This window comes from Saccostrea cucullata, unplaced genomic scaffold (genome assembly GCF_032062105.1).
Source record: "Saccostrea cucullata isolate Sc308-1 unplaced genomic scaffold, CSIRO_AGI_Scuc_v1 ctg1405, whole genome shotgun sequence".
NCBI lineage: Eukaryota > Metazoa > Mollusca > Bivalvia > Ostreida > Ostreidae > Saccostrea > Saccostrea cuccullata.
In genome coordinates this window covers 203,834-339,187 of record NW_026928513.1, presented here as the reverse complement: position 1 = coordinate 339,187, position 135,354 = coordinate 203,834, and the positions used below count along the sequence as shown (strand labels likewise).

Below are 135,354 nucleotides of genomic sequence, written 5' to 3'. Positions count from 1 at the left end.
AGAAGAAATGAATACTTACGTTAACCTGGGAGGTCTGTTACAGCGCACTTTGAAAAAGTACGCACTTTGAAATTTTCTTTTCAAATTGTGTTAAATTTAGGACCAAACCAACGCAATGAAAAAAATTTTCTTTTCAAAGTGCGTTAAAACCGACCATATTAACGCACTTTGAAAAAAAATGTGTATGGTGGATACTAGTATTCTTGCAAATTTTAGGTATGATAAATAATTGAACCTGTTGGATAACTTTTCGGTGATAAGGTCACTTCAAGATGTGAAAGTGAGCGAATTTGATTTTTCCATACTTTGAAATTTTTTTCTCTCTTAAATATTTTATTGTACTTAATTTTTTCCAGTTTGCATGCATTTATTTATTGAAAGTTTTCAACGTCACGGTAATTATGCAAATACATATATTTGGGTGTATCATAGGCATCGGTACCGGGAGGTACAAATGTTTTACAAAGATATACATAATAAAGTCTTTGAAAATTTGGGCTTACTTTTAGGGGCTACTGTCGGCTATGTATAAAAAAGAGTTGGGCTTAAAAACCTGTTACTCATCTTCTCCTTGTTCTCAATGACGTTAAATCAGTCATGTAAATTAAAACGTTTTTTGAAAGATATAATTATTACAAATTAATTCTCTCAATTACTAAAATCTTAGTCTAGAATTTTTGTTTTATACATATTTTTTCACAGTGCGTTAAATTTCCCCTTGGTAAAATATGTTGGTGTACACACTTAACACACATTGAATTTTTTTTTCAAAGTACGTTGATTGTTCTAAATTTAACGCACTTTGAAAAAAAAATTCAAAGTGCGTTGATTTTGTCCCAATTACACTTTTAAAAAATGTTCAAAGTGCGTAATTTTTTGTAGTTTGTTGCCACAGAGGTCACATGCAGGTGAACAGGACATAGTATTTTTTGTACATTGCGTGATCAGCCAATCAAAGAGATGGAAAGTGATTAAGCATATAACAAAGTGGAATAATTGGGAAATTAATTATCTACTGAAATGTTTTTACACACACAGTCAGCGTTCTAGATTTTTGCTCAACAGATCCCTACACGGACAAAACACATGTACTATATTTCACTGACATATTAATACTGCACATTCAAATCCAGAAGACAATTTTAAAGATGCAGTATATGATAATAGTTCTATGATATAAATTAGGCCCCGTGGGGATCCGGGTTAGAATAGGTCCTCAGTACCCCCTTGCTTGTCGTAGAAGGCGACTTAATGGGGCAGTCCTTCGGATGAGACCGTATAATCCGAGGCCCCGTGTCACAGCAGGTGTGGCACGATAGAGATACCTCCCTGCTCAATGGCCCTGAGTTCCGAGCATAAGCCCAAATTTGCAGCCCTTCACCGGCAATGGTGACGTCTCCATATCAGTGAAATATTCTGGAGAGGGACGTTAAACAGTATACAATCAATCAATCAATCAATGATATAAATTAAGCCCTTTGATGAGGTCGATCCATAAATATATCGACTTCACAGAAATGCATAGCGACAAAACACTAGTCGAGATATCTATGGATTAAACGAATTAAAAGGCTTCACTAAATTTGTTTTAATTTTTTTTTCAGACAAAATCGATGTCCCATGTAACACTGAAAGACTACAGATAAAATTAAACAATCTGTTTAATGCACAGTGTGCTTTCTTTGTACTGATAGGAGTAATTCTTTAAAATTGGTTTAATAATGCTTTGTATCGATCTTTGAAAAAACAAAAACAAAGATCCTTCTCCAACTCTTTTTATGCCTTACTAATTATTACAGAACACAATCACAAATAGGTATTGGAGTATTTTTTTTTAACTAAGTCATACACTGTCTAAACTGTTATAATTTCAGCACTATTGTTTTACAAAAAATATTTTCCTTTTTAGAATCATTAAATTGATATACATTTTAGAATCAATAAATAGTCACTCAAGTATATATGCTGTTATATACATTTCTTGATCATGTGATCAAGATTAAGATTGGGCCAATCATAGAACATGGAGTATCTGAGAAAAATAATATATAAATAATACAGTCAGAAAAATAATTTTTTGTGAATCTTGATATGTCATAGCATTTCAAACTACATTTAAATCTCAAACAATCCCAAAATCTTCTTCGTCTCGACATATCGAGAGACAAGAGGAAAAAACAAACGAATTATGGACCGAACAAATCCTGTTCCAGTTCTGGTATGGAAGAGTCAGTAAGTAAAGACCTGACTTTTTTCATGGAGATTCCAGACTCCACCAGCAGGTCAGGACGTTCCATATCTACGTTAAAAGAACAATTATAAAACATACTGGGGTGTCCACATTGAAGCATTCCGTGAACTTTAGGGGTGTCTTCATCGACAATAGCAAGCGGGGCACCTGAAGCACCATGCGCAGTGCTGCTGGAGCTGTGAAATAAAATGTTGTCCCCAGAGAGAACACATGAGGCATAAGAATCCTTTATATCCTTTTCGTTTTGCCCTTATCTTTAAAGAAAGTAATTCCATCTTTTTTTAACTTAAAAAGCTTTTCCTCGTTGTCAACGATTGTACATGCTGGATCATGTTGAAGTGGTTTTCCATTTGGATGACCAAACACGTGGAGACCTTCTCTTCGATCATTTATTTCCACTAGACGAAAGAATTTCGTTTCTGACTCTTGTTCTGCAAGCTCTAAGACTAAGACATCATTTTCTGGAGAAACAAACGCTACATCATGTTTGAATTTGGCAATCTTTCCTACTGCTCCTTCATTCAAAAACTCGAATTTGATTTCATATTGCTCAGTTAAAGTCTTCGTTAGTCCCATTACTTTGGCTAAAAAAAAAGACAAAGAAATTTAAATCTGAAATAATCTCGCACTCTATTCAAATAGCAGTATCTATGCATTTGGATTTTCTTTGCATCTTGCAGGGTAGATTTATAGGAGAGATAATGCAAAAATTGAAACTAGATGCTGTCATGAGACAGTAATACCCGCACTAAGGTGTTTGCCTCTAAATACATGCTCCTACATATTGGGCGGCTTTCCAAGGAAAAAGTCAAAATAATTCTATAATTTACATATATTCATCAAATTAAGTATGAAATTCTCAGACCCTGTGACCTATAACTCAGAACCTCTTATATTTATTTTACATGCTTAATTCATTATATACCAGTTTGAATTCTATTAATGATGTAAATTAGATTTTGATATATGTTTTGCTCATAATAGGACCTTTCTAAATTTACTAATCCCCCCCCCCCCTCGACACCACAATTACACAGCACATACTTTTTGGAATAGGCTAGATGGAAAAGTTTTGTTAAAACATCGTTTGTTATGAATTAATTTAAAATTTGTTCTTGTACTATACATGTTAACATGTAAATTTCTACATCACATCACGTTGCGTCACCCATTATCATATTTTTAGATTAAACACCATTTGGCACACCTCGACCGATTCCCACTTCATCTGATAAGGTGACGGAATCGTCGAAGGTTTGCCGAATGGAATTAGCACATGGCTGCAGTGTGGTGTGCATTGGATTAATTCATTTTGTGTTATAATTGGATTTATATTTCATGAAGTTGTCGAGACCTATGGCAGTCGGTAAGTACAAGTCTAAGTATAATGGGGGGGGGGGGTAAAATAAACCCAAATGATTAGGTTAAAGTTCAAAAAGGGTCAAAGATCATCGCATTCTACACTAGACGAATTTCATTTTGTGAAGTTATCTCCCGTTGTCGCTGGGACATGCAGTTCCTGGTGCAGATCCAGAATTTTTTTTCGGGAGTAGGGAGGGGGGTTCACATCTCAGTCAAAAAATTCCAGCCCAGAATTTCCTGACAAGCAGGAGAAAAAAAACTGAAAACAAATAAACAAAATAAAAACAATAATAGTGTGGTCAATGTTTTCTAAATTGGGGGAGGATGTCCAAAGTCATTTTTATTTGCTTCATTATATAGTCTTGTTTAAATAACAAAGCAAATTCCAAGGGGGGGATAGGGGGATTCCAATCTCCCTACCCACTCCCTGTCCCTGAAATAACAATCTATTTTGTGATTCCAATTAAATAGTATATTTTTTTCCATTTGAAAAATTATACATATTTTGTTTCTTGTGTTTATATTATGTCTGTCTATTTGTCTGCAGAAATTATAACCTTGCCCATAAGTTTTAAGTGGGATGGGCTATACAAATGGCTTCCACATTTTATAGGGTTATTTCTTGTGACAATTAAGACCTTTTATTTGGGTACCATTAATTTTACCTCTGATCACTTGACCTAGGATACACATTTTTACAAGAAAAATACCAAACTTTAAACTTGGCCTAAATTTTGATCAATAGGTGCTAGGGCTTTCATGCTTAACATGTGTATTCATTGTGAACTGTCAACAGGTATAAATATGTTTGACCTTGACCCTAGTGTTTGAACCACTTAAAAAAAATTAACCTTGGCAATTAACTTTTGAACAGGAATTACTAGGGATTTCTTTATTTCACATGTGCATTCCTTGTGACAAGACTTTCTTCTGATACTAACAATTTGAACCCTTTGACCTTGACCTTTGAGTTTGACATATATTTGAGAAACTTCAACCTTCGCTATAGGCTTCCATACAGGGACATCAGTGTTTCACACCTTTAAGACATCTTGTCTTCATTATTATGTGGTGGTGTGTCCATATGAGGGAAAAATTCCCAAGAGAGATGTATTCACAACAAACAAACAAATTACTAAAGAAAATATAAAACATGAATATGTTGGTCATGCATATATCTGCATGAAAAAAAACAGCTTTTCAAATACTGCAATCATATTGTAACCCTTTCAAAACACTCATTTGAGCTTTTCTGGTTTCCTTAGCAAATAACGTCTGTCGTGACGTGTCGTCCATCTGTTTGTCTGAAAACTTTTTACATTTTTAACTTCTCTAGAACCACTGGGCCAATTTTACCCAATTCATATAGAAATATGTACATTTGTATGTCAGACTGTCCATCTGTCTCAATAAATTTAACCTTGGTCATCACGGTCATATCTACTGAATGAGAAGAGACATTCATATTAAACTTATGTATTAGTATTTACCTGTGAGAATGGCATGGGTTTTTTTTACATGTGACCTAGAAGTTTGACCTACTTGCAAAAAAATTAAATTGTTATAAATTCATCATTTTGAAAGAAAAAGTTAGGGCATTCATATCATAATGCATGTATATTATTACCTGTTATAAGACCTTTCCAAATAAATCATGACTTTCACTCTCTGACCTTGACCTTGAAGCGGTCAAGCCTAACCTACTTTTCAAAAAATGTTGCATTTGCTTATAACTTTTGATTGATATGAGATATGACTCTCCATTTGACATGTACATTAATTACTCATAAGAATTCAAGGTGTTTCCCAGCATGCGATGCTTTTTTACCCCTTGACGTTGATGTTTTACATAATTTTCAAAATATTTAACTCTCCTAAAAGATGATTAGGCTTCTGAGTAACATTAAGGAAGACTTCAGGGAAGACAGGGCTTTTTGCATAAAAACGTCATTTTTCGACCCACATTTAACCCCCCGGGGCAAAATCTTAATTCCAAAAACCTTACTGCAAATCTACCTGACACCACCAACCATCTCCCAAAAGATGATTAGGCTACTGTGTAAAATGTAAGAGAAGTTCAGGGAAGACGGGGCTTTTTGCATAAAAAAACGTCATTTTTTGACCCCCCATTTGACCCCCTGGGGCAAAATCAAAATTCCGAAACCTTACTGCACATCTACATGACACCACCAACCTTCTCCCAAAAGGTGATTAGGCTGCTGAGTAAAATGTAAGAGGAGTTAAGAGAAGACGGGACCTTTAGCATGAAAAACATCATTTTTTGACCCCCATTTGACCCCCCATGGCAAAATCGAAATTCCGAAACCTTACTGCACATCTACATGACACCACCAACCATCTCCCAAAAGATGATTAGGCTGCTGAGTAAAATGTAAGAGGAGTTCAGGGAAAACGGGGCTTTTTGTATAAAAAACGTCATTTTTCGACCCCCTTTTTATCCCCTGGGGCAAAATCTAAATTCCGAAACCTTACTGCACATCTACCTGACACCACCAACCATCTCCCAAAAGATGATCAGGCTACTGTGTAAAATGTAGGAGAAGTTCAGGGAAGACGGGGCTTTTTGCATAAAAAACGTCATTTTTTGACCCCCATTTGACCCCCTGGGGCAAAATCAAAATTCCGAAACCTTACTGCACATCTACATGACACCACCAACCTTCTCCCAAAAGGTGATTAGGCTGCTGAGTAAAATGTAAGAGGAGTTAAGAGAAGACGGGACCTTTAGCATGAAAAACATCATTTTTTGACCCCCATTTGACCCCCCATGGCAAAATCGAAATTCCGAAACCTTACTGCACATCTACCTGACACCACCAACCATCTCCCAAAAGATGATTAGGCTGCTGAGTAAAATGTAAGAGGAGTTCAGGGAAAACGGGGCTTTTTGTATAAAAAACGTTATTTTTCGACCCCCATTTGATCCCCCTGGGACAAAATCTAAATTCCGAAACCTTACTGCACATCTACCTGACACCACCAACCATCTCCCAAAAGATGATTAGGCTACTGTGTAAAATGTAGGAGAAGTTCAGGAAAGACGGGGCTTTTTGCATAAAAAACGTCATTTTTTGACCCCCATTTGACCCCCTGGGGCAAAATCAAAATTCCGAAACCTAACTGCACATCTACATGACACCACCAATCATCTCCCAAAAGGTGATTAGGCTGCTGAGTAAAATGTAAGAGGAGTTCAGAGAAGACGGGGCTTTTAGCATAAAAAAACGTCAGTTTTCTACCCCCATTTGACCCCCAGGGGCAAAATCAAAATTCCGAAACCTTACTGCACATCTACATGACCCCATCAACCATCTCCCAAAAGATGATTTGACTGCTGAGTAAAATGTAAGAGGAGTTCAGGGAAAACGGGGCTTTTTGTATAAAAAACGTTATTTTTCGACCCCCATTTGAACCCCCGGGGCAAAATCTAAATTCAGAAACCTTTCTGCACATCTACCTGACACCACCAACCATCTCCCAAAAGATGATTAAGCTACTGTGTAAAATGTAGAAGGAGTTCAGGGAAGACGGGGTTTTTTGCATAAAAAACATCATTTTTCGACCCCCATTTGACCCCCTGGGGCAAAATCAAAATTCCGAAACCTTACTGCACATCTACATGACACCACCAATCATCCCCAAAAAGATGATTAGGCTGCTGAGTAAAATGTAGAAGGAGTTCAGGGAAGATGGGGGTTTTTGCATAAAAAACGTTATTTTTCGACCCCCATTTGACCCCCCGGGGCTAAATCAAAATTCCGAAACCTTACTGCACATCTACATGACACCACCAACCATCTCTTAAAAGATGATTAAGCTACTGTGTAAAATGTAGGAGGAGTTCAGGGAAGAAAAGTGTGACAGACGGACGGACGGACGGACGGACATGAGTAACAACAATATACCCGAACTTTCTTTAGAAAGTGCGGGTATAAAAAAAATCTGAAAATTTTATCTATCATCTGATAAACATTGAGCGATGGGACCGTTGACCACTATAAAGACTTTGTTGACAAAAGCGCACAAGGAACTTTGATCAAATTCACTCCTACAGGAACGCATAGGTAATTACTGGTGTTCTAAGGTAAGTTATATGGTCGATACACTGACCTTATCAGCAAAAACAATTTTTCGTTGACAAATGCTGACTGACTAACTCATACTTATTGTAAGTTCATTATTTATACACTGAATTGACAACGGATTTTTCCGTCATTTCCCGATCATGACAAGGAGCACACGGCGGAAGTGACCAGTCGGCCGGGGATGCTCACTCCTCTGTGATACCTGATCCCACCTCTAATGTTTTGGAGGTCTGCGTTTACTCTGCTCCTGTATTGTATTGTTTTATGGACTTTCGATCTTGAATACTGTTCGTCATCTCCATATGATTCCTTCTAAAACATAATTATTTCTACAGAGTACTACTGTACACCAAATATTTGAAAGATAGCAAAAACAAAAAGATTTTATGTAATTAGTTTTGGCACATGAACAAGTATATACGTTGCATGTTTTTTAAGATATAAATTGAATCACAATAATCTTAGTTATTTCACATTTAAACTAAGTTAATAAAATAAGTATCAATGTCTCTTTGTATACGGTCGCCATATCTTGAGGAACCTAGATGCTTCAACTGACAAGACTTTATGATGTTACACCTTATAATGGGTGAAATATAATCAAAAGTAAATTTTAATACAACATTGTGAAATCTTTTCCTTAGGGTCATTTATTCTACAGTGTAAATCTGCAATTAATCTACAAAAATCTAAATAATTTTGAATAATTTTGTTTATATGACTTGTTCGTATCAGTTGTGGATATTTCAAAACTTTTTTATTAATTTGAAATCAAAATGTTACAAACACTTCACACAACCATCCTGAAGAATATATTTAAGACCACACTCACGTCAAGTGATTATAGAGGAGTTTTATTGTCACTTGTTTTAAAGGTATTGTGAAGAAAACAATCAATAACATGCTCAAAAGCTCATAATTCAGCTGAGATTCTCAAAAACATTATCCTTGAAAAATTGAGAAAAAAAAATTACAAAATAATCAACACTTTTTTGATAACAAGAGCTATCTAAATGTACAAACAAAAGGGACAGTAATAGGGGCAAAAGTCACTCCTACCTACGCAACCATAGTTCTAGGCTTAAAACCCATTTGATAATTACATTTACTAATCTTACTTCACACATTGTATTGTAGTATTTAGCTTTAGAGTAATCTTTTCTCAGTTGGAACTCATTCAGAAGTTTTCAGGAGAACCGGTTTAAGGTCAAGCATGGTCGATCGGCAATTCTTGTTATGCTGTGATTTTATTGATCGGTCATTGAGGTTTGGTCGGTTTTGTCTTTCTTATTGTAAATTCACTGAATCCAGTCATAAGATAGAGAGCTTGAAAATTCTTGTCTTAATGTTGATTTATAATTCTTTTGACTGGACAGTATGTTACTTAATTTCTTTTACTTACACTTTGTTTGGTACAAGGAATGAGTATAAATGAAATAGCATTTGGTGAGTAAATAGAAAATATGTAAATAATATTGTAAATGATGTAAATGGATGTAAATCTAGAGATATGTTTTATTTATAATTACAGTGATATATGGAAAAATCTTCTGTGGTGTGATCTGACCTGAAGGAAATATGTAAATTTTGTATATATTGTAAGATCTAAAAAAAATAATGCAACAATATGTTGTACGATATAGGTCAGATATGGTTTGGAAAGGCTGAGATGATGTGAGACCCAGATTTCTTATTATACAGTCTACGTCCACAACTTGGTATTTATAAATATATTTTATTTTGAGATTTGTATATATCATGTATATATTTTTGTAAATTATATAAATTTACTTGGGTTTTATGTATATAGAGAAATAGGAGTTATTTCCCTTTCGTTGTAAATTATGAAGTGATAATGAGTAAATAAATAGGAATATCAGTCTAATATAGATTTAATGCTAATATAATAATTTATGATAAAATATATACTGATGATAATGTTATGAGATATTTACCGTAAAATCATACATTATCTAGGGGTCGTGGTTTGAGGAAAATATTTTGATTCGTGAGGATTTGATATCATGGTTGAAGAATTCTTCAGGAGTTATATTTGTGGAAAAATTGCATTTCATGGTAGACATAAATTCGTGGTTTTCTCCATACATTGAAAACCACAAAAATTAAACTCCCACGAAAATAAGTGATTTCACAGTAGTATGTTAACATATTTTGTTGGGTTGATATCCATCTATATTTATATCTTTCACAAATGAAAAGAACACCCATCAACACAAACTGAGTTTTCATCTTTATATATGGGAAAACCCGGTTACACATATATTGAACTTAAGAATGACGAATTTAACGGAAAATTGCTGACAACCTTGTTTTATCAATTTGTGTCAATAACTAACCTCATTCTTAAAATTATCAATAGGTAGAGCAAGCTTTGCCTATTGAATGAACTATAAAGGAATTAAGGTTTTATTGTTGCAAATTTGAGGGAAGTTGACGAATGAAAAGTTAAAGTCATTACGTTCATCATAAAGATTTGTTGAAATATTAACATTTGTATCTTTTTCTAGTTAAAAGATCAAAATAAGAAACTGATGTTTTAGACTTCCCGGTGCCTTTTATTTCAAGCTCTCCGGGATATATCCTATGGTTAAGTTTATTCATAATTTGTTTCTATGGGAATTCCATTAGATTGTTGAAAGACCTGGCCCCAACACCATAAACTGAGAAAAGACTTAAGTTAACATTTTGATTTTTAATATCTTGAGTTTCATATAATGTATTTGCATTAAAATTTCAATTTAAATATATAATAAAAATTCTATTTCAATATCAAAGTTATTTCAAAAGTTATAATAGTTTGAATTTGACTTTAGTCTGTTCACAAATTATGTTCTTGGGGCCTGGTCTCCAAAAGCCTGGAATTTAATTTAGCGTAGAGAATAGCTATATATAAAGTTAAAATGTCGCAAGTTTTTATAAAGTTAATTTTGTGATTGTAAATTTTCTTAAAGTTCCTTAGAGTATTTCATTATTCGCATCTAGTTAACATCACTTCTCGAAATTATTGTTGTAGGTACTTTTTTGAAGCTCTCCTTCATTATATACTAGTTTAGAAATAGTATAGCATAGAGTATGGAAAGAAGCTTAATAGATCATTTACTGGAACCCGCTATATAACTTTGTTCGTAAGGATTTTTATGAAGTTTAGATGAGAAGTAAAGCTATGGTAATACAAATCTATTTTTAATTTTGGGAATATAAATAAAATTTAAAACTGACATAATTAAAGGCAATCCTCCTTACAAAGAAAGAATTTCGATTCGCTAAAATAAATTCAGTTTCTTTAAAATACAATTAAAAGTATGAGCCTTACAAACATAATCCATGTTATTACTCGCTTTTCATAAAATAATTTGAGAAAAGTTTTTATGCTGTAAGTTGTGAATATATCCGGTGTCAAATTACACGAAATAATTTTCGTAAATTATCTTTTATAAGATTTCTAAAATTTTGATACTAAGACCTTCTACGCAATTTAACAAACAAAAAAGCCTCTTAAACTTATAAGACTTATTGCATGTCGTTTACGTTTCTTCTGAGAACTGTTCACTCAGTGATGTCACTATATTCTAAAAAGGGCCACGATCTAGAAATTTACTCGGCCCTCGGGAAAATTAAGCAGTAAGGACTTTTTATCGTGTCTATCGCAACACAGGATCTTTTGATTTAATTTCTTTTAAAAAAGAATTGTGAATGCATGTATCACTTCAAGTGCCGAATGGTTTTGCAAAGATTCAGTAGCTACATACATGAGTTCATGTCTTAGGTTTTGACGAAGCGAGACAAAAGGGAACTCGGGCCTTCCGATCAAGAAGAGAATGCATATTGATAGTGTAACCCTTACAAATAAACTTATATGGAAAATTATAAGTTGTTAAATATTTCTCATCAATAAAACAATAACTAATATAAAATATGTGTTCTTTTTTTTACTGTTGAGGTTATAATCTAATTTTTGTACACACACTCATTGAAATATAAGAAAACTCTGAGATAAATAATTCGTTTTTTAAACAATGTCTAGCACAGAGAGAAGTAATCTCATATAAGTAGAAGTTAATATAGTGCTCATTGGCATAAAAAATGACTATAATGAATGGTGATCACTCGTAAAAATTCAGTGGATAAAAAAATGTAGATAAAGTAAAAACACAAACTCCTGGTTGATTCAGATGCCTTACTTATGCAGCAATATACCTTCATCACCGGCATACGGAGTATATAAGGTGCGTTCCTTTCACGCTTCCGAACGTCCAGGCCCCGGGATCATGAAAAAGACTTAGACTTAAGTCAAAATTTTAATTATCTATAAAATCTTTAAAACTTGTTAAAGGAAACTCATAATTTGCATACAACAGCAGACTGATGATGCAAAATCGGAAGGCATTTTCATTTTGGGCTGCTTGACTTCTAAATAAATTCAGCACCTAAGGCATTTCTGACTTAAGCTTAAGATGCTTCATGGTCCGGGGGCCTGAACGCGTAGAATTGCAATGGAACGATTTGGAATCCGACCCCGGGCGGATTCTCTCTGTCCTTTTTAAAGAGGTGGTGCAGCGGGAATTATTACGTAACAAAAATGGCGGACAAAAACGTGCTTTATCAATTTGAAGACTGCAATTTGTACTTTTCCAGCTTAAATTATGTTAAGATGCATAGATGCACGACGGAATCAAGTGAGTTTTGTTACTGCGCATACATTTTTCTGCAAATGCTTATTTTAAAACTTAAACTTATAGGGATATTTAGTGCGAACATTATTAGCCATTTTTTTCATATGTAGCCGGGGGAAATAATTTTTATCCTTTTGACAAAACAAACAGCACAGGAGGTTAATTCCGAGTCTCAAATGAAAAAACGCACGGTAACCCAGTGCCAGAAGTGCAGCATTTACTTCAACGATATGGAATCAATGGGTGACCACATATGTCAGAAACCACCAGCAGGTAATTAATGTTTAAGTTTAAAAAATTTACAGATTAGTATACCTTGGAGAATGCACTTTCAGAGATAAATATTTCCTCCTCCCATAATAATAATAGTCCCATAACTAATTTCGTACTAATTACATAGTAGTTGATTTATTTCATGTCAAGAGAAAAATAATGAAAATGTTACTCAAAAACAGTAATTCTATATATTATATGATCTACATATTCTGAATAAACACCATAAATAAATACATGTAACAGGTTGTGTCTAAAAAGTATTTTTTTTTTAATGATAAGCATTGAAAGTATAAATTTCTTGATTTTAATGTTTTCTAGGAGATGAAAAGGAGAGTAAAGTTGCCTCATGCAGTACTGCGGATATAGGTATGTCTTGGACACGCTCTAGTACCTTACTTCTAATAACCAAATACAAAACATATCAAGAGAAAATTAAGAAAGGTTTGATCAAGAAGAAAACCATGTTGGAGGAAATTGCCACAGGAAAGATGAAGGATACTCCTATAATTATGAGCAAGTCTCAGGGAGATGGAAGACTTTGCAGAGAGGATACAAAGCAGTCAAAGACAATAAGAAGAAAAGTGGATCTGGAAGAAAGAATTTTGAATACGAGTCTGAATTGGATGAAATATATTCCAAAGATCCTGCCATTACTCCAGAAGTAACTGCCTGTAGCACTGACTCCAAAATTTCTGCAGAAGTTCCCAATGATTCAGAGGATGGTGACGATGAGAGTTCAGGGTCGTCTGCGCCCAGTACTTATCCAAAGAAAAGAAAGCATACATCGCGATCTACTTCAACAGAGGTCATTGTTGTAATGAAAAACTTTATCGAAAATCATGAAAAGAGAAGAAAGGAGGAAAATGAGCGAAAAGAAAAAAATACATCATGAAAAGGTGGATTTGATGAAAAAAACTCATTGAGACAATGAGAGCACATCACCAGTAAGTGTTGTGTTCCTTATACCTTGGCTTAGCACAAATATCCTAACATGATAAAATTAAAATATGCATATGGCTGACATGTATTTACTTGTAGTTTATGTGTGAATCCGTAGAGAGTTGAATTATCTAATTTTGATTTTAACATTTATTATTTTCAATTAATGTACACATTTAGTTCCTTGAAATCAAAGAATATGAAACATTCCATTACATGTGTTTGGTCATAATTTTTACAATACATGTACTATTGTTAAATTTAATCCTTTTACAAGTTCTTACTCCATGACGATGTTAAAGATTACATATTACATGATCTTGACTTTTCTCATAGGAAACCCTGTTAAATTTTTGTTGATATATCTTTTCAGGTGAATGTGAAATCTGTTTGGAAGAAAGTCATCCAAAAGAAGTAGTGTTTGTTGACTGGGGCCACCTTGTGTAACAAGGCTCTAGAAGTCTGTCCAATATGCAGATCAACAATTGTGAAAAAAGTTAAAGTGTTTTTTACATAGACTCTTGACCACAAGGGCACAAACTGGTAAAATGGGTTGTTTCATTTTTGAAAACTTTGTTCTTGGTTGTGACATGAAACTTTTCCAAGTATTTGTGGTAGGACTTTAAATATTTTACTTTATCGCTGAAAGCAATGCAATCTTTTTTCAACTGTTTGTTGGTTTTTTTTCCTTGCAGAGGAAAAGTTTTTTTTCCTGAAAATTCAATTATGTGCAACTATACATTACACAAACTGTTATTGGAGAATTGCTAGTCAGAATTGTGTGCATTTTTTATTTTCTTTTGGTACATTTAACAAATAGTTTTTATTATTTACAATAAAGTCCCAAATAGATTTTTTTTAACATCATTTTTCTTTTTTATTTTGTCCAAGTATTAAACTTTTTATACATTTGTTCATGATTACTTGCTAGGAAGTGAAAAAAACAGGGATGGATAACGTATTACATGGATTTAAGACTTGGCCAAAGCTTAAAAAAACTTTTTTTGCAATTGTTTACCCACAATTATAAGAGTGGCGAGATTTTTTTTTAAAGGAAATTGTTTGGCTTTTAAACATTACAAATCTTGTGATTTTTAAGGATGCTTGAATGCACCAGCCTGCTTTATTTAAGCCCCTTAACAAGTTAATTCATGGACATAATTGAGTACTAAGTAAATTTTTTTGAAATATATATTGTTTAGACAACTAAATTCTCTTAAACTTAAGTGTTAAAAAATAATTTTGATGAATAGGTGAAATGGGGGGTAGATTCATTGTAAGTGGATCTGTAGGCAGCTGCAATGATTAATTAATTTTTTGACCTTGTATTAAGTTCATTTATGGCAATGTCTATTGGAGAAACAATCTTTTTTTTTCTTTCATGACCATGATGTATTGTACTCAAGTATTATTTGTTGTTATTATCTTGTAAGCTGTAAGGAAAAGAATGTTTGTGCCATGTAATCTAAATACATGGATTGCACTCTAAATTTCATCAAATCTATCTGTGAATTAATCTGTAAAGGACTTTTTACAGTTTACTTTAAATACCTATCAAGATTTATCTTAGACTCTTTTTAACATGTTCCATAGTTTTATTTACATGAAAAAAAAACATCCAAGTTCGATTTGACATCTTTTATTGAGTTTTGTTACATTGTTATATTTTTCTGTATAAACTTGTATTGAACAGTTACTGTATTCTTTTTCGAATATGATGTTTAAAAAAATGATGCGTTCATTCTGAAGTTAGCCTATCACAAAAGATTCCTGGCTATTTGATTACGTTTCAGTACACCCTGGGCTTTACAGCCCTTGATTCCTGTAACATTATAATTTGCTGCATGAATTTATCTACTTCATCATGGTTGAAAATGCAGACATTGTGTAAAACACAAGAGGTCATGATAATTTTGACAGCATACTCGATTTTCTGGGTTTCCAGGAAACGCAATCGGCGGAATCTACCCTTCAGAAGAGCAAATGTTCTCTCAATTACCATTCTGTTGCTGGACAGGTAGTTGTTATAGCGGCGTTGCTCGTGTGTCAGGTGACCATTGTCTCAGTAGGGAGTGAGTAGCCATTTTTCTTACTGGATAGGCTGCGTCAGCTATGATATGGTATATTTGGAATCATTTGTAATCCATTTTCCCATAAATCGGAATTCCTAAGAACTCTTGCGTCGTGACAGCTTCCTGGAAATCCGGTAAATACATGAGTTAACATCATGTCTTCCTTGCATACCCCTTGTAACTGCAAGGAAGGAAATCCCTTCCTATTGATGTATGAATCTCCATTGTTATTTGGTTTTGATGTTCTAATATGAGTCCCGTCTACTGCACCAGCAATCTCTGGAAATCCGTTCTTTTGCTGGAAATTGTTTGCAATTTGGTTTAATTCATTGGGATAGGGCCATTTTATAAAGTTTGTCTTGAGATGAGTTAGAATTGAATTCATAACACGGTCTCTAGCCCTGATTACCGAGGATGGCGAAATTCAAAAACGATCTGCTATTCTGTCAATGCTGTCCAGAGTCCCTATTAAAATTTAAAATTTCTTTATGTGGAGGCATTCGTTCTTTACCACCATTACCGCCTTTCTTCATCTCTCGAACTTCCTCTAGATATGAAGAGAGGATTTGAAATGTCTGTCTTGACATTCGAAACATTCTTCTAAATGAAGCATCAGAATAAAGGGGAACCACAGCCTCCACATATCCATAAATTTTTGGATTTTCTTTCTTTCTGTAAATGAAAAAACGTCCAAATGAATATTTATTTCATATGCCAACCTCCCTTAAGATTTTTTTAAATTTTTGTTTCAATTCTAATACCTAAGCCACTATAAAACACACATGATGTATTTACTTACATAGTGCTTGCTAGTGCAGTTAATAATATATTTTCGTCCTCAGAATCAGAGTCATTGTGTCGGAATCTTCAAATAAAACATAAAGGAAACACGCTTTCCGTCCATTAACAGACATGTTGAAAATTTCTCTTCATTTCCGGTTCATTCCATTCATCACGAAGAACAGAGCGTCCGGAATCGAATCGGAACGAATGAATGGAACGCACATTAGAATCCCCATATTATAATTTCGTTACAGTTTTTTAATTTTATGCATATATCTCGTGTGGAACCCCTTTATTTTTAGACATGTTTTAACTGTATATACCTTTATTGAACCTCAATTCACTGGACCTTTAAACCCGCCAGGTCCGTGCAAGATAGTTTGGACACGGCAGTCCAGAGTGGAGGACGTCTTTACCCCTCTCACGTATAACCTTGATTTGAATATCCAGCATTTATATTTTGTATGTACTGAGTAAAACTTGCAGGGTTTGCTCTGGCATTCCATTCTTTTTAAAAAGAACACTATGGTCCAGCTTTTCTGAGGCAAGGTCGTTTATATTTTCATTTTAGTTATTTACAGTGTAAAGTATCATTCATTTGTCCTAAAACATCTAGAAACCGTATTTCTCATCATTTTTAGCATGTATGTTTCGTTTAATTTGATTTCTATATATTTATTAACACGTATTTGACTATTTAAAAGTACGGTGTACAATTGCTGTCATAATAGTTTGTCAGTAGAGTAGCAAATCGTAATATTGCATCTGTGTAGAAGTTCTACGTATAATTGTAACTTCTCATGAGTGTATGTAAATGAGTCTTTAATATCTAAGACGTGTTCATTATGATCATATAATGAATGTAAAGCATTTTTGTGTAAAGCCACTAGAGCTTGTAAGTAAAACTTGTATGTATATGCTGGAGCAGGTTCCAGCCATACGTCAAAGTTGGTATACGACAGTGAGTTGCCCAGTGTATATCGCCCTTGGAGTGTAGTATATAGGCCGCCACCCTTGGAACCTATAGTCCATCCTCCAGCCTGTGAGGTGGAAAGCAAGAGGTGCAACTGGTCACCAGGACAACAGCAGCAATCACATTGACTTTGTACATTTTTATCATGAATAATTAAATATGTAAATAGTAAGAAAGAAAGAATAGTTTGAGTTATATTTAAAATTTTGTAAAATGGTAAATCCGCTCGACTATCAGTGACAATATATATCTCAGTTGATTCGATACGCAGGAGCATGCTGTACGTATGAACAATTTCTAAAACGAGGTAAAATATTGACAAGCAAGTTGACTAAACAAGAATATCAATCTCGTTTAAAGTCATCATTTCGTTAGTTCTATGGTCGATACAATGACCTTGTCCAAAAAGTCTGGTCCTGATTTTTAAACAGAAGGCTAGAAATAACTTCTAACGGCAAATAATTATTATTTGGTCCAGCATAGTTTTTTAACCTAATTTGAGTATGCTGATTCCGAAAAAAATATGCTGGCCTTCATGAAAATGGCGTTAAAGAGGTCAAAATGGCGATTCAAAATGGCGGACATCCAATTTTTCTAATTTTTTCTTAATATCGTTCAAAATGAAGAAATAATGTGTAAATATCCCACTGAGTGTACTACAACTATAAAAATGATAATAGAATGCTAATCTAATTAATTTAACTCAAAAAATTAGTCGTTTTTACACTCAATTCGTCTATTTGTCTATTGTTTCTATATTCTGCTTTGTTCAGGATTTTACATTTGCTAACATAAATATACTGCAGATTTGTATTTTTTTCTACATCTCTCTTTTCTACCATTAAATGATGGTGCAGCTGTAAGTTAAAAGTCAAAATGGCGATTCAAAATGGCGGATATTCATATTTTTTCAAATTATTTCTTAATGCCGTTTAAATAGAATTTGTGAAAATCTAACAGAACATAGTACAACTACGTAAAATGGCAATAGAACACTAATATTATCATTACTTTGATTCGGAAAATTTAGTCGTTTAAATTTGAAATCTATTAATTAGTTCAAAATGGCAATTCAAAATGACGTCATATACACTCGAACTTCGTAAAATACTAAAACTGCTTAATTCTGAGTCGTTTTGAAGAGAATAAATTACACTTTGTATGGTTTTTTTTTATTAATGATATAATGATCAAGTAAGCAATGGAAGTTGGAGGATACTTTTGTAAATGACTTAGGATTTTTATGACACAGATTTTTGTTTAATTACTTCTATTATTAAGATAAACTTTTGACGACAATTCCGAGGGCATTTTACCTTTTACCTGTCTCACCATGCTTATTCATAGAAAAGTTAATACTATCATACAATAATTACTGTTTAGAAGATAATCTGAAAATTAAGCTACCCCAAGAGCAGTATTCCCCGAGTATTAAAGCGAGTAAACATTGTAGTTCGAGGGTTACTAATTCATATTAGTTGTTAGAAATTCTTGATCTATTTTTAGAATAAAAATAAATGTTTTATGTTCATGTGGAAGGTCTAACGCAACATAACTTAATATGATTTTTAAAATGATGGACCACGACCAATTAGAGGGCTAGTAATTGTTACAGTATAGACATCTGAATATAATATACTCCACCAGTGATATCCAAATACAAACATATTTATTAAATATTATCAGTAAAATATACATAAACCATTAATTTTCTTGATAGTCCAGCTATGATTCTGTGTCCCTGCATTTGCATTTTGTTATTCTCAGTCAAAAATTCAACTGCATTCACAAAAATTTCATGTCTTGAACGGATAATCTTGTATTGAAAAGTGTATTCAATTTACAAAATCTGAAAGAGGAAAATGTTTGTGTTCAATTTTCCCTTGATTCTTGATACAACCTTAAACTATCCTAACAAAGAAGTGTGATCAAGTTGCCTTGTAAAGTTCTTGGAGTGTTCAAGAAAATTTTGTTGTCAAGAGAAGTGTTGACTAGATTGAAGTTAGGCCTATTGGTACGAAAGCTTGTACGTGATAGAAATCACAAGGAATCTGCAGGCGCTCTCAAATTGCATACTTGTACAACTTTTCTCACCAAAATATGCACACAATGTGATTCCAGATGATAAACTTTGAGAATTTTCTTGCAAATAGAATGACCTTTCTACCCAAAAAGACAACAAATCTATACAGTCACAAAATAGAAAGCTAGGTGTCTTGAATTTGAGAGATTTTTTTGTACCCCCTCTTCTCAAGCGGGAATGTATATAGTGATCAGTATGTCCATCCGTCCGTTTGTAACGCTTTGGGGTACCCATCTCTTATCCACAGCTCCTCTCATACCACTGAATGAAATTTGATGAAACTTTCACTGTATCTTTATTACATATTGCCATTATGACCTCCTTTTTTACTTTTTGATCCGACACATATTTTGGTTTTCCCATAGCAAAACATGGAAATGTTATTATATTCATATGGAGGGCCGGAGTATCATTTAGTGAGATAAGAAATTGGCAAGAATATGCCTGTCAACCTTTATGGCATAACAACAATTTCAAAATCGAAAATCAAGCAATATTTTACAAGTCTTGGTATGCAAAGGGAATAAAATATGTATATGATCTTTTAGATGAGAACAGTAACTTCCTATCACTAGACAATATTCAACACAATTATGATTTGAAAATTAATTATTTAACCTATACAGGCATATAACAAGCGATACTTGCAGATTTAAAGAAGTATAACTTTTGTAGAAATGGATTTATTCATAAACCAGATATTCCATGTAATATCCAAGTCTTTGTATTAACCAAAAAAGGATCAAAGCCTATGTATGATATATTAAATAAATCAGTAAATAAATAAAACCTGTTGGTATGGGAAAATGGGCAAAATTTTTCACCTTGACTGATACAAACTGGAAAGAATTTTATTGTCTGCCTTTTTTAACAACCCAAAATAGTAAATTACAATGGCTTCAATACAGAATTAATCATTATACCCGCACTTTCTAAAGAAGTTCGGGTATATTGTTGTTACTCATGTCCGTCCGTCCGTCCGTCTGTCACACTTTTCTTCCCTGAACTCCTCCTACATTTTACACAGTAGCTTAATTTTGGAATTTTGATTTTGCCCCGGGGGGTCAAATGGGGGTCGAAAAATGACTTTTTTGTGCAAAAAGTCCCGTCTTCCCTGAACTCCTTCTACATTTTACTCATTTTACGATGTGCAGTAAGGTTTCGGAATTTTGATTTTGCCCCGGGGGGTCCAATGGGGGTCAAAAATTAAGTTTTTTATGCAAAAAGCCCCGTCTTTTTTCCCTGAACTACTCTTACATTTTACTTAGCAGCCTAATCATCTTTTGGGGGATGATTGGTGGTGTCATGTAGATGTGCAATAAGGTTTCGGAATTTTGATTTTGCCCCAGGGGGTCAAATGGGGGTCGAAAAATGATGTTTTTTATGCAAAAAGCCCCGTCTTCCCTGAACTCCTTCTACATTTTACACAGTAGCCTAATCATCTTTTGGGAGATGGTTGTTGGTGTCAGGTAGATGTGCTGTAAGGTTTCTGAATTTAGATTTTGCCCCGGGGGGTCAAATGGGGGTCGAAAAATAACGTTTTTTATACAAAAAGCCCCGTCTTCCCTGAACTCCTCTTATATTTTACTCAGCAGCCTAATCATCTTTTGGGAGATGGTTGGTGGGGTCATGTAGATGTGCAGTAAGGTTTCAGAATTTCGATTTTGCCCTTGGGGGTCAAATGGGGGTCGAAAAATGACGTTTTTTGTGCAAAAAGTCCCGTCTTCCCTGAAGTCCTTCTACATTTTACACAGTAGCCTAATCATCTTTTGGGAGATGGTTGTTGGTGTCAGGTAGATGTGCAGTAAGGTTTCTGAATTTAGATTTTGCCCCGTGGGGCCAAATAGGGGTCGAAAAATAATGTTTTTTATACAAAAAGCCCCGTCTTCCCTGAACTCCTCTTATATTTTACTCAGCAGCCTAATCATCTTTTGGGAGATGGTTGGTGGGGTCAGGTTAAATTTATTGAGACAGATGGACAGTCTGACATACAAATGTACATATTTCTATATGAATTGGGTAAAATTGGCCCAGTGGTTCTAGAGAAGTTAAAAATGTAAAAAGTTTCCAAACAAACAGATGGACGACACGTCACGACAGACTTTATATGCTAAGGAAACCAGAAAAGCTCAAATGAGTGTTTTGAAAGGGTTACAATATGGTTGCAGTATTTGAAAAGCTGTTTTTTGCATGCAGAGATATGCATGACCAACATATTCAATTTTTATATTTTCTTTAGTAATTTGTTTGTTTATTGTGAATACATCTCTCTTGGGAATTTTTCCCTCATATTGAGACACCACCAAATAATAATGAAGAAAAGATGTGTTTGTGAAACACTGATGTCCCTGTATGGAAGCCTATGGCGAAGTTTGAAGTTTCTCAAATATATGTCAAACTCAAAGGTCAAGGTCAAAGGGTTCAAATTGTTAGTATCAGAAGAAAGTCTTGTCACAAGGAATGCACATATGAAATAAAGAAATCCCTAATAATTCTTGTTCAAAAGTTAATTGCCCAGGTTATTTTTTTTTTAAATGGTTCAAACTCTAGGGTCAAGGTCAAACATATTTATACCTGTTGACAGTTCACAATGAATACACATGTTAAGCATGAAAGCCCTAGCACCTACTGATCAAAATTTAGGCCAAATTTAAAGTTTGGTATTTTTCTTGTAAAAATGTGTATCCTAGGTCAAGTGATCAGAGGTAAAAATTTATGGTACCCAAATAAAAGGTCTTAATATTGTCACAAGAAATAAACCTATAAAATGTGGAAGCCACTTGTATAGCCCATCCCACTTAAAATTTATGGGCAAGGTTCTTATTTCTGCAGACAAATAGACAGACATAATATAAACACAAGAAACAAAATATGTATAATTAGTCAAATGGAAAAAAAATATACTATTTAATTGGAATCACAAAATAGATTGTTATTTCAGGGACAGGGAGTGGGTAGGGAGATTGGAATCCCCCCATCCCCCCATCTGGAATTTGCTTTGTTATTCAAACAAGACTATATATACTGAAGCAAATAAAAAATGACGTTGGACATCCTCCCCCTAACTTAGAAAAAATTGTTTTTATTTTGTTTATTTGTTTTCAGTTTTTTTTCTCCTGCTTGTCAGGAAATTCTGGGCTGGAATTTTTTGACTGAGATGTGAACCCCCCTCCCTACTCCCGAAAAAAATTCTGGATCCGCACCAGTATTGGCAGTAACTGAATGTCACATCGACAACGGGAGATAACTTCACAATATGAAATTCGTCTAGTGTGGCATGCGATGATCTTTGACCCTTTTTGAACTTTAACCTAATCGTTTGGGTTTATTTTACCCCCCACTATACTTAAACTTGTACTTACCGACTGCCATAGGTCTCGACAACTTCATGAAATATAAATCCAGTTATAACACAAAATGAATTAATCCAATGCACACCAGACTGCAGCCATGTGCTAATTCCATTCGGCAAACCTTCGTCGATTCCGTCACCTTATCAGATGAAGTGGGAATCGGCCGAGGTGTGCCAAATGGTGTTTAATCTAAAAATATGATTATGGGTGACGCAACGTGATGTGATGTAGAAATTTACATGTTAACATGTATAGTACAAGAACAAATTTTAAATTAATTCATAATAAACGATGTTTTAACAAAACTTTTCCATCTAGCCTATTCCAAAAAGTATGTGCTGTGGTTTATTGTGGTGTCGAGGGGGGATTAGTTAATTTAAAAAGGTCCTATTATGAGCAAAACATTTATCAAAATCTAATTTACATCATTAATAGAATTCAAACTGGTATATAATGAATTAAGCATGTAAAATAAATATAAGAGGTTCTGAGTTATAGGTCACAGGGTCTGAGAATTTAATTCATACTCAATTTGATGAATACATGTAAATTATAGAATTATTTTGACTTTTTCCTTGGAAAGCCGCCCAATATGTAGGATCGTGTATTTAGAGGCAAACACCTTAGTGCGGGTATTATTGTCTCATGACAGCATCTAGTTATATATTGACAACCAATAGTCTTATGGTTAAAATAGGTAAAACAGACTCTAACCTATGTACATTTTGTGAAGCAGAGGAAGAAACTATATTTCATTTAATTTGGCAATGTCCAGTTGTAAAAGAATTTCTAGATGGTTTTGTAAGACATCGTCATCGAAAAGACATTGTATTAAATCTAGATGGTAAAACTTTTATATTTGGAGATATAAGTAAAACAATATCATTCAAATTCATTTAATATTTTGCTCATGTCAATGAAGCATTATATTTACAGAGTTCGTTGTCAACACCTTAGCCTCTCTATCCATGGTTTTCTGAATGAATTCAAACTTATTTATAAAACTTTGAAATATACAGCCAGAGAAAGTGATAAAAAAGATGAGTTTAACGCCTCCTGGCAAAAATGGCAATCCATACTCTCAGACTAATATCAATAAACCCTGTCTCAAAACTAGTTTTGCTACCTACTCTATCTATAACCCACTTCCTTTTATAACATCATTTCTTTCTCTTGCATTCTCTCTCTTTCTCTCTCTTTCCTCTCTCTTTCTATCTCTCTCTCTCTCTCTTAAAATGAATGCTGCAATGAAATATTGTGTTCATCTTGTATGTTTGTACTGTATAGCATTGTGAAATTCAAATAAAAAAAATCATTTAGTGAGCTCATTGCTCACAGTACCTCTAGGTTATTTTGCATAAGATTTTGGAAAACAAAATTTAATTTCAACATTAACCATAAAGCTGGGAAAGAAGATGTTAAGGGATAATACAAAGCTCTTATATGTGCTAATTTCAAAAGCTAGTACAAAGTATCAATGAAACAAACAAGAATTTCTTCAGTTTTATTTGATGGCATGCTGAGGGATGTTGAATTAGAAGTGCGCGTTGATAATGACAGCGATTCAGGAGTGATTTTACCTGGACAGGGCTGGCTCAAATGCTTTGAAACATACGAGGGGAAAATTTGGAAAAACTTAAGTTTAGTTTGTTTTAACTATCTCCAGACAAAAAATGAAACTTTTCTAGAATATTTTGTTTGTTCATTTTTAATAGACTATTCAATATAATATGTATGCTATATAAATAAAAAAAAAAACAAACATTAATTTATTTTCTGCAAAACGACTCAGAATTGAGCAGTTTGAGTTTTTCACGAAATTCGAGTGTATATAATGTCATTTTGAATCGCCATTTTGAGCTAATTAATACATTTCAAATTTAAACGACTAAATTTTCGGAATTAAAGTGATGATAATATTAGTGTTCTGTTGCCATTTTACATAGTTTTAATGCGCTTAGTAAGATATTCACAAATTATTACTTCTATTTAAACGACATTAAGAAATAATTTGAAAAAATATTAATATCCGCCATTTTGAATCGCCATTTTGAATTTTTACTGACATCTGCACCATTGTTCAGTTGTAGAATTGTGAGATGCAGAGGAAAAAAACAAAAATCTGCAGTGTATGGATGTTTGCAAATGTAAAATCCCGAACAATACAGAATATAGAAACAATAGACAAATAAATCAGAGAAAATTTGAATTAAGTGTAAAAACGACTAAATTTTCTGAGTTAAACTAAAAATATAAGCATTCTATCATCATTTTGATACTTGTAGTACACTCAGTGAGATATTCACACTTTCTTTCTCCTTATTGAACGACATTCAGAGAAAATTAGAAAAATTGGATGGAATATTGAATCGCCATTTTGACCTCATGAAGGCCAGCATATTTTTTCGGAATCAGCATACTCGAATAAGGTTAAAAAACTATGTTGGACCAAATAATAATTATTTGCCGTTAGAAGTTTTTTTTTTTTCTATAAATCGGACCAGACTAAAATACAATTTATCATTGAGTCAAATGCTGATTTACGTTTTTCATACCAATTCTTAGTGCATTATTTATACACTGAATTGACGACGGATTTTTTCCGTTATTTCCTGATCATGACAAGGAGCACACGGCGGGTGTGACCGGTCAGCAGGGGATGCTCACTCCTCAATGGCACCTAATCCCTTCTCTGATGTTTCGGGGGGACCGTATTTGTTCTGCTTTTATTTTGTATTGTTTTATGGAATTTGAGATTGAATACTGTTTGTTATCTCCAAATCCTTCTTCTAATCTTAAGAAGATAAGATTTTTTAAAAATCTGACTTTCAAAGAGATGGTCTTAAAGCGTGGAACCTAAAGAGATTTTTCAGTTCTCTGTACATGTTTAAGGGTATAAATTCAGTTGAAAGATATAAATACAATATAAAATATTATTTGAATGTGGTGCAGTACCCAATACATACATGTATGAACAGATGTCAGTGGAAAAACTAAAATAATATCATTTCAAACAGAAAGATAATGTTAAGAAAAGAAAGATAGATAAATTTTAAAGGTACAATTACATTCCCTCTTTGGATCTAATGACGGGATGATGTTAGATATATTCCAGCTTCCCGTTACTGGCACTTTGTCTGTAGTCCATTCCATTATTTTTCTTTCTTCTTCGGTCAACAATTTATGCACTTCTCTCCAAAGACTCTCTGCAAAAGAGTATAGCAAGCAATATTTTACATATTCTCTACATTACCTACAACGAAATTTGTTCAACACATGTATATCATTCTATTTTTACTATTTGTATTTTGGCAATCCATAAAATGCAAGAGGTATGGGGGTCACAACGCTCTTTTGAGTAACTGTAATTAACCCTTTGTTCTTCATCAGCAGATTCGTTGATCTTACATGTACATGGTCTAATGTAAATTTTGATCACATATAATAGCCTCACCCCACTCAGGAGAGTTTGAACAAACCTTTTTAACAATATTGATAATCAGGGATTGGTTGTTCTGCTTCGTTGTTTTGATTTTTTTTTTTAAATATACTATATTATTGAACTCCTTTATTATATACCTAAAACATTTCCATATTATTTATGATAATTACCCCCCCCCCCAAAAAAAAAAACTAAAATTAATGATTTTTTAGTATCGGTATTCAAATTAACGTCTGTCCTTTACATTTAAGTGTTCATATCGCATCATTCCGTTGATCCTACCGAGCGATTGATTTGCTTATCTAGGTTTTAATAAGTCTAATACTTACTAAATTTATACTAAATAATTTCATTTTGTGTGAAAAATAAACACATCTTACCTAGATGCCACTCCCTTTCTTTAATTAAGATTTGAAATATGACCAGGCGACTTTTTTTGTTAACGACGGGGAGTTCGATATTGAATGCTCGTATTTGGAATCTTTGGGGCATACTCGTATGCGTAATACAAACTCAGCGTTCAATAAAACGTCAAGATATTGAACGCTAAAATTCTCTGGATTTTTGGTAGTATTTTATTAGTGACTATTTATTAGATATATAATAAATTTGTTTATTTATATATTTTAATCCTTTAATTTACTTAAGGAATGACTCTAATTCGCGGATTATAAAGCGTAAACTGACCCAAACCATATTATACTCGATTATTTGGCCAAGAATTAGAGTCATTTCTTATAATTTAATTTCAAAATAATTATTCAACTGGGGATGTAAAGTTGTGTTGTTTTTATGAGTTCAAATTTACCGCGCAATAATACGACCGTAGTAACGGAGGTGGTGGGAAGCAAGGGGAGGTAAAAACTGATACAGAGATCTAGCAGCCATGATGCTTGTTTACATGAGGTAAGATCGAGTAACTGTTTGAAATTAAAGGTACATTCATTAAATCTGGAATTTTCCATCAATCCCAAGGACTGGAAATGAGGGGATTGATGGATACAGATGATTATGCTGGTTGTCAAGGGGGTGTGTCCCCATACCAAACCAGATTATACAAAATGTTATGCGTTCCTTTTTGGAAATCAGCCAATGAGAGAAAAGAATACAAGCAAAATCAAATTATAACTTAAATAAACTTGAATATTCACTACCTAGAAATGATTCCTAAAAATATTATTGATCGTGGGACTGTTGTTTTTGAAGAGATTTAGTAATTGTTTTTAGCTCACCTGAGCCGAAGGCTCAAGTGTGGCTTATCTGATCAAACTTTGTCCGTTGTCTGTCGTCGTTGTTGGTTACTTTTCACATTTTCGACTTCTTCTCAAGAACCACTGGGCCATTTTCAACCAAACTTGCCACAAAGTATCCTTAGGTGAGGGGGATTCACGTGTTCAAATGAAGGGTCATGCCCTCATTCAAGGAGAGATAATTCAGACACTAGTATTGTGAAATTTTGATGGTATGTTTAAACAAGAGGCTCAGGGGCCACAGCGCTCACCTGAGCACATCGGGCTTGAATTTCCCCCCCCCCTTCCAGGCGTTCATCATTTGAACAAACTAGAATCCACTACCTGAGGATGATTCCATATAAATACCCCGGGTATCACTAATCATAGCTTTGAAGTACTTGAAAAGAAGATTTTAAAAGGTTTCCCTATATATCCCTATGTAAAACTTGGGTCGGCCATTTTGGCCCCACCCTATCCCCAGGACCGGGGGTCATGATTTGAAAAAACTTGAATCTACACTACCTAAGGATGATTCCACATGAGTTTCATCTTTCCTGACCCAGTGGTTCTGGAGAAGAAGATTTTAAAAGATATTTCTTATATATTCCTATGTAAAACTAGGGTCGGCCATTTTGGCCCCATCCTTGCCCCGGGGGTCATGATTTGAACAAACTTGAATCTACACTACCTGAGGATGATTCAACATGAGTTTCATCTTTCCTGACCCAGTGGTTCTTGAGAAGAAAATTTTTAAAGATATTTCCTATATATTCCTATGTAAAACATGGGTAGGGCATTTTGGCCCCCCCCTTGCCCCGGGGGTCATTATTTGAACAAACTTGAATCTACACTACCTGAGGATGCTTCCACATGAGTTTCATCTTTCCTAGCCCAGTGGTTCTGGAGAAGAAGATTTTTAAAGATTGTTCCTATATATTCCTATGTAAAACTTGGGTCGGCCATTTTGGCCCCACCCTTGCTCCGGGGGTCATGATTTGTACAAACTTGAATCTACACTACCTGAGGATGCTTCCACATGAGTTTCATCTTCCTTAGCCCAGTGGTTCTGGAGAAGAAGATTTTTAAAGATTTTTCCTATATATTCCTATGTAAAACTTGGGTCGGCCATTTTGACCCCACCCTTGCCCTGGGGGTCATGATTTGAACAAACTTGAATCTACACTACCTGAGGATGCTGCCACTTGAGTTTCATCTTTCATGGCCCAGCGGTTCTGGAGAAGAAGATTTAAAATGCCATTAATTTTTAACAAATTCATGATTATCTCCCCTTGGAACAGGGCGTGGCCCTTCGTTTGAACAAACTTGAATCCCCTTCACCCAAGGATACTTTGTGCCAAGTTTGGTTGAAATTGGCCCAGTGGTTCTTGAGAAGAAGATGAAAATGTGAAAAGTTTACAACGACTACGATGACGACGACAACGACAACGACAACAACGACAGACAACGGACAAATTTTGATCAGAAAAGCTCACTTGAGCCTTCGGCTCAGGTGAGCTAACAACCTTATTCTCAAGAAGCACTGTGCCAGGAAAGATGTAGCTTATAGGGAAGCGTCCTCAGGTAGTGCAAATTCAATTTTATTCAAATCATGACCTCCGGGGGTAGGGGGATACAATTGCTGATCAAAGCTTTAAATAGAGATATATAGGAAGATTCTTTAAAAATCTTCTACTCGGGAACCACTGTACCAGGAAAGATGAAACTAAAAGGGAAGCATCCTCAGGTAATGTAGATTCAAGTTTGTTTAAACCATGACCCCTGGGTGTAGGTCGGGGCCACAATGGCCGATCAAAGTTTTACATAGAAATATATAGGAAAATTATTTAAAGATCTTCTTCTTAAGAATAGCAAAGGCATTAATGATCATATTTATATGGAACCATCCTCAGGTAGTTGAGATTCAAGTTTGTTGAAATCATGACCTCTGGGGGTAGGGCGGGGCCACAATGGCTGATCAAAGTTTCATATAGAAATATAGTGCAAATTTCTATAAAAATTTTATCTGGATTAGAAATGGCATGAATGATCATATTTCTATGGAAGCATCCTCGGGTAGAGGACATTCAAGTTTGTTCAAATCATGACCCCTGGGGGAAGGGCGGGGCCAAAACATGGAATCCAATTTTCTCATAGAAACGTACAAAAAATCTACTTTTTAAGAATAGCATAGGAATGATGAGTCCTATTCATATGCAAGCATTCCCAGGTAGTATAGATTCAATTTTGTTCAAGTCATGACCCCTGGGGGCCAAAATGTATGTTCAAATGTAAAAGGCAATAAAGCCACAGATAGTCAACAAAATATGCAAGCATCTTAAGTTTAAGTTCCAGTTTGTCCAATCACACCCTTTCCCTTTTAAGTATTGGTTGGGGGACCACTATTTGGTTTCAACTTTTCAACAATAAATTGATTTATGTTTTTTCCTCGGCACATTGCTCAGGTGAGCGATGTGACCCATGGGCTTCTTGTTTTCTTAAAGGAAGGAAATTCTTTATTATCCTCTTTGGAAACAGGATATGACACTCTGAAAACTTTGATCACAGCCGAAGCCTTATAAATATAAAAAAAATAAATGTATATGTATCTATAATTTCGCTAATGAAAGACTAGTATAAATTGCCAGTGACTTGTATAAATGCTGGCTGAATAGTTTGTCTATATATTGATTGGAAAGGATTGCCCTGTAAGATCTTCCATTTTTCCAAAAAATAAAAAATAAACGTTTTCCTTACAATGAGATACTTATTTAAACCTAGCCTACAATGTGTAAATGATTGTTGCATGATATAAATATTGTACACGTATTAAATACCTGCAACAAGAAATCCAACAAATTTGATAGACTTGAAAAAAAGGTAAATTAATATATGTATTTTAATATACAGTTAAAATCATACAAAACACATCTCACTAACTTAAAAATCAAAAGACATAAACATTTTATAGATCGACATTAAGTCCAATTCAGAAAAACAGTTTTGACAGCGCAATACATTTTGAATTTGTATGAAAAACGATTCTTTTATCTGTGGTTAGAAAAATAAATTCCACGTAGTATTGCTACAAGAAACTCATCAAACAGATTAATTTTAAAGAAAAATGTGATTCGAATTGGAAAATTATATCCATACATGTCTTTCCTTTTTCTGAAGAATTCCCATACTATGTCTGTAAAAACTTATCGTAAATAATCTTAATTTACACAAATATGAAAATGCAAAAAAAATTAGTTTATATCAAGGAATCATAAAAGATGACAAAATATTTTAATTAATATGTATGCATCTATATATTATATTGAAAATGTGCAAATAGCCTTTTTCAACGGACTATCAAGAAATTTAATTTCCTATGAACCAATATATTTTAATGTATAATGTACCTTTGAATTGAAATCCAATTTAACAGTTAAAACTAAAAAAAATCTAAAGAAGGAAAAAAATCACATAACATACCTATTTGAAAGTCTAAAGAAAACCCCCAAATGTTGTCATTAAGGTGTTAAGTTGATAACATTGTGGAACGATGTGCAGATTTATAGTAAGGTATATGTTGTGAATACTTTAGCAACTAATTTAGTGTAGGGAGGAAACAACATGTACGAGGGATGATCAAAAAGTTTGCAAACTAATTGAATAACTTCCATACAAGAAACAATATTTGGTTTTAATGTTGATTATATTTTAAATCAATCCTCCCCGATTTTAATGCACATCAACCATCATTCTGCGCATGCGCGAACCACGTTACATTGGCGGTCATGTGACCCCCTCCGTGTTCTGTTACAAAAGTTAGAAAGATTTTTTCCAAGTTTTATATTTTTTTCCATGTGAGTTACTTTTTATGACGAGAACAGTTAATTTGTCAGAAATGGTCATATCTCGACAACAGAATGGGTGGATAAATACATCCTTTCCAAAAATAAGCATGGCGACCTTTAAAACACAAATCTTCTGTCTCAGGAGAGACTTTTACTCAAGGTGGATAGAGAATGGGTGCATCCTTTTTATCATATCTAATATGTTTAAAATCTAAAGTAAACAATATCTTAGGTGTTTAATACTTATATCATTGTTCAAATATTCAACTATTTTTCTAAGTGCTAATTGGAGGTCTTTGATAGCAAATTGCTTTATCAAAAATACATATCTTTTCGAATTTGCTTTCACTTGGCAAGATGACAAGTATCATTTTTAACCATCAGCCTTCCTTCACTAAAACGATTAATCCAATCATTAATTGAATTTATTGGAACTCATTTATCTCAATAAACTGTGTACAAATTATTATATGATACTGTAGAGGGATTTCTAAGATATTACAATAAATTGTACAGTCGTTTGTTGAACGAGTTCGACTGAGACAACCATTTTTCGTCACAAGTGACCTAAATAGTGACGTCATTTTCATATTGTGACGTCACAAACAAGGAGAGAAACTTTATTCAGCATATGCTATTTATAGACCTTGTGTATGGCTATGTGTGTACCGAATTTCATTCTAATCTGAATTGTGGGGTTTTGTAGATATAGATATAGTTTTTGAACTTTTTGATCACCCCTCGTATCTTTATAACTTACTCAGACTATCCCTCATGACATGGTAGGCTGTCATGACGTACTTGCTGCCTACTCTAAATCCTGTTCCTACTCCACGACCTCCAGTAAATTGTATTCGGCCTACCCGTTTTCCTATTTCGTATTTCCCAAAGATTTCGGTGTGCTCATGTGGATGAGAATTATCTAGAAGTTTTCTGAACTGCTCACCATGCTGCTGTTCTGCTGAAAAATTATTTTCATTTAAATTCATATTCTTCAGTTTTTTTCTTAAATATAAAAAAGGTAAATTCTATTAGGTACTGCTAAATTCTGGTAATTCTGGTTAATATCCTTTGACGCTGTATTTTTATTGAAAGAACTTTATTCGGTAATAACCAATATTTTCACCTCAAAATTAAACGGAGAAATATTTAATTATGTTCTCAGGGGAATATATGCTGACTTCAAATCACTGAATATTTTCATTAGCAATGACGTCATATGTTTGAAATGACGTCACGAAAATGAAGTGAAGAATGACTGCACTTAAGCTATGAGAGTTGGATCCTGATGTTTTGCGCAAAATAAAATTCCAAAATTCATTAATTTTATGTTTTAAAGGTATTGAACAATATCTAAAGAGCAGGTTTTGATGTATTATATAACATGAAAGTATTAAATTATGCCTAGCGACACTAGCTTTTGAGACGGGGGTCTAACAGTTTTGTGTTATTTCTATTGTTATTCATATGCATACCAGTTTTCGACGACTTTGATTACATCGAGCCGCAAATTGGCCATTTTTCTTACTTGCACAGAATGTGTATTTTAACTTAAACTAATACATATCCAAAGAACAATGTTGGCCAAATTGCGGCTCATATCTAATTTTTAAAAAAAATGTCCCCAAAGTGGGGTCGAGATAGCTACTAAATTAACCGGTCACCGAGCATCAACGATTGATACTATAATCACCTTTCTCACATGACCTTCTGCTGTTCGATACGCTAAAGCTATCATTGAAAATTTCATTGTATTTAAGTCTCCGTTGTGACAGTATCTATCGTACATCCAACTTCAAACTATGGGAGATTTCTGCGCAAATTTTAATTGAGTTTGAAGATAATATGTCTCTTATTTAACTTTATGCTTTTCATTCGGGTTGTTTTGAGAGAATTCTGGTATTGACAGTGTCATTATTAAGTACATGTATAGGCTTAACATTAGAATCATTTAATAATTGTGCACCATAAAATCAACACAATCTCTCTCTTCTCCATTCCAATTCGCAATGCGAAAAAATCATATGTGCTAATGTTTACATTCCACAAATATGCGGTTTAAATGTCTCCGCCTATTTGCGGACACCATAGATTCGAAAGTGGTCCCGTTCAAGTTTTCGGAATTTAAGGCTTTTACATGTTCTTTTCAATTACATTCTCTGTAATAATAGAAATATGTATGATAGAACGTTCTAGAAATAAATATCAAAAGCATATTCTTGCACATTAATCATAGATTAATTTAGCGATATATTGTAATGTAAAGCTTAAAATAGGTAGCCGAAAAGGTTCCAAATGATGTACTTAAGTGCACTCATTCTCTAAAATTTCCATGATTTATACAGAAAAATGTACATTTTACGTCGATAGTTCGAGTAAAAGTCACCGAGCGCGGCTCAATATTTTGATATAATGTGTAGAATGATAATATCAACGAAATTTGTAAATATTGTTCCTGAGCAAATTTGCGCTCTATAAATTTTAAATCTAAAATTTTTGAAATTTTGTCCATTTTGTCTTCTTTCTAAAATCGAACTAGTTTGTGACGTCATAAAAACAAAAATTGTCAATAAACTACTTTGAAACTATAATATATTCTGTTAATTTATATTTCTCATACAATTTATAAAATTCAGCACATTTCAAGAATTTTTCAAATTTGACTTTTGTGGGGGCAAAGATATGCAATATACCGCATATAGTTTTTTTATTATATGCACTGCCTTTAAAACTAGTTTAACAAAAGTTAAAGCTTTTTGTTATCATTTTGAAACGCCTTTTTAAAAATCTTTTGAGGTTAAAAGTAAAAAAAAAGAAATCGAAATTACCTTTCATGTCTTTTTAGTTATCTATCCTTCAAAATTTTGAATTGACCACACATTTTTGATGGATAATAAAAATATCCTTGATTTTTTTTAGTTGAAAAGAAAACATTTACATCTTAGCCACAAGCTCAAGAAAAATGAATCCTACCTTTTCCATCATTAGAAGATCTGTCTTCAAGTAGATCTAGGACATTCTGAAATTCACATTCATAGATGTTAAATTAATATATTAGCATTAAATTTTCCTTAAGATTCTTTGCAAATAGGAAGACTGTTCAATTTCTCATGAACTTCCATGGGTGAGCATGAATAACTCCAATGTTACGTCATAATTCAAAACTTGACGTTAAAACTAAAGTGCAAACTTTTTTGCTTCAAAGATGACAATTGAATGGCGTAAATTTGTGGCAACTCATCAAGAAAAAATGTAAATACATATAAGTAAATAGTGTAAATATAAGAAATTAATTTATTTTTTGCAGATTCATCATTTAAATTAACTACAACGCTTCACCTATTTATTTATCATGAAGCGAGTTAAAAGATCTGACGTATCACAAGTCATTATGACGAGGTGCAATTTCTTATAAGATTAATTGGCTTTAAAATCTAAAATATAGAAAAAATTGACAAAATTTTAACAAACCAAAATGTTAAATTAATAACTAGAATATTTTTAATTTCTCTAATGAAGACATTTGTAAGCCTTGATTCTAAATGACATAAAGCAAAATAAAATTAATTAAAATGAATAAATAAGTGCCGAACATAGGTGAAAAGTTGTGGTCCTGCACCAACAAGTCGTGGCGTCTCCATATTAGTGAAGCATTCTCGAGAGGGGTTCTAAACGATAAACAAACAAGACGGAGTACAAATTTGGGTATTATTAAGGGAAATACCATAAGAGTTAATCTCTGAAGCCATATCAGCAGTCATGAGAATGAGTGCATTAGTTTCAAAGAAATCGCTAATTACGAAAAAATGTCACACGAATTAGTTTTATTTTTCAATGTTTAGTGATGCCATAGAGCACAATCATTTAGTAACTTCGAAAATTTATTTTACAAAGTTATAATTTTCAAGCGAAAGTCTTAGTGCATCACGCGAGAACTGTCATGGCTTCTGATGAGAACATCTGGTAAACATTCAAGCAGATTTATTTTAACTGTTTGTTTAAGGGACTATGATAATGCCAGTAAATAAAAATTTCGCCTTTTTAGAAGTAAGTTGATTGTAAAAATAATATATTTTGTCTGCAGTCATCCGTATTTAAAAAGATATATTTGCACCATTACATAGATGCTGTGGAATTGCAGCTCTCTCCAGAAAATATTAGGTAGAAAAAAATCGGAGAGGGCTACATTATCGCAGGTAATACTTTTCAAATTCAGCATAGACCTGGAAAACGTCATGGAAACGCTAGAACTAGAATTGAATGGCCTGGACAATGTAAACAATGCAAAATGAATGTGATAGAGGATCCAAGTTATACAAAATATTATCACAGTAAGGACTTGCGAAAATTAGCTAACAGTAAAAATCGCCAGTCTTGTAATTACTTGTCTGACATTAGAATGCTTTTCAAAGAAACCGATCTCAGGAAACGACTCTGTGCTAGTTAAGAGATACTACGCAACGTCATAGGACCTCTAGACGGCCTGTACAAGGAAAACCTAGGAAACGGCCTGTAACATCGTTGTGTTTAGAAAGTTTACAGACAACACTTTATTTTATGCAAGTAACATTCTTTCGATGCATGCATTGTTTTGATATGAATAAAATGCGAAAAATACTCTATTTTTAATTTGAAATAAATTTGAAATAAAATTTTACATTGCCACGTCCGTGTCATTGCAACATTACGGTAAAGTTGACGAATGTTTACTTATATACGGGAATGATATCGTGTTTCCCTGCTTGACTAACCAAAGAGTCAAATAAAAAATATCACATTTATATATTTTTACAGGTCCCTGATTTTAATGACAAGTGCAAGCGCAAAATTGTATTTGCGCCAGTGCATTCCCACTTGCGTTTGCGCTAAAATACATATGCGCCAAATTTTCTCGTCTTACAGTTTCACCATTTCGTAAATGGAAAGAAGACCCGGATTTTGCTAAACCAGCAATAGATTCGGTGTCAAGTCTTAGTTTTGAGAGGAATTTTGTATATTCACGGTGGGAATTACTTACTGCAAACCAAGGTGTGTTGTGAATTAAATGGATAGAAGACAACAGAGAGCGATTAAGAATCGCAGTCTCTGAAATTACGTGATGCCGTAATGTGGAAGACGCACATACAGTATGAATAACTAAACAGAAGCAATTATTACTGGCCTCTTTTAAGGAGATATATGTTCAGGATTATATTTCTTCGAGTGATATCTGTGAAGAACGTAATACATTATACAAGATGAAAAGGAGCTTTATGAAAACTTATGTGAGTGGTGTTGAATTGAAAGAATGGTGTAGATATAGCTGGCCCATTTCCGAAATCAGCAAAAGGATTTGTATATATTCCAGTGCTTTTGGATTATTTACTAAAGAGATTTACCCCTTAGGAACATTGAAGCCGAAACAGTAGCCAAAACAATGTTTAGAGGATGGATTAAACGCTACGGACGCCTGCAAGAAATAGACTCAGACCAAGGTGTCCAATTTTTGAGTCAGCAGTTTCGTGTAAATACCTACAAAACACGCTCCACGTCTTATCATCCGCAATCTGATGGAATGATTGAAAGACTAAACAGGACAATCAAAGATATGCAACTAAGTATATTTCTGTGAATCAAATGGACTGGGATAAATTCATAGATGGTATTGCGTTTGCGTAAAACAGCACTGTACATGAATCGACAGGAAAAATACCGTACAGAATGGAATTCGGCGAGGGAATGACTCTTCCAGTAAATCTATTAACTGTAAATTTGAAGAACGAATGTTCGGAAGTACAGCGTACTTTAGAGAAAAGTCTGTGCGAAATGTATGACATTTTGAGATCCGCAACTCAACGTTCTGAGAGACAAAAACGTGTTTATGATCGGAATGTGCGTTCTATTAATTATGAAGTTGGAGAGTTAGAGTTAGATTGTCGGAGCCAGCCTAACGTTGCCTTTGGATGTAAAACTAAATTAGCCAGAAAATGGACAGGACCATGGATTGTTGTTGAAAGACTCAGTGATGCTTTATTCCAAATAAAACATTCAGAGAAATGGAAACCAGTAGCCGTCCAGTACACGCGTGACCAGCCGCAGAGAGTACCCACTACGCATCGCCGCACTCGAGTCAGCAGATGGAAACAAAACGTTTTGAAGATGCTACCAGTACGTCCACCCGTCTCAGACGCCAGACTTGAAACACCAGCCGCCAGCCAATCAGATTTCGAATTTATAATTAGTATGCCTTGTGAAAAATATGAGGAAAATTTCAAGAACCAGCAATTTAAATTTAAACGTTAAAGAGCAACATGCTTCTGATCTCGAGTGTCTGAAATGTAACTTTTTCCAGCGGACATAAACCAGGATATTTTACTTACGCCTACACTACAGACTCGTGCACAAATTACGTGGAGCCAAATTAAGTGAAGCCATGGGTTACCAGCGCTATCCATTGAAAAGACAGAACTACGGCAGGGAAGAGGTACGAAAACCAGTGTATTTGATTTAAGTGAACTATATGAAAACATTTCTTTGGATAAAGAATTCATATGTCATTATGTTTTAGAACATCCCATCTAAAAAAAAAAACACATCATCACGGAAGCATAGAAACAGGCAATATACATTTTCATTACCTGCTTCCTGTATCATGTGATATGTCTTGTGTTAATTTTCACGAGTTGGACAGACATTTTCACATGAATGGTTATATCATAAAAGCTGGTCCCTCAAGTGTCTCAAACAAAACTCTAGCTATTTAAAACATTTCATTTTTAAGATCTATAAAACATTTTATTTTATTTACAAAATAAGCTACATTAAATTTCCTCACTTGAGTCGATGGTGGATGCTTACTCCTCCATGACACCTTATCCCACCCCTGATATTTGCTTTACTGCCGATCTGAGTAATGAGTTTTTATTACAGTTTGTTATCTTCGTATTTTATTGAGCTATTGATTTACCTACTTATTGTTACTTAATAATAAACATATCTTGAATTCATTTAGCTTTTAAAAAAATGATTGGCGTATAAAACAAGTCATAAAACATCCCTACATATTTCAAATTTTTATTATATTATTGTTTCATTGTTTATTACACTGCATATTGTAGGGAAACTACTTAACATGTATCATTGAAGACAATATTCTATTCTCAGGGCTTCCGTAATGTGTTATCTTTGGATAATGTTATATAAGACTTTTCTATTTTGGAAAAACGAATACATTCGGTCATCATTTTTTTTATAATCTATAATTTTTTATAATTTTGTTATTTCTTTCCTTTTATTTTTTAAATCATGTGTAATTTTAGACCTTATTATACAATACCTGTTTCCAGTATTTTGTGATGTCTTTAGTGTTAACAATATGGATTTTCTCTTCTTTACAGGAAGGACACTGGAAAGTTGCTCGAGAAAACTCTGATTCACTAAGGACAGCACTCTCCCGACTGTCACAAAATCCAACAGGTTTACATTTGAACGCAACGTGTAATTCAGAATTTTTCTGGAATGTGTTAGAAAGGTCATGTAACACACTCTCAATTCTTTTTCTTATTTTGTGGCATGTTGAAAAATCAACTTCCCCCTCTACAACAAACACCTGCAGCTGAATTTCTGTCTGGGTCATTCCGATCAGAATGTTATGGTGACGGTCCTGATACATCAACTTAGCAGCAGTCTGATATATGCATCCTCGGTCTTCAAAGGAAAACATCTTTGAAGTATTTTGCATGCAAGTTGCTACAAGTCGATGGAAAATTCCAGCAGGAAGAACATCAAACGTGTAGCACAGGATGGATGAGGCGGGGTGTGATGAAAACGCATTAACAGGGAATGCTCTTTTGTTCATACAGGGAACGTACCATTTTTCGTCATCCATTTTAGCCAATAGCCCTAGCTTCTCCATGTACAGCATGATACCATCTTTGTGTTCAAGGTATTCATTATTGTTCATTTCCCAAATCTTAGTCAGCAAAGTGTCACTCAATTCTCCAGTGTCATCGAATTGGTCCCACTCAGATGTAAACTCACGTAAATCTTTCTTTGCATGGTTTTTGTCGGTAATTACATTTTTAAATGCATCTGCAAACCACTGAACATCTAGAATAATCATTTCTCTCAGAAATTCTTGATTGAAATACAAGATTTCTCTGATATCATGGAAAAACTGCAGCATGGTATTGATATCATCTTCTGTCTCTAACTTAATGTCCTGTGGTAATGCTTCATTGAAACCTAAAAGTATTCTTTTATTAATTATTTTGAGGTATTTCTTCTCCTGAAAGAAGTTTTCAAACATAGCCCAGGAATGCGGAAGCATTTTACCCCAGTGATCAAGTTTCCGAACAACATCAACAATCGACTCCTTGATTTTTTCAATGCCTTCATTCTCGTGGAATCCTATGGCAAATTCTCTCTTGATATCAAGATGTCTCTGCAAAGACTTGGTTTTTGTTTGCAAAGTCTTCCATATCTCACGGAAAAATTCCGCTTTTTCCTAGTAAGAAAGTTTTTTTTTTTGAAAGTAGATAAAGAAGTCATACCATTTACAAGAAAAAGGACATAAGATCCTTCCTTCATACACATGTTCAACTATAAAGATAATATAGTGAAAGAAAGTAGATAAAACTAAATGTTATATGGGGAAGCTTAAGAAGCGGCAACCATTCTCATTTTCTTATTGTTTTGAATCCAATGATTTTTTTTACAGAAAAATGTGTCAATGCAATGTTTACTTTTCTAGCAAAAATGCTGAAGATCATATCACTCTATCGGTAATCTTTGGCTTTAAAACTCATGAAAAATTTTTAACTTCCATGTTTTATTTTGTTAGAAAAATAGGAGAGGACATGAAATAAAGTTTTTCTTTCAATTACCTTGATCTTGTATCTGGGACTTGTTTTAATGTCTTCAATTTATTAATAAATTCTTTACTGATTTTTGTGTGAAGGGTTAACATCTAACCTCTTTCTGATAAAATGTAATTGCCATAAAATAGTTTTCCTCTTGTCAATTGAATTTTCTAAAAAGTAAAAGACCTAGATGATATCTAATTAAAATTTGAACCCATGGGGCATATAACAAAATTTAATAAACATTGTTTGAAGTCTGAACTTCCATGTCTTTCCATTACAAGGTCGTGTCAACATTTTTCTCTCTGTCAGTGACCTTGAACTTTACAAGGTCAAAATCAAGTCAACCTTTCTGATCACAAGCAATCTTTGCATAAAATATAATTTTTCTCCTTACGAAAGCGCAATGTCCCAATTTTACAGAGGCCTTAAACTTGTATGACACTTGGTCAATGTACATGAGAAATTCTCAAAATATAACCAATCTCTGGTTCAAACATGTGTTTCTCCCTCAGACAGAAGGACAAACTCATATCCCCATAGTAACCAAACTTTATTTTTCCACTTTATTAGTACCCCTAACCCTGAGAACAATTTTTTTAAATACAAGAACTCTTAATCTGTTAAGTTCACATTCAAGTTTTTTGTAATTTTTCATCAAAATGTTCTTGATATACCTGATCTGTCTTTTGTTCAGCATGAGTACCAACCAGTAAAATGGGAGCCTTTTCGCTGCTGTACTGATGAATAGATTTTGTCCAAAATGTAAGGTAGTCTGAGAAAGATAAACATTCATGTTAGTGCTAGACCATTTCTACATCACACGTTTATTCCTTGTGATTAACATATTCTTTGGTATGATATTTTTGACTTTAAAACGTTGACTTTTGAGTCTTACTCACTTTGATAGTTAAGTTAAGCCATAAGTTTGAATAGTTGGAGCTAGAGCTTTCATATCATTCGTGTATTTTTTGTTACGAGACCTTTCATTGAAAACCAATAATTTGACTCTTTGACCTTAAAGTTTTGCCCACTTTTCAAAAGATTAACCATTGGTAATAGCGTTTGGATGCTTGGTGCTCGGGCTCTTATCTTTCACAGATAATTTTCTTGTAACAAGATCTTCATTTGTGTATCAATAATTCTTACCTTTTGACCCATAAATTCACCTACTTTGAAAAATACCTTAGCTGTTCCCTTTGAATGGGTTTTCTTCGGTAATTCATATTTCACATGTCTATTTCTTGTAACAAGTCCCCATTCTATATTGAACGCTCACATCCGGAAAGTTTCTGGCATATTCGTCATTTACGTAATACAAAGTCAGTGTCCAATAAAACGCAAAGATATTGAACGTTAAAATTCTCAATAGATTTTTGTAGTTTTTTTCCATATAAAATATTTATTAGCTATATGATAAACTATATTTGCCATGAGCTGCCAAAAGGGCATCAGTGTTTCACAAACAAGTCTTCTTTTAAAAATGTTTTGGATTTTCCGCTTTCAATGTATTTTTTTTTACAAATACAAACCTCTGTGTGTATATCCTCTGTAAATGGATCGTTCCTGGCTACACACTTCCTCTCCTACCATTTCATCAAAGTTTTTCTCCATATTGAGCACCAGAATGAAGAATGCTCGTGGACTCAGAAAAATCTGGTGTGAGGAATAATATGAACACTGTCCCGCAAAATCAACCATGCCGATTTTTTTCTCTGGTTCATCGGTAGCACTTTTTGAAACCTTTAAAATGCCTAAACTTTCTGAACTCTCCATAACACTTGGACTTTCCGTTACTTTTTCCTCTGTCTTTTCAAACAAAGGAGCCGCGGCTTCTTCTCCTTTGAGTGACTCGGTTACTGTGTCCATGCTGTAACGTGCAGGTGACATCTTCTCATCATCAGCCTCGCTACCAGTGTCTTTAGAATCCCCTGGGTCATCAATCGCCAGTGTTTTCATCGCATCAGATAATTCTACAGGAGGGTCAGGAACACTGTGATGTTGACTTTTTTCATCAAGTCTAACCTTAAAGCGTTGTTTTTGGTTTGAAGAATTTACTGTGAAAGGATAACAATAAATGATTAAAATATACGTTTTTATTTGAAGAAAGGTTTGATAAATGTCATACTTTAACTAGTGCTAATTGTAACGGGAACCGTTACAGATGTTCCCCAGACGCTCCCCAACTCCCTTTTGGTGCCATATTCCATGTTAGCCTTATTAAATAAGACAACATCTGTGCAATTTTGCCTTGAACAACGTTTTCCCAGAGGGATACCGATTATATTCAAATTTTAACATTGCAGGCGTGCGCATGTGAATGCACGTGCGCAATGATCATATCATCTTGTCTACAATTTTCTATATATTTAAATATACTATATATTAAACCATTTAGTCCAAAAGTATAAAAAATCACTCATTCAAGTGTATCTTTAATTTCACTCGTTCCAAATGCACGCACGTGCGTGCACGTGCATGATGACCAAACCTTCTTGTAGGAGGCCCTTATATCTATCTATATTCTAAATCCCATCCTGTTTGGTTGAAAACCAAGGTAATTATAGCCATTTCAAGTTTCAGCCAATCAGATTGCAGCACACGTGCATGCGCGTGATTTCATGATTTTTTTCTACATCATATTGTAGGATATCCCAATGCATGAATACGTTTTAAATTTCAAAGAATTTCGTCAAAAAACAAAGGAGATATAGCCATTTAAAGTTTCGGCCAATCAGGTTGCAGCTCACGTGCATGCGCGTGATTTGTTGAATTTTTTTGTATATCATATTGCAGGATATCCTAATGCAAGACTATGTTTTAAATTCCAAAGCATGTCGTCAAAAAACAAAGGAGATATAGCCATTTAAAGTTTCAGCCAATCAGATTGCAGCGCACGTGCATGCGCGTGATTTCATGAAATTTTTTCCATACTATATTGAAGGATGTCTTAATTCATGACAACGTTAAAAATTTCAAACTATTTCGTCAAAAAACAAAAGAGAAATTGAAATTTTTGTTTCAGCATATCAGAGCAAGGCGCTAATAAATGCGCGTGAGTTCGTGCTAATTTGACAGTGTCATATCATTAACATTATTAATATATCCTAATGTAATGAGTTTCAAAGCATTTCATCGAGAAATGTAAAAGTTATGGCTATATTAAGTATATCAGTCAATTCACTCACTTCACGCGCACGCACGTGCATGCGAATGCGCGCAAAATAACCTTCGTGTTGCACACCTACACTACACACCTATTAACCCTAAAAAGGTTTAAGCTCAGTTGGGTGAACAGTTTTTGAGAACACTCGCGGACAAAAAAAGTACCGGAGAACAAAGAAGAAAAAAAAGAATAATAATAATAATAATAATAACTAGTTCTAATTGTAACGGGGACCGTTACAGATGTTCCCCAAACGCTCCCCAACTCCCTTTTTGTGCCAATTTCATTTAAAAAAAATTTAATATGCCCAGTATCGCAGGATTTCATAAAAGAATTTTACAATTTACAATGATATCAACTTTTAGTCATTTAACGTATTGCACGCAAACACACGTGAATGCATATGCAAGGTGATCATGGCATGTTGTCTAAACCATTAACATATCTTTATATTCCAAGAATCAATAAAAAGTCAGAAAATAAAATGTTACCGTTTTTCAAATATATTGTTCATTTTACGCATTGCGCTTGCGCAGATTCATGCAAGCGCGTCCTTGCATTCAATTTTGCTAATAGTATCGTGTAGGAATCTATTATACCTATTCATATTCTAAATTTCATCCTGTTTTGTTGAAAATTAAGAAAGTTATAGGCATTTAAAGTTTCAGCCAATCAGATTGCAGCACACCTGCATGCACATGCTTTCATGACAATTCTTATATATCATGCTGTAGATCTTCATAATGTATGACTATGTTCAAAATTTCAAAGGATTATGACAAAAAACAAGAAAGATATTGAGACTTTAATTTCAGCCAATCAGAGCGAAGCGCACGTGCATGCGCGTCAGATTTGGCTATTTTGACCATGTCGTCTTGTTGATACTACTAATATATCCATGCAATGTGAGATTCAAAAAATTCCATCAAGAAATAGAAAAGTGAAGGCTTAATCCATTATATTGGTAATTTCACATGTTGCACGTGCGCGCTCTTGCCAGAACACGTGCATGTAAGTGCTTTCATGATAATTCTTATATATCATGCTGTAGATCTCCCTAATATATGACTATATTCAAAATTTCAAAGGATTTTATCAAAAAACAAGCAAGATATTGAGACTTTAGTTTCAGCCAATCAGAGCGAAACGCACGTGCATGCGCGTGAGAACTTGCTATTTTGACCAGGTCATCTAGTCTAAGCTACAAATATATACTTATGTTATGAGTTTCAACGCATTTCATTAAAAATTGAAAAAGTTACGGCAATACACATTATATTGGTCATTTTTCGTGTTGCACGTGCACGCTCTTGCAAGCACGTGCGCGCAAAATGACCTTCGTTCGGCAAATCTACACAACATGTCTACTGACCCTAAAAACATTTTACCTTAGTCGGATGTGTAGTTTACTAGATCATTCGTGGACAAAATTTTCCCAGGAAGAAGAAAAATAATAATAATAATAATAATAAGAAGAAGAAGAAACAGAGTAAAAACAATATGTTCCCCAACTTCGTTTGGGGAACATAATAATAAGAAACCGAGTAAAAACAATATGTTCCCAAACTCCGTTTGGGGAACATAATTACCTTTTTCTCTCATTGTGTTGCTAATAAATATATAAAATTGCGTTCATCACCAAAGAGATATGTATTAAAGGACCCTGTAGATATACACATTTATTAACTAACTAACCAATTACATGTATACATTAATTTATTAAATGCCAAATGAATTAGAGACTTTGCACTTTTGTTTACTATTTTTTCCATGTATACGGAGTATATATACCGAAACGCAAAAGAAACGCAACAAGCAGTAATCTACACATGTTTGATTTTTTTTATCTTATTATTTTCAAAAATGAATACTGTAAGCTAAATTCGCTTTTCAGAACATTAGAGATTTGATAAAAATGTTAAATGTTTATCTTTTTACTTTACTAAGTAACATATAACTGTTAAAACACCCCCTCCCAGCCATTCAAGTAAAATGTACAAGACTGTCCTAAACAACAATTGAAGCTTTAATTTGTACGATACGATTAGGTTCATCAATATTGAGATCTGAGCGAGGAATTATTCTTTGCCATATTTAAATGCCAGTTTTTCAGATGATTAAGTCGAATTTTCTCTAACTTAGAGTGGTATAGCAACCCTTGAATTTCGGTACAAAGACTGTCCTTAATGCATATGATACGTAAGATCCTGTTGAGGCGTAATGTAGTGAGTTTCTGCATAAGCAACTCTCCAACACCTTTACATTGAAATTCTCCAGCTAGAGCAATGGAAATGCGTACTTAAGCCATTTTCAAGAAGCCTTAGCATCGTTATGGGAAACGAAAAGAAAGTTTATTTTTTGAAATCTTGCTGCATTACTTACGATGAACAGTAAAAGCCCTTAAAGATAGGCTACGGTACTTTTACTCATCAACGTAATTCACTAAACCTGCATTTTGGCGAAAATCCGACTAAAATCGGTTTCGCCGTTTCAAAGATAATCAATGTTGAACGTCTGCATTTGCACCTGTGAAAACGATCGAATATGCTTGACAATGTCACTTCCGGTTTAAATGCAATCAAGACGTCACAAGTGTGTCTCGCTTCCCTCAAGTGATAAACAGAAAACGCTGTTTCTGATAATTCTGATAGTCCATTAGAGGAAGAATCGTTCGAGTGTTGATGAGGATTCATTGATGTGCAATAATACAGAAATTGTGGGAGTGTTTTGAGCCCTACGCTAGTGAACCGTCAGACGAAGAAGAATCGACCACAAACAATGCGGAACCAGAGGAAGCAAATCGTTTGCATACTATTGATTGATATGTGAGTAAAATGATAGAAAATATTCACAAGTAGCATTTTAAATCATTATTTTAAAAAATATATTTAATAAAAACATAATTCGACACATTACCTTTTTACCCCCCCCCCCCCCCCCCTTAAAACTTGAACATATAAAGGTCTAACAGCTGATAGCATGAATAATGTTAGTCCCTACTGATTTTAATTTTGCGTTTATTTTTTTCATTTGTTTTGGGAACCAACTCTTTTTTTCTACACGTTTTAAATTTCAGAATATTTTTTCGTTGTCATTCTTTTAATGTTATGCAACAATTTTTTTTTTACAAATGACCCCACCCCCCTCCAGTAAAACTGGATGCATGACTTTTTAAGATTATTTAGAACAAAGGCACGTTACTTCGGTGCTTGCAGTTGTATAAATTGATTTTAAAAGATGAAATTTGTATGTTTTACAGTTTTGTGAAAAGAAAAAAAATGTTTTAATTATCATGTTAAAATATTGAGGAATTTAATTTGTTCAGCTCTTGAAAAAAGGTTATGTATATATCTAGGCTTGATGCAACACAATCAATTAAAAGTCAGATGTTAGATTCGACTTTCAGAGTTTAGTAAGTTTACTAAAGTTGTTAAATTATAATAAATATGTATAATCTGTTTTTATTTGTCACATTATTCACGTGTTTACACAAGTACAATGTTTCTTGCAATATTTTATTCAATATTGAACAAGTCAAGGGTCCCGGATGATCGACATTCTACCTTGTAGATGTCCAATCTAAACATTACTGTAATATAAAAGTAATAATTGAGAGTTAGAGAAGGAGAGATAATTGTATGAGATTGAGCAGATGAAAGTTGAGAAAGAGTATGAAACACAGGTAGTAAATACTAGCAAAGATGTGCAATATGATCAAAGTCAAGGTCGAGTTACGCCTAAAGCTCCAAAGCTTCCTGCATTTAATGAAGAACATGATGAGATGGACAGTTTCCTTCTCCGGTTTGAAAGTAATGCAGATGCACAAATATGGGGTGAAGAGAACTGGGCTGTTAACTTAAGTGCGCTTCTACGGGGTAAAGCTCTAGATGTTTTTTCGTTAATGCCCAAAACTGAGGCCTTAGACTATAAGAATTGAAAAAAAAACACTACTGAGACGATTTTTACTGACGGATGACGGGTTCAAGAAAAAGTTTAGATCTTGTCTACCTGATCAATTAGAAACTTTTGCTCAATTTTCAGTTCGCTTAAGTAGCTATTTTGACAGATGGATAGAAATGGCAAAAGCTCCAAAAACATTTCAGGGTTTGTACGATCTCATGTTGTGTGACCAGTTTTTACATATTTGTAGTCAAGATTTACGGTTATTTCTGGAAGAGCGCATTCCAGAGAGTCTTCAGAAAAAAAATCGGGTCTTGCAGACCAATACAAAGATGCTAGAAACCTGAGCTCAGTCCAGGCAGTAGATAAAGGTAAGGGTTTATTGCAGAAGAAAATAGAACCTATCAAGAAAACACCTCGGTACTAAGAACAGAGACAATGTACCTATTAAAACAACAAATGCCGGCAAGTTTATACCAAGATCAGATAGGAGATGCTTTAAGTGTAACAGAGTGGGGCGTATCGCTTCAGAATGTAAAGTCAAACCAGTTGTTGGTAGTCTATGTGAAGTACGAACCTAAGGCGAACCATCCGCTGCACAAAGAGATGGAAAACCTGTCTGTTTTGTTAGTACGTTACCGTCAGATTCTATAGTAGATTCAATGGTGAATTTGTCACGAACTACTCTTGCTTTTGCTTGTACTAAGTCTGCAAACTGTTCCATGCCTATTTCTACGGGCTATATTAACGGGAATCCTGTGACAGTTTTGAGGGATACTGGTTGCAGTGGAATTGTTGTCCGGAACATCAATACAGATGTAACAGATCCACACCGTATCAAGGATGCACAAGAGGAGGATCCAACACTTACCAAGATTCGGGGTTATGCAGAACATAATACTGTTCACCTGAAGGAAAACGGTAAGGTCAAATGGTATAACAAGAATGGATTGCTTTATCGAGTTTGTAGCGAATTATGACAGCGTCAATAAGGTATTTTCTCAGCTTGTGGTTCCAGAGAAATTTCGCTCATTAGCCATGAAGTTAGAACATGAATTTATTGACAGGACATTTAGGTATTCAGCGGACAATAACCAGGGTTAGCTCACAGTTTTCTGGCCAGGACGTTTAAGTGACATCCGACGGTTTTGTCAGTCCTGTGATATATGCCAGCGTTCACTTCAAAAAGGTAGGGTTAGTAAAGTGCCTTTAGAAGGTATGCCATTAATTGATGTACAATTCTAGCGAGTTGCAGTTGATATAGTGGGTCCTTTATCTCCAATCACGGAAAGGGTTACAGGTACATACTTACTCTAGTAGATTATTCAAGTCGTTATCCAGAAGCCATAGCTTTGCCAACTATAGAGACAGAAAGAGTTGCAGAGGCGCTAATGGAAATCTTCTCCAGGGTAGGTATACCAAGAGAAATGTTAACGGACATCGGTACTCAATTCACGTCGTCTCTAATGAAGGAGGTAAGTCGACTCATTTCTATGAAGCAATGGACAACCACACCTTATCACCCCTCCTGTAATGGGTTAGTCGAACGCTTTAATGGAACCTTAAAGCTAATCTTAAAACGACTTTGTGCAGAGAAGCCCAAGGACTGGGATAAGTATTTAAATGCAGTTCTCTTTTCTTATAGAGAGTTACCGCAGCTTGGGATTTTCTCCTTTTGAATTAGTCTATGGAAGGTTAGTACGAGGCTCCATGGCTATTTTGAAAGAATTTTGTACTAAGAAAATAGAAGATTTAAATATGAAAACAACTTATCAGTATGTTTTAGATCTGAAAGAGAGATTGCAGTCCATGGCCCAGCTTGCCAGAGAAAATCTTGAAAAATCTGCTACCAGGTACCAGAAATAGTACGATAAGAAACCTAGAAATAGATCTCTAAAGGTAGGTGACAAAGCTCTTAATTTAATGCCTACAGACCACAACAAGTTGCTTCTTCAATGGAAAAGCCCTTTTGAGGTTGTGAAGTAGGTAAACCGTGTAGATTACCAGTTAAAAATGAATGACAAGATAAAGACCTTTCACATTAATCTCCTGAAGAAATATGTCGAAAGAGCACAAGGTAACAATGTTCTTGTTGTAACTGATGAAAGTGTATTTAATTCAGTAAATGCTACATTTGTGGACTGTGTGGGAGACACAACACAGGGAGGACAGTTAGATGATTATCCGACAGTAGATTCTGCCTAAGGCACAGCTGTAGATAACAATGGTTTGCTATTGACCGAGGATAGGAAAACGTTGATGAGTATCATAGCCAAGTATGATGATGTTCTACAAGACCAATCAGGAAGAACAAATATTTTGGAACATGACATCCGCATGGTAAGTGATAAGCCAAAACATATCAAAACACGTTCAGTTCCCTTTTCTTTGGAAGAAACAGTTAACAATGACGTGAGTGACATGTTAAAATTAAAAATCATTGAACCGTCTGAGTCTCCTTTTTCTTCACCAATAGTTATTGTTCCAAAGAAGGATGGTACCATTTGGTTTCGTATTGACTTTCGGCTTCTAAATAGACAGACAATTTTAGACGCGGAGCCAATACCAGATGCAGATGAAATGTTTGCAAAATTTGCAGGACATAAATATTTCTCAAGGAAGAATATGGAAATAACGAACAGTATTCAATCTCAACGTCCATTAAACAATATACAAAATAAGAGCAGAGCAAACACGGACCTCCGAAACATCAGAGGTGGGATCAGGTGCCATGGAATTGACTTATCAAAGGGTTATTGGCAAATTAAACCGACAGAGATATCAAAACCCAAGACATCCTTTAGAACAAGTTAAGGGTTATTTCAATTTTGTGTTATGCCTTTTGGTTTAGTTACAGCACCAGTTACTTTTTTGCAATTGATGCGAAAAGTTTTGAGTGACATCGAAAATGTTGACAATTTTATTGACGACATAATCATTTTTACAAAGACATTTGAACAACATCTCAAAGTACTTGACGAACTTTTTCAGCGTCTACGTAGTGCAGGTCGGACTGCTAAACCAAGTAAGTGCTCATTTGCCTATCCCAGTTTGAATTGTCTAGGTCATGTAATTGGCAATGAACATCTGAGACCAATATTGGACAAGGTCAAGGCCATACAAGATGCAGCACGACCAGAAACTAAAAAGCAATTACGATCGTTCCTTGGGTTGATAGGCTCCTATCGTAAGTTTGTTCCAAACTTTGCATGCATTACATTGCCATTAACAGATTTGACTAGAAAAGGGTGTCCGACCAAACTTGTGTTGGAAAAATGTCATGAAATTGCATTTCAGTCTTTGAAGTCGTCCCTAACTCAGTCTCCTATTTTGAAGTTACCAAACATAAAAGAGTCTTTTATACTATAGACTGATGCATCTGATAGAGGTTTAGGGGCTGTGTTATTGCAGAGTGAAGAAGATCAAAAGTTACCAGTCGCATACGCGTGTAGGAAGTTGAAAGAGTGTGAAAGTGCGTACGCAATAGTGGAGAAAGAATGTTTGGCTATTGTTTTGGTCATTCAGAAATTTCAAAAGTATTTATACGGTCAAGAGTTTGTTCTAGAAATTGATCATAGTCCTTTTGTGTATCTAAACCAGTCAAAGATAACCAATCCTAGGCTGATGTGCTGGGCACTCAGTCTCCAGCCATATCGATTTAGAATCCAAGCCATTAAGGTTAAAGAGAATGTAGGTGCAGATTACCTGAGCCGTTTATAAATTTTTGTAAAAAGTTTGCTTTCTGTAATGTTTCAGATTCTGTTTCTTACATTTTAGATTTTTATGTATGTTAAAGTACTGCAAACTTTTGGAAAACGGGAGGCATTGTCACATTAAAATCTAAATCTATTTAAATTGCTATATTTGAACATGCAGGCAGAATTCTATTACCCTGTGGTGAGCCTCCGTTTTTCCACTTTGTACATATTCAACCCTTTTTAAGCCTAAGATAACTGGACCTTGAAAGTAAATTCGTGCTGGAGTTGGACACAGCAGTCCTGATAGAGAAGGACGTTCCTATACATCTCTAGAATTTGGTACATTTTGTGCAATAAAATAGTCATGGCAGACGTCACCATATCATACATGTAGCTGTTATTGTCAATATGTGGTGTCCTACTTTTCTGAGGTAAGCCTATAACTGTAAATATCTTAAAACAACCAGTTTCGGCATTTCTCGACATAATCAGTCTTAACTGTTTTGCTATTTGAGAATTAGTTCTTTATACGTTATTTACATGTACAGTTAGTCAAAAGTGTTTGAGTAATGATTGTACGGTGTCCCGTTTATGTCTTTTAGTATGTCTTTTGTTCTGTTATATTTGTAACAAAGTTGTAAAGTAAAGGTATATTATTGTAGTAAAGCAACTTAATGCTATTTGTACGCCATATGTACTTGTGTATGCACATTTTTAACTTAGCAATGTGTAAAGTATATGTCTGCCTTGACATTATGTTGTGCATGTGTAAATAACAGATCCTCATCCTGTGTGTGTAGACGTCTCTGTATCAGACACGGCCACATCTAGAGTCTTGAGCGCACGACGTATACCTTTGTATTGCGTGTGTATGTGTGTGTAGGCCTCCACAACAGCAGGACAGTCCGGAGACCAACTGTATCCGTATTAAAGACAACCGTACGCTTCATCGCCCAGCTGAACACTGACAGTTATCCAATTTATTTTGAATATTTTGATTTATTAAATGTAATGTTTAAACTTTAAAGGAAATTTTGTTGTAAATTAATCAATTAGAAGATCAGTTTGGATCAACATCCCATAAGCTTGGTCATTAACATGACAAGTACACACTCTTCGTTATCTCCATATCTTTCTTTCTTCTTCAATTCCAGGTCTTGGAACACAGGCTCTATGGAATTGCAATTTTCCTAAATTTTTAAAATGTAAACAGGATATTTGAGTACTTTCAGAGAAGAAAAACAATATGAGCACACTCTCATATCTAACAAATTAAAAATGTCTTGTGATCCTCAGAAACAGTTCTATAACGTATTAAATGCATATTTTAGGTCAGAGGTTGTGCTCTATATTTAGTATAAATGATGTCTTTAAAAATTGCCTTAAAAATAGACTTTATCAAAATATTAGGATATTGACGCATTTTGTGACGTCATAATGGATTGACTAGACAGAATATTACGTCATTTTTGCTAGAGAATCAGTCACCCAAAAGTCTAATTATATTTAATGCATTGTCAACTAAAATTCAGCAGTTTGAGATTTTCAGAAATTAAGTGCGATAAGTGAACATTGTTCTTAAACTAAAATACTTATTTGAAATTTCATTTTCTAAACGAAGAAGGACACGGAGAAAACGAACAGTATTCAATGTCAAAGTTCATTAACCAATACAAAATAGGATCAGAGCAAACACAGACCTCCGAAACATCATATGTGGGTTCAGGTGCCATGGCGGAGCGAGCATCACCTGCTAAAACAGTTTAGCATTGAAAGGATATATTCATTCGTTTGTGGAATGAATAATATGTTCTTCTATTAAATTCAAATAGTATTTTTAAATGGACTTTAAATGGGTATTCTATCAAGAATTTATGAATAACAAAGCAACATCTTTGTGTATACACGATATTTTACGATCATTTTCTAGATACTGTAATTTCTGTATTTGAAATGTACAGGCAGTTTTCACACCTCCTGTAATTTTATATATGAATTTCACAGCTAAAAAATTCTTAGATAATAAAGAGACATTGTTGACTTTTCATAGAATGGAAACGAGTCCGTAAAGGGAAGACGCATTTTCAAATAAGATTTAATTAAACATGACAAAAACGTACATATGGATCATTCAATTTTACTTAGTTCATAAATTTATCACTTTTAATATATTTTAAAACACATGTTCTAAACGGTAACACCAAAGAAGGGATCTCTACATCTTACACATATAATTATTGCAAATAATTTGTTCCAAGATGACATATTGAGTTTTTAATGCTTTCTCATCTAAGTTACATACCTCATCTCCTAATTTTATTTTTCCATTAAGAAGAACACAATTGTTTTAGGTAAATAAATATACAGTGCAAGAAAGTTTCCACATGATAACTTAAATATTTTTTTAGCCTTTTTTTTTATGAGAGTCTATATCAAAATGACAAATTTCTTAAAGGGCACCCCTTTGGAACTAAGATGAAAGTCAAAACAAGGATCAGAAGTGTAAATTGTAGCACAACCAGAATCTAAGATGGCAATGAGAACTAGTTTATTACAACACGTGCAGCATCATCGATAATGAATGGAGGATTACGTTATTATATCATTTACAAATGACACCAGTGTTAGAGTTACTGTTCTTAGATATCACATCTCCCCTTTTAAGTTAACTGTGAAATGTTTGTCAAAATTACATTTGAAATAAAGCATTTTATTATGATAATAAAACAGCTCTCAGTATTCTTAATTTTTTGTTTACCTACAACTACCAAAACTTAACTACAAAACTGAATAATGAATGTATTCTTCATATTCAGAAATTCACGTTAACTGTTTGCATTAACATTCCTTCACCAGCCTGTGAGGTGGTTTGATGACCCGACCACTCGATGTTGTAACACTTGTTGGAATGCCTACAGAATTGATAAACGGACCATTAACACTGTTAGAGTTATCACGAAACAAATCACAGTGACCGTTAACAGAATCTGCGGTATCTACTGGTTGTTCTGTGTTAAGTTCTTTCGTTTTGATAAGGTCTCGGCGGATCCTCCTCACTGTGGTCTACCCCTGTTGTACGATCTTGCCGTAAAGAGACTTTTGTGCATCTTTATTGTTCTGAAGTTCCTCGCGAAAAAGAGTTACATCCCATTGGTCGCAAATTCGATTTGATAGTTGTATAAGAGTTCTTGTGGAAATAGAAGTTGTGCTAGTGAAAGTTTTACTCCTGGTATGTCTGAATTCCTCAGCTCCATAAGCGCAATATACGGATCCTTGTGGTCATCCGGTACTTTCCAAAACAGGTTTTTGATGGTCTGTACAGCTCTTTCAGACATACCCTTGCTCTTTGGATATCTCGGCGAAGATGTAATACAGTGTATATTGGAAGTCATATTCCTTCGAGAAGTTTTTGAATTCATGGTTTGAGAATTCAGGGCCATTGTCACTAATGAACTCTTCAGGGATTCCTAGTCGAGCAAAGTGTTGCTTCAGAATGTTGATAACGGTGGCGGCTTTCCTATCATGTAAACCGTTGACTTCTATGAACTTTGAGAAGTAGTCAACGGTTATCAAGTATCTTGTATTCCCAAAAAACATAATGTCTGCTGCAACTTTCTGCCATGGACGATATGGGATCTCGTGTGGTATCATTGGCTCTTTTTGCTGTGCATTCCTGTAGCGGTTGCATATGAAATGTTGCATTGTTCTATCATGTTCTTTAACTGCATGATTATTCCTGGCCAAAACAATGTTGATTTAGCTCGCTGTATATATTTTTCTTGTCCCATGTGACTGCTGTGCAGAATTTTCAACATCTGGGGTTTAAGTTGCTCTGGTTTAATGATACGATCTCTTTTCAACAATAAGCCATCTACAATGCTTATCTCATCTCTGAATTTCCAATGTGGATTAAGTTCAATGTCTAAATCCTTCCGGTTTGTTGGCCATCCCTGTAGAACGGTGTCCTTCAACTTTATGAGATAACTTCATCATTAAATTAAATCATATTATATAGGGAAAATTAGTAAATCTCAAATAATATTTCAGGAAATGTGATTTGAATTTCCTAGTGCATATTTTTTAATTGATATTTGATCAAGAAATAGATTTTAGGAATAAAAATCATAGGTATCTAGGCTTTTAAAGAAAATTGCATGAATTTTACACTTATTTGGTACTTTACTTTCTCCTACTTACTTCCATCCTTTCATAATGCATAGTGTATGAAGTGTTTCCTTTCAAAGAAAACACCGTAAATCACTTGTAATTTCAAATCATGCTTATAAACATTGTTAACTAAGGCTAAATTAAAAGAAATTTGATTATTTTAAAATATGCAAGTTTTACTTAGTTTTATGAGGTAAAAATGTCAACTTTTTAAATATCGTTTGTTAAAACTTTAAAGAACATTGAATCATACGTAAAGACATAAAATGAAAATTGTTGCATGAAAAAAATTCAATTTCAAGCTTCATTTTAAGACTTTTTGAATTAAATTATAAATTATAGAGTTATCCTTCCTGGCTGAGGATCGTATATCCTTAAACAGGCTCTCTAATGGTTTGTGGTCTGTGCCCACTAACACATACGGTACTCGTAGTCCATGCACGATTCCATGCATCTCTTTTTCGATTTGTACATAGTTTTTCTCAGCTGCATTCAAGGCTCTCGATGCATAAGCCAGAGGTTGCTCCTTCTGCATGATGCACGCACTAAGTCCATAACGACGAAGCATCAACTGAAAGTTTGACATCCTCATTAACGTCGAAATATTTCAATGTAGGCGTTGACGTTATTGCTCCCTTATGATCATTAAATGCCTTTTCCTGTTCTTCATACCTGTGCCATGCGACGTCGGTTACTAGCAACTGTTTGAGTGATTGATTCCTTGTAGACAAGTTTTGGAATAAACTTTCCTAAGTAATTGATCATCCCCATGAATCGCTGTAATTCCTTCTTGTTTTCTCGTGCTGGAATTGCTAAAATTGCTTTGATTTTTTCACCACTGGGCTTCACACAATCTTCACTAAAAACATGTCCGATATATTCAACTTTCGATTTGTTTACTTTGCACTTGTCCTTATGGAAACGTAATCCAACATCCTCAGCTCTCTTTAGTTTTGACTAAGTTTTTCCGAGTGTTCCTGTTCACTATATGCCCACATCAAAATGTCATCTGCAATCACTTCACAAAGCTGATTTTCAAATACATCTATCAATTCACCAAATTCACATAAACTTGCCTTTTGTTTGAGTTCAGTCACAAATGTGTCGACCGGTTCTCCCTCCTTCTGTGTTCTCCTATTAAAACTGTGTCTCTCATAGGTTACATTCTTCCTACGAGTGCAATATTCCTTAAATTTCTTTTTGATATCTGCTACCTTAGTCTTATCGTCGTTTTCCTCCACGTAAATGTATTATACACATCAATGGTGTCCGGTTCCAACACGTGGAGTAGGGTCATCCCTTGGACTTTGTCTTCTTTACTTGCGACATTGCTTGCTACAGTGTAAATATCGTACTACTGTTTGATTCTTCTCCAGTTCTCCGCTAAGTTTCCAGTAAGGTTAAGTCCGGATGGCGGTGTTTTTCTTCTGACACCATGTAACACAAACAGAATCCAAGATGGCATTGAGAACTAGTTAATTACAACACGTGCAGCATCATCGTGAATGACATGGAAGATAACTCTATGAGAACATACAAATGACACCAGTGTAAGAGTTACTGTTCTTAGATATAAATTATGTCACATATATAAAGCTTACAAAATTTTGAAATAGGAAAGTTTTATCAACAATTTCACTTAGAAAAAAAAACCTTTTTGATTTAAAACTCTAAAGCCTTAGGACAAAAATTGAGGTCAAAATTGACCCTTATTTCATTTTACTTCTGCGTTATTAATTTACAGTTCTTCCAGGTGATTAAGGAGTTTTAATCTTTTTAAGGGAGAATGTACTCTTCCCAGTAAAGAAAAAACAACCTGGAAATATACTGACATGCAAAAGAAACGCAACACCCTAATTTTAGGAGGTTACTTATACACAGGTTATTACTATGTACTATAGAAGGGGGTCAAATATCACTTTTTGTTGATTGGGGTTAGGGTTAGGGTTGAATGTCGAGGGACACAAGTTTTAAGAATTAAGGGGGGTTAGGGGCGATTGGGTTTTTTCATTGCGCAATATTTCGCATATCATAGTAAAATGAAGCGTATTTACTGTTTTAAAGCAATTTCTTTGCTTAACTTATGAAATTAAATAAAATTAAGAAAATAATGTTTAAAAAATGTAATTACAATTCTATATAACTGAGTTTTGACCGATTTTGCAATTTATAGATAGGTTGACGTCGTTACAGTGTGTTTTACGTTATGATAACATATAGCTCTTTAAAAAGGGGAAATAGAAATGTTATGAATAAAAGTGATAAAAATACGCTATTGAAACTTTAAAAAACATAGCAATTTGAGCATATCTGCATTATTTTTATTATGTTTTATACAAATTCTTTGTACCTGTCATATTTTGTAATACTCTAAGAAAACAGGGAAAAATGCTTTTTTTTATATATTGAGATGCCACCACTGGTAATACAACGGTATAATTTTGTGTTTCTTTCATATAATGTACAATATAGTATTACTCATCAAATATTAAAGTTTGAACAAAAAGTCTATTGTAGCATTTGTATCATTTGCTTTAAAGTACGGAAAATCGGTATTTTCCACTATATTTCTATAGTAAATGTACCTGTATTTTGCTTGTTTTAAGGGTTTGATGAAAAAACTCTCAAACTCACAAGGTTTATTTTATTAGTCTATATAATAGTTTTTTTAAGTTGGATAACCTGATAGCAGTTTCGCAGGTAAAACATCAGAACAAATATTTATATAGGTTTAAGACAGGATTTGAAGTATCATAATTCTAAAAAAAAAAATGAGCTAAATCCTGATGAAATCGCAATCCTAATATTATACTTTTATATATATCTACCGAATCTGATTCGTCGAGAAACATTTGCTAAAAATCACTTTAACCCTCTGAATGATGCAATCACATCCTCAAGCGTGAAAAGTCAATATTGCATTGTGACAACGCACACAATAAATTTCAAGATGTTTTAAAATTGGGACAAAATCAACGCATTTCAAAAAATATTTCAAAGTCCGTTTAAAGTGTACATAAACATGTTTTGCCTTGTGGATATTTAACGCACTATGAAAAAATGTATTTAAAAAACTCTAGACTTAGATTCGAGTAATTGAAAGAATCAATTTGTATTGGAGTTTTATAAAGAGACTTACTTTTACATTCGACAGCTTACGTGGACATTTAAACCCGAGTCATATACGGAGGTACGGAATTGAAAATAGATTAAAAAACATTCATTGAGGCGAAAATTATTGTATTCGGGGCTTTGAAATCATTCATCAAACAAAAAATATAATTGGGGTAGATTAAAATTCATTCCGATACTTTATTCGCGAGAATTAATATATCTTTTAATTTTCAATAACTTAAGAAATTAAATAGAGAAGAAGGCACATTTCGGTAGGAAAACTCGACAGGGGTTAGTCAAGACTGGAATGGAGGGTGTTGAGGGATAGGAATGTAGCCGTTTCCCTCCTTGACAACATAAAACGATATTTGAAATAGCCCGTTATTATCGTTTTGTTCAAAGTTAACATCAATATTTTCTTCACAAGAGAGCTCCCGTATAATTTTCAGGTGTAAAAATAAGCCGTCAACCGTAAAAGTCAGTGTTTTCGCAAAACTCCATTAATCATATCTTTAAAAAAAACGTTTGAATTTCCATGTACTCATTTAACCTCATCGGGAACAAGGAGAAGACGAGTAGAAGGGCTCTCGGTCCAACTCTTATACATTGTACATAGCTGTCAGTAGCAAATTGAAGGTGGACACTCCCCTCAAAAGTAAGCCCAAATTTTCAAGGCCTAACTTTTTTTTCAAATTGTTTGTGTGTCTAAGCCCCCTACCGGTACCAATACTTATGCTACACTCAATTATGTATTGGTATAAATGGTATGACGTTGAAAACTTTTAATAAATTTTAATTTACATATAAAATGCATGCAAATTGGAAAAAATTAAACACCGTAAATATTTAAGAGAGATAGAATTTTCAAAGTATGGAAAACTCAAAATCGCTTACTTTCGCATTCTGAAGAAAGATAAGGAGATTATGAGCAGTATTCAATATCAAAGTCCATAAAACAATACAGTGTACAAAATAAGAGAAGAGAAAACATGGACCTCCGAAACATCAAAGATGGGATCAGGTGCCATGGAGGAGTGAGCATCCCATGTTGACCGGTCACACTCGCCTTGAGCTCATGTGATGCTGAATCATCACCGATGTGATCAGCACCGAAGATTTATCAAACAGGTTCAATTATTTATCATACCTAAGATTTGCAAGAATATTGTCCAAGCCATTCACATTTTTTCAAAGTGCGTTAATATGGTCGATAATAACGCACTTTGAAAAGAAAGAACTTTATTCGGTAATAAATAATATTTGCCCTCCAAAATCAAACTTTGATGGAGAAATATTTATTATCCCGCTTCAGACAAATTTGTAGATGGCTGATTGGATAAAGGCTGATCACATGACGCCCTGGAATTTTCCGTATTACGTCGCCGTCAAGGAGTAATATATACATTCGTCTTATCTCTCCATTATATAAACATACAGAGAGAAAATATCTTCAATTCTGTATGAAGTTTGTCAGAGGTCAGAGGTCAATACGTAACCTAATCACACGGCGCAATAATATCTCCCGGTACATAAATTATAAAATGACCTGCTTTAATTTCTTTTCGTGTACAAAAATGAACAAAATAAGCAAGTAAAATGATAATTATTTTATTTACATTGTAAACAAGTACATTTTTTGGCTATCGATTCAACCTGTGTACATAGGGAAAACTAACGTTAGCGTTTGTTGACATTTTTCTTCACTTTTGTCAGCTGCACAGTCTCTAACGTTCATCCTTATCTTTGGTGTAGACCTTTGGTTAAATTTTCATGATTGTCACAATTAACGTTAATTAATTACACAATTAACATTATTCCATATATCTTAACGTACACTTGCTTCGATATGTAAATAACTTATTTAAATGCCATAACTGTGTTCCATAATATTTTATCTGTTCAGTAGAATTTACTAGGCGGGTTTTAAATCCCGTGCTGTTATGTGGTCAGTTTGGGTGTAGCAATTGAACAGGGCAGTCGCACTTCACTTGCTCGAGTATTCACAACTTAGTAGTATTCTTCAAAGTATATTTTGACCAGACTTTACATATCTTTTGAGGTAAGTTTGTTTTATTGATTTAAAGGTTTTATTTTATACAGTTTCCTGAAATGGCCAAGGACTTTAGTTCTTAATTTTGTTGTAAATTACGTGATTGAGTAATGTGTGCATTGCTATCATTTCAAGTACTAGTAGTATGCTAAAAGTATACGAGTATATTATAGTCTTATAATAGTATGTAGTAGCTACAATGTATGGTGTAAAGTACGTGTTCATTGTACACAAATATTTCGTATAAATATTTTGTGGAGTTATGCAGTAAAATGCTTTAGTATGTACAGTAAAATGCAGTAGGCAATAAAATGCTTTAGTGTTTGCAGTAAAATGCAGCATACAGTAAAATGCAAAGTATACAGTAAAAGTAAATGTTATGATATGCATGAGCACGAATCAAGTTGATATATTTTATGTATATTTATTATAATATGTGAATTTACAATGATTTTGTAGATCCCAAATTGGTACAGGGAACAATTCTACCCAATCACCATAACACACCAGGACTTTTAATAATGTATTTTGCATTAAATAAATGTGATAAATTTAAAGAACTGTTATAGCAATCCTTTTTGTGTGGCGACCTATCGGCCCGCCTGCGACAATGATAAACTATTATTTTATCTTTAAATTTTACTCACGATAAATGTGTAAATCTGTTGGAAAATATCATTGTACGAGGGCTGTTCGGAAATTATTGAGATATTTACTTTAATTCAATAAAGGACAGACAAAAATTCATAAAAATTCGTCAACATTTTATAAAGAACGAATAAAACTATCAAATTCTAAAACCTGGGATAATTAGGTAATGTTATGGGTCAGAATTACCCGAAATGCCAGCAAAGATCAATAACACAATTTAAACTTAACAATAATTTATTTACAGTAATATATAATAAGTATATGAAACATAAAGTACAAACTTAGCAAGAATCTAAAAATACATACATAAGAGTGTCCGTTTCTGCACACAATGTCCCAGTGAAAATATATCCCAGTTATATCTCAATAGTGCTTATACGACAAAGTATCTCTATGCATCGAATTGACAGGGTATTTATACAGTATCATAAATCTAGAATATTCTAGAAATTGTTAAAACATAACATTACTGGAACAATCTGGACATACACAAAATTTAAGAATGTTCTAGATAAAATGACCGAACATGTTGACCACTCTGGAATGTTCAAGAAATTTAATGTTACTAATTATATACATAATGAAACAGTACACATCTCACAACACCTCCCCCCTTAAAAAGTTTGAATGTCAATGAAAACTTATATTATTAAAATAAAAGTTTTGTACATTAATACAAAATCTAGTATGTTTACGATACTCTTGACAAGGCGTCTGCAATAACATTGTCTTTGCCTTTGATATGCTTAATTGTTATGTTGTATTCTTGTAACAACAAACTCCATCTAGTCAGTCTTTGATTCTTATTTGACAATTTATGCAAAAATGTCAGGGGGTTGTGATCCGTATATACAAGAATTGGATGCAAAGTAACATTCAGATAAACATCAAAATGCTGTAAGGCTAACAACAAAGCAAGGCATTCCTTTTCAATGGTGGAATACTTTTGTTGACATTTTGTAAGTTTCTTTGAAAAATAAGAAACAACTCTATCTACCTTATCACTATGTTCTTGAAACAAAGCTGCCCCGATTCCAACATCACTAGCATCAACAGTAAGCTTAAATTGCTTAGAAAAATCTGGAGTTGACAGAACTGGGTTGCTCATAAGGACAGATTTGATTTTATGAAAGGATTTTTCACAGTCCTTTGTCCATTCAAAGTTAACCCTCTTTTGTAAAAGATTTGTAAGTGGACTAACTACTGAGGAAAAATTTGGACAAAATTTTCTGTAAAACCCAGCCATGCCTAAAAACCTCATTAATTCTTTCTTGTTTGTAGGAATCGGGAACTTTGCAATAGCTTCCACTTTAGCCATTATGGGTGTAACATAACCTTGACCTACTTTATGACCTAAATACTCTACATAAGCATGACAAAATTCGCTCTTCTCAAGGTTCACAGTTAAGTTTGCTTTAGCTAAAATGTCAAATAAAGCACGCATGATTCGAAGATGTTCGTCCCATGTGTCACTGTATATGATGACATCATCAATGTAGGCCTCGCATCCCTCAAGGTCTTGAAGAAGGGAGTGAATCATCCTTTGGAATGTAGCTGGTGCGTTTTTCATGCCAAAAGGCATTACTTTATACTGGTAAAGTCCGTCTGGTGTAGCAAAAGCAGATATTTCTTTTGCTCTTTCTGTTAACGGCACTTGCCAGTAGCCTTTCAACAGGTCAAATTTACTGACAAATTTCGCGTTTCCAATGTTGTCAATACAGCCATCGATTCTAGGTATTGGATATGAATCAGTTTTGGTAACAGAATTCACCTTTCTAAAGTCTGTACATAATCGGTACGAACCGTCCTGTTTTGGTACAAGAATACATGGTGAGCCCCAATCACTTTTACTAGGTTCAACAATGTCATTGTCCAACATGTACTGCACTTCCCTTCTTAGGTACTGCAATTTTATTGGATTCATACGGTACGGATGTTGTTTGATAGGCAGAACGTCACTCACTATGACATCATGACAAGTTGCATTAGTTTTCTTTGGAACATCCGAAAAGATTTGATGATACTCATTCATCAAGTTTTTAACTTGTTCTTTTTGATGAATGTTCAAATGTCCAAGTTTGGCATCAAAATCAGCCAAAATTTCTGAGTTTTTCAAGCGGACACTCTGATTACAATCTTTCTCATTCATTTCTACACTCGTATCACTTTCAATACAATTTTGAACAGTCTTAGCATTGGCTAAAGTGGAAACTGGTTTTACAGAATTTCGGTCACACCTTTCAAAATACTCTTTTAACATGTTAATGTGACAAACCCGTTTCTCTTTACGTCGACCTGGTGTCTTAACTACATAGTTTACATCACTGATCTTGCTTTCAATTTCATAAGGGCCATAAAATCTGGCCTGTAAAGGATGACCAGGAATAGGTAAAAATACAAGAACCTTATCACCTGGCTTAAACACCCTATTTCTAGCATCTTTGTCATACCACATTTTCATTTTCAACTGAGAACTCTTCAAATTTTCTTGTGCTAATTTGCAAGCATTGTAAAGTTTTTCTTTGAAATCAGACACATAATCTAAAAGATTAAGATCACTAGTCTCAGTCAGCCACTTTTCCTTCAACAATTTCAAAGGACCTCTAACTGTATGTCCGAACACCAATTCAAAAGGACTAAACCCAAGAGACTCCTGGACTGCCTCTCGTGCAGCAAATAGTACAAGATGAACCCCTTCATCCCAGTCTTTCTCATACTGGTAACAATAGGTCTTCAGCATTGTTTTTAGGATTTGATGAAAACGTTCTAGCGCTCCCTGGGACTCAGGATGATAAGCAGTTGATCTATAATGCCTTATACCCAACTCATGCATGACTTGCTGGAACAACCCCGACATAAAATTTGAGCCTTGATCCGACTGAATTGCCTTGGGTGCTCCTACAAAACTGAAAAACTTGGTTAGGGCCTTAACTATGCTCTTTGCCTTTATATTCCTTAGAGGTATGGCTTCAGGAAATCGAGTGGATGTACACATAATGGTAAGTAAATACTGGTTTCCAGATCTGGTCCTAGGCAAAGGTCCTACACAATCCACCAACACTCGACTAAACGGTTCTTCAAAAGCTGGAATGGGTTGGAGAGGAGCAGATGGTATCTTCTGATTTGGTTTACCTACCATCTGACAGACATGGCATGACTTGCAAAACTTCGAAACATCCTTTCTTAGCTTAGGCCAATAAAAATGACTCAGAATCCTATTATAAGTCTTATTGACACCTAAATGACCTGCCATAGGTGTATCGTGAGCTAAACTCATGACATCTTGATGATAAGCAGCTGGGACCACTATCTGGTGAACAACACGCCACACTTCATCTGGAGAAGCGTCAGGTGGTCGCCATTTTCGCATAAGGATGCCATCTTTCATATAGAAGCATTCTCCAACTTTAGTAGCCTCTTCTGGTGGAAGTGCCCTCTTACTAAGTTGGATGATATATGGGTCTTTATGTTGTTCAGAGAGTAAACGTTCTCGGCTGAGGATGTCCTTGCCTTGGCTAACTAATGGATGCAACTCATCATCCTCACCACCAAATTTTGGTAAAAGTTCTTTCTTCTCTTGCTTCTTGATATTGTGTGGTTCCATGTTTGTTTGAATGCCATCAAGGTCAGATAAGAAAGTGTCATTCAAATCAATATCAACGGAGGAATTCGTCTCGTCAAATGCTTGAGTATGGTCTGCCTCCATTTCTCGTCTTCTGGCCATCGCTCTAGTAACAGCACAGGCTGGATAAATGTCATCATCTTCATCATTATACATGACATCTGGATTGATCTTCTCACAAACTATAGGATCTGGTACAACTTTTCCACCAGCTAAATCGTTGCCTAGCAACAAAGAAATGCCTGGAACGGGAAGAGTAGGTCGAACACCTACGATAACAGGTCCAGTAACTAAATCTGACTTCAAACTAATTCTATGCAGGGGAACATCAATGACGCCTAGCTCCACACCCTGTAATAAAACTGACCCACCAGTAGAAGTCTGCTCAGACAAAGGAAGCACGCCCTCTAACAATAACGTCTGTGCAGCACCAGTATCTCTCAAAATCTGGACAGGTTTTATTTCGCTAGAGTCACCGAGTGAAACAAATCCCTGAGACATAAAGGGCTTATAATCCTCCATAGAATCAATAGAACTGGACTGTGAACCCTGGACATCAGGAGTGTCAGAACAAATCGAATCTAAGGCTTCTCTATCACCCATAACTGCCGCACAAGCATGTGGTTGAGTTTTATCAAAATCATTTTTTCTCTTAAGTTTAAAGCATTCACTGATCAGATGACCCTTTTTCTTACAATAACTACAAGTAGGAAGCGACCCTATTCCAGACGATCCTTCAACACGTCCTGGACCGGACTTAAAACCACCTTGGGATGGAGACTGGGAACTTGTGAAAGACTGAGACCCTGAACCACTCTTTTTATATGTGTCTGAATTGGTAGAATTACTGCTAGTCTGAGATCTTGAAACAAAATTCTTTTTATGAGACAGAGCATAAGTATCAGATATGACTGCTGCCTCTTCAAGAGTTTTCACATTCTTATCTTCTAGATGTGTTTTCAAATCTTGAGGAACACATTCCTTAAACTCTTCTACCAGGATGACTTGGCGCAAATTAGCAAAAGTTTTATCAAGTTTCTTAGATCTAAACCAGTGATCGAATAAATCTTCTTTCTCTCGTGAAAATTCAACAAATGTTTGATTATCAAACTTTCTATACTTTCTGAACTTTTGTCTATACGCTTCAGGTACTAATTCATATGCTTTTAATATTGCTGCTTTGACCTTCTCATAGTCTGAACTCTCAACTACCCCTAGTGCAGAGTACACCTCAGCCGCTTTTCCAGCCAGTACACTTTGTAACATTGTTGACCAAACATTTCGTGGCCATTTAAGATTCTCTGCGACCTTTTCAAATTGGGGAAAATATTTGTCTACAGATTTTTCTTGAAATTTCGGAACTAACCTAATGTTTTTTGCTGCGTCAAATTCAGTTTTGACAACTGACGGTTCTGGTTGGTTTTGTAATTTTAATTTCTCTAATTCAAAGTTCATTGCACGCTCTTCTCTTTCTGCTGTTAATTTGTCTAATTCAAATTTTCGTTCACGCTCTCGTTCTTCTCTTTCTCTTTCTCGCTCTTCTCTTTCTTTTTCTCGATCTTCTCTTTCTAATTTTTCTCTTTCTAATCGCATTTTCTCAAACTCTAATTGAAACTGATATTCTGCCATTTTGTAAGAGCCTAACTCTGATTTAACTGTATATTCTGGAAGATCGTATTTTTCAAAGATGTTTTCTTCTACTAGTTTGTTTGCAACCTTAATTCTAATGTCTTGCTTTCTCTGAGAGGATTTAACATCTAACCCAAAATGCAAACCTAATGCGATCAAGTCATCCTTTTTTAACGTATCAAAAACCTGAACACTTGGTGAACTAAGAAAGTCTGTGACCGAAAACACCATGTTGATTTCTGCTGGCTTATAATTTAATTTAACAAAAAATTAATGAGCAAAATTATGACAATAAACTGCAAAAGTGCAAAAATTCTTTATCCCGGACGAGCCCCCAATTCTGTTATGGGTCAGAATTACCCGAAATGCCAGCAAAGATCAATAACACAATTTAAACTTAACAATAATTTATTTACAGTAATATATAATAGTATATGAAACATAAAGTACAAACTTAGCAAGAATCTAAAAATACATACATCAGAGTGTCCGTTTCTGCACACAATGTCCCAGTGAAAATATATCCCAGTTATATCTCAATAGTGCTTATACGACAAAGTATCTCTATGCATCGAATTGACAGGGTATTTATACAGTATCATAAATCTAGAATATTCTAGAAATTGTTAAAACATAACATTACTGGAACAATCTGGACATACACAAAATTTAAGAATGTTCTAGATAAAATGACCGAACATGTTGACCACTCTGGAATGTTCAAGAAATTTAATGTTACTAATTATATACATAATGAAACAGTACACATCTCACAACAATAAATTTTGGTGAAATAATAAACTTGCATATGTCTATCGACCCGGAGCAGCATCGCTACGTCATTTACAGTCGGAGATTGATTTGCATGTGAAACGATCGGGAAGCGTTAAATACTCTTCCTTTTTTGTTATTACCTATAACATTAAAAAATCAAACAGTCTCTTTTCTTAAAGTATCATTTGAAAATATATGCTGTTTCTACCCAGGTGTAAAATTTTCATTTGGGAGAAAGGATGCTTTAGAATCATGCACTGCCGATTTAGGCAACGCAGGTAAACGATATTTTAAAATACCGTAACGATATTAATATCGTGAGTAATAACTTATGGTTGTCCAGAGCTTTTACATTTTACATTTACTCTGGTTGAATTAGTTATAAAAAAAGAAATTTATACCAATGAAATAACTCTCCAAGCACATTATTTTTTTTCTCATTTTTATTGTTTTAGAAGGTCGTTAAGTCTGGAAGAAAGAGTTCTACATTGCGCTACACAAAATTTTAGGTATGGTGGCTTGACGTCAAATTCCATTTTGTCGTTGTTAGCAGATTTTTCTACCGCGCGTCATTTTTTATGATCTCCGTATTTCTGATCAAAATTCTATAAAAGATGCACAAGATGAATTTGAAATAAAGCTGAAAAATTATACACATAAACTGATTTATTCCCGCTCTTATTATTGTTCAACGACAAGCTAGAACGTTGGTGTTACATATTTTCAAAATCCGATTTCATAACTGCTCCGTGTACACCTACTATTGACGCATTTATATACCATTTCAGAGAAAATATCTAACACTTGTAAAATATATCTTGCTTTTAGTGATTCTTAGTGTATGTTAAACGTATATGCATATTTTCACCGAAAGACGTTCATTAGAAAGCAAAATATGCACAATGTCTCAATAATTTTCGAACAACCCTCGTAATCATGCCATGAACAGTTACCAAACACCTCGGCGTTTTCGTAGTTCAATGTAAAGCTGTCGCCAACGTCTCCATGTTATTAGTGTTTTATGATAAGTATGCCTTTAGTAAATGAAATCGTAGAATGTTTTAGATCAAACTGCAAATTAACTGGCTCGGACAAGTGTCTCAATCCATCGGATCCATCAATTCCTTTCCGATGACCGAAAAAATTCCTCCAACTTCTTATCATCAAACTTCGGACGTGTTTCTTGTGTCTTTCCAGCATCAATTTTCACGAATAAATATATTCCCAGACAACAATCTGTTCACTATAAGTGATCACAGGTAGCCTTTCACAAAATATTTCCTTCGAAATAGATTCCTTAGACTAATGAATTCGAAGCGTAACAGACATAAAAGCCAATTTACACCTTGCGTCATTTTTAAAAATCTACGACGGACGGTTAGTGCAATAATTTAAATTCGAAAATATTAAATTGTCCGTCTCAAATGTATAAATAAGTAATAAATAACAAGTTTATAACCTTCAATGGGAATTGAAGTGGGTCGGTACGTGATCAAATCTTCTGAGAAGGCCTTCGGCTTTGTTATTTATTTCTTAAATATGAGATTACGCGATTACGTTCGATAGATTGATTGATTGTATACTGTTTAACGTCCCTCTCCAGAATATTTCACTGATATGGAGACGTCACCATTGCCGGTGAAGGGCTGCAAATTTAAATCTTTGCTCTGCACTTACCGCCTTTGAGCAGGGAGGGATCTTTATCATGCCACACCTGCTATGACACGGGGCCTCGGTTTAGACGGTCTCATCCGAAGGACCGCCCCATTTAGTCGCCTTTTACGACAAGCAAAGGGGTACTGAGGACCTATTCTAACCCGGATCCCCCACGGGGCGCGATTACGTTCGAAGCGTTGCTTTTGTATATAAAAATGGCGGCTTAGAAACGGTTTACGTAGGTAGTTTAGTTAAATCTCTTGTTACCTGAACGATTCGTAACACAGTCAGTTAGTGACCTAATAAAGCTTCGCCTCGCCCAATACGAATTTCCATTTCAAACCCTGTATGAATCCGTATTAGGTCACTAACTGACTGTGTAACTAATAATAACGTTCTTAAACAGACTTCAAAACGTTGAATATTTTCATAAGCAATGACGTCATATGTTTGAAATGACGTCACGAAATGACGTAAATTTAGAATTTCCATCATTTCGACAGAAAAAATGTATAAATAACGTCGATAATTAAAGTAAAAGTTACCGAGCGCAGATCTGATCAGACTCAATATTTTGATATAATGTGTAGAATGATAATAGCAATGAAATATGTAAATGTTGTTACTGAGCAAACTTTCGCTCTTTAATTTTTAAGCTAAAATTGTTGAAATTTTGTCTATTTTATCCTCTTTCTAAAAAATGATATAAAATCACACAAGTTTGTGACGTCATAAAAAAATTGTCAATAAACTACTTAGAAAGTATTATTCTGCTCTGTTAATTTCTATTTCTCGTTCAATTTATAAAATTCATCACATTTCAAGACTTTTTTAAAATTTGATTTGTATGGGGGCAAACATATGCAGTATACCGCATATAGTTCTTTTATGTTTTGAAAGTGCGTTGATTTGGTCCAAAATTTAACGCACTTTGAAATTTTTTCAAAGTTTGTAATTTTTCAAAGTGCGTTGTAACATTGCATGACAACAAGTGACATTCCCAAATGTATTAACAGCACAGAATACATACACGGTTCAGTGTTTCATGCATTTAAGAATATTATTATATAGAAATATTTACCGCTACAAAATCATCATCAATCTCGACTGCATCTTGGGGTAAAAATTTTCATTGTTACCCTCAACTATATCAAGCATTTATATGATACAGTACCTTTGATGGTATCTGACACATCAAAAACGTCATTCTGAATATCGACTCCTCTGGTAGATTTTGTATTTCTCCGAATTTCCTCTATGTCTATGCCTTTTAATCTTCCAAGTAACGTTGTTTTTCCACTGCCTGCACATCCTATCAACATCCCAGTGGCGTGGTACATGGCGGTCTTTCCTTTCTTTAGATTGTCCAGGAAATTTTTCACGGAGTCATCTCCTCTCATTATCACTTGTACTGGTATGCCCACTGTAATAAAAAAAAATAAAAATATATAACTAACAAGAATGATACTCTGTTTATAAGTCCTTTAAATTTACAAAATGTGTAAATTTTATATTTATATTTTTTAATTATTCTACTTAAATGAATCATAAGAGTATGATGAATTTGTGTAAAATTTAAAAAACCTTGCTCTATAATGGAACACTTCTCAGCTTTACCCCTAACAAATATTAAAGGGTAAAGACCATTATTTATTAAGATACAAAACTAAAGAAGGGACATGGACGGCAACAATCACTTTTTGATCTGTTTACTACTTGTTCTTCAGAAGAACTAATTCCATATTCCTGAAAAAATTTTTAAGGTTTCCTATGTATGTATTGCATCCTTTCTTTTTTCGTTTTTTTTCTGTTAAACAAGAATTTAAATTAACATTTGCACTCTAAGTGGATATATTTAGTTTTAAATTCTGAACAATAAACAATAAACTGTATACCCATTTCGCGGGATCTCACATCTTGTTTTATTTCTAAAATATCCCGACGTATATTTTTCTGGTCTCCACTTAACCAAGGAGGCAGGAAAAGGGGGATCCAATCTGAATTTTGTTCAACTTCTAGCTGCTTGTTTATTTTCACATAAAGTCGAAATGAAGTTTTTGTTATATCAGCAATATTGTACTCTGCTTTTTTTTTAATAGATAATTTTAATCTCTTTCTGCGTATTTCTATGTCACACAATGCGATTCTTTATTGTGGTCAAACCTATCGCCCAAGATTCATGATTTGTACAAGTTTTTATTCATGCATAGCTAGCTTTCATGTAGGTTTTGATTTAATTTTGTCCTACCACTTCTTGAAGAGAAAAATTTTAAATGATACTATCACTTATTCATTTTTTTCAATATTCCGAATCAGAAAAGAGGGCTTGGTCCTCCTTAAACTTCCCTTTGAAATAATGATTTATCCCCTAGTGGTTCTAGAGAAAAGACAATATCTACAGAACACTTATAGAAAAGGGCAAATTTTGGAATAGAAATGGTCAAATTTGATGAGGAAGAACTGACATAATTCATGAATTTAACCGGAGTCAATGGTCAGATACAATGTTTGTAGAACGCATCAAATTGTGAATTCATAGATTTACCAGATCCTCAAGTTTAGCTTAAATACAGTTTTACCTTACATCTTAACAGAAAAAGAGACAGACTGTTATTCTTATTTAACTTTACACCTTTAATTCTTCGTGTAAAGGAGATTAAGAAAACTAAAACATTGAAATATGCAAAACGATACCACAAAGAAACGTACGCTTTCTATACACTGATTTATGTATTGATCGGTCCCTCATTGTGACATGTGTGAATATCTCTTCCCCAAGTCTATCTATCAGTTGTTCTGTCTGATTTGGCAATAACCAACAACAAACTTCTTTTTCATCCTCTCTTCTCAGGTAATTTGACGATCTGCAATACTTTGCGATGTTTTCTTTTTCTGCCCAAATTAGAAACATATCAACAAATTTACGTTCTTTTGCAAATCTTAGAAAACTTGTGTCTCTGAAGAATTTACAAGAAAACTCGACATTGGAACTATCCTGTTTCAGCACTGGTTTGTACTTTTCTATTTTGGTGAGATCAGATTTCTTCTTAATCTTCTTAAATTTGAAAACTTCAGCCACAGCATTATATTTGTCCATCCATTGTTCTTCAAGATTTATTTTGTAGTTCTGGCAAAGAAGAAGGCACTTCAAAACTACATCTCCATCTACAAACATATATTCAGATTATAGTTGTTTTACCCTCAAAACTCAAAACACATGACTTGTAAGGTTGATAAAGACTTAGGGCATTACTGTTTATATCAATGCACTGGCTAGGTAAAAGGTGAAAAACACCTAAAGTTAATTTAAAGGTCCAACTGTCGTAAGTCTGGGACTTAAAGAAAGGCATATTAAAAACGCTTAAATTCAGAGGCAAAATTCTTAAACTTCTTTGGGAAATTGGATAAAATAATCATACAGTTGGTTGAGGATTTCAAATACTGTCAAACCTCTACTACAAACTCAAGATTGTCAAAGATTTTCTTCAACTGTACATCGTTACCAACCTGTCCTCTTGTAAATTTCACGAAACAATTTCTCAACATCTCTAACATCATGAATTTTATGATCACTAGAGGACGTGATACAGATCTCACACAAGGCGGCCTCACACGGGATACAGAACTGGGACAATGTACCTCTGGGATGCTTCTCACACTTCAAGTTCTCCACCGGGAGAGCTGAAAATTTATATAAAAAACATTAAATGTACACAGAGATAAATATCCAGAGGGAGAACCGCAAAAATGATACACTAAATTCTAAAAATATTAACAAGAGGTCCATGCTCACCTGAATAACTATGGTTATATATATACATGTATAAAAATAAATACATCTTCACTTAAGGTAGGATTCTTCTCATATTTTTAATACTTAAAAATTAATGAAATTTTCACAGAAGCAAGGAGACAATATCAGTAAGTAATAGTATCAGTGAAACTAGATTTGACCATTTTATATTAGAGACAAGGTCAGGTCAAGATCATTATCTTTTCCCTTGACATTTTGAATAAAGAATAACTGTTGCCAATCATGTGATACCTACTTCTATTTCAAAAGTTTAATGTTTGTTCTTTTTGCATAAAAACATATTACTATATCAGATCTATAGCATGATATTACCAAATTTACACAAATAATTTAACTTAACTGGATATTGGCTAATCCGAATTTTCTCTGTTTTTCTTAATTTTTTAGGATATATTAGTTATTTTCATATGCTTCCTATATTTAACTTTTTCTTATTTTCACATATAATAAAGTAGTCTTATAAATGTACAAAATGATACAAAAACAAAAAGTTTTGATCGTTTACTAAGAGAGAAAAAATACTTTTGATGGATTTTTGGCTCAAATCTGCACTTTGATGGGAAGCGTTTAAAAGCTAACAAAGTTCTAGTTTGTTTGGAAAATCATATTTGTTTGATATATTTTGAAAGTATAGTCCCTCATTATTAATATAACTTACATTTGAAAATTTCTCCAAGTCTTTAATTGTGTAAAAATTATAACTAAATTCATTGTTCTATTATAATTTTGAGAAGCACGAGAAAAGATATTTTTATACGCCACCATTCCGCCAAAAATATAGTCCCTGCTAGTTTTCAAACGCAGATTACCATTTTTATTTAAAGTTGTACAATTGTGATGAGGAAAGAAAAATATGGTCTTTTAAATCTCTTACACCTAAATATATAAGACATATAAGCAAATATACTTTGAATGTTTCATCTAGTCAGAAACCAGAGAAGAATCCTACCTTAAGAATATTTAGAAACTCGCCCTAGCAGCAGAACCCAGGAGCCATAAAATTCAAATTTTGGAAGACGCACCCTTGCTTATAACAACTATGTATTTAGTTTGTTTGGTTAATTCTAAGGAGCAGAGGAGAATATTTTTAAAGAATAAATGCATTTCCATCATAATCAATAGAGTTCTGCCCTAAAAGCAGAGCCCTTGACCCATGGACCATAACAAATCATAATCTCGGAAGAGGCGAGCAATTTTGCTCATTATATTTATGTACAGTGAACCCTCATTTATCCGGACGCTTTGGTTCCCAGTCAATTTGTCCGGATATGTGAAGCATCCGGATATCTGAATCACCAGTTAAACAAGACAGAATAACATTTTAAAATTTCGTTCCGATGAAAAATCGTCCGGATACTGAAGCATCCGGATATCTGGCGTCCAGATATCTGAAGGTCCACTGTATGTAGTTTCTTTTGCTTAATATTCAGGAGCAAAGGAGAAGATTTGTACATTTGCTTCCTAAATTCGTTGTGTGTAAAGCAAATGGTTCTAAAAAAAAACTTGACATATCTTGCTGTGTGTAGTGTTTGTGTTTTTGGCTCTTGACCTTTGACATTGTGATGCCATAAAGGTGAAATTAGGTGTACCAAGATTGATGTATGTAAAGCAAAGGGTTTTCAAAATATTCATTGATGAATCTCTTCCTCCATACAAGCTGTCAAAGTATCATACATGAAGCTCAATCAGCAGATCACTCATTCCATTATGACGAGGTCGTCTCTTTTATGACCTTTAACGTCGCCTGCGTGGCTCAATGGTTAGAGCGTCTGCTCTAGATTCACGAAATAGGGTGTAGATCCTTACGTCCTTGGTTCAAATCCCTTGTGGGACGTGAAGAGCTGTCCTTCAGATGAGACCGTATAAACTGAGGTCCCGTGTCTCAGTGAGTTTGGCACGTAATGATCACTCACTGCTCAATGGCCCTTAGACGATTTTTTTATCTGATGTTTTCGGGAGAGGGCTACAATTCAACAGCATCTCCGTAATGCAAAAATGTTTTACAGATACGGGCGACTGCAGGCAGAATAAATTGTTTTTACATTCAACTTATTTCTAATAAGACGAAATTTTTATTCACTGTTGACACCATATCCTGTTAAACGCGAAAACCATGTAAAATAATTCAGAGTGTCTTACTCAGAAGCCATTACAGTTCATGCGTGACGTACCGAGACTTGCACTTGAATTTTAGAATATCTCAATAAAGCAAATGTTGATGTTCATACATTATTGTAATGAATAGCAACACTAAAAATCGATAATAAAATCATTTCATGTGTCATTATTTCATAACAGCGATACTTAGGCTTAAGATAACGTAATTTAAAAAAATCTGCTCCCTATAAATCCTTCACGGTCAGAGTCTCCATAAATAAGTCTATAGAAGTCATAAACACAATGCAACAATATAAGTTACCAGTCATAGAGTCTCCATAGATAAGTCTATAGAAGTCATAAACACAATACAAAAGTATAACTTACCGGTCAGAGAGTCTCCATAAATAAGTCTATAGAAGTCATAAACACAGTGCAACAGTATAACTTACCGGTCATAGAGTCTCCATAGATAAGTCTATAGAAGTCATAAACACAATACAACAGTATAACTTACCGGTCACAGAGTCTCCATAAATAAGTCTATAGAAGTAATAAACACAATACAACAGTATAACTTACCGGTCATAGAGTCTTCATAAATAAGTCTATAGAAGTCATAAACACAATACAACAGCATAACTTACCGGTCAGAGAGTCTACATAAATAAGTCTATAGAAGTCATAAACACAATACAGCAGTATAACTTACCGGTCAGAGAGTCCCCATAAATAAGTCTATAGAAGTCATAAACACAATGCATAGAGAATAATACATACCCTTTTCTATATCACATCCTGTATCAGTCCGAGACACCAATATCAGCCAGAGGGCCAAAGGCCCGAGGGCTGATATTGGTCGAGGGCTGATACAGGATGTGATATGGAAAAGGGTATGTATTAATATGTTTATATATTACATACTTAGTAATAAAATACAGCATACATTAAGTTGAGAAGAAAATAAGTAAATAATCATGCATGGACTTCTTACATACATGTACATACATGGTCTATTGTCTTGTACAATTTGGGTTTGTTTCTACTTCTATTTCAATGCACTCAATCCTAATTTGAAAATAATCTATTACATGTATTTGTATATTAAGATAAACCTTAATTTCAAAAAGTTAAAATTAAGAGACTATGAACCCACCAAAAGTTGTGTATGATCACAAGTACTGTTTTTATGGTTTAATTTACTAAGGGTGTGATATTGACGTCACAATAGCCGTATCAGCCCTGCAGGGCTGATATGGATTTGCAGGGCTGATGAGAAGGATATGGAAATAACGAACAGTATTCAATCTCAACGTCCATTAAACAAATATACAAAATAAGAGCAGAGCAAACACGGACCTCCGAAACATCAGAGGTGGGATCAGGTGCCATGGAGGAGTGAGCATCCCCTGCCGACCGGTCACACCCGCCGTGTGCTCGTTGTCATAATCAGGAAATAACGGAAAAAATCCGTGGTCAATTCAGTGTATAAATAATGGACTAACAATTGGTATGAAAAACGTCAGTCAGCATTTCATTCAATGATAAATTGTATTTGCTGACAAGGTCATTGTATCGACCATAGAATTTACGAAATGATGACTTTAAACGAGACTGTTGATATTCTTGTTTCATCAACTTGCTTGTCAATAATTTACCTCGTTTAAGAAATTGTTCATACGTAGAGCATGCTCTTGCGTATCGAATCAACTGAGATATAAATACTCCGTATGCAGGTGATGAAGGTATATTGCTGCATAAGTAAGGGAAGTTGACGATAGAAAAGTTAAAGTCATCACGTTTATCATATAGCTTGGTTGTTAGATTACCATTAGTGTCTTTTTCAAGTAAAATATCCAAGTATGAAGCAGAAGTGTCGGACTCTGTGGTATCTTTTATCTCAAGCTCACCAGGATATATCGTGTCGACGTAGGAATGAAAATTATCATTATTAATTGACAATACGTCGTCGATATATCTAAATGTCGAGTTGAAGGCCACAGCAAGTGTTTTCTTCTTTTCACGTAAAAGATTTTGCATAAATTCTTCTTCATATGAATATAAAAATAGGTCTGCTAATAACGGTGCGCAATTTGTACCCATGGGAATTCCAATAGATTGTTGGAATACCTGGTCTCCAAAAACCACGTAGATATTGTCAATCAGAAACTCAAGCATCTTCTTGATGTCAACTTCAGAGTACTTATGTGTGCAATCAGAATCTGTTTTAACAAAATAATTTTTCAAATGACCAATGACGAGGTAAGTAAACTTACGAGTTCCATTTTTGTTGAAGAAGCAGCTGTCAATGATATCAAAAAGCCTGGATTTTAATTTGTCGTGGGGAATTGTTGTGTATAAAGTTGAAAAGTCGTAAGTTTTTATGCTGTTGATTTTTGTAAAGTCTTGTGATTTCAAATTGTCCAAAAGTTCTTTAGAATTTTTAAGTATCCACATCTGAGGTTATCAGCCCTGCAAATACATATCAGCCCTGCAGGGCTGATACGGCTATCGTGACGTCAGCCATATCGCATATGCAAAAAACCTGTATTTATTACTAAGTGTGTAATAAAACAGTATAACTTACCAGTCAGAGAGTCTACATAAATAAGGCAATAGAAGTCATAAACACAACACAACAGTATAACTTACCAGTGAAAGAGTCTCCATAAATAAGTCTATAGAAGTCATAAACACAATACAACAGTATAACTTACCAGTCAGAGAGTCTCCATAAATAAGTCTATAGAAGTCATTAACACAATACAACAGTATAACTTACCAGTCAGAGAGTCTCCATAAATAAGTCTATAGAAGTCATAAACACAATACAGCAGTATAACTTACCGGTCAGAGAGTCTTCATAAATAAGTCTATAGAAGTCATAAACACAACACAACAGTATAACTTACCAGTCAGAGAGTCTACATAAATAAGTCTATAGAAGTCATAAACACAACACAACAGTATAACTTACCAGTCAGAGAGTCTCCGTAAATATGTCTATAGAAGTCATAAACACAACACAACAGTATAACTTACCAGTCAGAGAGTCTCCATAAATATGTCTATAGAAGTCATAAACACAATACAACAGTATAACTTACCAGTCAGAGAGTCTCCATAAATATGTCTATAGAAGTCATAAACACAATACAGCAGTATAACTTACCGGTCATAGAGTCTCCATAAATACGTCTATAGAAGTCATAAACACAATACAACAGTATAACTTACCAGTCAGAGAGTCTACATAAATAAGTCTATAGAAATCATAAACACAATACAACAGTATAACTTACCAGTCAGAGAGTCTACATAAATAAGTCTATAGAAATCATAAACACAATACAACAGTATAACTTACCAGCCAGAGAGTCTCCATAATAAGTCTATAGAAGTCATAAACACAATACAACAGTATAACTTATCAGTCAGAGAGTCTCTATAAATAAGTCTATAGAAGTCATAAACACAATACAACAGTATAACTTACCGGTCAGAGAGTCACCATAAATACATCTATAGAAGTCATAAACAAAATACAACAGTATAACTTACCGGTCAGAGAGTCCCTTTAAATAAGTCTATAGAAGTCATAAACACAATACAACAGTATAACTTACCGGTCACAGAGTCTCCATAAATAAGTCTATAGAAGTCATAAACACAATACAACAGTATAACTTACCGGTCAGAGAGTCTCCATAAATACGTCTATAGAAGTCATAAACACAATACAACAGTAAACTTACCGGTCAGAGAGTCTCGATAAATAAGCCTATACAAGTCATAAACACAATACAACAGTATAACTTACCAGTCAGAGAGTCTCCATAAATAAGTCTATAGAAGTCATAAACACAATACAGCAGTATAACTTACCGGTCAGAGAGTCTTCATAAATAAGTCTATAGAAGTCATAAACACAACACAACAGTATAACTTACCAGTCAGAGAGTCTACATAAATAAGTCTATAGAAGTCATAAACACAACACAACAGTATAACTTACCAGTCAGAGAGTCTCCGTAAATATGTCTATAGAAGTCATAAACACAACACAACAGTATAACTTACCGGTCAGAGAGTCTCCATAAATATGTCTATAGAAGTCATAAACACAATACAACAGTATAACTTACCAGCCAGAGAGTCTCCATAATAAGTCTATAGAAGTCATAAACACAATACAACAGTATAACTTACCAGTCAGAGAGTCTCTATAAATAAGTCTATATAAATTACCGGTCAGAAGTCATAAACACAATACACAATACAGTATAAATTACCGGTCAGAGAGTCACCATAAATACATCTATAGAAGTCATAAACACAATACAACAGTATAACTTACCGGTCACAGAGTCTCCATAAATAAGTCTATAGAAGTCATAAACACAATACAACAGTATAACTTACCGGTCAGAGAGTCTTCATAAACAAGTCTAAAGAAGTCATCAACACAATACAACAGTATAATTTACCGGTCAGAGAGTCTCCATATATAGGTCTATAGAAAACATAAACACAATACAACAGTATAACTTACCAGTCAGAGAGTCTCTATAGATAAGTCTATAGAAGTCATAAACACAATACAGCAGTATAACTTACCGGTCAGAGAGTCTTCATAAATAAGTCTATAGAAGTCATAAACACAACACAACAGTATAACTTACCAGTCAGAGAGTCTACATAAATAAGTCTATAGAAGTCATAAACACAACACAACAGTATAACTTACCAGTCAGAGAGTCTCCGTAAATATGTCTATAGAAGTCATAAACACAACACAACAGTATAACTTACCGGTCAGAGAGTCTCCATAAATATGTCTATAGAAGTCATAAACACAATACAACAGTATAACTTACCAGCCAGAGAGTCTCCATAATAAGTCTATAGAAGTCATAAACACAATACAACAGTATAACTTACCAGTCAGAGAGTCTCTATAAATAAGTCTATAGAAGTCATAAACACAATACAACAGTATAAATTACCGGTCAGAGAGTCACCATAAATACATCTATAGAAGTCATAAACACAATACAACAGTATAACTTACCGGTCAGAGAGTCCCTTTAAATAAGTCTATAGAAGTCATAAACACAATACAACAGTATAACTTACCGGTCACAGAGTCTCCATAAATAAGTCTATAGAAGTCATAAACACAATACAACAGTATAACTTACCGGTCAGAGAGTCTCCATAAATACGTCTATAGAAGTCATAAACACAATACAACAGTAAACTTACCGGTCAGAGAGTCTCCATAAATAAGCCTATACAAGTCATAAACACAATACAACAGTATAACTTACCAGTCAGAGAGTCTCTATAGATAAGTCTATAGAAGTCATAAACACAATACAACAGTATAACTTACCAGTCATAGAGTCTCCATAAATAAGTCTATAAAAGACATAAACCCAATACAACAGTAACTTACCGGTCAGAGAGTCTTCATAGATAAGTTTATAGAAGTCATAAACACAATACAACAGTATAACTTACCGGTCAGAGAGTCTTCATAGATAAGTCTATAGATGTTTACTGTGTTGTCGTACCGTGATCCTACCCAGAAAAACTGAGTTCTGTCATCATAATTCAGACCGCATGGTCCGTCTTTCCCGTGTTGTGCATATGGTGTCTTTGTATTTGACAGGAAGTGACCGTCCCTGTCCAGAATCTTTACTACTTGAGTTACATAATCACACACCAGGATGTGTGACAGCGCGTCAGTACAGATTCCATATGGCCATAGTCGTAATCCTGATGTAAGCTCTGTGTAGGAGAATCGATGTCTACCTCTACTGTCTGTCACCACTACACCATGGACAGGGTCAGACACAATAACATCTCCATTGCGGTTCTCTGTGATGAAGTTAGGTGAACTATACAGTCCCTGACCTGTGTTGTCGTGCTGTATGGTCTGTAGGTGTCGTCCTGTCTTAGTGTAACGGTTTACCTGGCCTATCCTTGTATATTTATTATATATCCCGACCAGCAGGTATCCAGTGGAAGGGGAGCTGTAGACACAATGTGGTTCCCATTGCTCTGTGTTGTACGATTTTAATACAGTCTTCACTGTGTTATCTTTAGACAGTTTAATGATGTTACCCTTCCTGTCTATATAAATTAAATCGCCGTCACTTGTCACTGTGTGTACTCCTTCACCACTAGATATACCTGTCAAACGAGTTAGTTCTTCACCTGCAGTATTTGTCAATATGAGATTGTCTTTATCACAGATCCAGACCCGGTCTGAAGATACACGGGAAATGTGAACACACTGACTAACACCTTTCACTCTGATAGATTTCTGTAACACTAATCTAGGCATCATGTACAGCAGTCATTTATTTCGTCTTTATTCTGTGGTTTCTATCCATAACGGAATCCCGTGTTCATTTCCTCAGTCAGGGAGATTTCTCTGTAAACAACAACATTCTGCTATTATTATCTACATCAACGACAGGCCTTCTTTATAGCGAGCACAGCGAGCGCAATAGACTAACGTGTAAGAACAGAGGAAATTCGGATTGAAATCTGTACATACGTCAGCCAAATTTCTCTGTGAAACATTCCCAGAATTCCTGCACTACCCAATGTCCTTTGCACAAATAAATAAATAAATAAATGATATTGTTAAGCATAAAAGGCTATCAAATTGTAGAAATCTTTCAAAGAAACAAAAAAGAACTCTGCAATGGTTTTCGACCAAAATTGCACTAGGTCTATAGTTGCAACCAGACGCTCGGCTGTCTCCGTAAGCTCCGACGGGCTCCGTGACGTCGTGTAACGTCACAGCTAGTCGAGATATCTCGTGCGACTTGATGTTTGAAGTGGCTGATCAATTTTTCAAGAAATGTTAAGTATTTTTGATTGTACAACTGCGCTCGCCCCAACGGTCACACCGTAAAACATATTGATTTAATATTTCAGATGAATAACTATAATGTAATCATGAAAATATGAATTAAAATCCCAGAGAGAGAGTGGGTCATTGTACACTTTAAAGCGAGTGCAACGAGCGACGCTCGTCACTGCGATCTCTTAAAGCAACGCATGTGTGAAAAGAAAATTCGGACTACTGAACATTCATTCGATAGAATCTTTTGACGCAGTAATTTGGACCCACAATGCATCACTTGTTAAAGCTACGTTCTCGCGAGAATAGCAGCAAAAGTGCAACTAAAAGTAGACAATTGCCCTGATTAAATGGATAAATATTGAAGATAAATAGTAAATGAAACATTCTTCATTTAATTTCAGCGCTGTTCAGGCTTCTATTTGGAAATGTAACTTACATACGACGTAGTGTGACGTCAGAGTCTAGACGTACCAAATGTCACGTGCAGTTTGACGAGCCCGATCTAAATTATAACAATATAAATATCTGCCCTCGCCATAACGGTCGCACCGTCAACATATTATATGGTTTTTAATTTATTACTATACCTCATATAAATAATCACAAGTAAACAGGAATAATATATGCTGTTTAAGGAGTAATTGTGGGATTATTACGAGACGCAGAGTCAATCCGATTGCATGGACTAACACAGAAATATATGTAGAGACAGTGTGAATCGAAGTTTAAGGTTGAAACAAGTGGAGCTTTTTAAGAAAGCTTACCGTCTTTAGCAACAACCTTAAACATTAAACTGATCAACACCTATCAGGCCGTATAATTCTTTTGAATTTCTTGATTTGGTATTTCTACATTAGCTTGTTACTGGCATTAGCCCTACCACGGTTGTCGCTCGGTCATCTCCCTTAACTTTGACTTGCCGAGATCTTTCGGCAAACCTCGACTGATTCCGATACCTCTTTCAAACGAGAAAAATGGGAAATTTAAAAAATAATAAAAAATTGTAAAGCCTGCAAGCAATTACTTTCAAATTTTATTTACAATAAATTAAAGAGACCATTTTAGTTATTGCTACAAATAATATGTTATTTAGAATTAAGGACAGATGATACAAACATATTTTTTCTTTGAAAAGATTTAATATCATGTCACAAGTTTAGAAAAGTGGATAATTCTTTAAAAATTTTCTCCTAAGAACTGGAAAATGAAATAGACTTGGAAAATATAAGTAATATTTCAATAAAAAAAATAAATATAGACAAATCACATTCAGTAAAGGTTTACAGGTGAAAACAAATTTCAGAAAATGTTACATTGGTGCTAAAAGTGTAATATAAACTTTAGAAAAATATACCATGCCAGGTGAATTTAAAGAGGAAGAACAAAATGACAAAAAATTAGCAATATCACATAGGCTGATTTTTACTATTTTGCTTTTCCTGATAAAATTCAATCTTGTAAAATTTTTACGTTGTACGAATATTAGATCATTAGAAAATTATCTCCCTTGCCTTGAACAGCATTTCAACCAATGAAATAATTTAAAGTTTTCTCATCATGCAATTTCTACCAATCACAAAAGAGATGACGTGCTTAGTCCGAAGACTGTAAAAAACTTCAACTTTAAAATACCGTCTTCATTTTTTAAGCCCAGAAGGACCAGTGGGGAGTACAACGTAAACAAACAAACCTTTATTTCTTATAATTTAATTTTTTGTGGAGCGATTATTTAGCGTTTTAAAGATTTTTTTTTCTATTGTACTCACTGCTTATAATATATAAGTGTTATAAATATAATCTGGGAACAAAATGTCCAACAATCCCCGGGGTCGAATATTTGGGGAGGGGGGAGGGGTTCCTGTCCACAAGTACCTCAATCTCTACCCAGAGTTATCGTTCCAATTGTTGTAGCGAAGCGAACGACAGCTCTGGGTAGAGATTGCAAGTACCTGTTGATAAGACATCGTCAGAATCTTGCACTGTAAAATTTTAGGTAAACATTGCCATATTTAAACTTTCAGGATAAGATCGGAAAAACGGTTGAATGATTTACTTTGTTATTGGAAATTTCGGGTTTGGTTATCGAAAACAAAGGTTGTGATTAGGGAAAATTTTAAGAAACGACAGGAATCTCTTCATGAAATCTAATACTTAAAGTGGCTGGCCATCCTCTACTGTTTGGCTAGGATTTGTCTCTTTTAGAACATGGGACTTTTAAAAAATGAGTGTTTTCGTTGTTTTGCATTTCTCATTGAAATGTGCATGATCTTGATGAGTTCGAAAATATGGTACATGTATAAATTTTTAATCACTATAAGGTGCCAATGTCGCCAGCGTGGCGCAGTGATTAGAGTCGCGAAGTAGGAAGTCAAACCTTATCTTGCACGTTAGAATCCCTATGGGACATGAAAAACGGTCCTTCGGATAAGACCGTATAAAACCGAGGTCCCGTGTTGCAGTAGGTGCTGGTACGAAAAAGATCCCTATCTGCTCAAAGGCCGTAAGTGCCGAGTATAGGACAAAATTTATAGCTCTCCAACAGCAAGTGGTAGCGTCTCCATATGAGTGAAAAATTTTCGAGAGGGACGTTAAACAGCATTCAATCAGCATTCAATCAATCAATCAAGGTGCCAAGCTCATGACAAAGGAAGAGTTGCAACCATTTTTGATCGACTGAGGTCAGTTGCGGCCGAGATTGGAACTCACGACCTCACGAACACGACTACATTTATAAGTTTGATATAAAACAGTTAAAGAATCTAATCTCAAGGCTGGTTAAATGAACTTCCCAAAAGGGCGTTAGACCAAAATATATGATGTAGAACTTTAACTTTTGAGAAAAAAAGGGATTTTAAACTTTAAAAATTCACAAAAAGCGTTAACATGAATGTCTTAAAACATCGGGGTTATCAAGAAGGGATAAGAACCCCCTGATGAACGGTTACACCCACAGTGTGCTCTTTGTCATTATTGGCCGAAAATGTGTAGATGGAGGGGGGGGGCGAACCTCACCTGGATTTTACAGTGCTATTGAATGTTTATACTGAAGCTTAAAATCCCTAGCACTCCACATTGTAGTTGAAAACTTTTTGTAATAAAAATTAAACATATGAGAGTTGAAGTGATCAATCAGCACACCTCCTCTTAAATAAGTATTTTTAACGGTAACAAGAGGCCCAGGGGCCCAATCACTCCCCTGGGCAAATCGGCTAGGAAAAAGCACAAATCAGATCAGAACTAAAACGTTTACTGAAAGGGGGAGGGGGGATTGGATTTTAATACTACTTGAGAATGCCTTCATATTAACACAGCATATGACTTTGTTCTGTTCTTGATACAAAGATTTTTTAAAAAGCATTTTCTTCCTATATATAACTTTATAATAATTTGAATTTGATTCCCCATTTATTCCCTCCTTACCTCAAAGGGTCATGATTTGAATAAATCTAAATCTTTGATACATGAGGATGCTTACATTTCAATATGACTAAGCATGGCTTTTTTGTTCTTGGGATTTCCCTCCCCCTTTTTTATGTAAAACTTTGATCAACCATTGTGGCCCGTCCTACCCTTGGGGGTTATGATTTGAACAAATTAATTCTACACTACCCAAAAATGTTTGCATATAAATACTAGTATCACTAATCATGGCATTGCTATTCTTGAGAAGAAAATTTCTGCAAATATATTGTAATGTAAAACTTGCATCCCCCATTCATGTCCCACCTATGCCTGGGGGTTATGATTTGAACAAAATAGAATCTACTCTGCCTGAGGATGTTTTCACATAAATATCACTGATCATGACTTTAAAGTGCTTGAGAAGACAATTAAAAAAGATTTCCCTATATACTCCTATGTAAAACTTTGATCGGCCATAGTGGCCCAACCCTACCCCCCGAGTTCATGATTTGAACAAACTTGAATCTACACTACCTGCAGATGATTAAAAATGAGTTTCATCTTTCCTGCCCCAGTGGTTCTTGAGAAGAAGATTTTTAAAGATTTTTCCTATATTCCTATGTAAAAATTTGATCGGCCATTGTGGCCCCACCCTACCCCCGGGGGTCATGATTTGAACAAACTTGAATCTACACTACCTGAGGATGATTTAACATGAGTTTCATCTTTCCTGGCCCAGTGGTTCTTGAGAAGAAGATTTTTAATGATTTTCTCTATATACTTCTATGTAAAACTTTGTTGGCCATTGTGGCCACACGCTACCCCCGGGGGTCATGATTTTAACAAACTTGAATCTACACATTACCCGAGGATGCTTCCACATGAGTTACATCTTTCCTGGCCCAGTGGTTCTTTAGAAGAACTTTTTTTTATAAAAAGCCATTAATTTTTCACTAATTCATAATTATATCCCCTTGGAAAAAGGCATGACTGTCACAATCAATATTTAATTATAATTGTATTTACATAACGGTTATGGTTTTTATTTTGTTTACCCTTTACTGGACCTCTATATTTTTGTTACCTTATTGAACCTCAAGTTAAGTTTTGCAGGCATTGGTCAATTACGACCTATTGTATTATGAGGTATTTAATTCGCTGCATAGCTGACCAAGTAGCCGGAGTTCACGTTTTCTTAGAATTTACATACTTGACGTACAATCCAAGATGTGTAGCTAAGTAAGTTATCAACGGTAAGTTTGTTTTTTTTATTTTATATATAAGTTTTGAGTACTGCATTTAAGACGTAAAGTTATGTACGAATTTGAGTTAGGTAATGTTTTTGTCACTGTTTTCGTATACAGGTTTTGCTGGGTAGAGTTACTCATGCGTGTATGGTTCTATTTTTGTGCAATGTACTAAGTTATGTACGCACGTAAGCTATTTTGTTTTGCTGCTTATAAGTCGGTGTTGTGGGTTTAATAGTTAAAACCACTTTTGTTAAGATGTTGTGTATTCTTAACGTTTTTCTTATTCTAAAGTGTTCGGTTAGAATTACCGGTACTGTTTTGTATGGTGTGCCATATGTGCAACTGTAGTCAATGTTGACGTGTTATTTTTAGTATACGTAACTTGCGACTTACAATATTATTTAATTTATAGGTTCCAGAGATATTCCAGCCATATTCTATCTATAAAAGCCATTTTGCGTGGACACGTGGTACCAGCGTTACCTGGACCGGAAACCCACCGGGAGCCAGTTGGCGGGAGTCCGTCGTAAAACGGGGAGTTTCAGGACGCGGTCGCGTGGTACACTGGAATGGATATGGACATATAAAGACTTTAAGTGATATTTATTGTAGATAATTTTTATAAAATATGTTGTAAATATCTTTTTTTTTATTGATTTTATTTATAGATAAACAATTGTAAATAGAAAAAAAAAATTCTTGTTTTTACTGACTGAACAGAGCACGACGGCTGACAATGACCTTCCATTTGAACAAACTTGAATCCACTTTACCTAAGGATACTTTGTGCCAAGTTTGGTTAAAATTGACCCAGTGGTTCTTGAGAAGAAGATGAAAATGTGAAAAGTTTAGAACGACGACGCCGACGACGACAGACAACGGAGAAATTTTGATCAGAAAAGCTCACTTGAGCCACCGGCTCAGGTGAGCTAAAAATGATACCCGTTTTTTAATATTTTTTACTTCTAAAGTTTCTCTATAGTAGATTCCATTAATTTTATCTATTTAACGGTATTTTTTTTTATTTCTGGACCATTCTTTTTAAGATAATAGTCTCCTTAATCTACTACATATCTAAATCGCATTGTATAAAAAATAAGATTTTTTTCTTTATTGAGGGGTGCCCCATATACGCAAAAAGTGCTTGTGCTACAGCTGCTATCTTCGTTAATGTGACGTGATAATGTATTACGATTGACATTACTGGACATAAAAAAAACTTTTAGTCCTCTGAGGGTCATGGGGGAACTTGAATTGGATTTTTAGCTCTACTGGTCAGAGACCAGAAGAGTGTATGCGATAGTAGTGTGCCCGTCGTCCGCCCGTCTATCTGTCTGTCTGTCTGACTGCCTGTGTCTGTCTGTCTGTTTGTCTGTCTAGCTGTCCATCTGTTTGTAAACATTTTTTTCAAAATGCTACTACTCCTACAGTTTTAGTCTGATTTCAATATAACTTGGCGCACAAGTAGGATACACAAAGGTTCATAATTTAGTGCATCGGTTTTTGATTTCGATGAAAAGTGTTCCATAGTTACAAAAATAGAATTTTCTTTGAAATTCATCCAAAACGCTACTCCTCCTACTGTTTTGGACTGATTTCAATATAACTTGGCACACAAGTAGACTACACTAAGATATATAAATAAGTGCATCTGTTTTCGATTTCGATGAACGGTTTTGCCATGGTTACTAAAAAAGAATTTCTGTGACATTTCACTAAAACAACACTTCTTCCTAGTTTTGGTCTTATATTTCACAAAAGTAGACAACAGTAGGATACTTAATTAGTGCATCTGTTTTTATGTGTTGCCATGGTTACTTAAAATCAAAATTTATGTGAAATTCCTTTAAAACGCTACTCCTCCTATACATTAACGTACACTAGTCAAAAACCGAATTGTCCGGCTACATCAACCTTGTTGACGAAAACATTTTTTCAACAAGACATTCTAAATGACTGTTTTTTAACTCTTAAATTGGATTTTTAATCTCAGTTTGCTGATCTAAAGGTATATATATTATTGTCCATAGAATAAATAAACCATTTTTGTATAATAAAATAGAATAGACTAATAGAATAAACTAATTTTGAATTCTATAAAAGTCAAAATGTGGTGACATATTCCGAATTTTTTATAGAATATCATTTGAAAGAGCTGTAGATCTCTTGAAAAAGATTTGATTTGTGCTTTTTGCTGCTAAAAGTATAATTTATTATCTCAATTTATGACATAGATCACAAACTTTCTTTGATTAAATACAATTTTATCGTTGAAATGTGAAATTTAAAATTATCCACATTAACTAAACATTGCTTTTCTCGCATCGTATGTCCGATAACTACCAATTATATAGCCGATAACGCGTTGAGCGCGCTGGTATGTTAAGGAAGCATATCAGTTATTTCTAGGGAAATTCAGACTTTTTGAAGAAAATTTAGTTTAATAAATTACCAAAACCACTGATAAACGTAAACTGTAATTTACTATTGCATACAGATAAAAGCGTGTCTAACGCAAAGACGTGCATCACCGCCACGGCATCACGTGACTTCGATGAATAGCTAAATTTTCCTTAATAAAAATGCTTACAGAACAACAACACCCCGGAGTTTGATAATTTCTTTGAGTTTGTAATATAGCTGAAAAACATCTATTTTATCTAAAAAGTGCTGCTAGAATCCCACTGTCTTGTCCGTAAAATATTTATTCCAAACATTCGCACGAAACCTTACCCTTTGTTTTGAATTTTATACATATGAATCGAGATTTTTCGTACAACCTTGCTTAACTCGGGATTCTAGCAACACTTTCCAAGTTTGTCAAAACGCAAACTTTCAATCTGTACAAATCGTATGTTTTGAAATATCCAGCTTATTGTTGTTCTGTTGCATTTTTTGGTCAAGAATGACGGACAATAGGCCAACCGGGATACATAATATAGGTGACTGTCTTCGAAAGAGAATATAATCGATGAAAATAAATTAGCATACCTGTTTAGTAAATTGAACTCCATATGAATTTAACACAATATATCCGATATTTCCTTTTCAACTCCATTTTACGTATCTTTGAACATACCGCCTTAGCCAAATTCTCTTTACACGATATGATCAATTTCCAAGTTACTTGATGTATACATATGACGTCATCAGTGGTAGATCTCAATCATAATGACTGTTTCAGCATAACAAAATTAAAACATTTTATTTTTGTTAATGTTTACACGTTTCTAATCATTTTCTAGAATTAAATTACATAGCTAAATACCAATATTACGAAAACCTGATTTATAAAATTGACGTCATCTTGCCTACTATGACGTCATAATGCAGCACTGATTTAGCCAAGGTAGAATATTTTGTATGCTTCCTTATTCCCCCTGCGCGGTGTGATGAGTCATATCTCGCTCAAAAAAGTGCTGCTTGATAGCTTGGTGCTCCACATTACCGCTTAACTTCACCGTCTTTGACATTGTCTAATTCAAAGCGCTTTGGAATGTATCCTCATACATTTGTCATTAATGTTGTCATATATATGAAATTTTAAACATATTGGTGATACATTGCTTTTTACATTGCTGAACATACGCCAAAATTTTTGGATTCAGATAGTTGGTTCGTGTTTACGCAATGTAAACGTTTGAACGAGGACCTCATTTTAGACAAGATAGAAGCAATCCAAAAAGGAGTTCAAACTGGGCGACGGCTCCCTGGAATTCGATCTGTTTCATGTCAAGTATCCGGAGGAAGTGGTGGACAGAATACAAAACATCTACAAGTGAATAAGGAGAGTTTCAAGAACAATAAAAGAGCCATCGTTCGGATCGACAGTCCGTGGGATAAATTTTGTTTTAGCTAGAGCAATCGTCGTCACCCGGTAACACATTCAGAAACCGGAACATCCAGACCCCGAATGGGAAAAACAATGGCTAGCTATGCGGAAAGGAGATAGGCAATCCTTGGACCAGAAACCAGAAGCAATAGCCCTCGTGGTACAGGCCGAGTGTGATATCAATCACTCTTGTGGATCTGCAGAGTGGACGAAGCTACAACAGGTATTAGCTCCTCGGTATCGACTGGAAATATTTCAATTCAAGTCCACTTCGACTAAACTCTGTTTAGAGCCTGTTTACAAAGGCTGGGGAGATGGAACTTGTTTGAACATTTTGTTAGACAACCATTGCGATGCCATCCTATCCAAGCCGGGATTGACGGGGAACCCCTATTACTGTGATCATTGCAATGTGGGGTACAGTCACATTACAGATCATCGGTCCCAGTGCCCTCATCGCTGTAAATATTGTTTAGGATACCCCCGATGTCCCGAAGACGGGGCCCACATTCAATGTCAGGAATGTCAAGGATTTTTTAAGAACATGACCTGCTACGAAAATCATTTAAGACCCTATAGTAAGAAGACCACCACCAGTGTTTGCAATTTAATGGGACGATGCGAGAAGCATCAGTCCTGGATTCCTAAGAAATTGTTTCCTCGTCACAAGTGCGGAGAACAGAAACAATGTAAGATCTATAAGAAAATCGTCGATGCCGATCATCAGAGCTACGTTCAACAGAAGCCTGAGAACAAGAAGAAGGGGAAAGAGACCTTACAGTTTTACATCTATTTCGATTTCGAATGCACTCAGGAAACCGCGCGGGTATGTTAAGGCAGCACATGGATCAGAATTCGGCGAATTCACACTTTTTTAAATAATGTTACACTAATAAATCGGAAAAGTCAAGGATAAAACTTTTGCTACAATTATGAGTTCTATAGACTTCAAGGGCGCTTATACTACAGGAGGCACTTCACCAAGACGTCATCACGTGACGTCTATAATTAGAAAATATGCCTTAATGAAAAAGTGAAAAGTTTAACACTACCCCGGGGATAATTATTTTCAATTTGTAATAATAGTTATAAAAACATCTCTGTACCATGACAAGTGCTGCTAGAATCGTACTGTCCTATTATAGAAATAATTATTCAACAATTTTGGACGAAACCTTCCCAAAATGTTTACATTTTTTTCATAACATCGAAAAAAAGCATTAATTCCCGTAAACCATACGATTCTAGCAGCACTTTCCAAAAACAAAAGAATAAGAACTTTAGATAGAAACAAAAATTAAGTTTCAAGGTATGCGGCATAGTGTTGAACTTTTGCATCTTTTTTGTTACGAACGACAGAGGAAAGGCTGATCGGCAAGTAAACACCCTCCATGCTATAATTCTGCGAGGAAATTGCAAAATATTATTACCATACCTTATTCATACGCTTTATTCCCACAAGAATCACACATGATATTCATTCTAAATGCTTTTAAACTCCAATTTCTTGTGTTTGTTTACATCAATTCTCGTTACGATTCAGTTTCACTCTGCTACTGCATGATCAACAGTTATGACGTCACGGGTTTGGCATGTAACCCCTGTGGTAACTACAGAGGCCCGCCCAGGAACGATAAAATTCGGTTCACACTATGCCTCTGCATATTTTGATACTCTTGTGGATCTGCAGAGTGGACGAAGCTACAACAGGTGTTAGCTCCTCAGTATCGACTGAAAATATTTCAGTTCAAGGCCACTTCGACTAAACTCTGTTTAGAGCCTATTTACAAAGGCTGGGGAGACGGAACTTGTTTGAACATTTTGTTAGACGACCATCATTGCGATGCCATCCTATCCATGCCGGGAGTGACGGGGAACCCCTATTACTGTGATCATTGCAATGTGGGGTACAGTCACATTACAGATCATCGGTCCCAGTGCCCTCATCGCTGTAAATATTGTTTAGGATACCCCCGATGTCCCGAAGACGGGGCCCACATTCAATGTCAGGAATGTCAAGGATTTTTTAAGAACATGACCTGCTACGAAAATCATTTAAGACCCTATAGTAAGAAGACCACCACCAGTGTTTGCAATTTAATGGGACGATGCGAGAAGCATCAGTCCTGGATTCCTAAGAAATTGTTTCCTCGTCACAAGTGCGGAGAACAGAAACAATGTAAGATCTATAAGAAAATCGTCGATGCCGATCATCAGAGCTACGTTCAACAGAAGCCTGAGAACAAGAAGAAGGGGAAAGAGACCTTACAGTTTTACATCTATTTCGATTTCGAATGCACTCAGGAAACCGCGCGGGTATGTTAAGGCAGCACATGGATCAGAATTCGGCGAATTCACACTTTTTTAAATAATGTTACACTAATAAATCGGAAAAGTCAAGGATAAAACTTTTGCTACAATTATGAGTTCTATAGACTTCAAGGGCGCTTATACTACAGGAGGCACTTCACCAAGACGTCACCACGTGACGTCTATAATTAGAAAATATGCCTTAATGAAAAAGTGAAAAGTTTAACACTACCCCGGGGATAATTATTTTCAATTTGTAATAATAGTTATAAAAACATCTCTGTACCATGACAAGTGCTGCTAGAATCGTACTGTCCTATTATAGAAATAATTATTCAACAATTTTGGACGAAACCTTCCCAAAATGTTTACATTTTGTTCATAACATTGAAAAAAAAGCATTAATTCCCGTAAACCATACGATTCTAGCAGCACTTTCCAAAAACAAAAGAATAAGAACTTTAGATAGAAACAAAAATTAAGTTTCAAGGTATGCGGCGTAGTGTTGAACTTTTGCATCTTTTTTGTTACGAACGACAGAGGAAAGGCTGATCGGCAAGTAAACACCCTCCATGCTATAATTCTGCGAGGAAATTGCAAAATATTATTACCATACCTTATTCATACGCTTTATTCCCACAAGAATCACACATGATATTCATTCTAAATGCTTTTAAACTCCAATTTCTTGTGTTTGTTTACATCAATTCTCGTTACGATTCAGTTTCACTCTGCTACTGCATGATCAACAGTTATGACGTCACGGGTTTGGCATGTAACCCCTGTGGTAACTACAGAGGCCCGCCCAGGAACGATAAAATTCGGTTCACACTATGCCTCTGCATATTTTGATTCATTTTCACGACTTCAAATCAATCTTAGATATCGATTTTAAGAAATTATTATCTCTAAACCTCACGTCATATAGCTTACTATGACGTCATATCATATAGGCAAGTAGAATATTTGGTTGTAACCTTAACCTACCTGCGCAGCATCCACATCCCTAATCTGTGTGTGGCACACCGCGTCTGTCAACATTGCGGTCACTTACCCATAGAGCAACCCTGTCCTCATTGTCAACACATGGGACCCTGTCAGCACATATTTAAAGGATCAGACACCTTAAAGAAGTTCATGGACTGGTTATTACAACCTACTACAGGTACTAAGAATTCCACTTTAGTACACGCCGAGGCCATCGTCATCGCCCATGACTTCAAAGGATACGACGGACAGTTCATTTTGAATCACCTAGTGCATTCCTCTTGCATGAAACCTAACGTCATCATGAACGGCAGTAAGATCTTGTACATGGAAATTTGCGGACTGAAATTCATCGATTCCTATCATTTCTTACCCTTTGCATTGGTCAAGGTGCCCTCGGCTTTTAGATTCACCGAACTCAAGAAAGGCTATTTCCCCCACTTTTATAATACGGAACAGAACCAGAATTACGTGGGGCCTTATCCACCCGCAGAGGACTACAATCCGGACGAAATCTCCATCAGTGGACGACAGGCCTTTTTCGAATGGTACGAACAACAGACCGGAAAAGTGTTTGATTTCCAGAAAAAGTTTGTAGAGTATTGTGTCTCCGACGATGCTGTGCACAGTTTATAGCCACCCTCAAGATTTTGGTCAAAGTGGATCCTTTCCAGGAATCCATCACCTTTGCCAGTGCTGCCAATTTAGCCTACCGTCGAGAATTCATGCCTAAAGAGACCATTGCCATCATTCCGAACCTGGGGTATCAACCAGCACGACAATATTCGACCAAAGCCTGTCGGTGGCTCACCTGGATGAGTCAACAGACCGGATGTCACATACGTCATGCCAGAAACGGGGGCAAAGTCCAGATTGGAAATTATACCGTCGACGGATACCAGGAAGCGACTCGTACCGTGTACGAATTTTACGGGTGCTATTGGCACGGATGCCCCACCTGCTATCCCAGTCTACAGACCGAAACTCATCCTCACCGGACCCAATTTACTTACCAGGATTTACACGACGAAACCCTCAGAAGGACTGCGGATTTGGAGGACATGGGGTACACCGTCCGTAGTATCTGGGAGCACGATTTCGATCGGCAAGTGAAAGAGATGTGAGTTTACAGCATTTTGTACGAGACCTGGACATTCCCTATCCTTTGAACCTCCGAGAAGCCCTGTACGGAGGCCGGACCAATGCCACCCGATTATATTGAGGAAGTGAGGAAGGGGACATGAGGTACGTGGACGTCTGTTCCCTATACCCTTACATGTTGAAACACAGACCTTTTCCTGTAGGGCATCCCGAGATCATCACAGACGAGTTCAAGGACGTGAGAAGTTATTTCGGGCTCATTCACTGTCGGGTTTTACCTTCCGGAGGCCTCTATCACCCCGTATTACCTTATCGGACTAGAGGCAAGTTATTATTTCCCTTATGTCGAACGTGTGCCGAACGACAGGACTCTACTTCTCAAGATCGATGTCAACACACTGACCAGGAACGTAGTCTCATGGGCACTTGGGTGACGACCGAATTACATAAAGCCCTGGACATGGGATGTACCTTAGAACGAATCTACGAAGTGTGGCATTTTAAAGAAAGCAGAAAGCATTTATTCAGACCCTACATCGATACCTTCCTCAAGATCAAACAGGAAGCGTCCGGATTTCCCCCCGACTGTAAGACCTCAGAACAAGAACAAGATTACATTCAACAAGTCGTATACAAAGAAGGATTTATGATAGACATTCTCAGTATCGAGAATAATCCAGTGAGAAGAACCATTGCTAAACTCTTTTTAAATTGTCTGTGGGGAAAATTTGCTCAACGCTTGTTATTACCCAAAACCAGATACTTGGACGAAGAAGAGGAATTACAGCAACTCTTACAAGATTCGACTCTCAACATCAAGGGCATGCAACTCTTAGACAATAAAGAGGACCCCAGAAAGGACAAGATGCTGGTGAATTATCAAAACAAACAGGAATTCGTAGAAGAATATCCCTTTGGAAACGTGGTCCTGGCTTGTTTTACCACTGCTCATGCTCGCTTACACCTCTACGAGACTTTAAAACCTTTAGGAGATCAGGTCCTTTATTTCGATACGGACAGTATCATTTGCCAACATCGGGAAGGAGCCTTTAATCCTAATAGTTTAGGAGAATGGACCGACGAATTAGACGGGGATCACATGATCAAATTCATGTCCGCAGGCCCTAAAAATTATGGTTACCGGACGGCCAAAGGAACTGAAGTCCATAAAGTCAAAGGAATCACTCTCAACTATCGAACCTCTCAGATCGTGTCCCTAGAGACTTTAGAAGAAATGCTCAAGGGAGAAATAGAGGAAATTAAAGCACCTTATCCCTACAAAATCCAGAGGACCCGTGATCATGACGTCGTGACCAAACCTTTAGAGAAAAAGTATAGAATTGTGTATGATAAGAGACAATTGTTACCTCTTATAACACTTTACCTTATAGTTATTGATATGTTCAAGGTTGACATTAAATTAAAAAATTAAATTGCTGTTTTGTGTGTTTTTTTCTTCTTCATATTCACTATAAAAAGAGGGGCAATACAAATCAAAAATTCAGTCATGACTGATAAAGTGCCAGACCAACCCATGTGTTATCCCAAGCATTCTCGGCTCTCAAAGAGAGAAGCTACGTTTGAGCACGGATGGCCAGAGCCTCTCTTAGGAAAAATACCAGACATAGCTCGAGCTGGGTTTTACTACAAGGGAGTGAAAGATAGTACTACCTGTTTTCATTGTGGATTTACTTTAACTAATTGGGATCCCGAGGACGATCCTTATGCAGAACATGCTTATTGGAATCTGAATTGTCCTTACATCAATCTGTATAAAGGACGAGGGTGGGTGATGAATGTTTTCATTGCAGGTTTAGATCAGCATGGGTATAAACTTTTAACTGAGATCAAACCTTTACTGAACCCAGAACCAGACGTCCAGGCTCGAGGAAAATGTCACATTTGTTTAGACAAGGAATTAGAAATCGCTTTTCTACCTTGTGGACACGTATGTTGCTGTGCTTTGTGTGCTCCTTCCTTCCAGTTTTGCCCCATCTGTCGAGCCGAGATTCAACAGTCCAAACGCATATTTCTGTGTTAACTATAAATAGGACCCTGAACCCAACTCTTCCTTCATTGATCAACATGTATTTCGAGGAGACACCCCTCCCCTCTTTTCATTTGAAACACGAGTTTACCATGGTGGTTGCAGGACCCTCGAAATCGGGCAAAACAGAATTCTTCAAGACATTAGTGCACAATATAGACTGGATCACTCCCAGGCCCGAAAAAATCGTCTGGTGTTATCGGGAATGGCAACCCGCTTACACATCTTTAAAAGATAAAGTATCTTTCATCCGAAATATTCCAGAAGACGACGAAAAATTAGTAGCCAATTTGAGTGTGCCACACTTACTAATTTTAGACGATATGATGGGAGGAAAAGCCATCGAATCCATTGTGGATTGGTTTACCCGCAAAGCGCATCATTGGAATACCAGTGTGATTTACATCACTCAGAATTTATTTGATCGAGCCGCCTCTCATAGCACCATTAGTTTGAATCTCATTATTTAGTTTTATTCAAAAATCCCAGAGACAAAACTCAGATCAGTGTGTTGAGTCGTCAGCTAGCCTTGCCTCATTTGATGTCAGCTCATCAAAAAGCTACCCAGGTACCTCACGGATATCTTCTGGTCGACCTGAGTCCCCAGACCCCAGACCAATACCGATTGAGAAGTCGAATGTTTGAATTGTTGACTGTACACATGCCTCAAGAGTATAAATAAAAGTGTTTCACACTCTTCTGGGTCATTGTTCATTTTCATTTCATCATGGCTCCATCGGCCAAGAGTAAATTAGTGAGAACCTTACGACATTTACAGCGGGAACGAGATCCCGCGAAGTGAGCCCATTTAATCGAATTAGGGCGTAAAGCCTTATTGAATTGGTTTGCCATGGGAGCTCGCAATTTAACGAAAGGGGTCTTACCTATCAATTAACAATCGTCAAGATTTAAAGATCATTGCCGATCAATCGGCCAGTGATCAAGACAGAAAAACGGCTATTTTAAAGCGCGGAGGAGCTGGATTTCTAGGCGGAGTCATCATTCGTCATTTATTCAAATGGAATAGTCCAAAAAAACGCCGGGTTCGTCGTTTGAAGAGTGTAGTGGTGAGAGTCGATAATAAGAAACAAAGAGTGTTTCCGGATTGGATGGTCCGAGTCGGATGAGCAGCTAAAAAGAGCAGAAAAAAAGAAGAGAAACGCCCCCCCCCCAATAAGAGAAAAGCCCCTCCTAAAAAGAAAAGAGCCCCGCCCAAGAAAAAAGCCCCTCCCAAGAAAAAGGCGAAAAGGAAATCTGCCCCTCAAACTCTAGCTCAACGTAAAGCCATGCCCGAAAGTCTAAAAAACGAAATCAATCAGTATTATAAGGAACAAAGACAAAAGACCATAGGAGAGTTGCTCAATAAACAAGCAGAACTGAGAATGGATCGTGCTATGGGACCCATAGGCGGTCAAAGAGCCAGCGATTTAGAAGTGTTTCCTCGAGTGAATGTTGGTATTCCCTCCTCCCTTGGAATTAAAGTCCCCGTCCACTCCCCTAAAATAAGTTTTCAACCCTTGACGGCCTCCATCCCCTAAACTTCCTAAAGGTCTGAAATATAAATGCCGATATTGTGGAAAAATTTATGTCAGGGAGAAAGCTAGAGATAAACACGAGAGCGACAAACACGGAGGATATGCCCCTCCTTAAGAGAGACACTGTAAAAGGGAGTGACATGGTAGAACTCTCTTCATTGTTTTCAAAGATGGCCAAGAAGAAAAAGGGATGTTGTACGCGATTAAGAGCGCATGCCCCTCTTTTAAGAGTGTTATTGGACCCTCTCTATTCTTCGTCCTTAAAAACGGGGATTTTAAAACATTGTTCTGGAGATTGTATTCTGACAATTTGTGAGATCGTCTACAACCTATTAAAAGGAGTGTTACCTCTCAATTCGGCTCAGAAACGAAAACTAGCTCCTAAGAAACACATCTTAAGGAGACTGATTCGACCCCAATCTGTCCAGAGACGAAGAGCCTTATCAGTCAAGCAGAAAGGTGTTTTTTTTTTCCTTTTTTAATCTCGTCAGCTGCTCCTTCACTTTTGAACCTCCTAAAATGAGTCGTAAAATGGTGTGGGTACCTGAAGTTCTGTTGAATAGACTCAAAGGAAAACTCCCCAAACCTCCGGAATTTCAATCTACGCTGAGTATAGGTCAAGAATTGGACCGGATTACACGACGTGAAGATTTAACAACAAGCAAGAAAACCAGTGAAAAAAACCTCAGCCCCTGCATCCGTAGCCCCAGCAGTAACCCCAGCCCCCGCAGCACCAGCTCCAGACCCCGAGATCGATCAACAAATCCTTCATAGTGTGAATAAACCCATGCAAAGGAAAGCTGAATTATTATTAAATCATTTAAAGAAAACCAAAGTATTGACTTGGAATAAAGACGGAGAAATCAGTTATCGAGGTCAAAAAGTACCCGATTCTAACATTGTGGATTTAATGACCGAAAACATGAGAACCAGACCCTTGAAAAATCATCCGGTGCCTAAAGGATTAGATGAATTTGCTCAAGCTTTAAAAGAGACCCATGCTCCCATGGACTATATGAAAAATCAAAGCCTTATAAAAGCCATGCAGAAATCGAAAAAAATCAGTACTCCTAAAGGGGCCTTTAGTGATGACGACGACGAAGAGACCTAGAGCGGATTTCATGATGCTTCATCTTTTTTGACCCCTATTAGTCGATCTATAAAATTCAAGCCTTCCCCTATTTTAAAGTTAGAGGAGGCCCTCCAGAAGAAAAGAAAGTCAGAGCAGATCTATTTTAAAAGAGATTACAACAAATCGACGAAGATTGGCTTCCTTTGCCTAAGAAATGAAGAAGAAGAAGGAAGTGGAAGACATTTTAAAAGAGATTTATTACGATCCCAAGAGAGGGTATGGAGGCATACAGACTTTGTATCGTCAGGTCAAAAGTCTGGGGCATAAGGTTTCTTCTAACACCATACGAGAATGGTTAAAAGAGCAAGATACCTATACCTTACATAAACCCATTCATAGAAAATTCCGGAGACAACAGACCAGAGTGACGGATATAGACGAACAATGGAAATTAGATTTAGCCGATGTGTCCAGTTTAAAGAAACACAATGACGGCTATACGTTTTTATTGTGTGCCATTGACGTCTTATCTAAATATGCTTGGGTTATGCCTTTAAAACAGAAAACGGGGAAAGAAATGATTCGAGGATAACAAGAGATTTTCCGACAAGACGGTCGACGTCCCGTCCGCATTCAATCGGATCAAGGCAAAGAATTTACCAATCGAGAATTCTTACAGGCTTTTAAATCCATTCATTTCTTTACCACTCGCAATACGGACACCAAAGCCAGTATCGTGGAACGATTCCAGAGAACCCTCAAAGCACGCATGTGGCGGTATTTCACTCGGAATAAAACCGGACGGTATTTAGAGGTCTTATCGGATTTAGTGTATGCTTACAATCATACCTATCATCGCAGTTTCCAAAGAGCCCTAGCTCAAGTAAAGCCCTCGAATGTGTTAAAAGTCTGGAAAACTTTATGTGGGGAATCACAGACATCTCCTAAACAGAAGTTTAAAACAGGAGATAAGGTCCGCATCAGTAAAGCCATACGCACTTTTGAAAAAGGATATTTACCGAACTGAACCACGGAAATATTTACCATTGCTCAACGAGTCCCAGGTCGGTATCCTTACGTATATCGAGTACAGGATTACAACAAGGAGGAATTAGAAGGGACTTTTTACGAGAAAGAATTACAACAGATCATTAAAAAAGACGACGTGTACGAAGTGGGGGAAATCTTGGGGTATAAAAAGCGACGAGTCGGGAAAAAAATCATTCAAGAAGTCAAAGTCAGGTGGAAAGGATATCCCCCTAGTTTCGATTCATGGATTCCTCAAACGGATCTCATCCAGTAACTCCTTATTGGAAATTTTGTGGAGAGAATATTTCTCGAGAAGAAATTGTGTATTTTGCCCAATTATTCATTTGTATTTCCCTCATCATCACGAGTGTGGTCATGTTAGCTTTACACGATCCTAATCGAGAATATTGGATGGTCTGTGTGAGTTCTTCGGTCGGTTACATCATGCCTAGTCCTACCATGATGAATCAAACCCCTACGGTCAAGAGGACGAATTCACCAAGTTAGTGTCTCTATATTAGGAGACAACCAAACCCAAGAGGATCATTTCTGATCTGAGCGAGGGACAGAGCACATCATGGAATTTCAAAGCTCAGAGTATCGTTGGAAAATAGTAGAACCTCAAGGTTCTACTCACAAAGGAAAATGGATGAGAAACAAAGAGACATGTATTCAAGATTTCTTTGATAAGAATACAGGACAAACAGGTCTCAATGAAATCTACTTGGTCTTATTAGGAGCCAGATCACCTAAGTATGAAGAATTCAAATGGAAAGTCAATTATGTCTTGGCTCACCAAAGACAGGGACCCGATAAGACTTGGATTTATGGGAAATGGATGGAAAAAGCCAGAGAGTGTATACAAGACTATCTGAAAGAAGTGATTCAAAAAGGATACGATATCATGGACTGTGCTTGTGAAACAAACTATTTGTACATGAGGAGATCTTTTCCCATACAAAAAGAACTGAACAAAAGTTTTGAATGTTTGTTATTATGATGTTATTGATGTTCTTGTTGTTATGAATAAATAAAACAGAGAAAACCAAAATTTTAATGTTGTTCGTTATTTTCCCTATACACACAACTGACCGCTCTATATACACTAGGTTTGTGATGATGACATCACAATCACTGACTTGAATCCCTGCCAAGTATACGTATTATGTATTCAGCATAAAAAACGTCCCAAGGTCGTACATGAGCAAAACGTATGTCCAACTCATTTTTGCACACGACCTTACAGTAAGGTATATAAAGCGGAGCTTGGAGTACCCTGCGCTCATTGTACCCATCATGTTTTTTACGTGGAGATTTGTGTATTGGTACGAGGTAGAAAATCATGTTTGTCATTACTGTGATCAGAATACGATGCATTTTAAAACATTCACAGTGTATGACTATCCGGGATGGCATCACAGAACGTATAGAATTTGCGAGCATTGTGAAATGCCATTTCCACACTGGTTTCACGATGATGAGCCTTCCATAGAGACTTGTGGCTGTAGCTGGTGCATGAAATATTTCATCTGGAAGAAGGGAATTGAGAACATACCCCCTCCCCGATGGATGAAAATGACCAGGAACAGACCCTTGAAGGAATGCATGACCTGCTGCCAGGAAAATACGGTAGCGAAATGGAAATGCGGACAATGCAGGCAATATCCGTGTTGTGAAAAGTGTGTGAAGAAACTCTTTGAGACTTCCTTCCTCGATACATGGGAAATTAAAATCATTTTCACATTTTTGTATTTTACGTGAATAAAATCTTGCTTTTAAACACTTTGTTTTGTTGTTTGTTTTTTAAAAAAATAGCTTAAAAAATGGAGGAGTGGGGTTTTTTTTAACAAGAGGTTTTCATTCTGAAAAAGGACACAAGTCAGACGTGTTTTGTTTCCCAAAGATGCAGTATCGTCGGTATTGTGAGAGTCCCGTCAGCCAGTTTATGTATATGCAAGGAGGGTGGATGAAAACTAAAATAGGAGCCATCATGGATTTCTTTGAAAATCATCCAAGCTATTCCCTGGACAATGTGTGGTTGGAAAAAAGAGTGAAAATCCCCTATCCTCTAACAGGATCTAGAGTGAGAGTGAAAATCAACCAACATTATCAGCAATTCAAATGGGTCACCTGTACTCATTTGAATAGTCTGACACCCATCAACACCATTCAGAATGAAAGTTCATGGTACTCGGACATTGGAGATTGTATGAAATATTGTTTCAAGATGGAGAAAAAAGGACTGACGTTTCCACCTCATTACTGTCCTGTAGAGTACGAGTATTGTCGCATTCCCTTTTCCCAGATTAAAGACTCGATGGAAAAGAAAGGACTTTTGTTGACTCGAGTGATTGAGGACCGATCAGAAGACGAAGAAGAAGAAGTAGAAATGTAAATAATTGAATAAAAATGTTTATTTTAAAAAAGTGTTGTTATAAATACAAAGGTCCTAAGGTCTAGGGTCTCAGTCGTAGAATGAACATAGCCGAGAGCAGTGGGTTTTACATGACTTTACCCAGCGATGGGTCCATGACCTCTTTTCCTAGCAATACGACTGCTCAATTTAAAACCTTATTGCCTCAATCCCTGGATTTAACGGACGGTCAATGGGAAGTGAACTTGATGGAAATGATCTATCCTTGTAGTATCGAAAATATCAGTGAAGAAGAAGCTCATCTGGACATGTGTATGGTGGAAAAAGTCCCACTCTTTTTTAAAAACCTTCAGGGGAGGGAAAAACTGGATCTCGACGATCCAGATAAGTATCAATGGGGAAGCTTTCAACTTTTGAAAAGTGCCCCTATCACCTTTGCAGATACCCAACTGTTAGTGGGATGGAGTCAAGCGTATTGGTTGACTGGGACTTATGATCCAAAAGAGAAATTAAATTTGTATCGCCTCAAATTTAGACCGGGGCTTATGCCAACCCTACAGCTCTCCTAGCCGAAATCAATGAAGGTTTAGAACGTTGCAAGAAATGCTTTTGGAAAAAATATCAATTCTAGCCAATTCAAGACCAAACCGAAAAGCAGGAATAAAGGAGATGGAATTGATGGGACTTTAGAAGCCCCCTTAAAGAAAGTTCTAAAAGACCTGAAAGCAGAAGATGAAGAACCCCCTAAAAGCGAGATGAGATTTACTTATAGGGACAATTTCGATCGAGTGAATTATGTCACTCATTTACGTCAAATTCCCATCTTTATAAGGTTTCTCTTAAGTCTGGCTTATAAATTAGGCTACCATTCTCGCAAAATGATGCCTGAAAATTGGACAGAAAATACCACTAAATGGATCAACATCAGTTACATGGCTCCGGACACTCCCGATTTGTACCGGAATTTTAAATCCATGTATGTGTATTGCGATCTCATTCAACCCCAGACGGTTGGCTCCAATGCCTTGAAATTATTAAGAGTGGTGCCTTGTCATTTTGAGGACAAAGAAAAACAATGTAAATGGGAACCCATTCGAGCGGAATATGTCCCTTTGAATAAAAACATTTCGATACCATTGATATTCACATCTTGACTCCTTTAGGACAACCCATGCCTTTTTAAAGTGGCAAATCCATCGTTAAACTTCATTTCAGAAAAGTATACTGAGATGAGTGAACCCTTATTTTGTTCCATCTTATTGGGCGTGATGACTTGTCTGGTCTTCTGTCTGTATTGTATTAACCCTAAAAGGGTATAAAAGGAAGTCCCTGAGGACAGAAAGGTCAGTTAAACAAGAGACATGAACCATGCAGTATCATCCAGGATTACTGAGACAAAGAGGACACGGACAGTTTGTCTATCATAAAGGCTTATTACGTCAAAAAGGACATGGTTTTTTAGGATCCCTATTTAAAGTAGCAGCTCCCTTAGTCAGCAATCTAGTAGGAGGATTATTGGGTCAACAGCAAGCCCCACCACCACCAGCCTATTATCCACCCCAAAATTATCAAAGAGGGGAAGGGTTTTTTACTGATTTACTGAAAACAGGAGCTAAACACGCCTTAACTGCTACTGCTAGAACGGGATTAGACATATTAGAAAATAAGAGATCTTTAAAAGACGCAGTCAAACCTCACGGAGTAAGAGCCCTCAAAATACTTCGGGAATGATGAAACTAAGAATGAATCTAGGAGGTACTAAGAAAAGAAGAAAGAGAATGAAAAAACAGAGAGGGTCGGGAATGAAAATAACAAGGAGAAAAAGAAGGAGACGACAGAGAGGCCGTGGATTTTTTACTGATTTACTGAAAACGGGGGCTAAACACGCCTTGACTGCTGCTGCTATCACTGGATTAGACGTATTAGAAAATAAGAGATCTTTAAAAGACGCAGTCAAAACTCACGGAGTAAGAGCTCTCAAAAATACTTCGGGAATGGTGAAACAAAGAATGAATCTAGGAGGTACTAAGAACAGAAAAAAAGACACCTATGTTAGCCCGAGGAGGTCCTAAGAGAAAAAGGAAAACACAAGGAGGAATTCCTAAAAGAAAACGTCCTTTAGATGTGTTTGACGGAGAGAGTATAAATAGGCCAGTCAAGTGAACAGAAGGTTCATTTGTGAAAACTTAATCCTAGTAGACATATCATATTACAACCTGATTCCTGTAGGTGTGGAATGAACAATTTACAATTGTTCCAAGTCCCTCCGACTAATATTGCTTTAGAAGACTAAAAATGGGAAGAATATTACCCCATTTCCAGTTCTTTAGATTCGGAGACCGCTCCTATCGAATTTGAAATTAAAGGCCAAGGAGATCACTATATGGATTAATATCAAACTTATCTTCAATTGGTATGTAAATTTACCAAAGACTATGAAAGTAATCTGACTGGGTTTAACAGCACTTCCAGTCCAGTGAATAATATCTTACATTCCATGAAATCGATGTCAGTCTGAATGGGAAAGTAGTGACTCCGCGGACGAATACCTATCCTTACAAAGCTTATCTTGAGAAATTATTGTCTAACCAACCCAGAACTTTAACGACACAGATGAGGGCCTGTAGTCTGTGAGAAAAAGATACGGCAGGACACATGGACGAAGTAGGGTTAGATGACCTTGGTGTAGCTCAAAATAAAACCTTTAATGTAACTCCGACACGGTGACCATTAACGAACCCATCCTCACAGAGTTACCGGCCAATTCTAAAAACGAAGGATTCCCAAAAAGACACCAAGCTATCAATGGGAGTAAGAAAATCAGTTTGCTGGATCGTTTACATCTGGATTTGTTTCAACAAGATCGATTTCTGCCTAATGGAGTGGACGTCCGTTTGCGATTTAATCGAGCTAGACCCACTTTCTACATGATGACCAAAGGAGGAAGTACAGGAAAAGTGAAAATTTTGAGTATGATCTTGTGGGTGAGAAAAGTCAAACCCACACCAGTCATGATGAATGCCATTAATCAGAGTTTGAATACCCACAGAGCCAAATATCCCTTGAGAAGAGTGGAAGTGAAAACCTTTACCATCGCGACAGGATCTCAGTCTAAGATTACGGATCATCTGTTTCAAGGTCAGATGCCTAAACGTCTCATTTTAGGGTTTATGGAGAATGCGGCCTTTAACGGAGATCAAACTAAAAATCCCTTTCATTTCCAAAACTTTGGGATCAAGAAATTAGATGTCAGTATAAACGGAGAGACCATTAGTACTCGTTGTTTTGAGCCTAATTTCAACGACAATTTATATCTGAGATCTTATCTCAGTCTGTATCAAGCCCTGGGAAAATTAGGAGAAGATTGGGCTCCGGACATTACCCTAGAAGAGTATAAAAGCGGCTACACTCTATGGGGCTGGGATTTCACTGAAGATCAAGAGGCGCAATCGGATGAATTCCACATCATAGAAACAGGAAATCTGAGAGTAGAAGTGCAGTTTACCAACAATACGGCTACCACCATAAATTGTGTGGTGTATGCAGAATTCGATAACCTATTAGAAATTAACAAACAGTAAGAAGTGAGTGTTGATTACTAATGGATACGGGACAATTGAGAGAAGTCTTATGCAGAGAATTCAAGAGTTCTTTTGGGGGCGTGTATCCTGTAGATTTATTACCGGATCAATTAAGACCTGGAGAAAAAGCCATCGTCGTGAATACGGATCCTCAAGATCGACCTGGAGAACATTGGGTGTGTCTGTGTGTAAGCAATCCCGTGGTGGAATATTTCGATTCTTATGGATTTCCTCCCTTACAAAAAGAAATTCAGGACTTTATCCAGCGTCATGCTCAGCAATGGATTTATAATCCGTATCGCTATCAAGACTGGACTACCGATGTGTGTGGACAATATTGCGTGTATTATTTACATCAAAGAGACAAGAAAAGAAAGAAAGCCGACGAGTTGTTATTCCCTGACCAGAGTACGGCTTTACAAAGGGACAGATACGTGGGCGTTTGGTTTAAAAACACTTATCATAAATTACCTACGGCTCATGGACAAAAGTGTCAATGTTTTTATCAAAATGTATTGTAATGCATTGTTGTTGTTGTTTGTTGTTGTTGTTGTTGTTGTTAATAAAGAATGAAAAAAAATCTATGTGTTATAGTTCTGTATACATAAACACTGCAGCTAGTGAGCTCATGAATGAGTGAGATGACGTCACAATAAAGAAAATGGCTGCGTCAAAATCGTAAACAAAACGTAGCTGTAGGGAACAACAAAACGTAGGTCATACACATGTATTTTTTGCACACGACCCTTATCTTCCAAGGGGGGTATAAAAACAACGTCTCAAAGACGATCCTCATCAGTTGGGCATGTGGTTGAGTAAAAGACAGTTTAGTAAGCGAATTCCTAGAATATTAGAAGAAGAAAAAGAGATTGAGATGGACATAGACAAATTTACCTTATTAGAAAAGAGAATGACGGAACCTATTTGGGATCACGAAGCTCCTCAACAAAGAAGAATGGAGTTGAAAACGCTGGATCCGGAACCTCGTAATGAATATTTACCCATGCATGAGAGAGTGAATGATCCTAAATTTCCAGACAGATGTTACAGGATGGCCATTAATTGGACTTTTATCATTCCAGAGGCCAAAAATGAAGAAGATATAGACATGTTTCTGAGCAACGAAGATGATTTCTACTATTTCCAGTATTTGATTTTACAAAAGGAAAGGCATCCCTGGACAGGAGAACTGCATCAAATCAGGGGATTCATTCAAATGAAAAAACCAGTAGGAGGACTATGTATGTGTAAAGTTCGTTGTACTGCCAGGTTGCTATGTCTCACAGTACCCCAGAATTTGAAAGTATGTTTTACAAGCAAGGAGGTGACTATGAAGAATATGGTGTTCTAAAACCTGAGGAGAGAAACAAAGAATTGGACCCCAGAGATTGGATACAATGAGAGATAGGAGCCTGGAAGAAACCTGAAGCCATTGCAGCTAGAGTAGCTTTAAAGAAAAAGTTCTTAAAGTATGTAGATTACACAAGATTTGAATAGATAAAAAGATTGAACTGTCTTTTATTGTTGTTGTTTTTTATAAAAACAAGGGTCTTTTTAAAAGTAGACTCATTTACATCATGAGTCTTCAGGAGATACATGGTGATTTACTCAACTGTGAGGTAGAAGCCATTGTCCATAAATGTAATTGTTTGACTGTAAAAGCTCATGGATTGAGTCAAAGTATTGCAGAGAAATTCCCACAAGCGAATGTTTATGCAACTCGCAGACCTCTAGGGACTAGAAATTTAGCCGTAGAAGAAGATAGAGGAATTCCAGGCACTATTAGGGTGTTTACCTCACAATTACCTGTGGCCATTTGTTTCCTAGCTCAATGGGATTATGGAAAAGCAAGTCACGGACCTAAAAGAATTTCCACTTATCAGGATACCCCACAAAACAGAGAGCAATGGTTTCAAACTAGTTTACAAGAAGCGGGGGAAAGTTTACCTTACCAGACTTATGCTTTTCCTTGCCGAATAGGGTGTGGGCTAGCCAAAGGAAACTGGATTCATTATAGATATTATATTGAACAATTTGTACACACTTATGACAAACAGGTGTATATTCTTCATCAACATTAAGTGTATGTGTGTGTTTGTATGTGTTATTGTTGTTTGATGAAAAAAAAAATAAATGTTTAAAAAAAAAATATATATATATATATATATATATATACCTTACCATAATATATATATATATATATACCGTTCACGGTAGCCTAGTGGTAGAGCGTTCGCTTCGTGATCGGGAGGCCCGGGTTCGATTCTCGTTCCCGGCGCCGCGTCGAACCTAAGACGTAAAAATAGGTAGCGACTGTTCCTTCGCCCAGCGCTCGGCATCAGAAGTGAAAGTCACGGGTCTTTCGGATATGACCTTAAAAACGTAGGTCCCGTGTCACGGTAGGCGCTGGCACGATAAAGAACCCTCACTGCTCAATGGCCCTGAGTGCCGAGCATAGGTCTAAATTTGAAGCCCTTCACCGGCATACGGTGACGTCTCCATATGAGTGAAAAATTCTCAAGAGGGACGTTAAACAATATACAATCAATCAATCAATATATATATATATATATATATATATATATATATATATACGTTTTTAAGGTCATATAAAGCACTAAAAAACCAACAACACTGTATATCCTAAATGTCGGATCTACCAAGATACAGACGCCCAAGGAATCTAAAGGACATGGTACTAAGAACCAGACTGGACAACCCATTACCTAACGGGGGCTTTAAAACTTGCTCTGACAGGAGATGTCTTCTTTGTAAGCACAGCACTGGTACAGACAGTTTTAACAGCCCTGTTACAGGCCGCAACTACAAAATACTAGGGAATTTGTCCTGTCATACTGACAACTGCATTTATCTCATCAGTTGCAAAGTTTGCTCCAAACAGTATGTTTGTGAAACAGGAGATCTCCGTAGGAGAGTCAATAACCACCGTTCGACCATTAGGACCAAAAAACTCAATGAACCCGTTGGGGAACATTTCAACCTTGAGGGTCACAAATGGGAGGACATGACAGTAGTGGTGATTGACCATAACCCAAGATGGACAGATGCTCGGAGGAAAAGCAAAGAAAAGTTCTGGATGCACAGATTGAAGTCATTCCGCCCAAATGGTATTAACAAATTGAATGACTTCACCAGAATGAACGTAAATTAGACCCAATTCCAGATCATACTAAACAAAATTATTCTCTCAATTTAGTGTAAACTCTAAAGTTAATTTGTTCCACCAACTCTCGAACTCGAACAACCACATAACTATGTATTGCTTGCGCCTTTATTAATTATTTTTTCCCGATAATAAGTCCTTAAATATTTCAAAATTTATAATTGATCACAATTCATATGTTTAAATATCCCTACTATATGATTTTTCTTTCATTATTCTTTATTAAGTAAAGTTACGCCATTTTGAGAGTGAAACAATGTACGATTTACTGATTGTCGTAATTAATTAGCATAATTAATTCGTTCAATTATGTAAATCGCACTTCACCCGAGTATACCCGATAGACCGGACGCATTTCATAGCGGTCCGGATTTCTTTCTTTATTAGTGTTCTTAAAAATTTCCAATTCAACATGTAATTAAGTATGTAAATATCTAGTGTTTAGTAGTTTAGTAGTAGTGCTAGTTGTTTTTGTTTGTCTTTCCTTTGTTCTTATGACTTTTTAACTTTTTTCTTTGTCCTGAGGAGGGGACAGGGCGTCTCGAAAATTTGACAATTTTTATTGTTCGTGTCGTTGGTCATTTTTAGTGCTTTATATAAATTTCCATCCGTGACCTTGTATCTACTTGGTAGATCCGACATTTAGGATATACAGTGTTGTTGGTTTTTTAGTGCTTTATATATATATATATATATATATATATATATATATATATATATATATATATATATATATATATATATATATATATATATATATATATATATATATTAGTCTGTGTGTTTTATAGGAATTTATTTTAGAAAACTTGACTCTGTGGTTTTTTCCCCTATTCTTTTTCCCTGTTTATTATTATTATTAAAAGAAAAAAAATTAAAAGTTGCTTTAAAAAAGAAAAAAGAATTCCAAGTTCTTATAAAAATATAAAAAGTGAACTGGTGTTAACTTGAGACACACACACACGTTTCTTTTTGACTGTATAAGAAGGTTCTCTTTTCTTTTTTGACTGTATAAGAAGGTATTCTTTTCTAAGACACAATCGTTTCTTTTTTGACTGTATTTTAAAAAAAGGTACTCTTTTCTAAGACACACAAAGTTTCTTTTTTGACTGTATTTTTAAAAGGTACTCTTTTCTTTTTGACACAAATCGTTTCTTATTTACCTCTGTATAGAAGGCATCTTTTCTAAACATTTGGTTGGCCCTTAAAAGGGTCGGGGTTTGATTTTTTTTCTCAAAGGGTTTACTCCCTCAATGATCTTCCTCGTCCTCTTCCCCGGAACTCACGTCGCTGGGTGAGGGGTCCCCGCTGGTTCGATGTTAATGGCTCCATAAAGTCTGGCCTAGGGGGAACTGGCGGAGGTCTGACTAGGGGAGGCGGTCTTCTTGGGCGTGGGGGCCTCAATCTTACGCCGCGGGGTGCCCGGTATCCGGTAGGGGACCTGGGTTCCCGGCGACGGCAGAGTAGACAGCAGGAAGGGGATCTGTCTGTGTTACTAGCACCCGGCTGCAGCTTTAACAGGCGGGCCTGTTATAGCATCCCACGCACACATAGATGGATGGTTGGTCCTGCTCTAAACAAACAGTGCAAAATTCAATCCGCGCCTCTGGCACTTCCATCGCCCATACTGGAACTGAGCTCCTCGGAACCAGAGATTCCCATACCTCAGATCTGGGTGGGGGTGCTGATGGCCCCTGTTCGTCCTCGGATGAAGTTCCCCAGTTGTTGACCGGGGGTGCCCAAACTGGTGAATCCGCTCCTCCGGAGGCTCCCTCGACTTGACTTTGGGACCACGTCAGGGTAGGGGGTCTCGGAGGGGGGATGGGCTTCTCGGGGTGAAGTCCGGCGGGGGCGACGGATTCCTGAAAGGCTCCGGACTGCTTAACGGCGCCGAGTAACCATTTGGTCCTTGGGGTTCTTCATCGTCTGCTGCCTCTCCCTGGTCTACCTGTGGCTGTCTGTAGGGGGTAGGACGACGTGGCTGCCTCCGTCTTCTTCTTTGTCGCCGTCTCATTACAGGTATGGCGCTTGCGTTGCCCAGTGTAGCAATCGGCCATCGGGCCAGCTCCCGTCCTGTGGTCAGGTTCCTCACTATCCACACAGCTAAAACTTCCACGCCATTAATCAGGTAAAAATTCGGGATGTTTCCCTCAGCCATTGTATGCGTAGTTACTGCTACTAACAAATGACACTGACTGCTGGCGAGCGTCTGTATTTATGCACAAATTACGGACGTTAAAGAGAGCACCTCGATGGCGAGAGCCGAAATATCATGGCGAACTGAAATTGTGTGTGTTTTGTACTTTGGGACCTATATATTTTCATGGATTATTTAGTATATATTCATAGTAGGATTCCATCATGATACATGTCTAAACAAGGTAAGTTTTGCTTCTTTTCATACTAGAATTGATCCATGACATGCATCTGTCGGGGAGAAAAGAGTAAAAAACCTCGAAGCGACGTGGCGAAATTCAGTGACCCGAGTGTATAAAATAAGCCTTTTAAGTCTTTTTAGAGGGTGAGACCAGGAAAACTCATGTGGGTTAGGGAGAAGGGACTTAGGGAAGAGTGTCGATATAGTTTTTATTTCAAAAGAATCATGATCAGGGTAAAAATCAAGCTAAAAAAGGTTTAGCTATAGACACAATGGGTGGTCAGTGGTCACGGATTTTCAGAAAATCATACTAAGAGATACATAAGAATTCTTGGAATCTAGCCTTTATCTGACTGATATTTTAAGAAAAATAGAAGTCATGAGGTTTAAAACAATTCGTATTTACTTTTTAGATCATGTACAAGTCTTGATTGTTTGTTTTTTTTACCAAAATCGAAAATTGTAGTGTCATCGGCTGTCAACAAAGTATGATATACACATCCCCCTGATTTTTAAGTAATCAGATCTTTTATGAAAGAAAATTTTACATGAAAAGATTCGAATTGCTTTGAAAATCATTCGTATTTATTTTATAGATCATGATCCCATCCAGATTTTTTTTTATTTTTGATCAAAAACTATACACAGACTCCGCGTCTAAAAAAATTCAAGATGGCGTCATAAATAACATATTATAACACTGACGTAGCATTACATGATTTTATTATCTAAAGACTAAAAAAGCTTCTAAGTGTCGAATTCTCCTCCGGAATCGTATTCGATCGGCTACTAATTTCATCCAGGGACTTTTCCGGTCTTCGGGGGGTAATTCGTAGATCTGATTGAGGCTGGTATTAAAAGTCACTGATTTCCTAGCCTGTGTGAAATTTTCATCCATTTTATTCCATATTCAATACATACTTTCTTCATCGCATCTATTTCCTGCCACAGTAAAACCAATTTGGTCGCTTGGGGATGGGTTAGGAAACTGTAAGGCTTTCGAAAATAATGGATCAGGTTCAGTCCGTACCATTTCTGGGCCAGAGTTGTTTTCATATGTCGACATAGAAAATGTATTGTAGCTAGTCTCCCCATGGTCGCATGATGTGACAAGGCTAGACACATCATGCGCCTTAGAAACGTATACAGAACGCACAGTTTTAGTGACTCAGGGAAAAAAACGTAGGTAAAACGGAGTGAGGTTGATGCGCGCGCGCGCGAGGGGGGGGCAAAACGTTAGTCTAACATATATGCACACGGCCCTTACAGATCCAACAGGTATATAAACCAGAGTTGAAAATTTAAAATCAGTCTTTGTTGGCATTTCAAACTTGACAGACGTGAAAATATTATGGCAGAAGCAATGATGAATACCCCAGACAACCGCAGTTATGTGACAAGGGTATGTAGGTGCCCCCATGCCAGAGTCACAGGATGCAGTGGGATTGGATTTGGGCATGTATAATCTTCCAGAATACATGAATAAAGAAGATATGGGCATCTTGACTACAACTCTGGATGGGATTGTCAACATGCTGACTGGTATTGACAACAAGCTGAATTATATTGACCAGAAGGTGAGTGATCTTGACAACAAGCTGACTGATCTGAAAACTTACAACGCCAGTGAATTTTGTTTGATTCCTGCAAAATTAACCAAATTAGAAGTGAAAGTCACTAACATGCAAGACAAAATGAGAGGAGGAGGAAGCACTTACCAGAAAAAAGAGGGACAAGGGGGATCCGGAGATACTAAGAAAACTAGACAGACGGATCCATGCTACATCTGTAAAGAGTTAGGGCATTTTTTTTTTTAGCTACCTTTCAAAACAACCCAAGAATCAAAACTTCAATGGTTACAATTCCAAATCTTACAAAGAATAATTCCTCCTAATTGCCTTTTTTTTTTAAATTAAGACTTATTGATTCACCATTATGCTCCTTCTGTGAGAAGGATATTGAAACTATTGATCACTTTTTTGTTGAATGTTCTGCTGTAAAAGAAATATGGTTAGAGATTGAAGAATGGATCTTGCAAAAAGTGAACAAGTTTGTTTGTTTTGATAGACAATCGATTTTATTTGGTAAACTTTTAAACAGAAACTCCTACAAATTAGAAAATCTACTTATTCTGATTATAAAACAATATATTTTTTGCGAGTAAGTATGCCAAAATTATAAAATTAAACATTGAGACTTTGAAAAATGTTATTACTGAAAGAATTAGAGTAGAAAAATTTCTTTTGTTAAAAAATTGTAAATATGATGAATTTGAAAGACACTGGCAGGAAATAGTTGAAAAACTTTAAAATTTTCTTTCCGCTAGCTGTTCAATAAAGTGTGTGCCCTCTCATCTCTCTCTCACTCACTTTCTTTCTTTCACCCTTTCTCTCCCCCCTCTCTTTTCACATGAACTTTCACACTAGTTTTAATTATTATTTTTTTGTTTTTGTTTTTTGCATTATTATAAACCCTCTTGTATATGTATTTATGTATACGTCTGTTTCATATTTGTGTAATTTGTATCAAAGTTAAAATAAACTTCTCAAAAAAAAAAAAAAGAGGAGTTAGGGCATTGGGCCCCAGATTGTCCCTGGAAGAAAAACAGGATTTGTGCTACAAGTGTGGGAAATTTGGCCATTGGGCTAATAAGTGCACAGAGGATGAGGATCAACAATTGGTAAAAGAAATAGAAAAACTTGAGAAAAAGCCTCAAGAACCCAAGACTTCAGGGACACACCAGACCAAACCTTTAGTAAAAGAAGGAGACAAAAAGAGAAAAAGGAACACAACAGAGAGATTCCAGGCCCCAGCACTACTCACAAGAGGAAATGTCCCTGACGACCGATAAGGCACAGAAGAAGAAAAAGTAATTGATGTATGATTGATTCTGAATAAAATTGCCTTGTTATTGTCAGTATTGTGTGTTGTTATTGCTTTCAGAAAAACCAGTTTGAACTGGCTGGCTGGCTAGACTGTGAATGAAAACGTGACGTCATAATCACATTCTTGACTTGCTGCCAAATCGTAGTAGCAGCGTTGAATCGTAGTAGCAGCGTACAGTAAAAAAGCTATTATGTAAGCGCCCCGTATCGGACATAGGGGCTGTGTACTCAGTGGACCCACCTAGCCCCAGGGGTTAGGGTTAGGGTTAAGGCTGTACTGAGTCGACCCACCTAGCCCCAGGGTTAGGGTTAGGGTTAGGGCTGTACTGAGTCGACCCACCTAGCCCCAGGGTTAGGGTTAGGGTTAGGGCTGTACTGAGTTGAACCATCTATCCCCAGACCCCCAACCTGCACTCAGTTGACCCACCTATCCCCCAGGGCCAAAAGTGCACTCAGTTGACCCATCCAACCAGACGCCTTATACTACTAACGTGTTAAATTTTGCGAGATATTTCCGAGCCTTTTTTCGAGCTCAGGCGAGTTTCTAATCCTTTTGCGATGGAAAGATATAGACTCAAAAAGCAATTCAGCAATCCCTCCTCTACCTTCACTGAAAATCTCAAGTCGATATCTTCATGTGTTTTGGAGTGGTCGCCAGGACAAGCTGACCCTCTGAAAATCAGTGAATCGTCCATAGCACACGAACTCGAAATGACGATGTACATATAAAAAAATTTCCAATAAGGTTCAGACCAATATCTTTCAGATCTGATAGTTTCGTGAAAATCGACCAAGCCGTTTCCGAGAACTCATGTGCACAAAATCGGTTAGAAAAAAAAATAATAATAGGAAAAAAGAAACCGAACGAAAACAATAAGGAAACGGAAGACCTTAATAATTAAATCCTGTATAAGTGCGAAAAGGTCAAGAAAAGAAGAATTCGTAGATAACCTATCTCTCGCTAGTTTTTGTTGAAAGGTATATATTTTAATCACTTTTTATAATCATTTGGATATATTCATCATATAAAAGCACAGGATGAAAATCCACCATTCAGTCGACTGAATGGTAACTGAATGTCCACGGAATGGTCACTGAGAGGTCGCTGAAAAGACCCTTTCCCGTGACCTTTCCGTGATCATTCAGTTACCATTCAGTCAACTGAATGGCACATACATTTCAGTGACCTTTCAGCCATCATTCAGTTGCATCTTTTTATTGAATAATCAGCTTATTTTTTAACTTAAAAAAAATTATTTCACTTTTTCCAGGCATAATAGCATTAAAATTATCTAATTCCGAATAAAACAATTTGATGGAAAAAATTATTTGCAAGAAAAAAATCATGCACAGTGCCGGAATCGAACCCGGGTCTTCTGCTTTCTGCTTTAATGCCCGTGACCTTACCAATTGAGCTACTGCTTCTTGTTAACATTTCAAGAATTAAAATCAATCAATTTGTAGAAATCGATGGAATGATAGGTTCACCTGTTGTATCGAGGAGCTGCGATGTGTATATATCTTGTATATCTTTTGTATATTCTATGTTAGTTGCGCGATTTTTGGGGACAAACTGATTATTTACACATCTTCTATCGGGATGATGACAATTATCAGCGACGGGCACCTGTTCCTGTGACAGATATGCGAGATCCTTGTAAATTCTCTATCTAGAAACTTAGTAGAATTAATTTTAAACAATATCATTTTAAACGCTAAAATCTACAATATTTAGTTTTTCTACGAGAGGCGGCATTTATTAATTATTTATTCTTTCGATGTAAAATGATTTTAAAATGATGTCTTTCAGAAGCTGAAATATCATGCGGTTTTGACAATTAATTAAGAAACGAAAGTGGTCAGGTATATAAGGGACCTTTCAGAAAAGGTGTAAATGAAATAAATTCTGTCTCATCAATCAAAAATAGATATTTTCATGAAAATACACGTATAAGCACTATAAAATGTTATGCGGTATTTATTTAAATTTCGATTCGATTATCGGATCATCATTCCTTATCACTTGACGAAATTTTGTTTTCTAAATCTAGTTAGAAAATTAAAAATCATTTTGAATAAATATTTATTTTATAAAATTATAATATTATTTAGACATTTTTTAAGGTACGCGAGTTTAATTACGTTAAGTAAAAAAAAAACAATTAAAATTGAATACTGTAAATCACATTTTATTCGCGAAAACTTTATTTACGCGTAATTATGCGAGAAAGTGTGATTGCGAAAATTTAATTCTCGCGTATAATAGTATTCCTTAAGATTATATAGAGCAATATTCGCAATTCGTGAAAATTTTGTCTCGCTACTCAAGATTCAATGACTATCTCGCGAAAATAAGGTGTCGCGAAAATTTAGTGATCTACAGTAATAAATCTTTAGTCAAATTATTGCTTAAAACATTCATTGTTACGGAAAAAAATATCTGATTATAAATAAATAAGCTAGGGAAAAAATCGCTAAATTGAGACTAAAATTAAATATCACTGAAAGGTGGCGGAAAGGTCACTGAAAGACGACAGAAAGGTCACTGAAAGTCACCGGAAAGGTCACTGAAAGACGACAGAAAGGTCACTGAAAGTCGACAGAAAGGTTACTGAAAGACGATGGAAAGGTCACTGAAAGTTGATGAAAAGGTCACTGAAAGTTGACGGAAAGGTCACTGAAAGTTAACGGAAATATATCCGCTGAATGGTGACTGAAAGGTGTCTGAAATGTGACTTAAAGGCAACTGAAAGGTCACTGAAATGTATGTGCCATTCAGTGGCTGAATGGCTACTGAAAAGTCACTAAAAGCCGCCTTTCAGTTTCAACTGAAAGGTCTTGTTTCTTCCTGTGAAGATTGAAAATTTTCTGCAAAGACATCTGAAAAATATTTACAAATTTTGGGTAAGGAAATTGACTAATACAAAAGACTTCCTTTGCCTACATTTTATTTAACGTGGACTCATCCTTTATGTCAATTGAATAAAAAATAATTTATTCTTGAAAAATATTGCTTAATATAAAATCTATAAACGACAATGTTTAAAGAAGTATTTTTTTTTTATTTTTCATATTCTCTTTAAGGCAAGTATCCCTAAAAATGACAATGTGAAATCGCAGTATGTAATTACCATTCCATGGTCCAAAGGCTGCACTGCATTTAATATCAAGGAAACATGCCATTTGCTTTAAAATGATTTATTAGCAAGTGTAATTTATTATTTTTAAAAGTCTTAAAGTCTTGTGACAAAGACTTTTCCCACATAGGTTCTACCTTAAATGCTGTTTTTAAATGTATATGACAGCATAGGCCTATAATATTTTGTCTAAATATTTCAGAGATGATTTTTCAACAGCCTGCAAAAAATCATGTTTTTAGCTGTTTTCTGGGACGACCCTCGTACAGATAGAGCTTTTTGGCAGGAGATACAATGATTCAGTAATAAATACACATGCGAACTAATGTTTTTATGCATTAATAAATTTATTCAAACTTTTCTATCGTCGACATCCCTTACTTATGCAGTAATATACCTTCATCACCTGCATACGGAGTATATAATTCTCAGTTGATTCGAAATGAAAGAGCATGTTCAACGTATGAACAATTTTAAAATGAGGTAGATTATTGACAAGCAAGTTGATGAATCAAGAATATCAGCAGTCTCGTTTAAAGCCATTATTTCGTAAGTTCTATGGTCGATACAATGACCTTCTCAGCTAATACATGAACAATTTATCGTTGTCGAATGCTGACTGAAGTTTTTCATACCCACAAGTATCTTTGAGCTGGTACTACATGTACGAACCTGCCACAGCGATAAGAATTTGACGCTCCCGACGTCATATTATATACGTAGTGTGTAAAATGACATTTTTTGTACCTGTAAAAATATGGCTAAACTTTTGTTGATGCTTGCATTTATTTCATTTAGACGATTTCTGTAAAGATAATGTAATTAGTTAATGCAGCATTAATTGGTATTTCAAGTTACAGTAAAAATTGCTTTATATCTTATATTAATTTATATATTTTGATGTGTAATTGACATATTAAGTAAAAATTAAAAAAAAAAATGCTACACTTAAGAAAGTTCTTTTGCTATTTTTGCTGGAAAGTAATATAAATGTATCAACTCAATTAATCTTAGAAATATATGTACTCAAAGATTATTCACCAAAATTTATATTTGTCTGGAATTAATGTCTAGTTCACATCGCCATTTCGGCTAATGTCAATGTAAGGAAACGATTTTGTCCTCTTAGAAATTTTATTTACACACTGTAGATCCAGTCCAAATACATGAAATTGATTAAATGATGTTTAAAGACTCAACAATATCTTGAATATATCTTGAATCTTATTCTATTGCATCCCTAAATTTCATTTAATTTAGAGAATTGTAAGTGCATTTTTCAAACCTTGTAGTTGCGCGAATTGATGTTAAGTCGGACACATGAATTTCGCCGTGAATGACCAATAATGGATAGCGCCTCAAAATATATGGTCATAATTTTAAACTATTTTAAAGAGAATTTCAAGAATTATTCATTACTTTCGATAACATGAATAATTTTATTTTTAATTTAAAGTTAATATGACATTGTGAAACCGCCAAATTCTTTGCTGCATAAAAATTTATATATTATAGGATCAACAGCGTGCGCAACGTCTCAATTTCTTGTAAAAAAAGGTTTTATGTTACACATACTGCTCATTGGTATATTAACAATTTTAAATACATTGAACAAAAAATATTTGTAAAATAAATTAAAACATATTTTCACATAGATTAATAATCAAAAGCAATTGTCATCAGAGAGGGCATACAGTGCATCCCCATTTATTTAAAATTGACACAGTGGAATTGAATTTACATTTTTACATTTAAATATTTATTCAAGAATGATATGGAGATAGCGAACAGTATTCAATCTCAAAGTCCATAAAACAATACAAAATAATAGCAGAACAAACACGGACCTCCGAAACATCAGAGCTGGGAGCAGTTGCCAGGAAGGATTGAGCATCCCCTGCTGACCGGTCACACCCGCCGTATGCTCCTTGTCATGATCGTGAAATAACGGAAAAATCCGTCGTCAATTCAGTGTATCAATAATGGACTAACAATAAACATAAGAAGTGTCAGTCAGCATTTGACTCAATGATAAGTTGTATTTGCTGACAAGGTCATCGTATCGACCAAAGAACTTACGAAATGATGACCTCAAACGAGACGGTTTTGAATCTTGTTTCATCAACTTGCTCGTCAATAATTTACCTCGTTTTAGAAATTGTTCATACATAGAGCAAGCCCTTGTGTATCGAATCAACTGAGACACGCTGTATACAGGTCATGAAGATATATTGCTGCCTAAGTAAGGGAAGTTAACGATAGAAAAAGAAATAACTTTAATTTAATTTTGGAGTTTTAACACTATGTTTATAGACTTCTGTTGTTCATATTTGCGATGTAAGAGGTGCTTATAAGCTATGATTGAATCATAATTGCATTATTGTCGTCCTGTACAATATTGACTTCTTATATAATACTGTATATTCGATTGTAAAGAAAAAGTAATGCTTTATTTTAGTCTAATTGATCAAAAAGGTTTAAATTAGATATAAATTTATCATAATAACACATTTTAATAGCAAAATAACATTTTCAAAAATGCAGCTCATATTGCTTTGAAGGAAGGAAATAGTGCGTCTAAAATTTGTTTGAAGTAAAAATTCGACACTGTAATTATTATTTTTAGTTACCAAGTTCCAATTCAGATTAGCGTTTCCAAATTAAGAGACCACAGGAAAAAAATTTTATTATATAATTTTGTAATCCCTAACTGCTCGCATAGTTAAAGGGTTAGGTAAAGGACGGTGGTCACGTATGACGTTCTGCTTCTGAATTATCAGATTGTCTATAGTTTTGATGGTCTATCTAACGCTTCTTCCATTGAATAAACGTTCAAGCTATCCTCAAACCTCTTTCACTAGGTAAAAATCTGTTTCGGAGACAAATGTTTATGAAGTTCCATCGCAAAAATCTCCCCCCATATTGACAGGAGTCAAATACCGCTCAACACAATATATGTAAAGAAGTGCTTGATAATCGGAATCAGATGCTCCACATTATCGCCCGACTTCATAATTTTTAACATTATCTACTTAAAAGTGTTTCGGTATTAAATGTCATTGATGCCAAATCAATGATTTATTACACACAAATCGTTTATATGGAGGTAATTTGTTCATGCCATATTTCCGCAAAAAGCCTGATAATAAAAAAACATCATTGACACGCCATTTCTAAAAATGAAAAACAGTTCCCCTGCACCGACCACAAATGGTTGACACCATTTTAATACATTTTTTCTTACATGCCTATGACACTACAGTATTGAAATATTTTTATTCAAATTAACAGAAATATTATGTCCGAAAAATGTGCAAATCATAATTACGAGGGGCTATCAAAAAGTTCGTGGACTAGCGCCATAAAATTAAAACCGCTTTAGATACATAAATGAATTTTGAAATATCTAGTTATCATTATCTTTTCTATCTATAGAATAATTCACAAATCATGAATTCTATTTTTTAATAAATTAGTAATGTTTTTGTAAGCAATGGTATGTCCATGCGGCGCAACCTCGAAAACGACATTTTTTTTCGACCTACGTGTAACTAAGAAAAACTATTATGATATTAACATTTGACATCCAAATATTCCGTTAATTCAGGTATGTGTTGGGACACTATTGTTCCATAAAATGTTAAATTTTTACCCCATTCTGCACGTTCTTTTAAATTTTATCGTAAATTTTTACATGGAGTATTCAAACAAACATTGCCTTGAAAATGACGTCAAAAGGGGGGAGAGGTTTCCTTTTCCAACATTCTATAACGTTTTCCCCCTAGAAAAACTGGTATACACCTAAGAAATGTTTAAACCGGCTACGGAGAATTAATGTGCATCCAGATTACTTGTTTTTAATGCCGAAATAGATTCAGGGAGAAAAGGAATGTACAGTTAATGTCGATTTGTAGTCAAGGTGTGAAAAATCAATCAAGTCAAAAAATGACGTTGATCATGTGTTGTTGATATTGAACTCTCAAAAGCAAAATATGCTGGCACAATCAAGCGAGGATCTCTGCCATTGTTTAAATTTTATTTGTAGATGTATATGCATTGAAACTTTCAAAGCCGCTGTTCATGACATTTTAAGTCATATAAACAAGACGGATTGAAGTTCTTTTTCAGCTCCAGGGAATCTCATCAAAATAAGTGTATGAGGTAGAAAAATCAGGCATTGAAAAACAATGACGTTGTCCGACGTCATAAAACTAAACGGTGACGGCACCGGGTGATGCTATAATGTCGTTTTTATTTCATAATAATTTGGGAAATAATGAATGTATCACGCTAAAATTTTAAACTTTTCTTTATTTTTTGTTGTTTTATGTTCCTTCAAAATTTTGTAAGCTCAGACTACATAGTACTAATTTTATAGCCTCAGTCAACGAACCTTTTGGTAACCTCTCGTAATTTCGATAGAATAGTTTTTGAAATATTAAAAAAAGTTATTTTTCTTGGACATTCCTAGTATACATAAACTTAACTTTTGTATTTTGGCGGTCTTAAATTTTTTTGAGTTACTCTAAATGAGGACGGAAGCTTTGCTACACTTAAGGTAGAATGCCACACCAATTTTTTATTTTATAGATCTTTGAGTCATCCTTTTTAAACAATGGTTTCAGCATTAAAAGGCCGACATTAGCTCTTAATTATTTTATATGATTTTTTTTGTATTTTTTCAAAGAAAACAAAAAAAATTATTTACATCTAAATTAAGTGCTTTCTTGTAAAAATTTTGCTGTAAATGAATGCATCACATGAATACCTTATAAAATATGTAAAGAAAGTCTAGTTAGACTTTTTAATTTATTTTATTAAAAATTATTTATGAAAATGAAACACATTATTTGTGAATATTTTTTAAGCCTATGGTTAAAACACCATAAAACTAGTCACAACTAAGGACAACATGTTTGTCAATCATATTTTAAAAAGAAATTGAAACGAAATTGAGAAATTTTAGAAAAATTAATTTTTTTAATATTTGGACCTAACCCGATCAAAATTAAACTGATCCCGATCAAAATTAACACAAAATAAATAAAATGCTAATTTTTTGCCTCTTCAAGTATTTACAATGAAGAAATCTATTTTATTGTCAGGTTCTATAATGTTTTAACCCTTATAACACCTAATCAGACTACACATGTAGTGTTTTTAGGAAAATACTATTTATTTCCAATAATTGTACAATTATGGTCGGGATCGGTTTAACTTTGCTCGGGATTGGCCAAAATTTAAAAAAATTAATTTCTCTAAAATTTCTCAATTTCGTTTCAATTTCTTTTATAAATATGATTAATGAACATGTTCTCCCCAGTTGTGGCTTGTTTTAAGAAGATTTTAACCACAAGTTTAAAAAATATTCACAAATTATGTGTTTTATTTTCATAAATAATTTTTTATAAAAAAAATTTAAAAGTATAACCAGACTTTCTTAACATATTTAATTAGGTAGTCATGTGATGCATTCATTTACAGCAAAAATTTTACAAGAAAGCACTTAATTTGGATGTAATGAATTTTTTTCGTTTTCTTTGAAAAAATACAGTAAAACACGGTTATAGCGAAGTCCTGGGGACCTGTGAATTTACTTCGCTATATCCGTAATTCGTTATATCCGTATAAATAATTCGTATAACCATTATAGCGAATTCGCAATATGCGTGTTTTCCTTCAGGTTTTACGATGAAATATGTTAGGGAAGCAAATATTATAAAACATATCTTCGATAACTAAGGTTTTATTATGAATTGTATTCTATGTACAAATTCTAAAAGTAAATTAAATCAATTCAATTTTTCAAATTTTTTATAATGTTGGAAAGTTTGTTATAAAAAATGTAAATTTCATTATATTTAATCTCAACGGGACTCAAAATCAGTTCGCTATATCCGTAAATTCGCTATATTAGAGTTCGCTATAACCGTAAAATTTTACAAAGATTGCTAAGAATTTTGCCGGGGACCCTGAATAACTTCGCTATATCCGTGAATTCGCTATATCCGTGTTCGTACTAAACGTGTTTTACTGTACAAAAAAATCATATAAAATAATTAAGAGCTAATGTCGGCCTTTTAATGCTGAAACCATTGTTTAAAAAGGATGACTCAAAGATCTATAAAATAAAAAATTGGTGTGGCATTCCTCCTTAAGTATCTTTAATTGAAGAAATCTAGATCTGTCACAGCAATTAAGACACGAACACTTGAAATTTTGTTAAAAAATCATATCTTTAATAAACATCATTTCTTACAAGGATGAAAATTTTTATGAAATAAACCCGACAAACGTAAAGAGATTATAAACTTGTTTACTAAATTCTTAAAATAAAATACGATATATTCTATTTTAAACACTGATTTTGATGATAAATTACTATTATACATTTCATAAATTTTCCTCTGCATTCAGCATTTTATTTGTTTACATAATACGAGGAACAAGTGTCACTGGTTTTTCTAAATTTAGAAAAGATTCATTTATTCTGATTGAAACACTCTTTTTATCGAAGTAAATGTATCATACACAATCCAGATCTCCTAACCGTTAGCATTTTACTGATTGAGGAGATTGACAAATTAGTAAGAAACAGTTAGGACTTTTGACGAGATTTGTTGAAAAACATCTTATGTATTACGAGCAATTTGATTGATACTATGATGACCTCTCTCTGCTTTTGCTCCGCTCCCGATTTGTTTTGTTATAAAAAGACCTTTGAAATTGATTACTGTTTGTTATCTCAATATATGTACATCCACTAAATATTATTTCCTTTCATTTCTTATAAAGACCGTTACTGTTAATAAGTCAATGAACGACACTGAGCAAGCCAACCGCATGTAATTCTTGAACTATGGCTGTTACATCAACTATGCATAGAATGAGATATGCAATATATCACAATATTTAACGTATTTGATTTTACTTTGAATTTTCTTTCTTATAAAGACTTAATAATAAACAGTAAAATGTCTTTTGTTGTTTATATATATGGAAATTAATACGCGAGTAATGTATTTTTTCCTGCAAAAGAATTCATTCCAGTACTAATAATCAAAGAAATTATTTTAATGATTACATGGCACTTACAAAGCAAGTAGCGTCGTTTTTGAAAGGGTATGGGTGGTGTAGAAAATAGTCAACTTCCAACCACTCCCATCTCAAAAACTTGTGCATAAAAGAAATCTCCCAATCGAAAATCTATTTTTTGGGTCGAGGGAAAATTCCAACTTCCTTCGATACCTAGTTTTATTTAAACACTACTACATAACTTAATTTGACAATACTACAACGAAAAGTGTGTGTGTGGGGGGGGGGGGGGGGCAACCGGCATCTTCTGAATATTTTCAATAGATAAAAGTTTTGTTTATTTGGGAGCAAATCCTCCCTCTGTTGCCACTTGCTTGCTTACGGCAGTACAAAACTGCAAGAGTTTGTATAGTGCAAACGCCCCCTTCAAAAAAATGGCACTACATTTAATCATAGTTAACTATAAAATTATTGGCTCTTTCTGTGTTTTTCCTTTTTAGTTTGTTGTTCACCAGCAAAATATCAATGTTACTTCATTGGGTATGAAATGACATCAGAAGTATTCAGCATTGTTCTACACGGTAAGCAAATCAGAAAGTATGAGTTCTGTTATAAATCCCTTTCAAATAGAAGTGTATATATTTTTGTCGTCTAAAAGTATTTTGTTTAAAACTTAAATATAATTCAATTTTGGTACAATCCCTTTTTGCTGTCATACAATCATTTTATAGCTTTCGTTTTAAACGTTTTTAATTACAAAATATGGGAGAGGAATGTCAAAATTGTAATCAATACTTCTATTTATATAATAAACAAGAAAAAACAAAACAAAAAGCAAAAAAATTCCATTCATAGTTTTTTCGTAGTATTTCCGTTTGAAGGTGCTGAAAATCAACAAAACAGAAATCTTTTTTATGTCTTAAATGTAACTCTTTTACAGAAAAAAAGGTTGGCAAAGATTATATTTATTGTTCATGAAGCCTTTGTTAGCTTGTGAACTAATAAATAGTTAAAAATCAATTTAGAATCCTCCATGGGCTGGAACTACACCACAGTATGACTACCACTGAGTCTTTCTCACGACGTGAAGGAAAGAGAGAGAGAGAGAGAGAATAGAGAAAGTGTGTTGAGAGAGAGAAGGATATAAAGATGAGTGTCCATACATAAAACAAAATGTGAGAAATGTGTGTGTGTGTAAGAGAGAGAGAGAGAGAGAGATTTATTTACTTGGGAGAGAGAGAGATTATTTACTTTTACATATATATCACTCCTGTTGTAAAGATAAATTAGCGAACATTTCGTATCTTAATAACAACTTTCTTTTGATTTCTCAAATTCTTTCTTTTGGAAATGTTAGATAGAAGAGAGAGAGAGAGAGAGAGAGAGAGAGAATGTGTGTGTGTGTGTATCTAAAACGACCGCAAACAATAAAATCTACACCAAAGTGAGTTGAATGCAACGGCAAAAAGGTAACCCAACGTGCACATTAATGTCAAGTCTGCTGTATACAACAACAAATATCAAATTGAATATACACGAAAGTAAATATCAATTCAATTGCCCAAAATTGAATATCACATTGACTGTAACCAAATTGAATATCAATAACGGACTGCAGCCAACAGTGACTATGAAATAGAAGGCACATAAGAGTGTTATGATGTCCATTGCTTACAAAAAGTAAATATCAAGTCAACGGCAAATTAAAATTTAATATAAAGTCAATTGCACAAAAAAGTTAACATATCAAGTCAATTACACGCAAAAGTAAATTTCAAATCGTTCACACAAAAATAAACCCGTCCCAGCATCAATAGCACATAAAATAAATGTAAATATACTGCTCATGAAAAGTACAAGGACTGGAAGATAATTCTTAACATTTCTTTAAATGCATTTTTTTTAAATATAAAGTTGTGTCCACAAATGTTTTTTGAAATCGTATAGCGCTTTTACGTATCTCTTTCCAGAGCCAAAATGTTTCCCTGTTCTATTACCCATCAAAAATACATGCTACTGATCCCATTTTTTTTAATAAACGATACAGGAAACCGTTGATTACTATATCTAATAATACTTTACCAAAGAAACAACGTTTTCACTGTGTCTTTTCTGATAATTCTTTTTTTTTCCAGATTATATAATAGAATATGACTATGAAATTCAATTGAAATTATTATACATGTATTTTGTTTTGTTCCTATTGTTTATATTTTTTATTAATATTGAATTGTGTTATAACATAGAAATATTGCTTGCGTAAATTGCATAATTATGTACAATGACAAAAATGGTTCTAAAACATTATATTATTTAATATATTTTTGAAATTTAAATTGTATTTCAAAATGCTGTTGACCTTTTTTGGAAAAATAAACTTTTTTTTAAGAATCTAGGAGTGTTTGACTTGCCCAGAGAAGTGGAATATCACAAAATGATTGCACTTATCCTAAAACATTTTATCCATATGCATTAATGGACAAGCGGTAGATTACTGAATCAAAGTCAAGAAAGCAACATTTTTTGCGTGTTAAATATAATTTTTTATGGGAGGCAAGTAAGTATTAGCCCTCTCATTTAGAAGTTTTTGAACAAAGTTTTCAAGCCGCTTTAAGAGGATCATAATCAGTAATCATGTGTCACTCACAACAGTATTGAAAGACTAATTTCAGAAGATTGCTTAAATGTTATAAGAGAACAATTAGCATCATCGAAAGAATATGTGTAAAGAGTCTGAGTAGATTTAAAAAAAGGCCATTTTATTCTTTTTCTCATCAACTTTCCCTGTGTCAATGACAAAAAAAACGACCGTGATCAAAGTTTTTAAAAGAGGTAAATTTTGAAATTAACCGAAAAATATCAACTTAAAAACGATTTAAATTCAAATGCACAAAAGTTTTCCTCCTATCAACCAATATCATACATTTCGTAAGACCCCTGACTTTGAGGAGGCTGTTTTTAACAACAATTTTGCAAAATACCAGATTTAACTTATTTTAAAAAACAGTATTCTTATTCAAAATGTCAACATTCATTGGCAAATAAAAAATATCATAAATTTTAGTGGCGAAATTTTGAAATTTTTTATATGCATTTTGCATATATTAGTATTTTATATCCAAGGAGATTCGTCCAAATAGTATAAAATACCTGACACCCCCAGCCCTGCTAAAAAGTTATATTTAAGGTTTTATCTGTGTAAGTTTACACAAAGAAATCTTATATGTTTTACGGTGTGACCTCTCACATCATATAAAATACAAACTAACCAGATCAAGTGATATTTATTCCAACGCATCTTTTCATTAATCACTTTACACATTTGAATTTAGTCAACGAATTTTCAGATAAAGAGACCATGAGGATTATACACTGTTTTATACTACCTGCTTTCCTCCTTACATTTGACTGAAGTTTTTCAATCCTCTTCCTGATTGTTCTCTTAATACAAACTGATTACTAGCCTTTTATACAAAGCAATAAGACATTTAACATTTGACGAAAGGATCATTGTTCAACTAATTAGTGTTTCACAATATCATAATTTGGCTGACGTGTGTACAGATTTCTATCCGAATTTGTATTTCCTCCTTTATTACACGTTAGTCTATTGATGGCTGCGCTCGCTATAAAACATTCATGCAATGCAGGACCCAAATTTTAATTGCAGTAATTATTTTGATTAAAAAATTTTAGAATATATTTTTTTTAATGAGACAATAGAAATTGTTGTAACATCAAAAGTTTCAACAAAAGGAATATAGCCTTTTTAAAAAAAGTGTTTGTTCCCAAACCTGCACCTGCCGTAAATGGCAGCTTATGGCTAAGGCTGAGTTTCTCAAATTCAAGCCAAACTCCAATGGCAAGGTCAATATGTCATATTGTTGGTATCAAGGGGAAGGTCTTTTCATAAAAAATATTAAATCACTAAAACTGTTCAAAAGTTATGGCCAAGGTTTAAGTTTTTTTTTAATGAAGAGTGTCATTAAAGAAGAGGTCAAAAATATTTATAGCATTTGAGAGTGTTGATACATCTGTGATATCGAAGCTTTAGGACAATAACAAAAGTTAGCATAGCGCATTCAAAGTTTAGTATGTGTAAACATCCACAAAGTTTCCTTGTAAATTTAGGCTGTAAAGGATGATAGTCAAAATAACTTAGCAAGGTAAAGTTTTTTCCCACAAAGAATAATATTTAATCTACAACGTATATGTAGTTCAAAATGTTCAATAAATACAAACGGTACTTTTACATAGTTTCAATAGTTCAGACACATTTTAATTATAAGGAATACTGTTTATTTGAAAAAAAAAATTAATCCAATCAAATGATGTGTTACAAAGAATATATTATTTATGGCAACATTTGGATGATCTTTCACCCCTACACATAGAGGTATGCTGTCCAAAGACTTATATGGATATTGTTATTATTTTGCATGGCATTGTCCAATCTGATGTTTTTTGAACAACAAAACATGCTGGTTTACTACGTTAACACTTTATCACACACATGGCTTATATTCAATTTACCTGTCATAACTTTCTACATTTCAAACTTTTATAATGGTCAAAGTGCTATTTATCATAATAATACGCAATGAAATGTCAGCATCCCAGTTTTTAGGACAATAAATACAAATGAAACTTGTATTCACTGATACTAAAATATGTGTAGATATAATTATCTTTTTAAATTGCTCAAAAACACGCTACAAAACTTTAGTTTATATATATATTTTATTGTGAAAAGTATATAAACTTTTTTATTTAATTTATTTTTTATTAAGGTCTTCCGTTTCAACGGAAGACCTTCTTATTTTTCTGTTGTTTCTTTTCAACTTTTCTTATTATTATTCTTACCGATTTTGTGCACGTGATTTCTCGTAAATGCATCGATGGATTTTCATGAAACTTTCAGCATTGATGACAAATTATATGAACTTAAGGCGTTTTTTTTTTAATTTGATAATGGGAAAGACCAGCTAGATTTTATAATTAAAAAAAATAGAATGTGAGAGCGCAATCAGGTACAATTTTCTCCTTACACATATAGGTAGATTTCAATTAAATACAGTGACCAGCCAAAGGAGAATTTTCAGTGCTGTAAGAATTCCTAACCTTTGTTGTAACTACTCAGATTCAATTTCAACTGCCTATATCTCATTCCTTATTAGAAATCTTATTTCTGCCGATGCCCGCTATGGCCCTTAAAATATACTATCACGAATTTCAAAATCCTCTGGCATTTTTCTTCGATATTTTTTTTTACCTAAAATATTTTGTTAAAGCATTAAAACAAAGAAGTTTTACATGATTTTTCAAATGATATCTAGAAAAAAAGGGCTGGCCCTATAGATGTAAGGACAATGTCGATAGTGTTGGAAATCTTTCCAAAAGTACTGAGAATTTGTAACATGTTAATATGAAGCAAAGTTTTTCAAAATGTCAGAGACGTAAGCGTAGTCATGGGCATCGTTCATACAATAAACCTGCAATACACGACGTATTTTTTCCTTTCTTGATTTTTGGGTAACATTACTACCTTATGTAAATCAACAGTTAGGTCTACATCATTACTTCCGGAAGTAGCAAAACTTTACTTTTTTGAAACTTTTAAATAGCTTCTTGAAAAGGCCAAGGAACATCCAATTTTAGATTCCTCTCATTTTTGTTAAAAATTAATTATGGATATTGCATATCATAGGCTTTTTAAACCCGCGCGTTTTACTGAAGAAAATGCAGCTAAAACAATCCGTCTTTTCCTTATATTTAATATGCAAATAAAGGAATTGACGCGGTTAATATAAGTAATATTCTTAATCATATAAGGGTCGTGACTTGTTTTCCACCATATTTCAAGTTAAAGACTACACCTTGTATTTCCTACAAATATACATCGACCATTGCTTCCAAACTTTTCAATTATAAAACTTTACAGGGCCTGGATACCGAGTGTCTACAACATAATCCTACATCATGTTCATGTTTTTCATCGCCCTATAACTATAGTCCTGCTTGCTAGATACGTTATTACAGGTGACGTAAATATAGTTAATAATGAGGACCTTAGATCACTTATTTTAAAAGGTCCAAAATATAGGGAACCCTGATCCTTCAACTGGAATTTCATAAATATCATGGACCCTGTTGAGGATTACGCCAAACAATGGGCCAGATATGAAAAAGAAGACGTTGATACATTGTCAGAATGGATTAAATGTATCAGACCCATGTTAAAATCACGTATTAAAAGATTGAGGGGAAAAATGAAAACCATCTATCCTTCTGTGTTCAATAAACCAGAGGTGAAAAACATGATTACACGATCAGTACGTACTGGTTCCTGCCGACAAAGCAGGTAACAACATTGTCTTTGTTTGTAAGGCTCATTAGATAAATTGCATTCTACAAGACCTTGGATTTAATTCTACAAGTGGTAATCCTACTTATACTCATACTTCCCTTTCTAAGGAAGAAATTCTTCAAAATCATCTGTCAGTTTTGAATACTTTTAATATTCCACAGAGCCAAAATGAATTTGAACTACCCTATACATGTATATATTGGATTCCGAAACTTCATAAGAATCCTTACAAACAAAGATACATTGCAGGTTCCAGTAAATGTTCAACCAAGCCTCTTTCGTTACTCCTCACTAAGATACTGACAGTGGTGAAGGAAAAACTTCAAGAGTATTGTGCAACTATATATTCAAGAAGTGGTGTGAATCAGATGTGGATACTTAAAAATTCAAAAGAACTTTTGGACAATTTAAAATCACATGACTTTACAAAAATCAACAGCTTAAAAACTTACGACTTTTCAACTTTATACACAACAATTCCCAACGAGAAATTAAAATCCAGGCTTTTTGATATCATTGACAGCTGCTTCTTCAATAAAAATGGAACTAGTAAATTTACTTACCTCGCCATTGGTCATTTTCAAAATTATTTTGTTAAAACAGATTCTGATTGCATACATAAGTACTCTGAAGTTGACATCAAGAAGATGCTTGAGGTTCTGATTGACAATATTTATGTGGTTTTTGAAGACAAGGTATTCCAACAAGCTATTGGAATTCCCATGGGTACAAATTGCGCTCCGTTATTAGCAGACTTATTTTTATATTCATATGAGGCAGAATTTGTGCAAAATCTTATGTGTGAAAAGAAGAAAACACTTGCTGTGGCCTTCAACTCGGCCTTCAGATATACATGTATCGACGACGTATTGTCAATTAATAATGATAATTTCCATTCCTACGTTGATACGATATATCCTGGTGAGCTTGAGATAAAAGATACCACAGAGTCCGACACTTCTGCCTCATACCTGGATACTTTACTTGAAAAAGACATATATATATGATAAACGTGATGACTTTAATTTGTCTATCGTCAACTTCCCTTACTTATGCAACAATATACCCTCATCGCCTGCATACGGAGTATATGTATCTCAGTTGATTCGATCATGACAAGGAGCACACAGCGAGTATGACCGGTCAGCAGGGGATGCTCACTCCTCCATAGCACCTGATCCCACCTCTGATGTTTTGGGGGTGCGTGTTTGCTCTGCTCTTACTTTGTTTTGTTTAATTAAGAAATGAATTTAATTTTTGAAGATTCATGAGGTTATGAACTATGACGCTTCACGCCGGCATATTTCATGAAGCGCGTTAGCGCTTCATTATAAATATGCCGGCGTGAAGCGTTGTAGTTCATATACCTCATGAATCTTCAAAAAATTAAATTCATTTCTTATATATACATTATTTTTCTGATGACTTGCCATAAATTTAAGCCGTTCAATTGTCATTTTTGAAACAAAACGGTGTGCGGTATATTTTTTGACTTTTTGACGTCAAGAGCGGTATTATGACGTAACAATGGATATATTCATGCTTATTCATGATACATACCTAATGTAGTTCATGAGAAAATATACTGCATTTTATTTTGTAAAGGATTATAGGGGAAATTTATTGGAAATGTAAATCTTGGACTTTGAGATTGAATACTGTTCGTTTTCTCCATATCCTTCAATAAAAAGATGCATGACCGTGGCTTTTCTGTTCTTTGGAAAGATTTAAATACTATCTTGTATATTCCATTGTAAAACTCGAATCACCTTTTGGAGGCGGGGGTGGGTCATGACTTTAACAAGCTTGAATAACACTAAAGGCTTGAATAACTCTGGGTAGTAAAGCTTTCACATAAGTGTTATTGTTTCGGGCGCAGTTGTTTTTTTTAATTAGATTAATTTTTCACAAAAGCTTAATTACTTAATACATCATCTTCCTTTGAAAGAGGGAGATGTCCTACAGGTTTGCCAAGTTCTTCTTCAAAAGTTAACAAAAACGATCGGCTCTGGACACCCTTGGCGTTTTGACTTTGATCATAAAAGCTCACATGCGTCAGTGCTCATGAGAGAAAATATTTTTTTAGAATATAACATAAATTTAAGGGTTTTTTTAGTCTTAAACTCAGGAATCATAACATGATGGATGGAGTTGTTAGCCTCTACTCCTGTCACCAGAAGCGGGTAAGGGAGGGGGTGCTTCCAAAATGTTTTTAAAGATGTTACCCGAAACTTTTGAAAAAATTGGGTCGAAAGTTCCAAAGCATAGTTAACAAATGTTTCCCGTTTTATAGACCATAGGAGAATGCAACTCAGATCTAACAAAAGCCTCAGAAATGTTGAATTAATGTAACTTTGGCCCAGATGAGCTGAACGGAGAAAAACTTTCAACTATCATTTCCGACTCCTTTTTCTAATAGAAGAAACAATTGGTGCAATGTTAAATGTCTTTAAAGCAAATTACACTATGACTATGGTCGGTTAGCTAGGAGGTCTCCACGCTGTGGCTAGAACGTACAACCTTTAGATTTAAAATTTAACGCTCTACTGACTGAGCTAAAGGGTTAACCAACTAGCTAGTGCTAGTAGGAGCGTGGCCTCACTATTCGCAGCGCTTAGCGACTTTAACTCTGTTACAGTACTAACGATACTCAGCTGAAAATATCCTCTGATGAATCTCATGTTTATGTTGTTTTACCAAAACTCTTGCTCTGATTTAGCATTTAGGAATATCAGAAGCCCTGCAGGACATGTTTGTTCACGTCTTTATTAGCCCAACCTATATTTTTAGCTATCTCGGTCTAGCGGCCTATCATTAGTAGCAAACGCTGCTCCTCTTTACTACACTGAATTATAAATACTATTACTTTAAAATTAGGTTTATAACTGACTTTTAGAGAGCCGATTGATTTATTATCATTAATTTATTTTCTAGAAAAAATAAACAGAAGGCAGGCCTGAAGCAACAATTATCAAAAGAGGGGATGTAGCAACAAGAATTTTTTTTATTTATCTTGAAAAAAAAAACAAATTTGCCACAAGTCCACGAGAGGTTAGGGTCTTCATCTATATAATATTTCATTGGAATAAAATGGTATATTTTTGATCTATTGCTATAAAACGCAGAAAGTTACACCAAAACAAATTCTTTAAACAATTTTAGAGACCCAGTCCCCTCTAGTACTATGGACCTGTAAGAAAGGATGATAAGAAATGACAGTTAAGGTAGGTCCGTAATTTTCAAAAATCTTTGTCAAACTATTTTTTTTTGAATACCTACAATAACTCATAAACTAACTAAAACATCCATAAAAGAATATGTTTGTAGGTCAATTTTCATACAACATGTATCAGAGTGCTTACCTCTGAAAACTTTACAGCCAAAATTGAACATTAAAAGTCCGATATCATATTTTAATAAGCTATTCAACAAATCACATCATACGTAATTTAAAACTTATGAAATCAAAAATGTTCATTTGCAAATAGAATGATTGTAAATTTAACTGGAAACATTAATTAATTGATATTGAATCTGTTCAAGTCTATATGAAAAAGAAATCTCAACATATCTTTTTTTAATAATTCTCAAAATTCAAACTGTTTATATACATTTTTAACTATTAAAAATGATGCATAAGATTAACAAAAGCATCTACTTTATTATGGTTGACCAGAGAGAGAGGTAGATTCACTTACTCAATAAAATGGCCCTGTCATTATTCTCAATTAACTGACCAAGTCCTTACGTCCCGTTTCGAACATCGCCATAATGTGAAAACTTTATTCTTTCATTTCCTATAAATGTGGTGTGACCAGTTGAATGAGGAATGCTTAATCCTCCATTACACCTGACTTGATTAATTCGATATCTCCTTTTTTTCATTACAGTGCACAATCTACAGAGCTCTTTCATGGACTGAGAAAAGGGGTCCTTAAAGAAGGACAGAAACATCTTATGTGTCGTTAAATGTATATAGGCGGAAACTCTGTCACAGAAAGATGCGGAAAATAAGAGACCCGTTGAAATCTCAAATCTTAAGTATTTTTGATAAAGAATGAAATATGTTTCGTGATGGGGTTTTCTTCACAAGAACTGACTAGTGACAATTTTCAATTCGTCTCTAAATTTTAAATAATAACTGGCTTGTCTTTTTGAGTTTTTCCACATTATTGTTAATCCTTATGCAGAAAAGAGTATAACATAACTACAGACGCGCAATTTGGATTCAAGTCAGGTGCAAGTACCATTGATGCAATATTTGTTCTACAGACATTAGTTAACAAATTCTTAAGGAACAAAAGAAAACTTTATTGTTGTTTTGTAGATTATCAAAAAGCTTTCGATTATATCAATAGAATTAACTTGTGGCTTAAAATT

At 35.0% G+C, this 135,354-nt stretch overlaps 4 protein-coding genes across 4 annotated transcripts; 3 read left to right on the top strand and 1 right to left on the bottom strand.

The window, feature by feature from the left end:
• Positions 1–16,146: 16,146 nt before the first annotated feature.
• LOC134277826 (uncharacterized) lies at positions 16,147–80,938 on the bottom strand. Its single transcript, XM_062760133.1, has 10 exons — positions 80,110–80,938; positions 72,183–72,356; positions 71,385–71,840; positions 69,850–70,098; positions 41,781–42,305; positions 40,926–41,023; positions 38,724–39,893; positions 34,382–34,427; positions 32,210–32,369; positions 16,147–16,372 (listed from the first exon to the last, which is right to left on the bottom strand). Exons 1-10 carry the CDS (start codon positions 80,936–80,938, stop codon positions 16,147–16,149), a joined length of 3,933 nt encoding a protein of 1,310 aa, XP_062616117.1.
• Positions 80,939–94,490: 13,552 nt separating this feature from the next.
• On the top strand, positions 94,491–95,783 carry LOC134277825 (uncharacterized). Its single transcript, XM_062760132.1, has one exon. It carries the CDS (start codon positions 94,491–94,493, stop codon positions 95,781–95,783), a length of 1,293 nt encoding a protein of 430 aa, XP_062616116.1.
• A 75-nt stretch (positions 95,784–95,858) lies between these two features.
• Positions 95,859–97,043, top strand: LOC134277824 (baculoviral IAP repeat-containing protein 3-like). Its single transcript, XM_062760131.1, has 2 exons — positions 95,859–96,299; positions 96,888–97,043. The coding sequence occupies exons 1-2, from the start codon at positions 95,859–95,861 to the stop codon at positions 97,041–97,043; spliced, it is 597 nt and encodes a 198-aa protein (XP_062616115.1).
• Positions 97,044–104,150: 7,107 nt separating this feature from the next.
• On the top strand, positions 104,151–105,989 carry LOC134277823 (uncharacterized protein F54H12.2-like). Its single transcript, XM_062760130.1, has 2 exons — positions 104,151–104,430; positions 105,160–105,989. Exons 1-2 carry the CDS (start codon positions 104,151–104,153, stop codon positions 105,987–105,989), a joined length of 1,110 nt encoding a protein of 369 aa, XP_062616114.1.
• The last annotated feature ends 29,365 nt before the right edge of the window (positions 105,990–135,354 follow it).

Coding starts and splice junctions, on each gene's coding strand:
- LOC134277823 (XM_062760130.1), top strand. CDS start 104,151: ATGAATCTAGGAGGTACTAAGAAAAGAAGAAAGAGAATGAAAAAACAG. Junction 104,431..105,159: donor ACAAAGAATGAATCTAGGAG/GTACTAAGAACA, acceptor CCATCCTCACAG/AGTTACCGGCCAATTCTAAA.
- LOC134277825 (XM_062760132.1), top strand. CDS start 94,491: ATGAGGTACGTGGACGTCTGTTCCCTATACCCTTACATGTTGAAACAC.
- LOC134277826 (XM_062760133.1), bottom strand. CDS start 80,938: ATGCCTAGATTAGTGTTACAGAAATCTATCAGAGTGAAAGGTGTTAGT. Junction 70,099..71,384: donor TAAATCAGTGTATAGAAAGC/GTACGTTTCTTT, acceptor TTTTTATTACAG/TGGGCATACCAGTACAAGTG. Junction 16,373..32,209: donor GGATTTAGAGTAGGCAGCAA/GTACGTCATGAC, acceptor TTTCATTTACAG/AAAGAAAGAAAATCCAAAAA.
- LOC134277824 (XM_062760131.1), top strand. CDS start 95,859: ATGACTGATAAAGTGCCAGACCAACCCATGTGTTATCCCAAGCATTCT. Junction 96,300..96,887: donor CTTTTCTACCTTGTGGACAC/GTATGTTGCTGT, acceptor CAAAAATCCCAG/AGACAAAACTCAGATCAGTG.